The 121,896-nt window shown below is 37.5% G+C and overlaps 5 protein-coding genes across 14 annotated transcripts in view; 4 read left to right on the top strand and 1 right to left on the bottom strand.

The window, feature by feature from the left end:
* The first annotated feature begins 1,623 nt into the window (after positions 1–1,623).
* wbp1lb (WW domain binding protein 1-like b) lies at positions 1,624–22,213 on the top strand. Of its 6 annotated transcripts, none has more exons than XM_077246707.1 (5): positions 1,648–2,987; positions 13,672–13,734; positions 14,869–14,971; positions 15,479–15,640; positions 19,467–22,213. In XM_077246707.1, exons 1-5 carry the CDS (start codon positions 2,928–2,930, stop codon positions 20,087–20,089), a joined length of 1,011 nt encoding a protein of 336 aa, XP_077102822.1. In that variant the 5' UTR covers positions 1,648–2,927; the 3' UTR covers positions 20,090–22,213. The 6 variants fall into 6 exon arrangements, with proteins under 6 accessions (XP_077102824.1, XP_077102822.1, XP_077102825.1 ...); XM_077246712.1 differs by having other exon boundaries at positions 2,641–2,987; positions 13,566–13,734; positions 14,872–14,971; XM_077246711.1 differs by having other exon boundaries at positions 2,646–2,987; positions 13,566–13,734.
* A 1,437-nt stretch (positions 22,214–23,650) lies between these two features.
* On the top strand, positions 23,651–32,514 carry as3mt (arsenite methyltransferase). Of its 2 annotated transcripts, none has more exons than XM_077246823.1 (11): positions 23,651–23,730; positions 23,972–24,008; positions 24,404–24,531; positions 24,945–25,095; positions 26,736–26,872; positions 27,192–27,261; positions 27,443–27,524; positions 27,666–27,797; positions 29,027–29,169; positions 29,988–30,119; positions 32,020–32,514. In XM_077246823.1, the coding sequence occupies exons 1-11, from the start codon at positions 23,705–23,707 to the stop codon at positions 32,122–32,124; spliced, it is 1,143 nt and encodes a 380-aa protein (XP_077102938.1). In that variant the 5' UTR covers positions 23,651–23,704; the 3' UTR covers positions 32,125–32,514. The 2 variants fall into 2 exon arrangements, with proteins under 2 accessions (XP_077102938.1, XP_077102937.1); XM_077246822.1 differs by having other exon boundaries at positions 23,678–23,730; positions 23,963–24,008.
* A 1,713-nt stretch (positions 32,515–34,227) lies between these two features.
* On the top strand, positions 34,228–76,340 carry cnnm2b (cyclin and CBS domain divalent metal cation transport mediator 2b). 2 transcript variants are annotated; one of them, XM_077246792.1, is made up of 8 exons: positions 34,240–35,890; positions 58,104–58,247; positions 65,765–65,902; positions 68,499–68,668; positions 68,979–69,072; positions 70,952–71,002; positions 72,383–72,561; positions 74,122–76,340. In XM_077246792.1, the coding sequence occupies exons 1-8, from the start codon at positions 34,441–34,443 to the stop codon at positions 74,332–74,334; spliced, it is 2,439 nt and encodes an 812-aa protein (XP_077102907.1). In that variant the 5' UTR covers positions 34,240–34,440; the 3' UTR covers positions 74,335–76,340. The 2 variants fall into 2 exon arrangements, with proteins under 2 accessions (XP_077102908.1, XP_077102907.1); XM_077246793.1 differs by lacking the exon at positions 70,952–71,002 and having other exon boundaries at positions 34,228–35,890.
* Positions 76,341–76,626: 286 nt separating this feature from the next.
* On the bottom strand, positions 76,627–114,885 carry nt5c2b (5'-nucleotidase, cytosolic IIb). 3 transcript variants are annotated; one of them, XM_077246805.1, is made up of 18 exons: positions 114,786–114,885; positions 112,519–112,642; positions 105,616–105,689; positions 95,728–95,845; positions 95,510–95,605; positions 95,322–95,413; positions 90,375–90,432; positions 89,622–89,715; positions 89,111–89,164; positions 88,921–89,004; positions 87,765–87,806; positions 87,576–87,683; positions 85,649–85,715; positions 82,802–82,972; positions 82,407–82,458; positions 81,031–81,091; positions 80,086–80,262; positions 76,627–79,523 (listed from the first exon to the last, which is right to left on the bottom strand). In XM_077246805.1, exons 2-18 carry the CDS (start codon positions 112,620–112,622, stop codon positions 79,269–79,271), a joined length of 1,707 nt encoding a protein of 568 aa, XP_077102920.1. In that variant the 5' UTR covers positions 112,623–112,642; positions 114,786–114,885; the 3' UTR covers positions 76,627–79,268. The 3 variants fall into 3 exon arrangements, with proteins under 3 accessions (XP_077102920.1, XP_077102919.1, XP_077102921.1); XM_077246804.1 differs by having other exon boundaries at positions 114,651–114,884; XM_077246806.1 differs by lacking the exons at positions 95,322–95,413; positions 95,510–95,605; positions 95,728–95,845; ... (1 more) ...; positions 112,519–112,642; positions 114,786–114,885 and adding an exon at positions 89,820–89,860 and having other exon boundaries at positions 89,622–89,717; positions 90,375–90,435.
* A 6,963-nt stretch (positions 114,886–121,848) lies between these two features.
* The window catches only part of inab (internexin neuronal intermediate filament protein, alpha b), a 4,980-nt gene continuing 4,932 nt past the window's right edge, over positions 121,849–121,896 (top strand). The window contains exon 1 of the mRNA XM_077246706.1: positions 121,849–121,896. This exon is cut by the window's right edge and continues 1,229 nt beyond it. The gene's annotated coding sequence lies outside the window, so the exon portion shown is untranslated.

Genomic DNA, 121,896 nt, shown 5'->3' with positions numbered 1-121,896 from the left:
TCAACGGTGACACCTAGTGGTCACTTGCAGGTGTTGATCTGAAACAACCTTGACGAGCCATGAAAATTTGTTTTTTTTTATTATTGTACTTTTCCAATATGTGAATCTTGTAACCTATAGGCTCCTCCCTGTGCATAATGTTATTTTGGTCCTGCAAAATGAATATTAATAAAATAAATCAAGCCACAATGTCTCACTTTTTTACATATTTGTATTCAAAAATATAAATTTTTCTGCTGTGGAAGGACTTCGCCTACTTCTTTTTTTACAGATAATTTCTCCAGCCTTTGAAAAATCCTCTCACAAGGGACACTTGTTGCTGGCATGCAAAGATATTTTTTAGCTAGGACATACAAATGAGGAAAGATTACTGCTCTCTCTTTCAAGTAAATTAGTGGATCATGAGTTCTGGGCAAATACGCATCGTTGATGTATTTTTTCACTTCCACTGTGGCATCAGCTGTAGCATTGTGCATCATCTGGGTTTGATGGATACGAGTATCAAAAAGTTCCCATAAAATGCCCTGTGTTTCTACTGGTGTTGATGGTGATGGTGATGGTGAAGGTGATGATGTTGATGGTGATGGATACATCTATGCATACCTTGCTTAGATGGCCCAGCAGTGTCAGTAGCAGGCCTAGGTACAGGGGGAATGCCATCCTCTGCACCCTGCAAAATGGCAGGATGAGTGCTCCTCAAATGGCGCATCATGGATGATGTATTGTTGCAGTAGGCGAGCTGCCGATCACAATATACACATCTCACTTTATTTGGGGTTTCTAAATGGAAATGCTCCCACACCACAGATGTACGGCATCTCTTCTGGGGAGCCTCCATTTTATTTATCTATCCAAATCTATCTAGATATGTATCTCTAATCTATCTATGTAATTAGATATATGTATCTACAATCTATCATTTAGATATGTATATATATAATATGTTTCTATAATATATGTATTTAGATATGTATCTATAATCTATAATCTATGTATCTATAATCTAGCTATGTATTTAGACATGTATCTATAAATGTATCTATAATCTATGTATTTATTATGTAGGCTATCTTTAATCTATCTATATATGTATCTATCTATCTATCTATTAATCTAGCTGTCTATATATATTTATATCTATGTATCTATTAATGTGTCACTATAATTATACTCTGTGTCTCTAGCCTATCAGTCAATGTGTTGTGTAAATTTAAATGTAAGCCTAAATATAACTAAACAAATCGCACTGTAAATGTCACTATATCACCAAAAATCCGCTATCTCAAAATCAAACTCCTCTCACAAAAACCCACGAGGTCAATATGCGTTGATTTCACTTTTATACAGATGTGCGATTGTGTGGTCTGTTTCCGACCGTGTCAATCAAACGCTGATTCGGCGGATCACACCTGATGAAACATTTGTACCCCTTTTCCACCAAGGCAGAGCTGGTGCTGGTTCGGAGCCAGAGCCTAGTTTCAATTCGGTTCTTTGGTTTTCCACACGCAAAGCACCAGCTCCGAACCAGGAAAAGTGGTTCTTAAGTAGCACCAAATCATTGCTGGTCTAGAACAGAGCCAAGTAAGAACCACTTGCGTCAGGGGCTGGGGGCGGGGTTACCGTGACCAACAAGACGAATAGAAACTTGTGACCGCCATTTTTAAATAGCAGCTAGTCGAGCTAATAGCAGCTCGATTATAAATATCCGTCTATGTAAGTTACGGCGAGCTGCACAAACGCGTTGGACTCCGATGTATTTTGTAAACCCATGAGCATCCATAGTATTGCAACGTCCGTTATTGTTGATGGCTTGTTCGAGATGCATCGGAGCGGCGCGGACCGATCGGAGCTGCGGGAGTGTTTGGAGAACATACGACTCCTTGTGCTTTTAGATCGCTATCGCAGTGTTTTGATGTCATGCGGAGATCGATCTGCGAGAAGCCGATGCATCTCGAACAAGCCTGGCGTACTGTTTGGCGCTACCGCACTAGCGTTGCTGGGCAACATGAGACGTATACAGTGACGTAAGATCTGGCTCTGTTGTGGCTCTCTAGCCGGTGGAAAGGCAAATCGGTTCTTATTAAGCTCGTCAGTCGAACCCACTCTGAACCAGCTTTGGCTCTGGCTCTGAACCAGCACCCGGTTCTTGTTGGTGGAAAAGGGGTATTAGTGAAACACTTCGAGGCTTCGTTTGGCCATAGTCACGTGACATGGGTGTTTTGAATCACGCTTCGAATCAGTGTTTCGAAACATCTGCGCTTCGGGATCTCGCAAAGCTTCGGAACGACTGTTTCGCGTCAGCCATCCCTAGTTAGTGCGCGGATGAGGAGGAGGGAGGGTCTAGCTATCCTTCGTTTTGTTTGACAATACTTTAAACGTCAACAAGTGATGTCACCCGACATCGCTTAGAGCACCTTTAATTTCGCCAGGTTTCGTCCTCCATACATTTCATTCCATGCAGCATTTCCAATTTCCATTTGTCCGCAGAAATTGCGTTTCTACGTAACCTTGGGTCAATCAGCAACTTAGTGATTCAAATGATTCGAGTCACTGAGAAGAATCAAATCCCACAGTCCTAGACCCTCCCTCGGTGGGTGGAGCCAAGCACAATTTGTCCCATTATCACGTTGCGCACATGGCATAACAGTTAGGTTATGGTTATGGCAAGCGTCACACCCAGCTGCGCTTGAAATGCAGTTCGCAGGGACTCGCTTGTACAATAGTTAGGGGCAAACAGTGGCGCGGAGCTCATGCTTCTGCTCCTGCTCCACTGCTGTGTCTCCCCTCATGCCCCAAAATACCAATAAAACAGCAGAAGGCGGCGATGCATTAACAAGTCGAGAGCCTTTTACTGTTCGCATATTGTAACTCCTGCACGGACCAAAGTAAGCACTGATAAATTGTAATGTTCTATCAGCCTGTTGAAAATGGGCTTGTTTTTATATATCGCTGGATCTGCCATCCCCACCGAGGCCAGTGTCTATGAGGTGAGAACAAATCTTAAATGTCTTGTTGAACTTTCCGGTTGTTTGTGTCGGTTATGTATAACGCTACTGTTGGGCTCTGAATGCACAGTGCACACTTCAGGTTCTGCCATGTTGACTCGCCGGTTGAACATTATTCATGTTATCCTCACTTTGTAGCACATGTTAATAAGTTTGTGTTATTAACCGTGTCCACTCGTCGTTTTATTTATTTTGCAATCTGATCTGTTTATTAGAGTCTTGCGTGCTGCTAACCAATAACGTTAGTCTTGCGTCAAGTCACCGAAGTCTGAAACTGTGTCTCAAATCCTAGTTGGCTGCTTGTTTGACACGATTTTGGACATAACGATGGCCACAATGCTGTCTAGGTAGACACCTCCCTATGTTTTGGAGACACGGCCTAAACCTGCGCGGGACAGATTCAGTAAACAAAATCTGTAGTATTAGCAGTGTCTAACAATTCAAATGTCACAGATTTCGAGACTTTTATAGTGGTGTTTATAGTAGCTGATTTGAACTAGTTGTAAATTACCAGTTGTGTTCAGAATATGATTCTATGAGCATTGAAGTCACTATCTAAAGTCGTAAATGTGTCTAGCACACGTATCGTGACACGTCTTTCTCCTTTACAAAGGTCTATGGATTTTGTAATCGCTGTTGAAAATAGTGCTGAGCCCATTGTCTGTAGTTCAGAAGAAGTGAATTTATCACTATGTGCTGAGTGAAATGTTATTCAGTGATTTTTTCCTTCTTGGCCTTTGAGGGATCATGTAGCCTAGTCTACATAATCTTTTTGATTAGAGTACTTGGCTCGTCAAATATCTTTTTATCCAGTAAAGAAGTGCTGCAAGGTGCAAAGTGCTGCAAAATGCGCACCTTACAGCACGTTATAGCACGTTATTCAAATTTATGGACTAGCATAACAAAATCTGACAATTAGTGTGAAAGGTCCCCAAATGCCTTCATTGTTCTAAAAAATAAATAAATATTGTTTTGTTTTCTGGTCACTGCACTACGTTTACATGCAGCCAATATTTGGGTTATGGTCGGGTTAAGGTCACTATTCGGGTTTCTGAAACATTAGGAATAACCCGTTTATTATATATTTAATTTATATAACCCGTTTATTATAACCCGCACGGTTAGCTTCTGGACGTACGGACAACCTTGGCCGTGTGTCCACCAAAGCGTTTTTTCACGCAGCTGGCATTGTTTAATAATAAACATTGTTTTTTGATTGGACCATATAATGGGTAGGACATTTGTGTCTTTATCATTCAATCAAAAAAGAAGTTGTTTCAAACAAACAAACAACAGAATCAATAAAAAAGTCACTTCAATGAAAAGATAAACATTTTCAAATATAGAAAATCGTTTTTGAATGTAAATACAATATTTGAGACTCCAAAAATTGCATTTGAACACTTTTTTTTTATTATTGAAAATGTTCTCTTTGATTGAAGTAATCTTTTTTGTGCTTGGGCCATACATGGGTAGGACATTTGTGTCTTAATTCCAAAAAAGTTGTTTCAATCAAAGAAAAAACTGTTCAAATGCAAAAAAAAATTACCCCGTGAATAAAAGAAGTATTGACGAGAATGTGTTTTTTTCAAATTGTTATTTTTCAAAGTTCAAATTGTTTTGATTGAATCATTTTTTTAAGTGAAAAAAGTTTTAAAGTTCAGATTTTTTCGTTTGAATCTCTTTTTTTTTGAAGTGCAAAAAGTTTTGAAGTTCAAATTTTTTTGATTGAATCATTTTGACACAATAGTTCCGCAGTGGGCGGGAGTGACGATCTGCGGCTGGAGTGCCCGCTTGAGCCTCTAGGGGGCACTCCGTCCTAGTTTATTGGTTCCTTTATGTTTTACCCTGGACTGATTATGGTTTATTTGTTGCACCTGTTTTAGATTTAGCGTCCCTGATTTAAGCCTGAGTTTTCCCTTGGTTCGGGGCTCAGTATTGTAAGTGTCTGACTGCATCAAGTGTTTGCCTAGTTCCTTAGTGTTTTCCAGTTTCGTGGTTCCTTAACTCCTTGCCTGTATCTGGTCTTCCCGTTTGCCTTAAACCTGCATTGTATGTTTGCTGATCTGGACTGCTTACCTGGTTTTGACTACTGCCTGTTCTCTCGTACCTGTTTCTGGATCTTCCTCTCAATAAAGCCTGCATTTGGATCACCACTGTCTGTTTACACCGAGCAGTTCATGACAGAATACTGAGCCACTACTGATCCAGCGGCTGAGAGGAACACGGACCTCGTTATGGATCCCACAGCGCAGATCGTAAGCCTCCGTCAAGGAGAACGTCCTCTCAAGGTTTTTGTGACAGATTTTTTGAAGCTCTCTCGTCAGTCCTACTTAGATGATTTCTGTTTAATGATTTTCTTTCGGGGAGGACTGTCTGAACCGCTCGGCTCTGCTATACCGTTTCCGAGTTCAAACTGGACTCTTACCCAATATATTGACCTGGCCCTTTCCATGAGCGGTTCGCTTTTTACTGTGGAGTTTTTGGAACTTTTGCTTCACAGAAGACCCGACGATTCGCCATTTTACAAGGTACCAACTGAATCCACGCATCAAGTGTCTCCCGGTGAACCAGCGCTTCACACGTGCTCCGCCGAGTTTGCGCTACATGAAAGCTCAGTTGAACCAGCGCTTCGTAAAAGGTCCTCCAAATCCACGCAACATGTGAATCCCGTCGTTCTAACACTTCACGTGAGCTCCGTTGTATTCCTGCCTCAAGAGTTTTCTACTGAGTCTGAGTGCGTGCCAGCCGAGTCAAGTGAGTCAAGTGCCGAGCCAAGTGAGTCAGGTGCCGAGTCAGGTGCCGAGCCACGTGAGTCAGGTGCCGAGCCACGTGAGTCAGGTGCCGAGCCACGTGAGTCAGGTGCCGAGCCACGTGAGTCAGGTGCCGAGCCACGTGAGTCAGGTGCCGAGCCACGTGAGTCAGGTGCCGAGCCACGTGAGTCAGGTGCCGAGCCACGTGAGTCAGGTGCCGAGCCACGTGAGTCAGGTGCCGAGCCACGTGAGTCAGGTGCCGAGCCACGTGAGTCAGGTGCCGAGCCACGTGAGTCAGGTGCCGAGCCACGTGAGTCAGGTGCCGAGCCACGTGAGTCAGGTGCCGAGCCACGTGAGTCAGGTGCCGAGCCACGTGAGTCAGGTGCCGAGCCACGTGAGTCAGGTGCCGAGCCACGTGAGTCAGGTGCCGAGCCACGTGAGTCCAGGTCCGAATCTAGCCTAGTGAGTGAATCTAGCCCAGTAAAGAGCCGTCGCAGAAGGAAGAGGAGGACTCGCTTGCCTCGCCAGGCTCCGGAGGGCGTCCCCAGACTCCTCGCCCTGCCGGCCCCGCCTCTGCGCCTCGCCCTGCCGGCCCCTCCTCTGCGCCTCGCCTTACCTGCGCCTCTCAAGCTTCGGGAGCCTTTTCCAGTGGCGGTTTCCAGCCTGGAGGCTTTAGCTTCAAATTTCCCCAAGAACTTTTTTGGGGGGGGCAGTAGGTACCCTAAGAGGGCCATGGAGGTGGCGCTGACATTGCCTTGGTTCTGCTATCTCCACCAGAGCGTCCCATGCCGCTGGTCCCGTCCAGTCCCGAGCTTCCTATGCCGCTGGTCTCGTCCGGTCCTAAGCTTCATACGCCCTGGTCGCCTTCCAAGTGTGCTCCTCCCTGGTTCCCTGCCAAGTGTGCTCCGCCCTGGCCATCGACCCTTCCTTCTCCGCCGTGGTCTTCGGTCCACCCTGCTCCGCCCTGGCCTCCGCCTCGTCCTGCTCCACCGGCCCAATTGGGTCCGCCCACGCTCTGCGGCCCAGGCCCGCCGTGGCTATGTCCTGGTCCCGTTCCCCTGCACGGGCCTGGCCCTCCGTCCCTCCCCCAGGGTCGCCCTCGCTCTACCCCCCGCCTGGGTTGTTTTTGGAGCGTATGGAAGCCGCTCCTTAAAGGGGGGGTTATGTGACGATCTGCGGCTGGAGTGCCCGCTTGAGCCTCTAGGGGGCACTCCGTCCTAGTTTTTTGGTTCCTTTATGTTTTACCCTGGACTGATTATGGTTTATTTGTTGCACCTGTTTTAGATTTAGCGTCCCTGATTTAAGCCTGAGTTTTCCCTTGGTTCGGGGCTCAGTATTGTAAGTGTCTGACTGCATCAAGTGTTTGCCTAGTTCCTTAGTGTTTTCCAGTTTCACGGTTCCTTAACTCCTTGCCTGTATCTGGTCTTCCCGTTTGCCTTAAACTTGCATTGTATGTTTGCTGATCTGGACTGCTTACCTGGTTTTGACTACTGCCTGTTCTCTCGTACCTGTTTCTGGATCTTCCTCTCAATAAAGCCTGCATTTGGATCACCACTGTCTGTTTACACCGAGCAGTTCATGACAGCGGGTGCTTCTCTATTGGTCAGACATGTTTGATTGACAAGTGTCTACACCAACGACATCTTTCTGACAAAGAAGTCATGTTCGCCACTCGCCAGCAAGCTTTTTGCCAGGAGGGAGTGGAACTTCACGTTGAGGAATTTTTGTGATGGTGTTAGGTTAGATATCTAAATATATTCAGACAGGATGGCAAAGTGCGCGAACGGCTAGTTGATAATGTTCGCCGATACACCCCCCCACCACCACAGCAGCTTGCTATGTGCTAGTGCTGTGTTATGTTCTACTAAGTAACGTCATTAGTGCTCAAAGAACAGAAAAAAGCGCTGTCTGTTTAGTAGATGCTTTTATTTTGAGAGCGGGATATAGGCTGCTATCCCCCCCCCCCCCTGTCCCCGTGTCGCTCACGTGGCAAATATTGCGCATGCATGTTGCTAACTCGCAACAGCTGCGCTCTCACTACAGGGGAACTACGGCAACCGTGGAAGCTCAAACAAGTCGATCTACTCTTTTTGAGCTAGTGTGTGCAGTGTGCACTCATTAGACAAACTGATATCAGTTTATGGATACGTATTTATGGATGGATAGATAGATTGATAGATAGAATTATTGCACACACATAGATAAAGAAATAAATAACAGATTGTTTAACTTGATGTATGATTGTGTATTTATTGTCATTTTCAGCAATAGACAGCTAAATACAAAATATGGAACAGATTATTCAATTCCTGAAAATAATCATGACCACAACTGCGTACATCACTTGGTTTTAGGGTGCTAGGTGCAAGATTGACTATAAACCAAAATTACAAATAATTGGAACACTCATTTGATCATCAGTTCACTACCCCCTGTACTTGGCCGCTGCAAGGCTCACAGAGATAGATCAGTAGCTTCAGGAAAATGAACTTCACGGCTGCTCCCTCCACTTGCTGGCAAAAAGCTTGCTGGCGAGTGGCGAACATGACTTCTTTGTCAGAAAGATGTCGTTGATGTAGACACTTGTCAATCAAACATGTCTGACCAATAGAGAAGCACCCGCCCACTGCGTAACGTTTGTGTCAAAATGATTCAATCAAAAAAATTTGAACTTCAAAACTTTTTGCACTTCAAAAAAAAATGATTCAATCAAAACAATTTGAACTTCTAAATTTTTTTCACTTCAAATGAAATGATTAAGACACGAATGTCCTACCCATGTATGGCCCAAGCACAAAAAAGATTACTTCAATCAAAGAGAACATTTTCAATAAAAAGAAAAGTGTTCAAATGCAATTTTTGGAGTCTCAAATATTTTATTTGCATTCAAAAACGATTTTCTATATTTGAAAATGTTTATCTTTTCATTGAAGTGACTTTTTTTTATTGATTCTGTTGTTTGTTTGTTTGAAGCAACTTCTTTTTTGATTGAATGATAAAGACACAAATGTCCTACCTATATGGTCCAATCAAAAAACAATGTTACTTCAATTAAAAAGATTGCTTTAAACAAAACAAAACGGACTTCTATCAAAGAAAACATTTTCAATCAAAGAAAAGTAATGTTCAAATGTATTTTTTTGAGTCTCAAATATATTTTTTCTTTGATTTAAAAGTTTTTCTTTTATTGAAGTGAAGTTTTTTTTAATTGAAAATATTTTTTTTGATTGAATAATAAAGAAACAAAACTACCTCCATAGTGCTGCGTCTCGCCATGTTTACTTCCGGTATATTGCACGCGGGTTTTTGAATGCGCCGAGCAGTTCCTCTACTCAAAAGACCAAGATTCCTTGTGAATAGAACATGCGCAGAACACAAATCACTATGGGGATATGCCGATACGCGTTTACATGACCAAAAATTCAGGTTAGAAAAGGGGTACCCCAGGTATCATATCCCGGTTTTAAAATCCGGGATATAAGCATATTCGGGTTTTTGCCGATGGCCGTGTGTGACCGGGTTATTGCTAATATCTCGGTTTTGAACGGGTTATTGGCTGCATGTAAACTAGGGCTGCACGATATTGGAAAAAAATTACATTGCGATATTTTTTTCCCAACGATATATATTGCGATATTGCGAGCCAACAATCCAGGCTAAAGTCAATAATTACCATTCCAATGATATCAATAAATTCACTAATAAGCAAGCTGACAAAAAGGTCACTTATGTTTTATTCCAAAATTAGAACATATTTCTGTAAACAGAAAAGCAGAACAGATTTTTAAATAAAAAAAGCAGCTTTACACCACCAACCCTCTGATTGGTTTACAAAAATATAACTGAAAATATTTTTTTTTTTTATAAAACAACTTATAAGCATTTTGGTTCACAATCTTTTGTTTTTAAGTCAACTTTTCTTAGCCAAAGTGCCAAAGTAAAACAGTGTTGGTCATCATCATAATGGCTAAATATATGAAATAAACAAAATGAAATAAAACTTTAATACATTTTGTATTAAATCTTCTAAACAGAGTATTAGAACATATTGTAAACAGAAAAGCAGAACACATTTAAACAGCAGCTTTACACCAACCCCCTGATTGGTTCAAAAAAATATAACTTAAAATAAATATTTTTTTATAAAACAACTTAAGCATTTTGGTTCACAATCTTTTTTAAGTCAACTTTTCTTAGCAAAAGTGCCAAAGTAAAACAGTGTTGGTCATCATCATAATGGCTAAATATATGAAATAAACAAAATGAAATAAAACTTCTCCTAAACTGAGTATTCTTTAGCATGATGCATGCTTATGTATTCTGTATGCTTTGCTTACTCAAGGTTTTTAGCTAAGAACACAAGTCTATCAACCTTTGCAGGCTTGAGACAGGTTCGTTGGCAGGTGATGATCGTTGGCAACATCCTCCTTTTTGTAGCCGAAATAGTCCCAAATAGCTGATTTTGACTTTCTTTTTGGTACGAAATCATCCTTTGCTTGCGGCGGATTCTCTTCGTCGCTCATTTTTAGCTACAGGATTGCCAGAGAATGTTGGCTGTGAGCGGTGCCGGTGACCAGCAGCACAGCGAACCAATCACTGTGCAGGCACGCGGAACGTGCATGTCACCCCAGCAACAAGCCATACAACAAACTCGTGTTTACTGTGTGCTACCGTTCTCTTAATACGTCCGGGTGCTACCATTCTTCACATCGCATGTTCCGACGATGTGACTATCGCGAATGCGCACATCGCGATGTCGATGCTAAAACAGAATATCGTTCAGCCCTAATGTAAACGTAGTCCTTGGTGCATAACTTGGAAATGTGCTAAAATCCACAAGTAGAATGTTTGTACATAATTTTGATTTTATGATTATTTTTTTAGTAATTTCCTACGTGTTGTGATGTGATTCACATTTGATATAGGATGGTGGTGCTTTTGCTTTGATGGTTCTGAATGTTTTTGGGATGAGAGTTGTTCCTAAATTACATGAGCAGGTTCTAGTGTTCTAATACAAGGTACTTGTTTGCAGGTCCAGTTGAAAGAGATTGCTAAGGAACTTGCAGTAGGGTAAAACGATTTAAAGAAACCTGCGCATGAACCCTGTTGTAGTTGGTGTAACTTGCAGGGGTGTGGTTTGTAGTTCTGTGGGATGCAGACAGACCCTTTTCATAGAATTAAGTAAATGTGAAAGCAGACCAACGTTGCGGGGGGCTCCGGGAACAATTTCACTCAGATTGGACCTTCCAAACAAACTCTGGTGCTGAAATAATTCAACGCAGCATGGACCAAAGACACCTAACTGAACCAAAAAAAGGACGCTATGTCACAAGGTGCAATCCAAAAATTCCCCTCTATCCCTTAATTCACTATTACCTACCTTCACCATATGTACAATGAGCGCGTTTTTTGCTTTTTTGTGTTTTTTGTAACTTTAGGGCACGGTTTTAAAAATGACAGTGTGAACTTTAAGCGAACCAGAGCTAAAGACCAAAAGGTTTGTCCTGACCAAAAGATCCAAGAGAACAGAACTACAAGTGTGAACCGAGTCTAGAACCGGCCTAAATGGTAAAGCTTTTATCCTCAGTGTGAGGGGGTTCCAATTTTATTTAGCCTCACATTTATTTTACTGAACCAAAGTTGCATCTGTATGTCATTAGGGAAATATTTGGTTGCATTTTGTTTTGTGATTTCACTGGAAAAGATTGCAAGTCAGGAAAAAGGGATAGATTGGCAATTTGGCAACTGTCTTTGGTGTGTGGGAGAGAAACTTGCATCGTGCATGTTGTAACATACACCAACAAAAAACTCTTTCTCTATAATTGAAGATGAATGACACAAGCTATTTTGAGTGGTAGAACAAAATTGACCTTTCCAAAAAGTGGTGGGGGCATAGTACACTACATGCTGCCTTGTATACGTATAGGACTAGTCAGCATATAGAATTGCATTGGTTATGCTATGCTATTGGTTCCTTGAAACTTGATGCGCTATAGTATAGACATAATTTTGGTGCCCTAAAAAGTGGCTCAAAAACCTGTAAATGACTCTCTGTACTTAAAGTACTGAAGTAGGTTAACTATAGGCTGGCTGTAGTTCTTCCATCAGATGACGGCATAACCTGAAGATAAACCACACTCAGCAGTTACAAGTTAAACCGAGTTCTGCTTAAGGGTATATTGTGTAATACAGTGTGCATTTGTAGACGGTAGTTCCGCCCTCCAAATAAGAATTAAAATCTCATGTTCACCCAAAAGTCTCTTGAGTTTTAGCTGACTCAGTATTAGTATCATATGCTGTCTCTGATACTCAACTTCTCACTAAGACTGTGGAAAACAATGTTAGCTAGTCAAGGATCCTTAATAGACTGGCCAACATTGCTTTCAGCAACTTCTCATTATAACCGATTAAACTTAATTAGTTTTCTGATATGTTTTCTGGCACTGAAACCGGATATGGATAGTCTCTGCAGCTGCAACAAATTATTATATTTTATTCTAATAAAAAAGCTGCAAGTGCTGAATTGCTATTCATACAGGTCATTCAAAGTAGAATTAGTTCTGAGAAAAGGTCTTGCGTCATTTGTTTGCAGATTCCACATAGCTAGATATTTTGTATTCAGTCACAGTGTAATGTGATTCATACATTTTGTGTGTCTTAAGTGTCCAAATACTTTTTTGGGTCACTGTGTGTTTAATAATATCCAGAAAGAGTATGCAGTCTCATGTTGCAGAGTCGGCATTGGTTAATTGCTGATGTTTGTGGTTGGTGATAAATGACGCACTCAAAGGATGTGACAGTCCTTGGCGTTCTCAAGGGAAAGAGACCGTGTCATGGGGCTACACTTGACCTGCTCCGCAGAATCGAGTCATTTCTGGAATTGTATGTCTACTACGTCTACTTTGGTCTTGAATCTGGTCTTGCTTTTATGGTGGACACTAGTCATTATGCTTGTTAATGGCTGTGTGTTGTAAGCTGGTAAAACAGCTGTGGTTAAAAATAATTTGTGACAATGTTTCAGGCATTATGGGATGATATTTTTTGCCTGTGTAGCCTACAGGAACATTAACTGCTTAAATGCACTGATTATACTGATACACCATAATACAAGATGTAAAAATGATCCCATGCACATACTGAAAACTTATCAAAATTGTGATATGTATTTGGTGTTCATCAACCAATGTTATCCACACAAAGGTACGTGGAAGAGATTGTTGAAAGTCGCTATTTTGGGAGGGTTTTTTTACACAAAAAGTATTCTCGTCACATCGATTATTTTAACTCTCTTTGCTACCTTTCTGGCCCTAAATGGTAACAACGTTGCTGTCTATGAAGGGACAGAAAGTTCTCAATTCCATCAAATATATCTTTAATTTGTGTTCTGAAGATGAACGAAGGTCTTACGGGTTTAGAACGACTTGAGTGTAATTGATGACAGAAATTTCATTTTTGGGTAAACTACTCTTTAATGTAAAAATACATGTCTTGAATATAATTTTGAATTGTGTAAATGTAGTTTCACCATAAATTCTATTCCCACCATTCACGTTATGTTTTCACAATGTAGGCCATAGGGAGGGTCAACAGCAAAAAGGTGAAGAAATGCTGCTTTAGATAAGTTTTAGGATCTAACTAACTGAAACAGAACAATACATTGTATGGCATTGGGAACAGAATGTTAGGCAATGTTTTTGGTAACCTTTTCATTTTATTTTGTACTGTCTACTCCCATAATATTGAGGGAGCATCTCATTATAATGCAGACTTCCTTACACTCCTCTCTCCTGCATGGAATTTTCCGTAGACCAATCTCTGTCCCGTGTGTGTGTGTGTGTGTGTGTGTGTGTGTGTGTGTGTGTGTGTGTGCACCCCTGTTCCTCCCCTGTGTATCACAACTATTGTGCTGAAAGGACTTTCACAAGGCTGAAGGGCTCTGGAGTAGCATGTCTGTACTGCACCAGAAGACAAGAATGGTAGAGAACCTGATCTCTTAACTTTATTTAATCATTAACTGATTCATGAAATGGAACAAACATGCCTTGCCTATTATGCCTACCTTTTGAAGGTTTCTGCTTATTTTGGTTATTTAGGTCTGATCTACCTGTAGTCTTTGTTTTCTTGAGGGTAACATGGTGTCTGGTGCTTAAAGTGTAGATAATTTGGATTTACTGAAAGAGAAAAGAAATTAAAAAGATTCTATACATTTTAGATTTCGCTGTACGCAAGATTGGCAGTTTGATGCTATAAATGTTATGAATGTTTTTTTTTCAGTGATATGACTATTTATTTATTTTTACCCCCATATCTAACAAAGTTATTTCAGGTTGTAAATTTTCATGCGTGTCAGCCCCGAAAAAAGCAATGATATTTACAAATCAATTCAGCACATAATTATTTATCTTGAAAAATATATTTAAACCTTATTGAAAATAAATAATTATTTAATATGTCTACATTAACATGTTTAAGGAAAATATGTTGTTTCTGTTTAAATTATTACGCCACATGACATTTTTGTTTTTCAAAAATGGCTTAGTTTTCTAATTTTAACGTTTTGTTGTTTTGTTTATAATGGGCATTATTATTTAACATTGACCCACTTCTCTGGTAAAATGTTTGATTCAGAGTTTTACCTGACAAAGCATATTTATTGTTTTATTACACAGGTGATTAACCTCTTTACTGTAAAACACAAATTGCAGCCAAATATTGTACTGAATTTTAGAGCAAATAGTTTACACACAGGATTACACTGCTTAAACTGATCTAAACGTATTCATTGTTATAAACCGTTTCAAGTACTTTGGTGGCAGAATAGTACAGTGATGGTATAAGATGGAAATATACTTACTGAATAATTATGGGACATGGTATAATTCTACTCTGTGCTTAATGATAACCATATTTGGATATAGCCTATACTGTACCGTGTTTAATATAGCATGATTGCAGTCCCAAAATCACAGTGTTACCATACCATATCCAAAACTTTTCTATTTCAAAGTTTCTAAAAAAAAAACTTTTTTTTTTTTGGTCAAGATTTGCTGTTCTAGAGATAATTGCTGAATCCACAAGACTTTTTATCTTGTATAATTTTTCTTTTCCAGCAGGTACTTCAATGTGAGGGGGTGAATAATAAAAGCTACGTGTGTGAGACGGGACACTGTTGTGGAGAGTCCCAGTGCTGTAGCTACTACTATGAAATTTGGTGTAAGTGCATATTCATGTTTAATATCAAGGTCACAATGTTTCATAGGAATTCATAAAGGCTCACATTCAAGAATGATGACGAAATAAAACTTCCAAACATTCATTAAACTTCAACCCTACGTAAAATTTCTCTGCCATCAGCTGAAATTCCTGATCGTGCCGATTCCCATAGATTGAGATAAATGTATTTTGCCTGTGGAATTTCGCTGTCCAAGATAAAATGTAACCCAGCCTTAAGAGGTTTAGAAGAACTAAACAATATATATGCTGAAAAGAGGAAAAGGCTGTTGTACAGGAAGTGAGTTCAGCTTAAGATGCTCAACCTTCTGCAAACTGGAGTGAGAATGACATGAGTCTCGCAAATACTTATTATGTGTGATCATATGTGCACAAGCAGTGGTTTTAGTCTTAGAGGAATTAGTCAGGTTTTAAGTAGCAAGTACAAAGGCATACTTTAAATGTTTTATTTGGTTTCCGTGTGGGATTATTCCATGTGTTTTTTTTCAGGGTTCTGGCTGGTGTGGGCCATCATCTTCATCCTGAGCTGCTGCTGCGTGTGTCATCACCGCCGCACCAAACACAGACTGCAACAGCAACAACGACAGCACGAGCTCAACCTCATTGCATACAGAGAGGTTCACAACAACACCTCTATCCCCTTCTACTTCAGTAATATCATCTCTCTTATATACACATTCTGTTTTATTTGCTACTTCCATTCATTTAACAAAGAACCTAGAAAAATAAGGAATTTAAAAATCAATGTAATAATGCCTATTATTTTAAAGCTCAAACATATTATGTTTAATAATAAACATAACATATTCTAATGCTGGAAAAGCTTCTATTGTTAATATGAATTTTCTTATATTAATACTCCATTCAAAAAAAATATTTAATTGGCTAGATTTTGTGAGTGCTTGTGTAGATTAGAATTAGTTGGCTGTCGAATGATTCGTTAAAAAATCTGGGGCGTCAATCGAATATTTTAATCAAATTAATTACCTAATATGATTTAATTAAATGAATCACTTATATCAACATTAAATATATGCGACTCTTTGGCAAAATGAGTTGTAATGTGCACAGGCTATTTTCGAACTATAGGCAAAACGAGTGAAAAATGTCTATTTTGAGGTTTTCCCAAAAATGAGTTAATTAAGTCCTCGTCTAGTGACCCCAATGCTCCAAATAGCTATTAAACATCTGAAATGATCTTTATTTTAACATTTTTTTTGGGAGGAGCACCTTTCCTTTGTAAGGAGGACGTCTCAGACGCGATCCTGATATACACACATACACAGAATTAAAGTATTTCAAAATATCTGTCTTGGCCAGTATTCACGCAAACATTATCTGTTATGTCTTATGTGAACGTTTGGTTAACTGTTGGGGAAAAACATCTGATGTGTAACATTATTTTAGATCCGTGCGGTACATTAGGTCTAGTATACAGGCTGTCTGTTAATCTATTGATTAAACTATTGTGGTATAATGGAGAAAAGTTATATTTTTGCTATAGATATATAGGAAATATTTGGTTTTGACTTGTGTGTGCCAAATTATGTGTTATTACAAGTTTTTTTAAATAATGGTTGTTAAGTGATTTTGTTTTGGAACCTTCAGAAAACTTTAACTTGATTTTTCTCAATTTACTTTGCTGACTCTATCGACTTCAAACAGGTGCAGCCATTTTTGGTCTGATTCCAACAAATCATACATCATTTTGAAAAGTTGCTTATTGTGACTCGTTTTGCCAGCACAGGTCACATTATAGATTTGTATAAAGTGAAAGTGAATGTGACATGACGTGAAGGCCAAGTATGGTAACCCATACTCGGAATTTGTCCTCTGCATTTAACCCATCCAAGTTAGTGCACACACATTAGGAGCAGTGATTAGTGAAAAAAGATGTTCTCAGAAAGCTGTCTTTGATGGTCTTGACCTGGTTTTGCTGATAGATGAGAAGATTCGCTTACACCTACAACTACCTACTCGGTAGATGCTGCCTTTTGTTTGTTTCAGTAAGAGCACGTGTGAAAGACTTATCAAACATTTAGCATGCAAGGTTTGATCAAAGTCCCTTTTTGAGCCATGTAAGCAATGTAGGCAATAGGCATGCAAATATGTTCTCTTCTTCAAATCTCCGAAACCAGTTTGTTAAGATTCCATTTCAATGTCACACAAGCAACACAATCTAACTTTTTTTTTCTTCTTAGCTCAAACTTAAGTAATAACTGTTTAGCTAAACTGGCACTCACGTTTAGCATTTATTGTCGTTTCTGCAGTTAAAAAGACAAAGTTGAAAATTCTGGCTATACTTTCGTTATTTTAATAATTTCTTTATTGTTATTTTATTTATTGATCACTTAGGGTTATCTAATTTAACTATTTGTGGCTTGCGTTTTGAATTATGTTCCCCTTCACTTTAGGCACGTTGCACACATTTGTTCTGCATCTTGTGACTTGATTCTGACTTATTTAGTTTTGGATTTTTATTTATTAGAAAGGTAAATTCTGTTCTAAGTTAATTCTGTAAATTAATTGATTATTTTTTGGTGCATTGATGTTGCATGTGAAATGCAAATCCTGTCTGCAGTGTGGCCTTTCTACAGTTATTTATATTATTTCTTAGTTTTATTGATCCGAAATGTTTTTATACATTTTCTTCTATATCTTTGTGTGATGTTCTGTACATCGCGGCTTTAAAATGTTAAAGCCCCGCCCCCTCCACAACCCCACACACATGATTCGACTATAGGGAAGACTTTGACGATTCTGATTCGACTATGAAAATCCTTAGTCGGGGACACCCCTAATATATATTAACGTTCAAATGTTTGGGATCGGTAAGATCGTTTTTGAATGAAGTCTCTTATGCTCACCAATAAGCATTGATAAAAAAAATACAATAAAACTGTACAATTGTTAAAATATTGTTAATATATTTAAAAATGTAATTTATTCCTGTAACAAAAGCTGAATTTTCAGCAGCCATTACTCCAGTTTTTAGTGCCGTGTCAACTTTCAGAAATGATCTGGAAACATTTCTTCTAGTGAATGCATCTACCAATTGAATAAATATAGATGCCATTATAAAAATAAAAATAAATTTCAGGGGGAATGATCGATGTGAGTTATAGTTTTAATCTAATCTGCCCCGACAGGTTAACACAAAAGACCTGTTGGTCATATTGTGAGCTCGTCACATGACAATAAATACATCAGTTGTTATTGTTCAAAGTTATGTGCCTTATAATTTTATGGCTTTTTATTATTAGGGGTCCAAGCACTGAAAGCGCACAGACACCCAGCCGTCTGACAACTAGGTGGTGCTATAATAAAGCAATTTGCATTTTGGATTATAACTTTGGAACCCTAAGGGCTACAGACACTTTTCTCTCCCCTGGATCATTGAGTCAAGCCAAAATCTCAGATTTTTGAAGTTTCTTAAACTACTTTTCGAACTCCTCCTAGGCCGTTGGTCCAATCTTCACCAAAATAGACACACAACAGTTAGGGACAGTGTTGGCATTTTTTTTGGCAAAAGAACCTTGATTTGTCCAAGCATTGTGAATATATAAGTTATTTAATGTGTGAGGCAATGCCCATTTTTATGAGTTGATGCAATCATTACTGCTGATCGCAATGTCCAAGCTTAATGAAACTTGATGCACAAAGACAAAAGGACAATCCGAGGACACACACTAAGTTTCGACAGTTCTGCCAATAGGGGGCGCTGCAACTAAAATCATTTATAACTTCGTACCCGTTTGATCCATGAAGTTGAAAATTGGTGTGCATCTTCTTTGGTGGACATCCTAACATATGCTCTAATATGACTTGGATAAAAAACATGGCCGTCAGCAGCTAATCAAATTTCAGTGGCTTATACCAGCAAATCTGAATGGTCTACCATTACAAACGTGGATATAGTTTTCATTTAACAAATATACCTTGTATAGCTCATAAAATTATTTTTTAATAATGATAAAATGTTTTTATCATTAAAATGAATGATAATGATAAAATGGTTTAATAATGATTAAATGGTCTGAATAATCTACAGAGAGATTTGAAAATTTGAGTCTGGAAAAGTAGAGAATTTTGAAATTGAAAATGTGTAGGAACCTTGCATTAGGATTTACATTTCAGAATTAAAATACTAAAAAGAAAAATGTAACAAGGTCAATTTAAAACACAAAAAGTCAAAACTATGACATACTACAGTATTGTCAATTATGAGATGGTGTCAAAATAAAAAAGGTTGTCATAATTTTGACTTTTGTTCTTTTGTGGCAGAAATAGCCTTCCATGTGAAACTCAAATAGGTTCGGAAAACCATGAGGATAAGATAATGATGACCATGTTTTCATTTTTGGGTGAACTATCCCTTTTATAATAGTAAAAACTGTAGTTCTTTAACCAAAACAAAAGTCTGAATTAAATTCTCACAGTGGTTCTCAGACATTTTCTTGGCTTTTTTCTCTTTCAGGATTCCTACCCAACTATCTCCTTCCAGAATATGAGGAAGCGGTGCATCGTCCTGCTACGCCCCCTCCCCCATATAGTGCCTTAAACACCGGACCTCCAGCCTACACCAGCCCCTTAACCACTGACCAGCAGGATACGCACTGCCCACCCAGACAGACCACTCCAGTGCCCCCTGCATCTGACACGCTCTGTTCCAGACCCAGCCTAGAAGAGATCCATACCTCCAACGGGTTCCACCGCATAGACGAAAGCAAGATCGAGATCGAGCGAAGCAGGTCCACGCGGAGTCCTCTTCCCTCAGAGCAGCCTCCCAGCGTCGACAAACAGAACGAGTGCAGGAAGGTGATGCCTGATGAGAAAGAGAGGATTCTGGCTAGACACCGCAGATTTACGGGGGACTCTGGGATTGAGGTGTGCATTTGTGGGCGAGGCTTGAAAAGCCAGGATTTCTGTGAGGAATGTGACCTCTATTCCTTCGAAGAGGAAAATCAGGGCCGTCTATCCCCAGAAAACAGAGTGGAGTGTGGAGCATCTCCACTGGCCCAATCTCAACCTCATCCTGTTTGCCTCTACTTGCATACTATAAATGAACAAGAGGGTCCTCACAATAACACAGAATCTTAAAGCTGAATACTAGAAAAAGCTCAATGAGATGGTGAACGAAAAAGTGAGATATAGGGAGCATACTGATGGAAACGATTAGATGTTATCTACATCTTTGTTTTATGCACAAAGAATCTATTTATGCAGTTAAAAGCCCAAAAGTGCACAAGGATGGGCTCTACTTGCTCTACGAGACTAAGTACCACATGTGCTGCTGTAATGGCACGTTCAATTCCTCCTGTGAGGTGCGTATTTATGAGTTGAGAAGTCGTAATTACAAAGTCAGGTGCGTTCAAAGTGGTCGGAGAAAGATGCCGTTGTGCCTTTTCTACACGTAAATACAGCAAAATGATGAACAAAGAATGCACATTTTATTAAGGTGCTGTAAACTGAATCATAATAATACAATACAGCTAGTTTTCGTTTTTCTCACTGACACTGGGCTCAAAGAAAATCCAGCTTCCCACTTTGTAATTACGACTGTGCATTCATCTCGTAAATATGATCTTTCAGACAATGACTTATAACCATCATAAACCACATCCACGGTGCTTGGTGAAATTCAGGAGTTTTCCGTAAGGGCGAAAAAGTTCCCCGCACAGAATCTGCTTTTATTTAAGTTGGTCGTGTGAATTGGCTGTTCTCCAACAGAAAGCTGCTTGGTTTTAAAGTGACTTTTGTGTTCGCTGTGCCTCACACATCTCTACATTATTGACAATGGACCTTTTTTGCCCATGAAATACCTTAACTGTGCAGTCTTACGATTGAGACGCTAAATACATAAACACTGGTGTGCTGAACTATCAGTTTTTTTAGGACAGTCGGAGAGAAATGTAAAAACTGACGGAACGTGAAAAAAAGACATGCTTTTGAGGCCCCTGTTGACTTTCCCTAATATAATGGGACAAATTTGAACGGTGTTTATTACGTTTTTGTGTTGCACAATCAGATTGTTCTGAATGAATCCTATTCAATTAATTTTAAACAAAGTATTTACATACAGTCTTAATTCACATATTGTCTGTGGTGTTTTTGCTGCTGTAAGCTCTGATGTATGTGTATTCAGAACCAGTTTGATTCTTAAATCTAAGCTTTCACAGCCAAAGTAGGCTATATAGATGACATGGGACAATTGTTAGCATTGCAGCTTGAAAGTGCGGCGTTATTACTTGCCATAATTTTCGGATTGTATAGAAACACTACATGTTGTATGTTCCTTTGAACCTGTAGGGATACAAGCCTTGCCAAAGGGAGTTTTCGTTAGTACACAGACTGTTGGAAGTCAGGTCTTATAGCTGCTTATCCATTGATGTAAGCTACAAAGTAAAATGAACTATTTTCTCACTGAAACATATTTAAGTGAACTCCAAAGACAGAAACATTGTGATATTTTTTTAAAAATTATAATATGGATAATTCTATTTGTAAAACATGTCTTGATGAGATTGATGCTATTGCTGACACATATGGGTACATAAGGCTGTATTGGTGTAACATGAATTGCTTCTATTCTTTTTGCACTCTGTTTAATCCACTCTTAAATGCCATTCACGGTCCAGTTGTTCAGTACCATCTTGGACATCAGCCTAATAGAATATATATTTTTATGTAAATACTTTTCTTAATGAAAGCTCAAAATCTGTGCCTTTTAATTCTCACATCATGTACTTTGGTAACAATTTAAAGTGCCTTGATTTTCTGTTCATATGCAAACTAATGAGCCATACTTGTGTAATTATAAAATGATTTATTTTTGTATTTCTGCACCAAAGTAGCTTCAGTTTTAAGTTCCTCCATGACTGAAGCACTCTTTTAACAAATAATTTATTTCGCTGTCCTAATGAATATTATTACTAGAGAGATGTGCTGCTCTTACTGGTGTCTCTGTGATGACAATCTAATGTTAGAGCTGTGCTTGGAGACAAATACATATGAATCTTTCTCTGAAATATTAATAAGCTGCTGATTTTCAAAAAGTTATAGATACTCGGAAGCATTGTGCACACATGATATGAATATGATATAATTTTGTACAGCCTACAATTCTTTTGTCTAATATTGCAATCATCCAATCATTTGAGTTCTGGCTCTATTGTTATGCAAAAAACCTAATCGTGACACTGTATATTAAACAAATCAACACAACATGTGTCATTGTTTTCCATAGTTTCCTGTTCATATTATCTGCAGGGATTTTGATTAATTCCTGTCATGTGCCATCTTTGAATCAGTTCATTTACCCGATCCGTTCAGTGACCCTTTCTGTGGATTTAGTTGGCGTGAAGATAATGGTGGATCTTTAAAAATTACAGTGTTTAGTGAGTCACAAAAATGGTTCATTCATTAGTTAAAAACACATTTGTTCTGATCATGACCAAAACATGTCTTATCAAAATTGCATGTTTACACTTTTCTAATTAAAATCGAAAGTGTTTAAGCGCTTTTTCCTATTGTTTTACAGTAGTAGGGATGACCACTATAGGATGACCACTATAGGACTAATTATGAAATCACAGCTAGAAAAAAGAGACTATAGTTGACACAATTTAAGGCTAAAATTATTTTCCAAAATTAGCTGTCTAAATATGATCTGACCTTTTTTCAGGGTGCCGTCATTTATAATTGACTTTGTCCTATTTTTGGCAAATTGCCTTAAACCTCACACTCATTCAGATGCATTTTCACTTGCTGAAAAGTAGTTCAGCTAGTTAAAAAAAAAAAAATTAAAAAGCTTTATTAACATTCCATTTAATCTTTTGTTGCTATACTACATTTGGAACTTACATGTGAAATTGTCAAAAACTTGACACAAACTGAGATGCAACTTCGCTGCCTGGAATTATCAATGATAACTGAGAGACGGACAAAGAAATGTTCCCCAAAAGCCTTTTGTGTCATATTTGACATTAACATGAACAAATGTAAAAACATTTTAACATTATAAAATTATGTATGAATGATCAAGTAAACCCAAGTTGCTTGTTCATCTTCATTATGTTGCTTGTTCATCTTACATTTACTTTATGGTTTTACTTGATAAAAAAAAAAAGGATGAATCACCAATCAGAGGACAGAATGCATGAAGTTTTTCAGCAAAGTTTTTTCATATTGGATAATTTATAGGCCCTAGACATTTGCCTATTCAATATGATACAGTAGGCTAATATATTCATAAATAAGCATTATACTTATTGTTCAACATAATTTTATAAAGAATATTTAGTTTAAGTTATGAGGAAATCAATTGTTTAAAAATGTGGCCAAAATGTAACACGACGTATCCTGGGGGATACAAACATAAAAAAAATAAAAAAATGTCCTAATTAGATGGAAAATAGCAATGAATTTTCTCATATGTCTTTATTGTTTTTTTTTTTTTTATATATATACTCCTTTTAGGGTTAGTACCGGGTTAATACCGACTTTAGTATAAATAAACCCATAGTAGTCTTCTTAATCACATTATATTAATAATTTACTCGGGCACTGGATCATCATGACAGTATTTCATCACTCTCCTATGACTTTACAGTCTCAAAGTCCCTTTAAGACTGGTGGACTACTGTTCACTGATTGGCTGAACCTCTCAAACTACCGAAACCCAGAAAGACCAAAACACATTTTCGCATAATAATCATGGCAGACGCATCTACAGCAGTCAGGTACGTTAAAAAAAAAAGTGGTTCAGTAGTTTACTCGAATATTTTACGTGTGATTTGCAGTATCATTCAAGCTGGCAAAATATGAGCTTTCATTTTGTAATAACAATAACAAAATTGATATAACGTTAACATAGCGACAGAAAGTCTTTGGGTGTCTCCCAGTTTTGCTGTATCATTGCACAACATATATTCTGTAACAATGTCAATTAGTCTCAGTAAAGTTTCTTATTAGTGTTCACAGTAACAAGGCTGTTACAAGTGTCTACAATGAGGTGAAGGTATGTAGCCTATTTCTCCAAACGTTAAAAGACGAAACTCTGTTGTTGACTTTAAAAGGGCTGTTAAAAATTGTATATACTGTGTCTGGGTATACCAGGGGAGGCGAACGTCGGTGCTGGAAAGCCACAGTCAGAGTTTTTCTCCAACTCTGATAAAAGCCCTTCAGACCTTGTTGATTAGCTTGTTCAGGTGTGTTTGATGAGGGTTGAAGCAAAGTTCTGCAAGACTGTGGCTCACTAGGACCGACCTTTGACACCCCTATATATACACACACACACACACACACACACACACACACACACACACACACACACACACTGTATTTGTATGTATGGGTGTATATATTTTGCATCTCACATCGCAGACAATTGACACCTTCTCACCATTAATACAGGAGTACTATGGAAAGACACTGAAGAATACATCTGACCTGAAAAGCAATGCCTGTGTGCCGCCTGCCAAGTCTATCCCTGCATATGTGAGAAAAGTAATAGCAGGGATCCATCCAGATGTCGTTCAAAAGTGAGGTTTACATGATAAATGTTGTGTTGATGCAATACAGGCATATATATATATATATATATATATATATATATATATATATATATATATATATATATATATATATATATCTCAGGTCCTTCTCAAAAAGTTAGCATATTGTGATAAAGTTCATTATTTTCCATAATGTAATGATAAAAGTTAAACTTTCATATATTTTAGATTCATTGCACACCAACTGAAATATTTCAGGTCTTTTATTGTTTTAATACTGATGATTTTGGCATACAGCTCATGAAAACCCAAAATTCCTATCTAAAAAAATTAGCATATCATGAAAAGGTTCTCTAAACGAGCTATTAACCTATATATATATATGCCTGTTTCAATGCTTGGCTCTTGGTGGCAGTATAAACTTGTTTCCGTCCTCTCAGGTACTATGGCTGTGGTCTGGTGGTCCCTGAGTGTCTGGAGGGCTTCAGGGTGCTTGATCTCGGCTGTGGGAGTGGACGGGATTGCTACATGCTCAGCCAGCTCGTAGGAGAGAAGGGACATGTTACAGGCATCGACATGACTGAAGATCAGGTCAATTCCCTTGAACTGCAGATTAGGGTTACAGGGTTTTGAATAATAATGTGCTACACAGTTAATAAATAAGTAATTTTGTGCTTGTTTCATATTTCAGTTCCTTTCAGTTTAAAAGACAAAACCTTTTTAGTCTTCTCCAAACCAGTTATGAGATTAAAGGCTTGTTCACACCAAGGACGATAACAATAATGATAAAGATATAGTTTTAAAAATTATTCTAAATAAAAGCATAAATAAGTAAAAGCACTGCAGAGTCCACACTACAACTATAATGACAATGGCACAGAGGAATGGTAACGATAGAGGAAATCAATGTCAAAAACACTGAATCCTGAATCCAATCAGAATCCACCCTTCTTTAATGGTAAATGGACTGCATTTATATAGTGCTTTCAACAGACCCATGGCCACCAACGCGCTTTACATATTGCCTCACATTCACCCATTCATTCACTCATTCATACATCGACGGCAGTGTCAGCCATGCAAGGCGCCATCCAGCTCGTCGGGAGCAGCTGGGGTTAGGTGTCTTGCTCATGGACACTTCAACACTTGGTCAGGTGGAACCGGGAATGGAACCACGAACCTTCCGGTTTGTAGACAACCTACATGAACCACTGAGCCACTGCCACAAATTTAAATTTAATTTGATTTTAATTTAAAAAGCTCGAGCATTTAAAGCAGACAACAAAACTGTAGTGGGTGCTTATAATAAACAATTGTTGTGGACGCTAACAGTTATTGTTATATGTATTAACTTTATAGTTATCGTTCTATGTGTGAACGGGCCTTAATAGTGTTTAATTATTTTAATAGATGGAGACCCGGTTTCACAGACAGGGTTTAGATTAAGCCAGGATTAGTCCTTAGTTTAATTAGGACATTTAACTAGCTTTTATAAACATGCCTTAGAAAAAAACATAACTGGTGTGCATCTTGAGACAAAACAATGGCATCGACATATTTTCAATGCATATTTTCAACATAAGTCCCCCTGGGTGAAATCATACTTTAAATGTTGTTTATATGTCTATGTGGTGTTTTTAATGTGCTTTAAGACAAACCATGTGCAAATGTATAAGTCAACACCATTGCATTTGAGTATTTTCTCCTTAAAACTGCTGTGAACCAAAGACCGGGTCAAAAACGGTTTGAATTCGCTGGTGTTTCTGAAATCAAAAACTACCTTGTGACCAATCACGACGATGTGATCGTCAACGAGTGGATCTCTGAGCTGGTGTGAGTGAGTGGAGGCGAGGACAATTTGCATATGCATAGAACGCGTATACTAAATGAGGCAAGGTTGTAGAGTTACATTCAAGTTATTTTAAGGCATGAATAATTTTTTTTCAAGGAAAAATCGTTTAAATGTCATTTTGGTAATCAAATATGAGTTTTAAGGAACAAAATTATTGACTACAGGGGACTTTAAGATATATCAGTGCAAGTTGCTTTCAGTTAAAACAGCTCAAACATGCATTTTAGCCTGGGACTAGCTTAAGCCTTCTTAAGTCTGTGAAACCTGGGGTGACAGTCTTAATAAAAAAAAAAGTTATTTATTTAACACATCCGAGATATAATGGCAAAAACAGTATATGTGAACTACACTTTTTTTTTTTCTTTTCTTTTTTTTGCAGCTTGAGGTGGCCCAGAAGTACGTTGACTACCACATGCAAAGATTTGGTTACAAAAAGCCAAATGTGAATTTTGTTTGTGGTTACATTGAGGCCTTGGCTGAAGCAGGTCTAGAGGAGAAATCATATGATATCATCATGTAAGCTTTCAAAGTTTCAAAATAATACCCTTAAAGTCACCATAAAATGGAAGTTGCGGTTGTATTTTCATCCCTATTGTGGAGTACATCCGAGTGGAACATGAGGGCACATGAATAACAAAATAATAAAAAAAATCATAATAAATACTATAACAAACAGATATGTCCTTTTTGATTTCATGGTGACTTTCAATTCCGAAAAGCAAACTTTTTTTCTTCATGTTAGACTATTCTTTACAACAGGTTTCAGTCTGTTCAGTTTCCACTACTAGCTTGCATAAACAGCCAATTTGGCGGTTTTCATTCTTTCTTTCAATAGATCAAACTGTGTGATGAACCTGTCCCCAGATAAAACCAGTGTCCTGAGGGAGGCTTACCGTGTACTAAAGGTAACTACTTCACACTCGTACCAGTGTTTTGAGTCATTTCAGAATTCAATTATTTAATTTTTCAATACTAATTATAAGAGTTATATGAAGCATTCATTTGAATATTTGAAATGACACTGGATAATTTTGAATATTTAGCTCATTAACAAACAAAAATAATTTTCATTTTCTTTGTTTTTAGGATGGAGGGGAATTGTACTTTAGTGATGTTTATAGTGATGCTAGAATCCCAGAAGACCTTAAGGCCAATAGCGTGTTATGGGGTAAGAAAAGGCATTGATCCTAATTAGCCTATTTTCTTTCTAATTGTTACAAGATATAGTTTAACTTTAGTTGTGGCACTGTGTTAAACATAACAAATAAAACCTGACACTGATACAGGCTTATTTGCATATGTTGATCAGGTGAGTGCCTGAGTGGAGCATTGTGGTGGGAAGACCTGATACGACTGGCTGAAGAGGTTGGGTTTTGCAAACCCAGACTGGTCACTGCTAGTATCATCACTGTGGGCAACAATGAGCTACAGAAACTTCTTGGTGAGACATTAAAATGGGGAAATGTGCAACAATGTAATGGTAATCAGAAATTAATTGGCTCAACTCTGTTCTGGAAAAAAAACAAAAAAACATAAATAGACATTTTGCCAAAAACTTATTTTGTGTTCCACAGATAAGAAAGTCATACAGTTTAGAATGACATTAGAACATTTTTATTTTTTAATGAACTGTCCCTTTAAGGCTCAATCACAACCATGCTGATCTTCAGTCAAACAACACTCTTACTCTTGTGATATTGGTTAAGGCAGCAATCTAGAGGAAATTATTACTCTTATACCACAGTTACCACGTATGTGCTGCACGTGTTAATACCAAGACATTTTTATTAGGTTTTCGTGCCACAAACATTCTTGTGTGTAGAACTAATAAGTTCTATTATTAAGTGATAAGCGCAACTGCTGTACATTTCTTTACCAAGCTTAAAATTATATATAAAGTATATATGATGCATTTAACATTTTGGATGATTTGCATTAATGCTGAACATTTTGGAGGAAAAAAAGTTGTTTATAAATTGCGCCAGTGCATAATGCATCATAACAAAGATGAATGAGAATAAACTTATTCTCTTTGCCTTTGCAACCATCTATAAGCTCAGAGAGCACAAAATGGCAGTCTATCTGGGTAAACACACACACACACACACACACACACACACACACACACACACACACACACACACACACACACACACACACACACACACACACACACACACACACACACACACACACACACACACACACACACGTTGTGTTTTCATGTTTTATTGGGATTTTACATAGACACAATTATTTTTATACTGTACAAACTATATATTATATTCCTTTACACCTACCCCTAAACCTACCTATCACAGAAAACTTTCTGAATTTTAAATTTTCAAGAAACATCACTTTGTATGGTTTATAAGCTGTTTAACTCATAGGGACCAAAAAATGTCCTGACAAGGATTTCGGATATTGCCATCATTGTGGGGACATTTTATCCCCATATTGTAGGGTTTATCAGGACGCACACAACACAACACACACCTTGCTGACACTTGATTACATTAGTAGACAGGAGGCTGATCATCTGATCTCTTGTCTCCCATTGGTAGTCATTACATTAAGTCATTCTGCATTTGCCATCCTTTGTCATCTTTGTCACATTCATGAAATGTTAAGATATTTATAGTTTCATTTTGATTTGTAAAATTTGTTTAGGTGACTACAAATTTGTGTCTGCCACATACCGGCTCTTCAAGTTACCAAAAGGTTCAGAGAAGAGGTCCTGTCTGGTCATGTACAATGGAGACATTACAGGTGTGGAGGAAAGCTTCGAGTTTGATGCCCAGTTTACCTTTAAGGTATGTAGTTACATCCAGTTCATCAGAATTTAACTACTTACTCACCAGAGCTCATAACGCATATCAGATCCTGCACATTCTTTCTCCGCTTTGTCTCATTAGTAATTATTCATATTTTTGAATAAATTAACAGTAATGTTATAGTTACATCCATGGATTAGCTGTTTGAATCTTGACAATATGTCACTATCATGTTGTCTGGAAAATAAGTGTCATGTAAGTGTGAGCTTAAAACTATTTCTTATATTCCTAGCTTTTACTTTGTTGGTCACATGGTAATAATATATGAAAATGATATGCATATAAATGCTAAACATGTAATTATTAAGTTAAATGTGCTGCATAAAAACCTTGACATTTTACAAAAGTTTCAAAGAAATTAATAGTTATGCAGCAAGGATGAATTTAATAATTATTCAGCAAGGTCGAATTGAATAATTCAACACAAAAATGGCAGTAAGGGCATTTATAATATGGCAAAAAAATTATTATATTTAAAATAAACACTGTTCTTTTGAAATTTCTATTCTTCAGAGCATTCTGAAATAAAGTAAAAATACAGTTTGCACAAAAAATATTAAGCAGCATTGATAAGAAGAAATGTTTCCTGAGCATATTATAAGGATTTTTAAAAGATCATGTGACACTGAAGCAGGAATAAGTTACATTTTAAAATAGATTACAATACAAAACAGTTATTTTAAATAGTAAAGCATAAGCTGCTTCTTAAAAAAACAAACATTTAACTGATCTTAAACTTTGAAAGACGTGTATTTTGTGAACAATCATAATCAAGACAATTCTGGGACTTTGTCTAGGTTGATGAAGTGATGGAGGTGGATGGTGATGTGGCCAGTATCTTGAGTAACTCCAGATTTGCTGAAGAATTCACATTTCAGCCTCAGGAGGTGAACACCTCCGCCTCTGGAGGATGCTGGGCCAAACCCAAGGTAAGTGACTCAGTTCCTACCATAACTCGTTTTCTTGCCCTCTATTTGTCAGCAATGCACTTATACGGTAGTATATCACACCTCTACATTCAATATTATTTCAGTTTCTGTGGTAAAATAAATTTGTTGCAATTTTAGACTCAACATCTTTCAAAACAACAAAAACTGTGTTTATCACAGAACTGACATCTAGCATTGAAAAATTATTATACTATATTTTACGAAATCGAAGAACGAACTGGTGTGACAATTTCGAACAAAATCAGGCCAAAGCGAACTTTCCAGGAAAGTTTGCTCCGGCTGGTAAACGCCTTCAAACTACAAATGGCTGTGGCGATTACATAATTGGTACGTGTGTACTGAGGGTTTGTCTTATTTTACATGAAAAAATGTGTCAGTGTCACTTTCGCAGCAGATTTTCGTGTTTAATACAGTAAAGCTACTTGCTTTAAATAAATCTATTGTATAAAGTGCCAAATTGCAGAGCTAGTGAAAACATATCTACTTCGCTATGATCAGATGCTTTCTTATCTGCTGTATTCTCACTGCTGTCATTTTGCCTGCTTGTTTTTTTTTATTGCGAGGAAAGCAAGCAACACATATTGCATATTCTTCTAAATCGTGCTCTCAGCAGTGTGGGTGGCGTAGGAATATTTGCTAATAGTAGCCTATACTGCTGAGAAGTAATTTAAACTTCTTTTTACCCTTAAGAAAAGCAAGAACTTTTACCGTGAGTATTTCTGGACTTTCAGTTGCTCTATACAGACACACAAGGTCACCCATCTGTACCACAAAACCTTGAACACAGAGGAATGTCCGCCCTTCCAAACAAAGAATGCCATCTTATCAGTGCTGTTGGCGATTCAGTCTTTGCAGACACAAAAAAAGGACCAGAATCGACTTACAAAAACACGCAAGGTGGTCATCCACCAGGCAGTTTAATGATCACTGGTGGTGCCTGGATCAGATTTACTCCATTTTTAGAAATCCTAACTAAATGTATGTTTGATCATTGGTTTGGTTTCATTCATAAAAGATTTAAAAGTTTCTTAAACTTCTAAAAAGGTTCCCGCCATGTTTCAGTGGATTTTTACTTTCACACAGAAAGCATAAATATATAATCTCATTGCCAAATATCAGAGATATATGTCATAAATCCAAATCTTTTTTTAATATTGTAAATCAAAACAAGATTTACATACTAAATAAGGTATGTTCTTTGCCCACTGTAAAAAATAAGTAATGGAAATATGTTTTTTACACTTGCTTTGACACATCAAAATAAGTTAAGCAATTTTCACATTTTATAAGTTATGCAAGATTCATCTCATTGTTTTTAAGTGAGTTTAATGCAATTTAAGTTGAAATTACTTAAACATCCAAGTTGATTGTACTTAAACATTAAAGGCAGAAATTCTTTTTTTTTGTTTTTTTTGTTTACAGTGTATTAGCTCTATTTTGTTTTAGTGTTGGTTTTGTCTGATTTGAAAGTGTAATAAGGAAGGGTTGCACCCAGATTGATGCTGTTTCTGTTGTTTTAGACCCAACGTTTTCAAACTTCTTGATGCACTTGCCCCACCAAATTTGATTTTGTTATATATATATATATATATATATAAACCTGAAGAGGTATATATAGTTTTTAAAACACATTTTACACATAATTTTTCTCTGAACTTTCCTCGGACCACAGTTTGAAAAGCCCCGTTCTATACAACACTAGTTTTCGGCCCCTGAATGCAATGAACTTTTAAACAGCAATGATATAATGGGCTGCAGTTGCATAATGAATCAGTCTGAATGCTCTGTGTCATTGAGTACTTTGGAACCAAATAGCTATACATTATGATTAATGCAAATACTGTACTTCCAACCACTGATAATGTTTCTCTCTCTTCAGGCAGTGTCAATGAATCCTTTTGAACTGGTCCAGCAGTTGGGCAGTGCGAGTGTAACCGCTTCCACTGGGGGGTGCTGTGCAGGCCAGGAGTCATGCCGCAACTGAATCTAATTTAACATCAGTTTTGCTTGTTTATGATTTGAAAACAACAAATTATTGGTTTTAATTTTTTAACTCTGATTTTTTAAAAAAATCAAAAAAATAATAATATAACATTACTCATAATTTGTTAAAGGTAACCAAAAAACGAGGACATCGGTCAGTATAGTGTTATGTTTTGCATGCATTTTTAAGCATATTGATTAATGTATAGCAATATCTTGTACATCAGAAGTCTATATAGTTGCATAATCTAAAGCATTCACCTGCCAGATTTAATCTTTATTGTATCTTTATTGTATTGCCAGATATAATCTAACTGAAAACTCATGGTTTATTGATCTTTTGTAATCCAATCACTTCTTTCCACTGCTGTAATAAAAATGTTTGAGCTGACTCCCTGAGCTTACTATCATCTGGAGAATATTCATGGTCTCTCAAATGAAAATCACCTTTTATTAAATGTAATCTAGCCCCCATCCCTTTACATTTCACAACATGATTTTCAGGTGAGAAGGGGGAACACATCAACCCTTTGCTGCGATTATAGGTCCAATTTTCTTTTCTGAATATGGCCAGAATTTGAGGTTATAGAAACTTAAGGAATCTTGTACAGAATTCCATTGTAGAGTAAAAAGTTTTTCCAGCATAGTTTTTAAAATTCTCTCCACCTGTGAAGATTTTTAGGATTGTGAAATAGTTAATAATCAATCATAATCAATAAACTCTCCTTTGGTCTGGATTGATCTCTGGCCCTGATAATGATAAAATGCACACTGTACGGAGATCTGAGTCCATGATTATTTTTACATCCTTTCATAGGTTTTGCAAAAATCCCTCTAATCCCTGCCTTATCTATATAAGGTAAATAGTTACCTATTAGCCTATAAGTTTTTGAGTAATCACAATAAATGCACAACTTTGTTAATTTTCTTTAGAATGACAAGGACTGAATCGTTGTTCAAAATGTCTGCATTGTGGTGTTTCTCAAACTTTGAGAACTTTTGTCTCAGGTGTTTATAACTAATGTTTTTCAACTTTTTTCCGTCACACCTTTTTGCTTCTCTTCAAATTATTTTTGTGTAGATTTTATTATTTCACCCTTGTCCCAGACACAAACTTTCAATCCAACATAAAGATATGAATTATTGTAAGATCTGTGGTGCAGCTGTGCACATGTTCTGGATATATGGGTCCCCGATAGCCCAACCTGGGACATGCTGTGATCCCACTTCCCCTCTTACCCATACTTTCCTGTCTACACTCTTCTGTTTATTTTTCATTTATTTAATTTGACTTTTTTTTTTAAAGGAAATAACCCCCTAAAATATAGAGATGGTTATACTTTCATAAATGTAACAATCATACAACAATTTCATTTGATGTTAAACAAATTATGATGTTCCTCAATGAGGCATAATTTCCAGCACAACCAACAATTTTGTTCACAATTGCTTAATATTTTGTATAAAATATATAGGCCTATATTTTGTATTCCTTCCAAGTATACTGGTTATTAGAAGGGAACAGTGTTTTTGATCTAAGAAAAACCAAGGCAAATATCTGTTTTAGATTTATTTTTGTTGTGTATAAATTCAGGCTATTAAATCTAGGGTACATTAAGATGCCATTTATTTTCAAAAACGTTTAAAATGTAATTCCCACCACTTTAGCACAGAATGCTATCAGACACATTTTAATTTGTGAATACAAAAGGAAAATTACAGAATTATCGTGTGATGCCAAATTACTGTTGAACATTGTAAATAGATATAAATTACACTATAAATTAAACAATCTAGTGTGAATGTGATATGTATCAGTCCATAGGTAAGGTTGTCCCTATAGGCTGTCCATAAAGTCTAGCCTACTGTTGAAGAAACTCTCAAAAATCTTGTTTAGTTATTTATTACATTTCCCGAGTGTATCTTGGCATTATTCAAAAATGCTGTCACCAAATTTCCTCAAAACACCAAAAAACAGTCACGAGGAAACTTCTGTATGCGCTCGTTTGCATTAAGTGCGATTGTTTACGGAGCTCATTGGCTGTTCCAGCAGCGAAGGCCCCGCCCAACGTCCAGCTGCGCCAGTGGATTGGCTGCCCAGGTCGCCTGTCACCGAGACATCAGTAGAGGCACGAGTTCGCGCTGCTCTCGCTGAAGTGTGATCAGTTTCAGCCGCGTAGTGGGACTCAGCGAGACCTGATGCACAAGTCAAGGCGACGCGCTGCGGAGATGAAGCCGGATTGGCTCTGATTTTTAAAAGCCCTTTCATTCAAGAGGCTGTCCATTATCAACAGTCGGTTCCAGTACCCCCTCAAAAATGGCGTCACTTAGCCGGGTCCGAGCTTTTACTTTGATTTTCTTTACTGCAAGCAGTTGTTTAATTACTCCCACAAGTGGCAAGGAAGGAGGGGGAGAGGAGACTGTCATCATCGGGCTGAGACTGGAGGACACGGACGACATTTCCTTCATGGACAGGGGCTATTTGCGGGTCAGTGAGAGGTCTCGGGTGAGATTGAGGGTGTACGGGCAAAACATTAACAACGAGACATGGTCCAAAATCGCCTTCACGGAACACGAGAGGAGTCGAGTGATTGGCAACATCGACAGCTCCTCAGGAGACAACAAGAGTCAGGAGGACACGTCGGGCTTGCACCCCTGTGGCATCAGGACTTCAGATATTCTGATCTTACCCAACATCATTTTAACCCGCAAGACGTCTGGCATCGTGGAAATCGAGGTCAAACCTTTGCGAAAGACTGAGAGGAGCAAAGCGTACTACCTGTGCATCACCACTTCCACACCTGCTGTGGCTGGCATGCACGACCCGTGGACGGAGACCACGTGGATCTATCACGACGGAGAGGACACCAAAGTGATCGTGGTGGAGGAGAGAAAGTTTCTGCTCCCTTTCTGGCTTCAGGTCACCTTTATTTCCATGTTGCTCTGCCTCTCGGGCATGTTCAGCGGCTTGAACCTGGGTCTGATGGCTCTGGATCCCATGGAGCTCCAGATCGTCCAGAACTGCGGGACGGAGAAGGAGAAGAACTACGCCAGGAAGATCGAACCTGTCAGGAGTCAAGGAAACTACCTGCTTTGCTCGCTTCTTCTGGGGAATGTTCTGGTCAACACAACCTTGACCATTTTGTTGGATGATATCGCCGGTTCTGGATTGATAGCTGTAGTGATGTCAACCATTGGCATTGTGATATTTGGGGAGATTGTGCCTCAAGCTATATGTTCACGACACGGTCTCGCTGTGGGTGCTAATACAATCTTCTTGACTAAATTCTTCATGCTGCTCACTTTCCCTGCGTCCTATCCGGTAAGTAAACTGCTTGATTACCTCCTCGGACAGGAGATTGGCACCGTGTACAATCGAGAGAAGCTCTTGGAGATGTTGAGGGTCACGGATCCCTATAATGACTTGGTTAAAGAGGAGTTAAACATCATTCAGGGCGCGCTGGAGCTCAGGACTAAGACAGTGGAAGATGTGATGACCCCGTTGCGCGATTGCTTCATGATCGCCGGCGACGCCACGCTCGACTTCAACTCCATGAGTGAGATCATGGAGAGCGGCTACACGCGCATTCCGGTATTCGAGGGCGACAGGTCCAACATCGTGGACTTGCTGTTCGTGAAGGACCTTGCGTTTGTGGATCCCGACGACTGCACCCCACTGAAGACGATAACGAAGTTCTACAGCCATCCCTTACATTTCGTCTTCAACGACACTAAACTCGACGCTATGCTGGAGGAGTTCAAGAAAGGTGAGAATGCGCTCGCGCTGAGAGATGTGTCTTTGAACAATGCGCATTGTGTGTTTTCCTACTATTTAAGCCTACTCTACGTTGCATATAGGCCCTAGGTTTTATTGTCATATGAAAGCTAGACTATCATGCATCATGTCTATATCAAGGCAGTGGCGTGCCTTTTACGCACCGGCTGTATTACGCACGACTAGATTTCATTCACAGATTCTACATTTCCTTTTCTTCAAAGTTATTTTTAGCTGTTTTGACCAACATATGTCTATTCGGTTATTTAAACATTGACATGAAAGGCAACCTATATGCTATTAATTCAGTTTAGGCCTACTTGAAGGTACTTAAATATTTAGTTTTAATTGAGTATAGGCTAATAATTATGTAATACCGTACATATAGGCTATTATGGTATTTCCCCCATCATTATTTCATCCCACGTTATCCTTTAAAGTCCTGTCTTCCCACTTTTTATCACCTATAATGGTTTTTAAACTCGCTGAATTGGGATAAAAGTTAAGTTTGAATGCCTTAAGATTTTAAGTAAAATCGGCAACTTGCAGTAGACTAATACATATTGCACTTTTTTGGATCATTTTTAATTTGGATTAGCTTATATACACACACACACACACATTATAGTGTTACATTGGTGGGAATAATTTGTTATAGTTATAATGTGAACTTTTGAGATTTAAGGTCTAGTTTGTCATTTATGGTCATCCCATTTCAGAGTTTGCTAATACTTCCTCTCCATACCCATTGCTTGCTCTTTCTTGAGTGTTCCTGCACTATTTAAAACTATTTTGAGTTGTTAGCTTTGGCCTGTTTGACCTCACTTGCTGCCCTCAGGACCCTACAAACGTATTACAATGTACCTGAGTGCAGGGAAATGCGGTATCTCGATGTGCCCTCACATAGCTAAGGGTTAATGCTTGCAGCAGTGGTGAGAATGTAGTGATGCAATGGAAATACACTGCAGGTGTACTCACAGTTGCTAAAGGATGACTCAGGGGGGTTATTAGGTGTAATACTTCATAATGCATGAAATAACATGCCAGATCAACGATCTGTATTTTGTGTTATGTGGTAAAATGGTGAGTCTTGATGGGAATTTTTTTAAGTAGGCAGACATTTCTTATACATTCTGAAAAAGAAAACTGTAGTAGGCTATTTAATAGCTTATTTCCCATATAGATTTAAAAAAGACAGAGTAGATTTAAAGTTTAATGGTGTGAATCATAATGTACAGACCAAACTTACTAAATGTAATAATCAATAGCCTACATTATCAGTTTGCATTAGACAGCCTCATACGATCTTATGACAGTATCCACACCTCTGCAAACCTGATATTTTATTTAAAGTCAAACCAGCTTACAATTAATGTCAAAATAAACTATAGTAGTTCATCTAATGCATTAATACATTTCATTTCTATTTTTTTTGCGGGAAAAGGCATCAAAATGTGACATGACTTAGCTACTACAAGAATACACAGCCATTATGAGAGGCCAACCTTGGCTATGATTGTGACTCTTTTGTTCTTGGCTTCTCTCCAGAGGAAACTCACGATTGGCTGTTGGTATTCTAATGACTGATTAGGGGAGTGGGCACAAAGTTTCACGTCAATCTGGCTGTAGTTTGGGCACTCTCTCAGTTCAAACTTAGTGCTTTGTAGTGTAAGTCAGTGTTAATTAATCTAATGCCTCTTGTGGAGCTGCACAGCCATCTAAAGTAGGAACAAAATACATCACTCCTGCCAAGCACACCTTCAAAGTGTAATTTGTTTCTCTTTGATTTTGCTTTTTGAGTGGCAAAAGTTGCTTTTATTATTTCTGCAGCCAACTTACATGATAGCATTTGAACATGAGGTAGATGATGCTCGATTCTGACAGAGGAAAATTGACTCAGATGTCTTTAATATAATAGTCAACTAATGTGGGTCCGAATGAGAAGGACTTCTGACTGCAATCATGACCTTGAAGGTCAGCACTGAAATTCCTAGAGCTACAGACTAGCTCCTTTATGATTGAAATAATTAGTGTGTCATAAAGGGACCCCTGCCAAACAGCAGTTTTGTGTTTAATGAGAATGGCATTGTTCATCATCTGAGCTTAACCCAAAGCTGTGCAGTTCAGAAGGCATTTGCTGCTGCTGCAAAGATTCTTACATGTTGAGTGGGTATTTTGGTTTTCTCTCTTAGTATGCGAGTTTATTTGTTAGAATATTTTCTATGCTAAACAGAGTTGCTTTTTCTTATTTGTGGGGAATTATAATGAAATATTTAAATAACTTAAGGGCTCAACAATAAGGATTGCCCACCATCAAGGGTTAGGGTGAGACAGTTGAGAGAACTGTCAATGCAGCGTATAACAATTTGCATTCATTGAACTTGTACATAATTATTTTTCATACATTACAAACTTTTTTCTGTAATGTATTGTACATTTTTGTTGCAAATTCTGCTAATTTGTCACCAAGATTAATACATTTGGGGGTTTTCAAATAAAAAAAAAATTTATAACTGTATAGCCTAATATTATTTTTGTTAAAGAAAATTAGTGAACAAACTTATTTAAAAAAAAAAACCTTAGATGGATATTTCACCCATGAATGAAAACTCAGTCATCATTTACTCACCCTCATGTCGTTTTAAACCCACAAGAGTTTGGTTAATCTTTAAAACACAAATTTAGATATTTTTAATGAAACGTAAGAAGTTTCTGTCCCTACATTAAAAGTCCAGGTACATTGTTGAAAAAGGTCATTATAAAATTAATCCAAATGGACCAAGCAGCTTAATCCAAGTCTTGTGAAGAGATATGATCACTTTAAATGAACAGATTTAATTTGGGTTTTATTTACATCTAAACAATGATTGACACATACACATAGACCACATAACACAACGTGTGTGATGCACGAGGACAAACAAGGTTTGTTTTAGAGCATAACGAACACGTGATGCGGGCAAAAGTTTCCGTTTACCATACCTGATGTATACAAAGTATGTGTGTTTGTATATGGAACGACATGTCGCAATGTTTGGAACAACATTTTTGGCTTTCCCTTCAACATATAATGAAAAAAAATTGTGTTTCTCCAATTATAAAAATGGTTTGCTAAACATAAAAATCATTCTTTTGTGAGAGGGCAAGTAAAAATCAGAACTACTGACCCAATTGGCCTTCAACAGAATTCCATATTGTTGATCGCTAAACTTAAATTATTAGGGGTCAATCAAAATCCAAAGGAATGGAACACAGTGCTTTTTTTTAATGTTAAACTTTTTTTTTTTTTTTACCTTGACAGGGCTTTATAACAATGCAACACTCAATGGCGCAAGATGCTGAAAAACAACAAGATTTATTGCAACAGGCAAAGGCCTTCATCAGGTCCATGCTTACATTTGAAAAAAAAACTGTGCAAATGGAAGCAAGTACGCATCCTGAGTGACCAGCCCTTGGATGCGTTCATTGTGCTTGATCATATCTCAACATACATCTAATCAGTTAATTTAATACTTAATCTAGTACAGAAAGATTACAGACTTCTTTGTAGTACTTACCTCATCAAACTGATTTAGCAGCAGAAGGATGTAGAAAACATACTCTTTGCAAAAAGTTAGAACAAAGTACGTAAAGACAAAGGTCATGAAATCAGAGCCTAACTCTCCTGAACTCACTAACCCTCAAATATGACTTGGTTCAGTGCCAGCATTGCTATCACACGCTTGAGACGATCAATCTGTTAATTTATGCGAGATAGGAAGATTTGTTATCATTTTAAATCATGCAAATGTACTCTTGGCCTTCAGTGACTCCACACTCCTCTGTATCTCCAAAATAAGTGTTTTGCCATCATGTTTTTGTCATTATAGTTATAGGAATCACAATTAATAGACTTAGAGCTCTAAAGACATATTCATGTTGTTATACCTTCAAAATATATCACAAATGTTCAATACTCCTTAAAAAGCCTGCAGTATTAGGCTACGTTCACACTGCAGGCTGAAACGACCCAATTCCGATTTTTTTGCCCCTATGCGACCTGTATCTGATCTTTTCATGACAGTCTGAACGACACAGATCCGATCTCTTCAAATGTGACCCAGGCCACCTCGGTATTTGGTCCAAATCCGATATGTATCCGATCTTTTGAAATGCGACTTCAATCTGAACGGCCAGGTCACATGTATCCGACCCACACGTCATTGATATGCGGATGATGCTGAGACCAGTCAATGGAAGGGAAGCGAGTTTTCTGATTTTAATAATATTTGGGGGGACAGCTCTATTCAGGCCAAACAACAAGTGACGTTGTTGACCGTTGAGCACTCTTCTGCGCATGCGGGTCACTTCTGGGTCATTTTACGTTCATGTTCACGTTCACACAGGAGATCACAAAAGGTCGCATTTAATTGGAAATGTGAACGGCCTTGCAAAAAAATAATTTTTTTTCAAAAAATCGGAATTGAGCATTAAGCCCCTGCAGTGTGAACGCAGCCTTAGTTTGCACCTGTCATGTTATCAGTCGTGACATCTATTGATGTCATAAAGCACAGTAGTTCATTTACAGTACAGTACTATTATTGTAACGCAGGGTCACTGAAGCTGGTTGGCCTCCACATGAGTTCTTGCACGTATTGAACCAATCCACCTGCCTGCTAATGTAGGCCAATCTATGCTTAATTCAGATTCAGCAACCTCCTTTCCCTCTTGTTTTAACGTGGGAATTCTTTTTTACTTCACTTGGCCTAGTTATGGCTGCATTATGTCTCATAATAGATGACATCCCTCCTTCTTTCACTTCTCAATCCAAATAACATCCTCTTCATGCAGCCCGCATCTTCAATTTCGACATTGTTCATCTGATGAGCAATCAACTAGTATAATGATTTCTGCTGAGATGTTGGAGCGTATACAGTACTTGGTAACACTTGCTTTTGCTGGTGGGGATTATATGGCGTCATATTGGCAGGAACTCTGCTGGATGTAGTGTGTGGGATCCCCCTTTGAACACACTAGGGTTTCACACTTATGGCGTTTTTACTCTGGGCACTTTTGCTGCAGTCCGTGTCCGAGTGTGATTGTTCCCGGCACCTCCCGCTGCGTTGGTCTGGTTTCACTCTCAACTTTAGTCTATCAAACCCTGGTGCACTTGCGTTCATCTTACGTCATCACAAACGTGCACGGGCGCATGATAGAAAAAAGAATGCGGGTCAAATATATTGTGGTTTTTTTTTTGGTGCTATGCACAGCTGAGTAAACGACACTCTGAATGTGTGTCGCATGAAGGCGTCTTTCTGCTGCTTGCAAACAGACTCTTTTGAGGATAAAAAAGTGGATCACTCTCACTCTCGCTCGAAATCCAAGGTAAATCATCAACACTATCATCCCTTACATGTGTTTTTTCTTTTATCTAAATACATCGTAATTGCCTAAAACACATGCACAGGTTTCTTTACAGTTCTTCCTGAACAAGTGTGCAACTGCTTTCACATTCACGTGAATCGCGGCACAGACCACCTCCTCTAGGTAGTCTCAGGGTCGGTACATCGGTGCACACCCTGGTGCGCATACCATTACCAATCTTTAATGAAAAAACATGCCCCGTTCCGAACTAAACTGCAAGTGTGAATATGCCCTCAGACTCACAATTCCATATTATACTTACTCTCATGTTATACTAATAGAACTAGATTAGGGATGGGCGGTATGATATATATTAGGGGTGTAACGGTACATGCATTCTTCCCGAACCGTACGGTAAGTATAATATTCAATAAGTTATGCTCATCTTTGCTCACTCCTTTGAAGGCATCTTGAGTAACAGCTCTATATTTAACGAAGCACATACAAAAGTCCTGAACCCGAAATTATTCAACCCTTTTTACAGAATACTAAGGTTTGTTGCATAACCCCCATTAAAATAACTTCCCTTCCACAACAAAATCCTGTCTCTTCTCTGATGACGTGCTTACTGGCACGAGGGCGGGACAATCTGTCATTCACATGAGATCACAGCAATAGCAAACCACAGCAATCCAATCAATTCCCGAAGGACAAAAGTCCTGTCATACATTTTCTCATTCAAGAACCCTTTTTACTCAGATATTTGTGACAATAGGGAAGAAAAAATTAGCGTTCTCAGAATTAAAGTACAGTTGTGATGTCTTATTTTGTTTTTTTCATGCTATCAGCAGTAGTAGTCAATTCTGTCAGGACTAGGGTTAAATGTTATTGAACATGCTCTCCATTGTCATTCCACGTGTGCAGCTCAAGCGCATGCTAAGACGTGGCTTTTCAAATGGCCTACATTCCTCAAATTCTGGTACATGAACATGAAATGGCCTCAAAACCGATTAGTTAAACAATTGAGTAGTGCCAGTACCTCAACAAAGTCTGTCTGATCTAGCATTACTAGCCTCTGTTGTGTCTTGTTCATTTTAACAAAGATAACAAGCATATATTGATGTTTTACTCAGTGTTACTCAGTGTTTTGAAATAGTTATTTAGAAGTTGCTTGGCAAAATCACTTCTAATAGAATCAGGTTGAGTCTTGGTCAAATCAAATATTGAGTGCCGAGTAATGGCCGTTTATTTTTCCTGACTATTATGCAATCGGATTGTTCTCTGATTCAGACGTCCGCTTGTATCCATTCCTCACTCATTAATCTGTCTCCTCTTGGAAACTGGAAACCTTCCAGACAAATACAAATGGAAACATGTACTTTTCAAAAATACTTTTTGGATGTTATTATTTACAGTTTGTAATATTTTTGGGATATTTGGGGAGAGTTTGGAGCAGTCTGGAGGACAGATTGTTCATGTTCAGAGTTTAAACGGATTTTATGTAGCTACTTTTTTAGTATTAACAGGTTTTTTTTAGTTTTCACACATCATTACTCTTTGTGAATATCAGAGGAATAGGCTATTATGTCACTAATGCTGTATTTTGAGACTCCCTTTAAGCTTCTGCCTAAATTAAGGTGTGCCACTGTACTTCAATTCTTGGAAAGAAAATCTGGATCCAGCTCTCCTGCTTTACTGTAATTAAAGATCAAGCAAATTCGACGTAACACTTCTCTTCCAAACTCTCTTCTGCCTTTCGCCCTCTTTCTCTCTGCCATCTACTTCACAACACATTCAGAGTTGCAGAACCCACTTTGGTTTCAAAACTGCCCCCTGGCATTCCCAAGGCTTCCGTGCCATGCCCCCTCCCCCGACCCCCCTCCCATATTGTCTTTTTGCCCGTTTCCCTCAATGTCGTAAATTACAAGCGACACAAACCCTTGCCTAATGCTCTGGCATGGAAGTCTTCCAACCAGAAGAGCTCTGGCTGGCAACATTGATTGCGGTAAGCAGTTCTCTCTCCCTCTCTTAGTGAGAGGAAAAACAGCCATGCCAAACGGGTGCTTCTATGGAGTATAAAATACAGTGCTAGTGTCAAATAAAGACATGACTGAACTTAACTCATGTTAAACAGCACGTCATGCGAGGCCCAACAATTCATGGCTGAAGCAGGCTTTCTCTTACTTGCATTTATTTTATTTCACGACCATTTGCATGGTGTATGATACTTGTTTTATGTCCACTTTTTACTACTGCTAAAGTGTTGTAAATTGAAAGACATATGTTGAAGCCTTAATTTACTTTAAAATAGTTTAATAGTTAATTTAATTAATGTCTGCTTGTAGAGGGTAAGGCATGACAGTTAAAAACCTTTCTTTTCTTATTTTGCTTTTAGCTTAATGGAGTCCTAGCCTGGCTCCGCCCTCCAACGTACTTCCAATCAATTTTCATTTTCCTTCAGTACTACGTCTGGGATTGTGCTGTAGTCTTTGGTTTTCTCCGGTCAATTTTTTACCAGGCCAATCAGTGAACAGAGGGAGTGGCTGAGAACAATGACGTTGATGTCGTGCGTTATTTTGAGTTGTAGTTCAGTAATGGCAGCAAGATGCGGGCGAAGCCATCCGGTCCTTTGTGGCAACTCTGCCGAATATCAAGAAGTTAAAGCCGAGAACAATCTTTGCTTAGTTTTGTTGGTGGCCATGATGTTGTGGCCATCCTCTCCATGGGGTTCGGGAAAAGTTTGATTTTCCTGCTCGCTCCGTTAGTGGTGAATGAGTTGGCTAAGGCGAACGCTAGGGATGCAAAGCCGATAGTTGTTGTCATCTTCCCTCTTGTTGCGTGACATATATAACGACTAAACGTTAGCGATTGGTTATGGCAGATCTAGAGTGACTCTGGGCAGATCCAATAGTTTTAGACTTCAATAGAGTACCCGCCTACAAGGAAGTTAACGCTTGTCAATGAAGCGGTGCCAGACTCTATGTACAAATTAAATGTATGAGAGTCTGCTGGGACCAGGGTAATGGAGTCCAGCCACAGTGAATTGTTTTTCAATGTGGCAACTTAGTTGGCTTGGATTGAAAACATGAACATTTGCATGTATCAAATAGTGTTTCGTTACCGTAGCTGATACACATTTAAAAGGATTGCTTGCCTAGAAATAAAATACTGTCTTCATCTACTCATTAGCAGATTTCAATCAAAGGAAGCATTTCATTTGAGTGCTTGAATTGGTCAGGAAGAATAATTGTTTCTTCAAATCATGGAACATGCAAAATATAGCAACTCAGTGTGCAATAGAGGGCATGTCGTCACCGTCGACCGAAGTGACTGTGGTTACGCCCACTGAGTGGCAGAAATACAGCGCGGCAGCATTTGGTTTCAGCGTGAATGCTGAGAAAAACACACAAAGTACATCTAAAACAGGAAAGAGCTTTGCGATTGACTGTACAAATAAATTTGACGAGAAATGTGAGGTATATTTTTAGGCTGCTGAAAGCTACAGAACAGAGAAGCAAATGGATCGCTGTAATTCGTAGTAACAACTGGACTCCAGGCTGCAAAAGCTGGATTTGCAGTTATCATTTTGTGTCATTATGCTGAATTTAGGGATAAAATCATACCCTATATATTGTATTGTTATATATTGTATTGACAACTCATCAATTAAATATTTACCAATGTATATTCTACATAATTGGACGTTTTTAAATAAACACTGACAAAAAAAACCGATATATGTTTTAAGACTGGACAATATGATGTTACAACAGTGATATAAGTGATCACATGGATTTAGACCTACCTTGTATTTGTATAAATCGTTCACTGGCAAGTTTGCTTTATGTATTTCCCAGCTTCAAAATCAGGCACATATACATTTCAGGAAACACAATTCCTGGCTGCATGTCAATATCCATTGATCAATGGATCTTTGTTAAGTTGTAAGGAACACTATATCGAGTCCAACCTTTAGTTTAAACTGAGAATTGTTTGTTTTACTTACGTTTTCGCAGTTTCCCCTATGAAATCCAGTCATGCAGCAGCTCTTTTGCCACTCAGTCCGGCTGAGGGCCCCCCCCCACCCCCAGTGCCCCGGTGGGAAAGTGACGTCATACCCTCTATTGAAGTTGGCGTTGAATTGATTTTGATCTGGATATTTCTAAGCATTATGGTTTTGTCTACATTTCAGTACTACAGACCGGATCTCCCAATTAATGCATTACAGACTACTTAACAAAACATTAAATGATCGTGTTAAATGATGTGCATAATCTAGTTTATATTAATTTGTCCGTAATTCTTCCCACCACTTTTTAAGGTGTGATGCCCATGATTCCCAAAATATTACAAAAAGTTACATGAGGTGTAGAAAGGCCCTCAAGTTCTTTTTCATTCCTTAACAGCGAAGTTCTTTTTGTTCTTTGCTTAGGGGTAAAACCACAGCAGCAGTTGTGCTGCACACTTTTCTCTTAATAGCACACAATAAAAATGAAAATAAACACAAAAACAACAATGAGAGCGGTCTGATCATATGTGGAAATGTTTGCAGCTCTGCAATTCAGTTCCAGTTTGGCGCTCCAGTCGTCACAGTTATTTATATAGCACTGTATACAATAGATTGCTTTGAAGCAAGCAGCTTTATAATATTAAACATGAAAAAAAAAACAGTGTAGTTCAAGTAGTATTACAACTTTAATTTCTACTACAAAACGGCTCTCGCAGTGGGTTCATGTTTTAGTCGCTGACGTTTGACCTCGAACAAATTAACTCAAATTAACTGGAGAAGATTTCCACGTCAAACAAGGCGAAGCCCCAGAGCACACCTACTAATCATGTAATCGCCACTCACCAATGGTAGTTTGAAGGTGTTTACCAGCTGGAGAAAACTTTTCCAGAAAGTTCGCTTTGGCAAGCTGTTTCGCACTTCTGAAACAAAATCCGAACAAACTTTGTTTTGGCCTGATTTTGTTCAAAATGAGTATAATGCATACCAGGGACTTTAGGTTGAGAACTGATCCTTATTCAGAACCGACTCCAAAAAACATAACAAAAATAACAAAAAACAAAGAAAGCAATACTGAAACCTAATTATATTCATAATGTGTGGTTCTGTTAACAATCAAATGTTACAGTTTTTTCACTGATGCAGACAGACAGTATTTCCTGCCCCACCGTTCATTGGCTGTTCCCCTGTTGTTAGGAGAGCAATTCAAGGGATAGTCCACCCCAAAATCCCTGTCATCATTTATTTACTCATCCTCATGTTGTTACAAAACTATATGACTTTCTTTCTTCTTTGGAACATTAAATAAGATATCTTGAGAAATGTGTCCGCTAGGTTTTTTTTTTTTTTTTTTTTTTTTTCATGGAAGTCAATGGACTTCATAGTTTGTTGGTTCCCAAACTTCTTCAAAATATCTCCTTTTGTGTTCAGCAATAGAAAGAAATGCATTCAGCTTCGGAACCACATGCAACTACCCACCATTCATTTTGGGTGGACTATCCCTTCAAGAAACGTAACTTTTCAGCTAGGGTTTCAAACATGCTATAAAAAACAGTATGAGAAGTTTCCCCCCCTCTCATTTATTATTATTATTATTTTTTTTTTTTAACATTTCCTCCCTCTGTAAATTTACCACCGCAAAAAAAAAGAAAGAAAAAAAACCCTCACTATTCGACATCATTAATCCACACAGAATAATCACTGTAGTCATAGTACAAGAATGCCTTGTGTAGCAACTTTGTATCAACTGTACTCACTTTGTCAGTCTTATCTATAACTCCTTATAGTTCAGACTGGATGTCACAATGAAACCGCTGTTAGATAAATGCACCAAGGACACCTATGAAGATGATGCTTCCTGAGTTATCCTAAGCAAAGTCCTGCAAATCCTGGGAATGGTGTGAGGGAGTCAAACCCATGGTGATAAAAAGTTAAGGGAGTAATATGTGTTCTCTATGCAAGGAAATGAACCTGAAGAATCCATGTAGTGTGTTTTATCCTCAAGTGTATTTTTTTGTGTAACATTTATTGTATGACTACTAGTGGATAACAATACAATTGCTCATTTGACCCACAAAAAAAGTCCTTTCCAAATAAACAAGCATTTGTAACCAGTAAGTGTTGAGTAGAAATGAACTGAATCAAGCATTCTCTAAAATAATTGCTGAAATAAACTCACTTGTTACACAGTGCTCTGCTGCTTGTTAACAATATCAATTAGTTTTTAAAATAGTGTAGAGATCTTGTGACTGTGTCTGTCTGTGCTTAAACGGCCCCTTAATGATGCTGAATCTGTAAGCAGCATTAACCCAGAGCTCTGGCTCCTGTAATGCAACACTCACAGACAGATCACTGTTATTCAGTGAACCTTCACTGAGGAACCAAAGATGTTGGTTGGTTTAGTTACAGAGCAAAGAAATGAATCCTTTTTTTAACAAGGAGGTCAGTGCAGTGAGTAAACTGGGTTTTGCACTCGGTAGTTTGGTTTATGTAAACAAAGCGATGAGATGAAACTGCTAAATTTGTTTTCTTCAGATGATATCAATCTTATTTGAAGTCCATTTATATTTGTCAGGAAAAAAGGAACAAGTTTAGTGGCATGCTCTAAAGGGAGCTTATATTTAGAAAACGGGCTGATTTGCAGCAGCATTGGTTGTTTTGGCCAGAGTTCATCATCACTGTGGGGGTTTGTACTGGGACTTTAAAATTACTTATAAAAAAAGATCTATAATAAACTTGACCTGATTTTTAAAAACATTTTGGGGGTTAAAGAGTTTTTGTTTTGATTTTTTTTTTTTAAATTTCTTTCTATATTTTATTCAGGGTTTTGATTACATCTTAGTATATTATGTAGCATCCATCTTTGATTAGGATTCAACAGCACATTAGTTTCAGTATTTCCTATTAAGTTAGCAGATGATTTTTCATCCAGAACAGCAGTAAACCAGTTGCAGGACGGTCCCCATTGGAATAGCCTGGGGTTAGGAGTCTTGCTCCGGGGCGCATTAATAACAGAGTAACTTAAGTTCCTTGCTGTTGTTTTTCTTAGCATGCAGATGCTCAACCATTGCTCTACTACTGCTACCAACATGTTGAACTTTTCTAATGGATCAGCATTTATTGTTGTGTGTGATCACTCATTGTAGATAAATCTAAGTCCTGCAGCCTAATTCACCCTGCGAGTGAGTAATATTGCGCATCTTATGGAAAGAAGAATGTAAATGATAAAGAGAAAAGAGAAAATATCTTGGTAGCGCTTTAGATTACAGCCTGGAAAGAATTGTGTAAGTAAAACGAATTTACCGCGTAGGCCTACCTTTCGGTTATTATAATGTACCTATTTTTACCTATAAAGTACGTATGTGTAGGTATAAGGGAACAATATGTCAAGTTTATGGAATAAATGGGTAACAACCAAGAAAACATTAACAAATTATTTATACTGGAAGTATTTTGGATCTAAGGGGATTCTACAATTATATCATAGGCAACAATCTTACGTCTGGGAGCAATTTAGCGAGAACATACACTGCCTTTTTGTAATAATAGTGTACCAATACTTATAGGCTTTTTAAAAATGATATCAGTGCATTTATACAGTAATTTTTTCATAGCAAAAGTGCAATGATTATGTTTGGTCTTAAAAAATAAAATTATGGTACATATCAGTGTATTCATACAGTATTCTTTTAAAAGAAAAAGTGCACTGATCAAGTTTGGGCTTCTGTGTTTCAAGCCAAGTAAAACTAAAACTTTATTTTTTATTTTTTATATATATTACAGAAATATAGGCTACTGTTGTTCCATGTAGTTACAGGGTAAAGGCTGATTTATTACTACTGCGTCGGATCTGCGTGAAACCCGAGGGAGGGGTTCTAGCATACCAATCACAGCACTTGTGTCCGCGTAGAATTGACACGTTGTTATATTATGTTGTTACGCCGAAGGGTACACATGCTACACACAGCCTACAACGTAGCTACGGCGTGAGTTTGACGCAGAAGTATAAATTGGGCTTCAGTGTGACATCTGCAGGCTGTAAATTAAAGTGGTGCTTGTTACCCTCTTGTTCCATTAAGTTACAGAGTAATACAGAGTAAGTACAATACAATCACACACACACACAATCTGATACCACACTGAAACAACTTAATTCAAAACACATTTACAACACTTCTTCTTATTCATTTAAAACATTTTTAATTTCAAATACTAAAGTCCTGACAGAAAGTAGCACTTTCGGAGGAAGAAGTCAAGCAAGAGAAACAGAAAAAGAGGGACAAAACATGCTACTTTCTGTCAGTACTTTAGCATTGGAAATGAATCAGATTGTGTGTATGTATTTTTTTGTCCTTACCCTGTAACTTCATGGAACAAGAGGGTAACAGACGCCACATAAAAAAAATAAAAAAAAACCTGCAATAGTTTTAGTTTTACTAAAGAAGACCAAACTTAATCAGTGCACTTTTGCTATAACAAAAATACTGTATTTAAATGCACTGGTATAATTTTTAAAAAGCCTATTTGTATTGGTACACTATTATTACAAAAAGGTATGCAGTGAATGTTCTCACTAAATTGTTCCCAAACATAAGATTGTTGCCTATCATAATAGTAGAATAAGTACCCCTTAGTTCTAAAATATATACTGTATAAAATAATTTGTTAATTTTCCTGGTTGTAACCCCTTTATTCCCCCAACTTTACATATTGTTCCCTTATACCTGTACACATACATCATTTATAGGTACACTATAATTACCGAAAGGTACGCTGTAAATTCGTTTTACTTGTGCAGTACTTTTAAGGCTGTAATTTAAAGCCTTACCAAAATCTTTTTAAAAATGTAGTTTAAAACACGTGCCAAGTTCGTAGTATGTTCATAGATAGTTTTTTTTAGTATTCATGTTGATTTCATAATTTGAAAAGCTATTTTCATACTATTTAATGACTCCCTGTCATCATAAAATAATATATTTTCCTTATACATTGAATACATTTGTACACATCTTAATCATCAAATAGGCTTTATATGTTCTTTCATTATTTTAAGGTAATACATATTTTCTCATAATATCTCATGAATTATTCATTCATAAAAATCTAAAGTTTTTGAGGAGTTGCACCACATATTATTTTACGATCTAAACTAAACTTGCTTTGTCATAAAAAGTCAAATTTGTGGATATATTAAGATTATTATTGATCTAATATTATTTACTGATCTTGACATAAAGTCTATGTATAAATATCCAGATTTTTTTTCCGTCCTTTATTTGATTACAATCTTTAAAAAAAATTAAAGCTATTTATAGGTTATGGTTATGGTTACAAGGTTACAAATGACATTTAGGGTCAAGCATTTGGATAACAATGTAATGATTTTCTCAGAAAGTCCTGACATATTTCTCAAGAAATACGTCACTTAATCTGTGATATCCCACCGCTCAATTCCAGTGTCCCTGTAGCTGTCAGAACTAAAATATTTTCTGAGAAGGCTGATCACTGTCTGTCTGAGACTGTGGCCTTGTTGCCTTACGTGACTATTTATGGTGGGAATTAGGCTATGGAAAAATATGACAAACTGCATTCCAAGACTTAAACTGGAAACGGTGGAAAAGAGCACACAATGAGTCTCAGAAGAGCTGAGGGGGAGCAGTAGATGTTCTCATGCAGGGTTGTGTGGCCATCTTACATCCACAAATTACTGCTCAGCTATTATCCTTACTAAATTATATACAATATATGTGTAAATGTCTTAATAAGGATGAAGATGACGTTGACAACGATAGTGCTGAAGATTGTAATAGTGATCAATTTTTAAAACAAATGTGACCAAATGAAAATTTCTGTTTAGCATTATATCGCAGATCTCTTTTTACCTGTATTGATTTATTGAAGCAATAATATTATGTGTGAAGTTTTTATAGTTTGGTTTTGATGGTCAATGTACGGTAATGAGGAGTGTTCATTTGGAGATTTTTCATTTCGGAGAAACCTGTGAGATTTTACAGTGGGCGTGTGAGGATGAGACAGAAATAAAATAAGTAAATAAATGTCATTGCAGTCACAACTGGTTACACGCACGCACGCACGCACACACACAAAACGAAACAAAAGTACTGATTGATGAACCATGTTCAGTATTTATTTTAGCCAGCACTAGTCATTATTTAGCACTATTATGAAAGATTACTACAGAAATTTTAATGTATTGAACTACAAATAATCAAACTTTATATAATTACCAAAACTCATTAAACACAATCAAAACATTAAACATTGATTATACTAAAAGATCAGTTAATTTTAATTCAAGTGTGCAAACAACTGAAATAATATACCATGTAGTATTTGAAACAATTGGGAAAAACTAAATTTCTGTAAATATGTATCAACAGATGCTATATAGATTCAATGTACAAACATCACAATAATATTTAAAGAGAAACTCAAGGCAAACATACTAGTTTTATATAATTTGAAACTTCTATAGCCTCGGGAAAGATGCATGGGCATTAATTTGTGTTATTTTACCTATAGCCTACCCTGTACAGACAGTGATGCACAAATGCAGACATATCCACATTCATTTGATTCAATGTGATTCAACAGTTCACCCTTTTACAGCAGATTTACTATATAATATAAATATTTTCATTCACAATGATCAATATTAAAATACTACATTAGTATCTATTAGGGATGGCCCAATACCATTTTTTTCAAACCGATACGAGTACGAGTATTTACTTTTGTGTTCTTGCCGATACCGATGATACCGAAATGTCCGTGGTATCGGCGAGTACGAGTACGAGTATATGAGGACAGTATCGACCCGATGCCAGTATCGGTATCGGACCATCCTTAGTATCTATTTTGTGCCATCAGTCATGTGTACTCTCAAGCTCCAACAATATCTTAGTTTTTGGCTACTTTTAGTTGTTGTCTCAAGAACAGCTACAATCGGATCAGTCAGATTCACAAATTGATCTTTCAGTGTGATTCGTGAACCGATTCAACACGTTAATTGGAAAGAATCAACTTGTTCACAATTCAGTTATTTTTTTGCTTCTGAGAGGGGGTTGGGGATTTCTTCAATTTGAAATTACAAGGAACGATATGTTCCCTTTTGAGGGAACTCGGCACTGCATCAGCTGCTGACGCTATGGTGACACGTCCTTGTGGAACTTCACGCCCATACCATAGGCCGATTCAGTGTTATGACGTCAGGCTGAGCGCCCAAGGGTATAAAGGGGTGCCTGCAAACACGTCACCAGCTTCATTGTGTGGAAAAGTCTTGTTTTTTCAGGAGTTAGTTCAATACAGGCAGGAAAATAAACATTATATTACAACGGGCGATGCACACAAGTTGTAGGCTATGCGATTTGTTTAGGAGCGGAGCATTCACGTTCAGCTCAACTCCTGCTTGGCTCTGTTCATGAGTGATGGAAATCAAGCCTCTGAGCCTTGTGGTTCTGGCCCTGCGTCTGCTGCGGCAGCAGGGCGGCTGCGATCATGGGGATCTCTCTCCCTCGCTTCTCTAGCCAGATCAGCGGCTCTCGTATCTGTGTAGCGGCTTCTTTCAGGTTGGACGTGAGCAGTTTGCATGCTTCTGGTTCTGAGGAACTAGATATGGAGTCAGTAACAGACATTACATCTAAGTCTGATACAATCCCCTCCTATCAAAGGCCTGCATACAATGAGCTATTCGAATATGAGTTACGCAAATATCGAGAGGATGCATGACAAATGCATTGGGTTCGAAGAGAATTTGGCAAGCTATCAATCCTCGGGGACGACTTTTGCCAGATAACATCTAGTCTGGTTGGCCAATAGTATGCAGCGACAGGTCAGGCTTGTGCTGCAGGTGGTGCTGCAGGCTTACCAGGCTGACCTACTCAAATACCTGTACCAGGGTGAGGGTCAATCCCCTAAGGCAGTCACTGAACTGCTCATAGCTACATACCTGGCCCCTCCGCACCACTAAACAGTCAGCCCACTTCATCGGCCTATCGGCGCTAGTGGTGGCGATAGAGAGGCATTTGTTGGTTAACCTGTTGGGCGTTAAGGAGAATTAAAAGGCTGTCCTCCTTGATGCCTCAGTCTCGGCTTCCATGCTTTTCGGCACTGCCGTTGAGACTGTGGTGGAGAAGTACAGGGAGGCGAGAGCACAATCGGCTGCCTTCAAAAAATATATCCCTTGCCGGGTCCAGGCTCTTCCAAAGTCTTCTGTTCCTTCTCCTTGTACGAGTTCTCCGAGGAGTAGGGGGAAAAGGCACCGTGCTGGGAAGAAGAAGGGAAAGCAAAAAATTAGGTTTTTTTCCTTCCTGGTTGCTTCTTTCTTCACTTTTATGCACACCAGGAGCTTACTGTATGAAGAGTATTAAGTGGACTTTATTTAAACTAGTTTAAAGCCAGATGAAACAGTGCTGACAAATTGGAGAAACACTGTGCGCAACGATACAATCCGAAGGCTTTTCAATCTACAAATTGCAATCAATTAGCATGGATTTGCTGTAGTAACAGTAACTGCACCATGGAATTGTGGCAGAAATGTCGGATAATCATATAAAATTGTATTATTAATATTAAATATGTTAAAGGAGCAGTATTTTATGTGATTAAGCAATATCATTTGTGCATTTATACTCGATGTATTTAGGCTCATACAGATACCATATAAACCATATAGTTACATTTTACCATTGTAGTGAGGTGCCATAATGAGTGGTTTTAACTGTGGTTATTATGATCAAAACGTATTCTACTATGGAAGACCAGTGGTTAAAACTGTCAGAATATATACATGTCATACATGATATGAAAAACTTTATCAAGTTTTATATATATATATATATATTTATTTAATTTTATTTATTTATTTTGCCATATCTCCCAGCCCTAGTTCAACTGGACATTCAAGACATTTCCTCTCCAGTCTTTATTAGGACTTGAGATGAATTAGGCGTGTTGATGTGGTCCAGATTTCGGTTTGGCCCATTTTTCCACCCTGTTAGTCCTTCATCGGGTATCAAAGCGGACCCGAGGAGATTGCCCTCCCCACTGTATTGTAAAATACGTAAGCAGGGCTGTGCTCTTTGACAGATGTCTGGTGAATGGAGCTGACTGGTGAATAGATAGAATAGATAGTAATAGTTATGTCTGAGCTTATTCTCGCTTCCTAATGGGTAGAGCAATATTGTAAAAAAAATGTAAAAGTAGAGCTGTACGGATTAAGGTTGAGGTGATTGACTCGTCAAGCGACCCACTCCCTAATATGTCGCCTTCTCCAGCATGGATGTTAAAGTAAGGCTATGCTCCTTTCTAGATCTGTAAGGTACAGCCTAGCAGACTCTTAAACAGAATGGGCTTATCATGGAACCGGGGCTACATACGTAACCCTAAGACATTTGTATGGAATGACTGAAATCACTGAACAGATACTTGGAAAATTTTCTAGCGCTTTGGGTTTAAGAAAAGCGCATTACAAATAAAATGTATTATTATTATTATTATTATTAAAATGTACTTATGTGCTTTCTTAAATAGAAAAGTAAAATCACTATCCTGTCCACCGCTGTAAACACACAGAGTAAGAAATAAAACATGTAATTCTGAGATAAATTCACAATTATGAGGAATGAAGCAATTATGAGTTATAAATTTGGAATAAAATGAATAAAGTCTGGATTTCACACTAAACGTGTTAACCATTCAAAAAAGGTTTTGTACTGTACAATTATGCTTTAACTTCTCTATGTTTTCAGTTTTTCTGAATATGTGAGTAAATAATTATCATTACTTACCATTGTTTGACAAATTTTCAGGGGTAAATTTATATTTTCAATAAGAATTTACACTATTAGGAATTTTGTGTAAGGGCGAAAGATTTCTCAAAAATTTCACAGTAGATTTTACTTGTTAGGTTTGAAATAATCTACTTTTTTTGAGCAGTGCTTTATACATTGCAACACCATAATGGACTGTTTTGCCCACTAAATTTATATGAAATATAAAAAGCGTCAAAGCAACATTAAAGCTGCTGTGTATATTTCATGATTTCATAATATCATCCGATTAAATTGCAAATATAATGTCTGTTTTCTCCATCTTCCATTATTCAAACAGATATTCATTAAAAATCACTGCAGTGATTTTATAAAAAATCTATCCTCAGAATTATAAAACACACCATTTTTTTTACAACAGTATAGCTTCAATCCAGTGAGTTTTTTTTCAAGCTGTGACCACAAATAATGAAACTGGGATAGAAATGATCCCAGCAGGAACAGAGTAGAAGCTAATATCCTTGTTTCCTTGAAGGGGTGAGATATGGTGTACTCAAGGGAACCTACGAAGGAAAATACATAAAGTAAACATGTTTTTTCCACTGTGGCCTGAATAAACCCTTCTTTTTGTGCTGAGATTTAATGCTTGAGCACTTATTTATTTTGTCTTGTGACTTCTACTACCCCTTGACCCTTGCTCTTACGTCCTCTCTTAAAGGGTGATTCATTTCCATTTGCATACAAAGGATTGACTGATATTATTTAAATACTATCTTGTGGAGTTGTTTTCTGTGGTAACACTGGTAACCTTTGCCATCAAGTTACTTCATTGTCACATATCACATAATCACCGTTTATAACTAGTGTAACTTTGTTTCCTAGTAAGTGTTCCTTCTGAGGTTTAGTCATTTGACTGACAAGGTTTATTTTACCTTAAAGTCGTCATGAAACGGAAGTTGAGATTGTCCTTTTTTCCTTATTGTGACGTTTATCCGAGTGAAACGGCTTCTGAAATTAGAAAAAAAAATGTAGGGCGGAGCTTGATTTGGTCCTTTGGGAATTGATTGGATAGTTGGAGGTTGGGCGTTGCTAACAAAATGGAGGCAGATTTGAATACCAGTTTACAGTCAGTTGTGGAGGATTTCTCTCCACCGGACTCACCACCGTTACCCTCCCATGAAGCATTTTTAATTGAGGAACCCGATGATGAGAACGAGGACGAGCAGCCAAATTTTCCGGAAGGAATCACCCCATATTTATATCAGCCTCCCGCGAACCAAGATGAGGCGGCTGTCTGATAGTCAAGTCAAAAGAGACAGACCACTATAGTTTTTGACCGGAAGAGAAGAAAAGTCGCTTCGAGGGCGGAGGGTTGGGTAACGTATTTGATTAAAGATAATAAGCGTACATGAATTTTAAAAAAATAATGAAGTGCACAGATAAATCATTTTTAATAAACACTACAATATTACATATAGAAATATGAATGGTAAAATTTGATTTCATGACGACTTTAAATGTGATTTAGTTTATAGTGTTGTGCAGATGGGGTTCGGACAAGGATTCTAGATCAGGTCATTGGCCTAAGTGACCTTTGAGTATTAATAATGAGAATGCAATTTATAATTAAATTACATTAGATAATAATACAGTTCAGTTATTTTTTTTTATTTTTTCATCAACTCCAAAATTTGGTGATATAAAAAAATAACTCATAGGATTGCAAACATAAAGTACACTAGTTCCAACATATTCCTGGATGTTTAGTGAATCAAGCTACATGCCTTAGGTTCAATGAAGTCATTGTAGTGGCAAAATAAGGAAAAGAAGGTACACTTACTCAAGTTAAGGCCACACTCCTTAAGCAGAGATTTATAGCCAATCATTGTTTGTGTGTTGTCATGGGGTTTGCCACAAGTGCGTCCCAGGCTTCCTAGTATTTCAGCAAATGGCCATCTGCATATAAACGACCAGCTCTGAGACAGATCAGATCACCCAGCAGTCGCTTTGGTGAGAATATTGCCCAAGTGGAATGGAAACTTCATTTCAGGTCTAATATTAGCCTGGCCCTCTGGAAAATTCCTTCTAAAAGTTCACAAGCTGAGAAAAGGCAAAGAATTTGTTTGGTGTTTTTCCTGACAGAATAAACAAAAATAGGTTTTCACTTTTGTCTTTGGGATATGTATTAAAGCTTCAGGAGAAACTTGAAAGTTTCACCCTTGTCATTTTACAGGGTTTCAGTTTTTATTTAGCTGAAATAAACACCAATATTCAGAAGCAGGAGCTCATTCAATCTTACTTTAAATGTTTTTTTTTAGACAGCACAATGCTTATGACATGTTTGTCCACTCCAGTGGAGATATCTCACTAAGACTGGACTACTTTTGTTCAAAGACACAATACACAGTATTTTGAGACTGAAACCAGTTACTCTAGACCTCTAGACCTTCAATATCAAAGACAAAACACTTAGGTGTTATGGGAAACAGGGTCAGACTTTTGAACTTAGCAGAGGGAGAGAGTCTGGCTTCATGCCATAGACACTCTGAGTTGTACAGGTACAGTACATATGTTGGATAATTTGTTAAGATTTGGTGTAGAAACCACTATAGGATTGTTGCTATTGCCAAACAATGTTATGCTAATACCATTATCAGGCTACAACAGCAGTTACACATTGTAGGATATGTGTGGTCAGAAATGAAAATTCGGACATTATTCACACACTTGCATGTCATTCCAAACCTAGAAGTGTTTGACTTTCTTGAGCATTTTGTAAGTGTTGTTTTGGACCCCATTGACTTTCGATCTATGGACAAAAACTGTTGAAAAATTACTTAAAATATCTTATTTTTTTATTCTAAAGAGAAAATAATCATATTTACTCTTAAGAGTAAATGATGGCAGAATTTTCATTTTTGAGTGAACTGTAACTTTAAGCTTGATTCAATTTTGATACAGATCGGAAACGCATTAAATATTCCTTTATATGCAAACAGCTTAAAGTTTAAAATAAGAATGGTGTGCGTCTTAATCAACCCTTAAACAAATGTATTATTTCCTAGGTAAATCTCACCTGGCAATAGTCCAGCGGGTTAACAACGAAGGAGAAGGCGACCCCTTCTATGAAGTTCTTGGCATTATCACCCTGGAGGATGTCATTGAAGAAATCATCAAGTCTGAAATCTTGGATGAGACAGACTTATATAGTATGTGCCATGAATGTCATGTACTTTTGCATGTTTTTACAAAGAGCAGTTTACATAGTACATTGTAAAATTCAGTAAAATGACAGTGTTATGAAGAAATGTGAATTTTGTCCTGTATCTAATGACTTATGAAATAGTTATACAATACTAGGTTAATAAAATATGTAGCATTTTCCCCATTTAGTACTTTTAGTTTAGCACAGTTTTATGTAGTATGTGAATTTCAATAGCATGGCATTACAAAAACCTTTACCTTTCATGGTAACACTTTACAATAAGGTTTAAATAGTTAACATTAGTTCTCTATCGGTCGACTCGTTTGACATCTCACTATGGGAAAGGCCTCTTGCATGGTCATCCGTGAAACCCTATGCAATCACACCTCTCAGGAAGCCCCATCCCATCCTATATAAACAGCAGTGCTGTCTCAATATTGCATCCTACCTCTCTTTACTCGCAGCATACAAGCTACGAACCCTTTTTTCCAATACACTTGGTGTTAGTTTGACAAGACTAAACTGTCCAAAAGACAAGCTACCACTTAGTCGTAGGGCGAAATGCCAAATAAAACAAGAAGTGTAGTGAACCAAGCATATTGTCCAAAACGGTTACTTTTCAGGAATTGAAAAAAACACTGTAATTTCAAAAGCAGTTGAACGTAGCGTTGCATACTTGGTACGGCATCTTTAAATGTAACCATATTCTTGGCAGTGTAATCATATAATCCACATTTGACCAAAATCTAGTTTAAATGGACATACGTGCATATTTTACAGTAACGGTGGTCGATACACGTTCTTCCGATCATTAATTAGAATGACCAAGTCACGTTTCACATTGACAGGTGAATATGCTACGCTCAGTTTATTAAATACGCTCAGTTTATTAAATAGCCTACGTCTCAGTTTATTAAATACACTCAGTTTATTAAATGTCTCTTGCAAACTATGAAGGGACAATGAATCAATACACTGACATGGCAATGCTAGACTGATACTTTGTTTGCACAGTCCTACCGTAATTTTGTGAATATATTATAAACTTGTGAACAGTTGTCAAAAACAAACGTTTGCCGTTACTTTACCTCACAGTGTTATTCGGCTATCCAATGCTGAGCTTCCAGAGACGCTTAAGATGAAACTTCACGAGACTGGCGAGATGTCTCCACAGGGTGGGAGATATGCGGCTTGATTGACAGCTTTGACAACAAATGGATATACGTGAAAATCAGATGACATGATTTCACAACTTTTCATTGGTCATTTAGATAACGTGATGCATACTGTATACGGAAATGAACCTGGACATTCTATCGGCAAAATTGACATACGAAGTTTTCATCGGACAGCGACGATATATAATAGACAAAAAAGTTAACTTACCACTTGAAACTTACCACTTCTTCTATGAAGCCTAACAAGTCCAGAGCACCTTCTAGCACTTGTCCAAGGGGATGTTCACAACTATTGCAGCTAGGGATCTACATGTCGTATACCCGGCATGTCTGAGCTCAGGCCATGCCCAAGCAGCAATACAGACACCAATCTCCTTTAAGCAGTGCAGTAAACTTTCACCTGGAGCTGCACAGGAGAGTGGTGTACATGACGTGTATTGCAATCCCTTACAGGGGAGAGACAGCACGGCATCTCCCTAGGACACGGAATCTCCAATGTCGACAACAAGTTAGGCTGACCAGCTTACTCCTTCGGATGTGCTTGGGGAACCGGTCACTTTCGAGATGGAAATCGAACCATTCCTGAAGGTCCTAAGACGATTCCATTTCCATCGTTGCCTTGGAAGATCTGTTTGTTCTCCAAACAGAGTCCCTGGGTTATTTTACAGTGGTAGATGAACAGCAGATGGCAGCAGGGTGTGTAACTCTGGACGAGGCTTGCCGTTGGGTGGCGAACCTGTTGAGATGCTGAAGGCAAGAAAGGAATTTCCTCCTTCCTAACACCTTGACAGTTCAGACACTTCCACCTTTCTAGAATTGCATGGATGAAATACTGGGCAAGACCACTGTTATCCAGAGTCCTGGTGTATGGCTTTTCCTTGCTAGACATGGGGGGAGTTCAGGATGGGCTGGTCTCACATGTAACCAATGGAGGCCTCATTGACAGGCCATCTGGATCCCCCATCAGCATTCGGATTATCCACCTTCGCCCCTAAGCCACCTCAAAGATCTGATCAGTTCTCAGCATTGATTTCTGAGAAGGGCTGGGGGATCCGTATAAACAGAATAAACAACCTTCCTCCTGGCAACGAAAGTCCTTTGATCAGGTGGCAAAGGCCAGGCCCCCACTCACCTCGGCTGTGAGGGTCAGAAGGAAGAAACAGGCTGGGTTTCACAAACCAGAATCTTTTTCTTGCTGTCTTCGCAAATCCGCAAAGACCGATTATTTTCATCACAATACTGTTACACACAAGCACCCTGTAGAAACTGTATTGGTCAGAACGCCACCCACAGCACTGGTAGAAAGCATTTCGCACTTGCTTACACAGACTTCAAGTGGTTATTAAGCAGAATCCAAAGGGGATACAGACTGCAATCTGAGAGAGAACCCCCGGGTTTCTCAATAATAAGACAGTCAAAAGTGCAGGGAGAGAATGCAAACATTGAGTCAGGAAATAAATTCTCTCCTATTCTGGACCTCAGATGTTCACAATGCTGACACAAACATTTCTGCTTCATTCTGTTCAGAGGGGAGACTGGTTCATCTTAATCGATCTAAAGAATGCTTGTTTCACACCCCCAGCACAGAATATTTCTTAGGTTTGCGTTCAAATGCACAACATATGAGTTCAGGGTTCTCCCGTTTGGCCTTTCTCTAGCACCCTGCATTTTCACAAAATGTGTGGAAGTGGCATGGACACCATTGAGACAATAGGGCATAAGGATATCAGCATTTCCTGACAACTGGTTAATCTGTGCCAAATCAAGGGAGATGGAATGGGTGCATACATGGGCAGTATTAATACATTTGTAGAGTGATCATGGAGGGAGTGGAGTATGGACAGAACTAGTCAAACTAATACATATACATTATCTGGAGTTCCTGGCATTATCTTTGGCTCTTAAATACTTTCTCCTGCAAATAAAAGACTGTTGTGTGATAGTCAGATCAGACAGCACAACAGTTGTTTCTTATAAATACAGGCATGGAGGCATCTGCTCAAGAAATATGTATGCCCTGACAAGGAGAGTGCTTCTATGGAACAGGAAACACTTGCTATCCCTCAGAGCAGCAGATGTTCCAGGCCTAGTAAATATTGGAGTAGACCTTTTGGAATCATCACCCAGGGCAATGGAGGCTCCACCCAGAGGTGGTTCAGGAGGTATCGGATAAATATGGCCAGGCAGATATGTATCTGTTTGCTTCGGATGAGAACACCCATTTCCCCCCATTCTTCTCACTGAAGGAGACAGTTGCATCAAGGGATTGATGCATTTGCACATCCCTGGCCAGAGACCCTGTTAAATGGCTTCCCACCTATAAGCCTCATCCTCCCCACTCTGTCCAGAATCAGGTTGCAGAGGGATAGAGTGCTCTTAATAGCTCCATTATAGCCATGGAGGCCATCGGCAGAGGAGATAGTTCAACTGCTATATTCAGGTCCTAGCAGAAGGGAGGATTTTTCATCCACATCTGAGGTGAAATCTCTGGGTATGGCCCATTAGAGGTTTAATCTGAATGCTCTAGACCTGCCCCAGAATGTGATTTTCCACAGCGCAATCCACTAGATCTCTATATAAGAATTGAAGCATGGTGTCAGGAAAGACAAAGGATACCATTCCTTTCCTCAGTACCTTACATTCCTTCCTTCAGGAGATACTAGATGAAGGGAAGGCCATCTCTACGATCAAAGTGCACCTGGCGGCAATTTCATCATGTCACATGGAATTTAATGGTGAATGGTTTTACAATGAGGTTCATTAGTTAACTTTAGTTTATGTCACAGTTCTGTTCTGTTTGGATGCTATTTTGATCTTAGTTTAATTTTCATGAGCTTTTAGTTTGTTATTTTCAGTCACATGTGTTCCTTTGTTCAGTTTCCCGCCACTCATCTGAGTTCGTTGTCTTGCATTGTTTGGATTGTTATTTGCCTGCATAGTTATTTAATAAATCTTGTTTTATTTCCTATTACTCTTCGCCATCTTCGGATCAGCGTTACAGAATACTGGACCCAAGAATGGATTATGCAGCGGAATCTGCCACCCTAGCCCGAAAAGGGCTTCCTCTAATGGACTTTTCGCTTCAGTTCTGTTAGCTCGCTTTAAAGACTGCCTTCAATGATGAGACGTTAAAGTCTCTCTTCTGGGTCGTGGCAAATTACTACTATCCTGTAGACCTCCTAGACACCACAGGACTTGAAAGGAGGCCATCATCCGGTGTCTGGAGAGCGCCTAACCCGATCCAGATCACAGCCAGATCCAGAGCCCAGCCCACCACCACCCCTAACCACGGAGTCGACAACGCCAGAGCCCCCCGCAAAGGGAGTGCTTCCTCCCGCCGCAAACACTGAGCCTATGACGACAGCACCTAATAACATCCCGGATCGGAAGCCGCAGCATAACTCTGACCAGGGGTGTGAGCTGCAAAATAACATCCAGGTACTAGTCCTGGTGGAGCTCAACACTGGAGACTGGCTAATTGATTGGGACTTTGAAGTGGTGCTTCCCACCCTGTCCTTTCATCATCCTAGCCATCATCAGAACTATCATTGCTGGTTCTAGCCAGTGTTAAAACCGTATCATCACCCAGCAAAAACACGGATTTACCAGTGAGCCTCCCTCTCCCACCTCCAGTGTTGATCTCAGCCAGTCCATCAGCCCTGCCTCAGCTGGTTTCCTACAGCCCTTCACCTTCCCCTGTGACGCCTTACGGCGTTGTCAAGCCTCAAGCGTTTTCTCACCAGCTTCACCCTTGGCTCTGCTTCCAGCCACTGATCCGTCCCCTCCGCCTCTGACCTTCGACCAGTGAGCAACGCCTTGGCTCCTCCCACCCTTGGCTCCACCTGAGATCCTTGCGCCCTGGGATCCATTAACATCAGCTCTGTCTCCGTTGGTCGTCCTGCGGATGTCGTCGGCCACATCAACATCTGGGCTCCTCCCTCAATCGACTCTGCCGTCGGCTATCGTCTTGGCTGAGCTTTGCGTCATCACCATCCAGCTTCTCCGTCCATCATCTCCTCCTTGGCTTCTTTCTCCATCATTGACTCCTTGGTCTGTCCTGCCTGCTTTTACCAGCCTTTCGCCATCTCCTCTCATCAGCCCTTCATTGGCTCCTCGTCCATCCCCGTTCCTCCCTCACCACATCTGTTATGGCGTGAGGTCGCCTTCCAGCAGAGGACATACTGTAACCGTTCTGTACTATTTGGATGCTATTTTGATCTTAGTTTCATTTTCATGGACTTCTAGTTTGTTATTTTCAGTCATCTTTCTTCAGTTTCCCACCACTTATCTGTTTCCATGGACACTAACTCAATTATCACAGCTGCTTATTTAGTTCATTATCTCGGTCTATTTAAGTTCCTCTGTTTGTATCAATCATTGGCTGGTATTGTTTGTGCGTAGCACACCATCTCGCATTGTTTGGATCGTTATTTGCCCGCCTATTCTTAATTATTTAATAAATCTTGTTTCCTCATGCACCTCTGTGAATAAAGGCACTGGGGTGGGTAGTGACCCACCCTCCGATGCAGCGATTGACCTGTTACACATGGAGAGCTCTGAAGGAAACGACTGGTACACACCTCGTGGATGGTCCAGCACGTTCCGTCGGGGGCTCAATTGGCTGCGGAGTGTGGGAGGGATGAGGGTTCCTAAGGGGTTGGTTCCCTGAAGGAAGCGCGCTCACCGTAACCCTCAGGTCACCTGCACCACTGCCTTAAGTAACCCCTTGTGGAGGGTTAGATCATGGCAGAGGCGCAGGTCCTCCGCCCCTTTGCAGGAACGAGAATTTCGACCGTAGCTCAGAGATGGTAATCTGCCCACAATGAGTGCATGACTCATCCACGAATGCTGCCTCAGAGTGTTCAATGCCCAGACATGCGAAACAGTGCTCGTGACCATCCCGTGATCCCAGGTTACAAACGCATCCAGAAACACACAGGTAGAATGACATCTTTGAAAAGACGCACTCTACCTGTTTAAACTCTTTTAGGGACTGGTCTCCTTGGTGCTGAAGTGAATGTGCACCTGTCGTGCGCTGTCTCTCTTAGGGGACTTTCACACTGGCAGTTTAGTTCGGAACGGGGCACGGTTCGCATGAAAAAACGCTAATGTGAACGCTGTCATTGGACCCAGGTGCGCACTGGGGTATCGAACTCGAGACTGCCTGGAGGAGGTGGTCTGAGTTCGGTTGCTCCCGAACCGTGCTCGCGTGTATGTGAAAACAACACGGACTCGGATGCGCACTTGTTCAGGAAGTAAAGTATCCTGCGCATGCGTTTTAGCTGATTATGATGTATTTAGTTAAATGAAACACACGTAAGGGATGAAGATTTACCCTGGATACGAGCAAGAGTGAGTCTGCAGTGTATTCGCGCATAGTGCGTGCAATCAGGGCAACAAATTAATGGAAATCCACTGTCTCCTCAAAAGAGTCCATTTGCAAGCAGCGGAAAGACAGATTAAGTGAAACACACACACAGTTAACCTGCTTTGTTTACTCAGCTATGAATAATAGCACCAAATGAATAAAAAAACACAATATATTGAACCTCGTCGTGTTTTCTATCATGCGACGTGCACGTTTGCAATGACGTAAGATGCACAAATGCACCAGAGTTCGATAGAATCAAGTTGAGTGTGAAACCAGACCAACGCTGCGGGGGGCGCCGGGAACAATCGCGCCCGGGTTCGGACCGCAGCAAACGAGCCCAGTGTAAAAGCCCCCTTACTGGTGATCTTACCTGCCGTGAAAACAGCCTTTCAGACTCTTGATTGTAGAGAACACAGGCATCGAAGTGCTCGGCTCCGAAGAAAAAAACTGAAGTGCAATCGCACCTGCTGCTCATTATACCCGTGCTGCGTGGCTGAACAGCTGATGCAAATGATTGCACGCCAATGTGCATTGGCTCGGTTAGTTTCACTCGTCGGTCACGACGTACGTAGATAGGGACCGACTGATAGGGTACTAACAACAGTATTTATTAATCTTTGTTAACTTCAGTTATTAAAAATAAAACAGTTAATTGTTAGTTCATGTCAGCTCAGGTCCATTAAATAATATTAACAGATGCAAATTTAGATTTTAACAATGTATTAGTAAATGTTGAAATTAACATTAATTATGACAAAAGGCTTTAGAGTATTTTTCATTGTTAGTTCATGTCAACCAATGTGGTAAACTTATGTTAAAAAATAGAACCTTGTTGTAAAGTGTTACCCAAAAACCTTTTTTAGGTGTCATTGCAAATATTTTCACAAACATATGAGGCAAGATGTTTTACACATCATTAAAGAATTTGATTAAAAAAAACTTTCTTCCTCTGTCATCCCATTTTCCCGACAGCCGACAACAAAACAAAAAAGAAAATCGCCCATCGAGAGAGGAAGCAGGATTTCTCGGCTTTCAAGCACATGGACAATGAAATGAAGGTTAAAATATCACCTCAGCTTCTACTGGCTACTCTGCGTTTCCTAGCAACAGGCAAGTGCACTGCATTGCTGCTTGATTTACCCCAGTGTGTCCTGTGACTGTAGTATGGTTAGGGTGCTCACACAGGGGAGGAGCTTTGCCTCTGGTTTTGGTGAAAGCTTAGGGGTCATGCCATTATGTCTTTTAAAAAGAAGCAACTTGTTTTTTAGTTTATAGAAGAATGACTTCCTGCAACTTAAAAACCTTGCAAGCAGCTAAGAGAAAGCATCTTTTCTCACTCTTTCTATCTTACCTTTTTTTGTTACTTTTTTTGTTTCATAGTGTGTTTCTCCAAGAAAGGAATAAGATTTGGTGTATAAGCCAGAGTAGGATTTTTGTGATTGTTAACGTTTTGTTGCTGTACTGCATTGACAGGTGTATGTTTTAAACAAAGACTGTGGGAAGCAATTTGATTAAACATAAAGATCATATTAGATAAATAACATACAGTGCCATTCGAAAAGTTGGGATCTCTTATGCTCTCCAAAGCTGTGTTTATGTGATAAAATATACATTAAAACAGTAATATTGGGAAATATTATTAAAACATTAAAACAACTGTTTTCGAATTTTAACATATTTTAAAATGTTATTTATTCCTCTGATGGCAAAATTTATTTTTTATGCATCTATTTTACCAGTCTTCAGTGTCACATGATCCTTCAGAAATCATTCTAATATGCTGATTTGGGGTTAAGAAACATTTATTATTATTATTATTATTAATGTTGAATACGGTTGTTTTGCTTAATATTTATGTGGAAACCATGATAAATTTTTTCAGGATTCTTTTATGAATAGAAAGTTGAAAAGAACAGCATTTATTTGAAATATATATATATTTTATAACATTGTAAAAATCTTTACTGTCACTTTTACCGTAACCAACATCTAAAGCAACATTTTTTTTTATAGGCAGTTTTTGGTGGAAGTCATGATGTTGATGTTGTTTGTATACTAAGGTTTGGGCTATATTTAGAGACTGGTGGTTTATTAGTGTATAAAAGAATTATCTCTAAATCCAAGCCCTGGAAAAGGCCAGCAAACAGCTGAAAGAAGTAAATAAAAACATGTTGTTGTTGTTTTTCACAGCAGAGATTATCTCTCACACAGCTACCATTTTGTTTCATGGTGTGTGTCTCCTAGAAAGCACTTTATATTTCTAATGTATAGAATACATTTGTTAATATTAGTGTAAATAAATGTTTTATCTTAAGGCATTACCTCTTCCACTGCAACAAACCAGTGTCTGTCTGAAACTGTAATTTGTTTTCTGTAAGCTGTTTTTTAGTAGCCATTTACACTACTGTGTAAAAGTTTGGGGCCACAAATTTTTCTTCTTTTTTTAAAGAAAATGTTACTTTTGTTCAGTAAGAATGTATAAAATATATTTAAAAATGACACTAAAGACATTTATAATATAAATTCAACATTCAAATAAATGCTGTTCTTTTTAACTTTGTATTCATCAATTAATCCTGATAAAATATATCACAGTTTCTACGAAAGATTTTAAGCAGCATGACTGTTTTCAACATTGATATTAAAAATAAATGTTTCTTGAGCTGCAAATCAGCATATCATTATGATTTCTGAAAGATCATGTTACACTTAAGGCTATATTAATGGCTGCTGAATATTCAGCTTTGCATCACAGGAATAAACTACTTTTTAAAATATGCTTAAATAGAAAACAGTTATTTAAAGTTGTTTTACTGTAATATTTGATCAAATAAATGCAGCCTGCATTGCTGATTCTTGCATTCTTCTAGAAATCTTCAGGCATTTGACATAGCCCATTTGGACTGAACCATTCTGACTCGTTAAATCGTAGCGAGCGGATTGAATCCATCACACCGTCACTGGGCAGCAGTAACAACCAGCTCAATGCCTTCCTGCAGATCTATGTGCCAGACTATTCTGTCAGAGCTGTGTCAGACGTACAGTACATTAAGGCATTTGCTGTTAAATGCTCCCAAGGGTGTTTGTGTATAGAGACAAATCATTCTGAGTGGTATTCCCCTTTAAACCTAATTCCAGGATTTGGTAAAAACTTTCCCCTTTGTGGCTTACGCTAATCATTGATTAACAAATACAATACTATAAGCGTTCCCTGGTCAAGGAGCGACCAGCTGCCAGGTGACACATATACTGTAAACAGAACAATGTTACAGTGAGTTATTTAGCAACAGAGAACCATCATAATAGAGACAACAGTGTTTATTCATAAATTTTGTAGTTACAGAAACTTTCACGCTCTGTTGTTTCAGCTTTTGAGAACAATAAAATGTTGAAAGCTGATGTGTTAACAGGAATGAAAATTTGTTTTTGCTTTTGTATGTTTCAGAAGAGTTTAAACAGTCAGAACAGTGTCACCGGTGGATAAGCAGTTATTAAGATTATTTGTTTGCCACAAGCTGTGTTCATTGGAAAAAAACGTTAGAGCATCATTTACCCAGGGTTTACTAATATACCGTGTGACGTTTTGAAACCTGAAAATGCAATATTACCTTTAACCATGGTTTAGAATGGCTCTGAGGTAACACTTTCAATTGTGAAAAATCCACAGGAACAGGAAAATGATGTCATGTCTTCTTTTGCCTTACAGAAGTTGAGTTATTCAGTCCCAGCCAGATGTCTGAGAAGATCCTTCTGCGCCTCCTCAAGCACCCCAACGTCATCCAGGAGGTCAAATATAATGAGAAGAATAAGAAGGCCATCGAGCATTACCTTTTCCACCGCAACAAGCCTGTGGACTATTTCATCCTCATTCTGCAGGTCAGCTTGGTTGTTTGGTCCAGGGCCGTGGAGGGCATAGAGAGAAAGGATTGAGGTTATTAGCCTAGAACAAGCTGGGATTTTCGCAAGTATTTAACACGCCCAGTATGAAAGAAGTAGGATGCCTACGTAAAAGAAGAATGTTTAGTTCAGTGAGTATAGTTAAAGACAGACATGCTCCTAAAGAAATGGCCGAAAGCCTTCTTTTGCAAAAAACTCCCATTAGTTGTAAAACTTACACTTACATTTATTTAAAAAAAAATCTTAGCTGTATTGAAAGTCTGGCCTTCAATGTGATCTGTTCTCAAAGGGGAAGGTGGAAGTGGAGGCAGGGAAGGAGGGAATGAAGTTTGAAGCTGGAGCTTTCTCCTCGTATGGGATCATGGCTCTCACCGCTTCTCCAGGTAAATACAAATAATACAATCATTTGCATACAGTATTTCTACAAAGTACAAAAAGTAACCTATATGCTATGTGTGCTGTACTTACTGGTATTTAAGGTTTATGTGTTTGAATTTCATGTGAAATTTTCTTAGATTTGTATTACACAGTTTTAACATAAACTAATAAACTTAATATAATTCATTTTTGTCTGTCATACATAAAACGTAAGAAACAGGTATAATTTATGTAATAGTACTAATAAACTGAATGTGTTTTGAATACACAATTACCAGGTTTATATATGTATCATCAATCAATCATACATTTAACTAATTGAATATTATTTGTTCCATAGCTAGACATATTTATACTTTTTAACTGAATAAATGTATTTGTTTTCACAATGAACAGATTTGCACTTACTCTAAGCCATTTGAATAAATGCTTTTTTGAAAATATGATTATTCAAATATAATCAAATAGAATTTCCGAAAGGACAATAAACCTAAACTTACTAAAAACTATTTCATGTTTTTTTTTTGGAGTGCAGAAATCTTGCTCGTTTCTAGCCCGTTTAACTCAAGTATCACTAAAATATATATATTACATTAGGTATCTAATGTTTGTTTAATACATAATCAATTTAAATACATAAATCTTAAATGTAGGCCTAAATATTTTAGAAAAAATTACACACTTTACATTAGAGGTTTTATGCTTTATAAAAAATAATAATACTGCAATACAAAATTCAGTCGATACCACATGATACACCTACATACCCTGCAACAGTGCAAGCAGTTGTGTAAGCAGCTTTTAGTAAGAATATGTTTGCATTAAGGTTATGAATAAGCTGGTGTGTTCCAAAACAATGACAAAATTCGCATTTAGGAGATATAAGCATTCAAAACGTACACTCTCTCATTTCCGCTAAAATGGATTATGGATTTTTAGGACTGCGGACTTCAGCTTCTCATCACATCTTCTGTCCAATCAAATTCTCTCAAGAAACTAAAGCTTCCCGCGACTCCCGCCCCCATGCTATAAATACTACCTGGCCAAAACAACTGTTGACACGTCACGGAAGAATGTGGGTTGGAGATGTGTGTTCGGTTAACAAATGTTCGGTTAAGTTGCTTAAGAATTAAATGAATGAATCCTCTTCTAATGAATCCAACGTATCATCAGCACTCGGATTCGCTTCCATGGTACCAATTGCAGTCTGAGAGGTAAACAAAACGCTATTGGCTATTTGAAAAGGGGGAGGCGCCATTCAATATGTCTCGCCTTAGCTTCCTGTTTCAGCGGAAATTACGTCAACGCATTATACAAATGTGAGTTCCAAGGCACTCCAGTGGGTCTTTAATACAGATATACTGTAGCTTATCAAGCAACTAAGAACTGCAATGTAGACCTGTGACTAGTGGCTTTTTACTGATGTTAATTCTAGTTCTTCCAGTGTTATATTCTTCTACTTCATAGATTACAAATTTCATTGATCCAACTGAACATAAATATATAAAGTCTTTGGGGGGAAGTATCCACTGACTCTTTTTTTATAAAATAACTAAAGGGTATTTTCAACATGGTTAGATCCATCAGAATTGATAGGGGTTGAATATTATACCACATTTTAACCAGGTGTCACATGTGCCACTAGTTAGGGGACTATCACAGAACATATGTGACCTCTGGTGGTGAGAAAATGGACCTACAGTAATACTAAAAGTGCTTTGTTATGTGGGAATAGAGAATATTTTCTAATGTGGATTAAAACAAGTGGTATTTAGGGATTTCTTTACTCCTATAGCTCTTCAGTTCTACCTTTCAGTCACTTTTTTGTTTCCCACCCTCTTTTGATGCTTTTCTTTTCCTCCTATTGTTTATTGTTCCCTGCAGTTTCTCGTACCTTTGTGGTCAGTAGGGCCGAGTCTGTTGCTGGATCTCCAGGTATAGTTGAACCAAAATTACTAATCAAAAAATGACAAGGTCAGGCATTAGTCTGCCTGTTACTTACTGTAAATCATACCGTATGTTACAGTAAACCCACAGAATTCCTCCCACACATTTCTACTTCACAGGCCTCCTGGAGTAAAGGGCGACAGCGGGGCCATACGCACACACACACACCTCTGTACATAGTCACCCACACACACATGCACACACACACACACTGTTCCCTGTTCTCACAAACCTCATGCTGACTACCAGCATGTAGGGTTCAGAGTTGGGCCCCTTCAGGCCAGCATTGGAGCCTTGAACTAAAGACGCGATGGCTCCCCCACTCCACTCACACATCCAAACACGGATTACATACATTCCAACCAAATTGTGGCATTAACACACCCCACTGTGGAAACCTGTGTGTGTGCGTGTATTTGTATGTGCGTTTATGCGTAGGAGAAACAAAGAAAGAAAGAATAAATATATGTGCTGGAGTGTGGAATTGTGCTTATTTGAGTGTCTGTTAGCAAGTATTTTGTGTGTGAGTAAAGTCAATATGTTTTTGTGTGTGCACTTGTAAATTCCTCCTCTTTATGAAGTGGAAAACATAAGCTGTGTTTAATTAAAAAACAAGCCAGTCTTCACTTTGAAAGCTCTTAGGCTTTTTATCATACTCTTGCCAGCGGCAGCCCTTTTACATACATGAAACACCCCCTTCATAACTAGCAATGCAATTATTGAGTTCTAAAAAGCTGTTGAGGGCTATTATAAAATCATAATATACAATGTGCTAATTATTGTCTCTATAAAGCTGGATTTGAAGGTATAGTCACTAAAGGGTTCAGTGTACTAAAAATCCATAAACATCTACAAACATATACTACTGTTTGAAAGTTTGGAGTCTGTACAATTTTTGAAGGTTTTTGAAAGAAGTCTCTTTTACTCACCAATTTATTATATCAAATATACAGTAAATACTAATATTGTGAAATATTTTATAAGGTCACTTATAACCAATTTAATGCCTGCATGCTGAGTAAAAATATTCATTTATTAAATGTTTTTATGCATATCAATTATTAAAAAATTGCTAGTGTACTTAAATGTTAATTGATTTGTAAAGTGTGTCATTCAGAACATAAAGCAGTTTTCAGACAGGTTTGGAAACACTCCCCAATTCTATCAGTACTCTGACAAACAGATAGTCCCACCCCTAATTCGTGTCGTTGGTTGAGCTATTGTTGCTACATCAGGTCAGATAATAAATATTAATGAGGTAGTCTGATGTTTTACATTGTGTCCCCCCTCCCTATAGTGCTCTTGATTTTATGTGCTTATGTTTGTCCTGATTACTGAAGTCACAATGCATTCCCTTTTCCTCTGCAGAAAACAAATCCCCTCCTCGGCCATTTGGACTGAACCATTCTGACTCGTTAAATCGTAGCGAGCGTATTGAATCCATCACACCGTCACTGGGCAGCAGTAACAACCAGCTCAATGCCTTCCTGCAGATCTATGTGCCAGACTATTCTGTCAGAGCTGTGTCAGACATACAGTACATTAAGGTAAACAGAATTGCAAAAACATGCCAACTTTTTGTTGTTTTTTCATCAAATTGTAGTTTATGAACATGTTTTCTTTTTTTTCATTACATAAAATAATCAACGTGCCCAAAACAATCAGAATGAATGTAATTCTTTAGAAGAAATTCATTGCGCATTTTTGGTGCCATTGTGGCTCTTGGGATCAGACTGTGGTCTAAACTGTGGCCTAAAGGCTGTAGTTCAGCTGTAGACTGTCGCTATGGCTCATTAGCTTAGACTGTTGTTCAATTACAATCTTTGGCTGTGGCTTAATGGCAGATGTGGATTTAGGTGTTGGCTCTGGGACAGATGTGGAGTTTGGCGCTGAGTAGAGGCCTGTGACGTACGTGAGCCCTGGTTTAGTGTCTGTGGCAGATGGAGACATGAGCTGACTTGGTGACATTTTGATCATGTTGTTAATTTAGAGGCCTTAGAAATGTGTTTATCAAATATGACACAGTGGGCTTTATAGGGTTAAGAGTGTGTTGTCATTAAAGAAAGAGGAAAAGACTCATCCTGGAACTGAAGCTGTCATGCGAAAAACAGGGAATGCAATGTGATCTGGAACCGACAACTCAGGCGCATGAACCAGCAAATGTTTGTTGGATTGGAAACATGGCCAGCCCAGTCATGGTAATATGGTTAGACAGAGGCAGGATTTAGTTTTTTGTTTTTTTTAAAGAACACCAACACTGTCATAACCAGAAGCAATACAATAATATTCCAGCAACAAACAATTTGTCTGTCAACAGCCCCTTTCACATACAGTCTTTACTGGTAAATTACCAGGAACAGATAATGTGTGAACAGGACATTTTAAAAAATACCGGTAAATTGATTCCGGCAATTCACCAGTAAACGAAATTGTAACAGTACCAGTAAATTACCTGTATATATGCTGTGTGAACGCAAAATGTATTTTGCACGTACGTGGTCATAACGCGCTGACATAAAAAGCATTTTGGGCCAATCAGAAGCCGTTGAAAGAGCAACGGCTCTGGGCCATTCATAAAAATTATGACGCAGATGACACGTTTACCCAGGACTGTTTACAAATTGGAGTGATACCGATACTTAACTGAGCACTAAGGAGCGAATGTACAGTGCTGTGACATCACTGCCAGATTCAAAATGTGCTTTCGCGCTATGGCTGGCGCTGAGCCAAAGACGGACGCGCTCAGTGCTTGTCATAGGCTATGGGGGGGGGATCGCGATGCCGGCTGGCCCAACACTAGGCTAAAGGTCATGTAAAATTAGATTCAAAATATAGACCCACAATAGACCCTTTTAACATTAAATAAAGCACATAATCAGTACCTGAGATTATCATTGTCATAGTTTGTATGTTGTTGTTCCAGCGTCGCAGAAATAGAAACTGCTTCTAATATAGAATCGCTTGTTGTCATGGCTGGCGAGGACAAAAGCTCTGATTACCATGGGAAAATTCCTTTTATCCTGTGTTTGTGCCATCTGGTTAGGAGGACACAGTGTAAGATGTTACAAAAGGTTTTTTTTGTAACCCCCTTTCCCGTGTTTTGACAGGTAACACGCCAGCAGTATCAGAACGCCGTCATGGCATCACGTATTGACAAGACGCCACAGTCCTCAGAGAGCGAGTACACCAAAATCGAAATGACTTTGACCGAGCTCCACGACGGAGTGACCGATGAAACCACCGCTCTGTTCAACCAGACACAGAACTGCGTCGCCCACATCAAGTCGAACCACACAGGACACAGTGACGGGGCCATCTAGCCCTCAGTGGGGTGGTGGAGCGAAGCCGATAGCAGAACCCTACAGCTGCCTCACCACCCCAAACAACTCTAATCTGGTAGTGCAGTACTACTGGGGCCAGAGCTTGGGTTGACCTAAGGCAAAATGGGAGAGTCCAGTGACACGCTTCGGTCCCGTTAAGATTTCAGATGAACCACAGTGTTTATGTCCCCCCAGCCAAAGAGTTTGGAGGATGGACAGTCTTGCGCTCGTACGAGCTCCTCCAGCTACACTCAAACTGCCCTGTGATGTTCACAAGCACAGAAGAAATAGTCCAGGCAGATGCTGTAATAGGGTAAATCAAAGACTGCTCCAAATACTGCTTTGAAGGAAACCGTGAACCAAGAGCATTCTACTCACATATTTATTTATTTTGTATGCATTTGTATATACGTGCATGTCTGAGGATATAATTGTCGGCACATGCAAACACCTGTCTGTACGTTGTGCATGTGTGCCTCTATGAGTGTCACTGATATCATGCACATGCTATATATACGTAGTTTCAAAAACATAATTGTATGTGTACTGGTGAGGGTCTCTTACATGTATATTTCAGAAACGGTTATTTTTACTGTTCTAAATCTGGTCTATCCCACAAGTACCTTTTACTCGTTTATTTTTGAAATGAATCATTATATTGCCTTTTAAAATCATTAATTTTTTTTAACAAGTGCAATGAAACACATTTTATTTAAAAGATGATTTATCATGATTACTGTATTGTACATTATAGATTATATGAATGCATTCCTTGTATCATGTTTGTATATTTGATATTTTGAATTCATTTCCATGGATGAACAGGTCCTATTCGTCTACTTAAAAAGTTTAAGTCTGTCGAAGGCACAATAACTTTACATTTAAAGCCGAACGCTTTCTTATTTTAACTAAACGCAAAGACCTGTCAGGACTTTATGCAAGGGAGAATCCATATGCATTTATGCGATTCCTAACTGAATCCAGCCCGTAACAAAATGAGTCTTTACCACGTCATTAAAACAACTACTATATTAAATTGTAATACCCTTCACACGTCTGTAAGAGAGCTCGCTCCTCCACTCAGTCTTATTGTATTACCTTTATGTCTGTAACGTTGACTTCAATGGTTATTTATATGAACGCTGGAAACTCCTGCTATGAATACAGTTGTATTTAAAAATGTATTTACTGTTTTGTCAATGTACCACCTACATTTTCACACCACATACACAAAAAAACCACTTACATTTTCTCTTTGAACTGTCACAAAAGTGACCCTTTGCCACACTCCAAATGACCAATAGTGGCAGTAAGGTTTTGCCGAAATGTTAGTGGTCACATTTTCCTTTGCTCCCCTCCTCCTCCCATCATATCCTCAGCTTATCAACAAACAGCATATAACTCATTCCAATAACTTTTCCTATCTTCGTATAGGTGGCAGCTGCGTGACCCGACTTCTTCAGACTTTGTGGTAAATCTGATTCAGGCAGCTTTTAAGACTTCGGCCTAGATGTTTTCAAGTGTTCCAATGGTTACTTGAACCTTAACAGATAAATAACAGGAATGCATTACTTGTTGTATTCTATTATTTATACATGGGTCAGTACCACAGACAGCCACTGCTTGGCACTACGGTCTAACAATTTAGCCAAGTACAACCTTGATAAGGTATCTTAAAATTGTTGCTCTTTATACCAAAGATTTTACATTAGAGGTGAGATCACAGATTGCTGGGTTTTATTTAGTAAATTAAAGCCTACTTTGATTATTTTTTCCTAGAAAGATGCTCTTGTGGGGTTAAATACAGGTTCTGGCTTTTTCCAGTTTTGTTTTTTTTTGTCTAATTTGCTTTGTTAATGAATTGTAGATACTTTGTTACTAAAATGTAAAACCTAGGGAGGAAAATGGTTCTAGAGAAAGTGCTATTAAACGTTCATCAGTTTCACTATGGTACTGTGTTCTTTCTGCACTTTTTTTGCATATTAAACATCAAATATATTCTGATTGACTGCGATTGTCGCTTCATCATTTTTGCTTTCAATATGAATAGACAAATGACGTGTCAGGCTCATGTTTTTCAACCATGTTGCTCGTCATCACTTTTGTTCGAATGTTTTATACCACGTCTAATGTGCAACATGCAGTACATAGACATGGAGCAGTATTTGGGACAAATTACAGAAATCAGAAATGGAATCCAAGTGGCCGAATCGTTGTCTTTGTTAGAGTAGAAAAGCTGTTATGAAAAATAGTTATATGCTCTCAGAAGTAAACACGACAGGAAACCAATGGTGAATTTATTAAGGAAAATTATATTTATTTTACATTGCAATGCAATTTCCCATTTTATATAGGTTTAGAACTCTATAAATCAGAAACTATCATAATTGAGGAAGCAAAGTTAAAATTTGGAGACATAAAATCACATGCCCTAAACAAACAAACGACAACAAAAAACAAAAGAAAAGAAACAGGATTAATAAATGCCATGGCTATTTTGCTCTTGATGTCTTTTACAGACGCAACCGTTTTGCATCTTTGCTAATCTGAAAGCTAATAAAATCACACAAAAAACATGATGAACTAAAAAAAGATTTCAGAAATTAGGAAAAAGGTAAAAAATAGAAAAGAAGGAAAAACTCAGTATATTAGGTATTGTATACAGTATATAAGTTATTGGCATGTTCAACACGCAACTGTAAACTATGCCAAAACATAATATGAAAAACTGGTCGAAACAGATGAATGCAATGCTATCTATGACTAAACGGATGAGATCTTCACCCGTTAAGGAGGTTATGACTACTGGGATAATTGGATGAATACTGTTTAAACTCTATGCCTTTTCTATTATATTATTCTTAAATATAATCTAAGCCAGTGTCCCTTGCATAGACAACTAAAAAGGACAACAGCCAACACCAGTGCAAATTAGCCCAGGACTAGTTTTAATTCATGTCCAGGGAGCCAGCTATATTATATACAATGCTGAGTTTGTATAAAAAGCGAATGAAAACAGAGGAAAGAGAAATGCTGGAACTTGAGGGACAAACACTTTCTCTATATTGCAGTCTCTAAAGACTGGCACCAAGAACAAGAGCTGCCCCATTTTAGGATGTCCAGTTGTTTTAAACTACAAACTGAAATTGACACAGATAAAATATGCATTATACATTTAAAAATATCTCTAAACTTATTTAACTGGTTCGTTGAAACACACACTTGAAAACCTAGAAACAATTTTTTTGTGCCTAACCACAAAACGTTATACTAGAAGACCTACTTGGTCTTCCCTTTTAAAAACTGACAGTCCGACCTATGAAAAACTACATTCTCTGAAATAAAAAGAAAAGAACATACAGTTACAATATGCATATGAGAAATACATGTTACACTATGGATTGGGTAGCTTCATTCAATCAGAGCCTGCCTACTATTATCTTTGAATAATGCATATACAAGTCACACTAACCATCCTAATACCGGTTTCATCCACTTGGAACACTTCCCAGCGCTAAAACCGCGACCCACCGTAACACTCAAGAATGACATTTATTTCTTAAAGACTCCACATACTTCCTGTGGGGACACCTGAAAGTGTCTAATGAGACCCTTCAAGCTAAATCAAACCCAATTTCTCTACACCGTTTTGGTCCACATGGGAGTAAACCATCAACAGAGTTCACACATTAGCCAGGACTACATTAATTTCCGTAGAAACAGTCACCAGAGCAACAGCACTCTCTTTCTCAGTTTCAGAATGCCCAGCTGTTAAATTCATTTTACTATTTTCTCAATGACCGATACATCTCGACAATCTCCTCAGGCCGTAAAACAGTTTTATACGTTTTATTTTTGCATATCAAGGTCACTTACTGTCTAAGTATATGATATTTGAATAGTTTGCATCTGTCAGGCAACATATAAGACAAAACTAAACCACTCTGTTTAGCTCATGTAGGAAAATACATGTATAAAAATACAGTATGTAACTGTTTGTGACATCGTAACGGTTTAAAACAGGTGATGAAATGACGTGTCTGTGTGTGTTCGGAATCATTTTGCGCCTATGTGAACCCTAATAAGACAGGCAAATGTTTGCTACTCTGTAGCACTAGCTCTAGCCAAAATGTCTACATGAAAAAAGATGAACAAAAAAAGAGGTTAACAGCGAACCTCCAAAAAAAGAAAAAAGTGGCTACATGCTGTTGCCAAGTAACTGGATTCTTGTGTTGGCCGCATTTCCTCATGCACGTCACAATGAACCATGCTTCGGTTTTTCTGTGCTTCATTTAGATTCCCAACACACGCAGAACTTCAACACAGACACTCTGCCAACATACACTCACGTACACTTTTTTTTTTTCAAAGGGACAATTATTGTATACAGCCTTTGCAGGAGGTAGTAACCAAGTTAAACTGACTGGATGCACTGGCAACTCAAAAGTTGTCCAAACTGATAAAAATCTGACTATAACATACCTATAAACTAAGTTGTGTACCTGTAAGGATCCAATAACTGACTTAAAACACTCATCCTAACGGAATTTGAGTCTTTGTATGAAAGTTAATGCAAGATTTAGCCAACATGCTACATGTATGAAACATACATGACAGTCTCATGTAAACTCATGAGTGTCCTTCCGCAGTGTTTCCATTGGATGTTTATCACATGTGCTTATATAGTGACTGATAAACGATTCCAGATACCATCCAACGTATTTTTGAACAAACTTTCGTTCATTCTTTTTAGTCATCTTTACTGGAGGGTGAACTGAACTCTAGTATGAACATCAGCTTTTTTAAGCTTGATTTGGCAATTATAGTCTACTTCATACATCCACTCCTCCTTTTCTACCTCTCTCGATATCATCATCATCATCACTCTCTCATCATCGTCCTATGCATCTTTACCCTAGAACAGGCCAAAACATCTACTCTTCCTCCTCTTCTTCTTCCTCCTCTTCTTCCTCCTCCTCTTCATCGTCATCCTCATCGTGGCAGTGTGTGATTTCCTGTGGCGGCTGAGCGAACAGGTGGGGCGGTTTGATTTCGCTAATAGAGCGTGTGAGCTGGTTTCTTTTGCAGTCGATGTCCTTGCAGTCCACACAGTGGCGGTTGCGTGTCGCCAGAGGAGACTCTGTCTCAGTGTCTACATGAGCGTGCTCCACTGTGGACTCATGGGGCATCTGGGAAAGAGAAAATTAAACAAACATGTTGAACAGGTATGTTAAATTGCACAAAAGAGAGAACCAGGTAAACAAGAAAAACATGGGTGTGTTTGTGTAGTGAGAGCCGGTATTTTGGTATCAGTTGTTACTTTAGTTAGAAAAATGTAACCATATTAGTTTTTTCATTCCAGGCTTTTCTATTTTTAGTACCGCCTGACTTGTAGAACTTGCGCTTATGCCTAGTACCTTTGAACTACCGTTCAAAAGTTTGGGGTTGGTAAGATTTTTACAAACATTTTTGAAAGTCTTTTATGCTCATCAAGCCTGCATTCATTTGATCAGAAATACAGTAAAAACAACAATATTAACAACTTTTAATTGACAAATGTTTAATTGTTTAATTGACAAATATTATATTAAGGCAACATACATTTTTTTGTTGTTGTATTTATATGAACAGTTAATCTTAAATAATGACATTATTATTATTATTAGTCTGGGGCATAGGAATTGGTACCAGCTATTGTATTGGTATTTGTATCACTAATCCAAGCCTATGTTTATGGGTGTGTGTTCTCACCAGAACATGGGCGGCTCTGAACAGGTAGCTGAAGGGGTAGTAGAGCAGGTTGATGAAAGAGGCAGCATACAGATCAGCATAACGCATCACCTGAGAAGCAAACAGAGTCTGCCGAGAGCCACTGCGAAACAGGCTTCCCATCATCCCGTAGCACATGTCCATGTCATGAGTCACTCTCTGATGAGCCAAGATGCACAGAGAGAATTACTGATTCAACATGTAATATTTGGGTGGAATTAATTAGCTACAAAAGTGATGTTATATATTTATGGACGGCATATGTGGCAGGCTGTTGATTACCAATAATTAAACTTACAACATTCATAAGCTGCCATCACAAGCATTGATGTAAACACATTTCCTGTTCGTTTATGCAAACTGAGGAACGAGTCTCAATTATTAGGCCCAAGAGCATTCCACAGATACTCTTCATGAAAATAACCCATAATATTTCTAAACTCTAAACTCTTTAAAAGTTATTAGGCCACTTAAATGTGCTTGCATAAATAAAATAAAAAAACATTGTTAAGTACAATGTACTTATTGTGTTCATGTTGTATCGCAAAACACATTTGCTGCTATTGAGGTGGGATACGAGTAAGGTTAAGGACAGGTGTGGCGGTATGGGTAGGTTTAAGGGTGGGTTAAGGTTTAAGGGAAAGGTCAACAGTGTAATAATAGATGTAATTACAGAAATTACTGGTATACAATATTATAAATATAAGTACAATGTAAAGACATGTATGAACACATTAAGTGCATTTAATCAAATGAGTCATTTAAACGTTAGTACATAGTAGTTAAATACACTTAATATAAAGTGAGACCGTTGGATAGATACTGTAAACTAAGATGAAATTTGAGCTGTTCAACATCAAGTAAAATCAGATCATAATGGAAATATGTGGAATGTGTGTGTGTGATTCAGTGTGTGTCAGTGTGTACCTTCATTCTTCTCTGGATGGCACTGATATCTGGCCTCTCATTGCTGCTGCTGTCCAAATGCCTACAGAAAGAAAGAGCGTGAGCGAGAGAAAAGTAGAGTCAGGGTACTTTCCTCTGCCTCTGGCCTAAGAAACTGGGATAGGCTTCAGCCCTATGACCCTAGAAGGTCGTATAAGGAACGCGAGAGAGATTATTGTGTGTAATTACCATAATGTCAACCTGGATGTTCTACTCGGAGCTGTTCACATAGGCTATTCAGAGTTATGCATTTCTATGGCCAAAATTCCAAAATGAATATGCGTATTTTGAGTAATCAACAGACAAAACTACATTACAACAACAGTTTTTATGCAATTGCCTTAATTGATAAACTTTTTATTCCGTTTTTATTAGTTTATTTAGCAGCACATTAGTCATTAGTTATCAAACTCAGTTAGCTACATTAAACTGTATTGTATGTCTTTTATTCAGATTAATCTGGTCTTAATAAAATATCAACAAAAGACAATTAGAGGAATTATTAAACAATAAAATATTGTTTATATATTTATAAATATTTTGAAATATTATGAGATTTATTAACCCCTTAACTACATTTTACTAATGAAGCGGTACAAGTCGGAGCTCAGAAAATTAGAGTTAAGAGTTAGTCATTTGTAATTAAAAGCGCTTAAGTAGGAACCTCACAATTACGATAATGCAGAAATGGTGTGAACGCCTTCAATAGATTCAAATGTTAACATATTATTTTCATAAAAGTGATCTAAAACAATATGATGGATATTTTGTGATGCTGAAAAGTACAATTAAAATCACAGTTGATGGCTGTTTTGTTGATTTTTTTGGGCTAATGTAATTCTTCTGTTGATTTTTTGAGAATTGCAATTCAGTCAGTTCCACTTCCTGTCACCATCCTGTGGGGCATTGCCAATTCAAATTTCACCTCATGAAATAAAAGGATGGCCATTTTACATTCTGAATTTCGCACATTCCTGAGACATATATACTCACCTGATCGCTTACACAGACACACAGGTATTCCTATCATTATGAGGACATTATATATGTGTAATGATTTTTCATATTAGACAAACTGAATATTCTGCCCCTAACCTTAAACCTACTCCTTAACCAACCTATAACACGAAAAACCTTCTACATTTTACATAATTTATAAGCCGTTTTCCTCATAGGGTCCAAAACATTTCTCCACAAGGACAAGGATTTAGGATATTGCCATCTTTGTGGGAACATTTTGTCCCCGTAACACACACAAACACAAACACACACACACACACACACACACACACACACACACACACACACACACACACACACACACACACACACACACACACACACACAGCTTTACTCACTTGTATAGTTCTGCCAAGAAAATGTCCAAGCCCTGCAGTTCCTCGAACAGAGCTGTGAATGAGAGAACAGAACCCTGTCATGATTGGGTTTCACATCCAAAGAGGTATTACATTTACATCTAAATGGTAATGAATCTTTATAGAACCCGAATTTGGAACCCAAATCCCCAAATATAGCTATACACTTTTCTAAATCCTATATTACAAAAGACGGGTTTACATAGGATATGTAGTTCAGCACCAAAACTCTACTTGCAGCTATTCACCGCCAATGTGCTTATGCCAACCATGCTGTAACCTATTAATAATGTGCACCCCAAATAAATGTGTGCTGCTTACGTGCTGAGTGAAACAGGTCAAAGAGGCTTATTTTACTGAAATACGTCGACACTCACAGCTTTTGTCTGTCCACACGTGCAGCTCCTGCGCCAATTCAGGAATCACCAGGAACGTCCGCCAACCCTGTCGCTTTTTGGACTTAAGAATATCTCCAAAAATATGATCCCCAATGTACACAATATCCTTGCCTTTTGCTCCGAGTAAATCACACACTGTGTCAGAGGAACCTGGGCAGAGATGACAACATACATTCTTAAAATAGAGTAACATTTTCACATATAATGGTAACAATTTATTTTAAGAGTCCAGAATAATGCATTAGTTAAGCAATAATTAATGATTAACTTGTTCACAATTAAGCATTAGTAAAGCACAAACACACTAGTAATTAATGATTAACTTTAAATGTTAAGGGTCCTGAATTAGGCGCTATTTAAGCATATATAAACTAGTAATTAATGATTTACTTGTTCATAATAATGCATTAGTTAAGCATAGACACAATAGTAATTAATGATTAATTGAATGTACAGTCAACGCCTTTTAGCCATTATTTACAACTTAATAAGCCATTTATTATTTTTGTGTAGTGATATAATTATATTTCTGTGCCATTCTATTACGTTAACTGAACAATAAACTAGTAATTATGTTTAATTACTGCTGGTTTTTGCAATATCGCGATAGTTCATGAACTCGTTCATTTTTTTGGGCGAACGTGAACTGTACTATTACTGTCTGATGAACGTTACTGTGAACTCGTTCATTCTGGTGTCTGTGAACGGCACGCTCTCAGTTTAAAGGGATAGTTCACCCAAAAATGAAAATTCTGTCAGTATTTACTCACCCTCATGTTGTTCCAACCCCGTAAGACCTTCGTTCATCTTCAGATTCACGAATTAAGATATTTTTTGATGAAATCTGACAGCTGGATCACTCCTTCATACTCCTCCATAGGCTTCTTCAGGGATTGAAATTTGCCAGCCCCGAAAAGTCATTAAAGACATCGTTAAAATAGTCCAAGTGACTACAGTGGCTCAATCTTAAGTTTATCAAGCGACGAGAATACTTTTTGTTCGCAAAAACAAACAAAAATAACGACTTTATTTCAACTGTTCATTTCCTTCTCTATGGGCCTCTAGTCAGTTAACGTAGTGTGATTGCGTAGTGCTACGTCACACGTAGGCTCACTATTGGCCGGCGCTGGTCATGTGTGTGATGCGTGTGACGTACAACAACAGAAGCTTACGCTATTACACATCACACTAGTGACTCGAGGCCCACAGAGAAGGAAATGAATAGTTTAAATAAAGTCGTTATTTTTGTGTTTTTTTGCGCACAAGAAGTATTATTGTCGCTTGATAAACTTAAGATTGAGCCACTGTAGTCACTTTGACTATTTTAACGATGTCTTTAATGACTTTTCGGGGCTGGCAAATTTCAATCCCTGAAGAAGCCTATGGAAGAGTATGAAGGAGTGATCCAGCTCTCAGATTTCATCAAAAAATATCTTAATTCGTGTTCTGAAGATGAACGAAGGTCTTACGGGGTTGGAACAACATGAGGGTGAGTAAATACTGACAGAATTTTCATTTTTGGGTGAACTATCCCTTTAACTTTGTTCAATAGGGTGCCAGATTTCTATAGAGCCTTCCAGACGAAAACCCAGCTAAAACACACCGTAAACAGGCCTTAATATGTAGAGAAAAAACACCCAATCTGGCAACACCAGCCACCGGTGTCGCAACGCCGCATGCGTCATCAAAACTAAAAGCAGCAAGGAGGCGTCTTGTGATCATTTAAACTAATTTTATGACAAGGTCATGAGGATGGGAAAAATCTTACATTTCTGTGCAAACTTTGCCCGCCGATAAAATAATTGCTGTCTGTGGTTCTATATGGGAATATCTCTATGTATATCTCTATGAACTAGTTCAAATTTTTGAAATATGAACTATGAACTGAACTAGTTAATTTTAAAATTTGTTAACTGAACTTTGAACTAGTTCATGTGAAAAGTGAACTTTCCCAACACTGGCTAAAATAGTATAATAAAGACTATTCTATTCTAAACTGAAAGGGGGTCAAATTGTCTTAATTAGTACTGTATTAATGGCAGTTTAGCCTTAATTATTGGCTAATTCTGGTCAATAAACGTAAATATCACTCAATAAGTGCAATAACTAATGAGGATATAACTTTCACTTAGAATAGGGAGTCAAATTGTCTTTATCACACTTTTGTAGCAATTTATAACTGCAAAACCAGCAGTAATTAAACATTATTACTAGCTTATTGTTCAGTTAACTTAATAGAACGGGACAGAAATATAATTATATCACTACACAAAAATAATAAATGACTTAAGTTGTAAATAATGGCTAAAAGGCGTTTACTGTACAATCAATTAATCATTAATTACTATTCTGTCCATACTTAACTAATGCATTAAAGGAAAGTAAATAATTAATTACTAGTTTATTTATGCTTAACTAACGGATAATTAAGGACCCTTAAAATGTAAAGTTAAAAATGTATTACTAGTGTGTTCATGCTTAATTGTGAACAAGTTATTAATTAATTAATGCTTAACTAATGCATTATTCTGGACCCTTAATATAAAGTGTTACCCATATCATTTCTATGGCATATTCAATGGCCAGAGAAAGGTTGCACATTGAATCAATTTGAATGATTTCATTGTAATGTTTTCTGTTGAACATGAGAGTTGCTGTTCCAGTGTGATTTTTTGCCTTTGTTCTTTCAGCTTTGATTGCCTAGAAATGGCGATATGAGATGATTTTTTTTTATGTTTGTCATAGCACAATTTAAACCACCATGTCCTTCATGGAGATACATCTATGAGTGTGTTGTTTGCATCTTTATCCAAGAATTTCCAGTACCTCCAGAGTAAACAATGCCATGTTGTAAAGGTCCAGTGTATGTTCCTATTTTCAGCCGCCCTGTGGTCTGGGATAGAGAACAGACCAATTAATATTTAGATGTCCAAACTGTCTGAATATTCATTCAATGCACTTCAGTGGTTATAAACATTTACATTTTACATTTACATTTTACATTTATTCATTTAGCTGACGCTTTTATCCAAAGCGACTTACAATTGCTATATGTCAGAGGTTGCACGCCTCTGGAGCAACTAGGGGTTACGTGTCTTGCTCAGGGACACATTGGTGTCTCATAGTGGATTCGAACCCGGGTCTCTCACACCAAAGGCATGTGTCTTATCCACTGCGCCATCACCACCCCATAAACAAGAGGGCTGGGGCCCACTAGGGGGCCCTCAACACACTTCAAAGGGGACTGCAAGATGACTTAAAATACGACAAACAAGCTTTAAAATAAGCTAAAACTTTAAATCAAAATCTAAGCAGACATTAGCTGCGTTTACATGGACCCTAATAATCCATTTGTAATCAGACTACTAGCAGTCAGAAAAGTTACACGTATCAAATCGAATTAAAATTTAATTCGGATTGTACAGGGTGGTTTAAACCTTTTCTAAACCGTTAGATAGGACATGTAAACACTCGACTTGATCAGATTAAAAAAAGAAACTGGAAAGCTCTGCGAAATGGGCAATGACGTAGAAATGGCGTAATCACATATGCACGAAACGAGCCGATGTTGTTGAATATAGTGTAAATTCTCATTCCATGCGTTGTCTGTTAAGTGCTGCAGGACAGCGTTGTCCCATCAGTACACGCTTCATCCACAGACGCCTTGTTTTGGGCGCGGGAAGGGTGCTTTTTCTGTTTGATAAATTTAAGCAGGACGGCACAAAGATTCATCTGACCACTGTCTCATAATCAGGACCCCGAAATAGATAAATATTAAGTCTGCTTTTTATTACAAAGAAACAAAGCGATGATAGGTTGATGGTTAGTATGCGCCAACAGAGGGAAACTCTGTATGCGGTGTGCACACGCCAAAAGATCAAATCCAATTTGAAGCTCATCAAGCACATGACTATTTAGCGTTCATGTAAACACTATGTTCGGAAATCATTCCAATTGTGTATTTCCTATTTTAATTTGTTCCCTCAATGACTGACATTCAGGAAATATGACAATTCTTTTTTAACTAAACATTAATTGTTAATGTGTAAACAATAAAGAACAATCAGTTATTTAAATCTCTGGAATTATGGAATTTAGCTATTTTAATCATGTATAAATAATTTATTTGAAAATATGGACACTATTAGTTACTGTACATAAAAAAGTTTGAAAACAAGCAGCTTTGCCATTACATCAGAAGTACCAGAAATATCTTGGTTGGCCTTTGAATATTTTCTTGGAAGGTACTGCAGTCAAAAAAGTTTGAGAACCACTAATGAACTTTATTAATGTTAATCTTTACCTTTTTAATGTTACATTTTCCCAGCATATATAAATAACAAAGAATCAATTGTGCCAGCTTGATGTGGACACACACACCGTCTGTGTTGTTTAGCATGCGATGCAATCAATGAATTATGCAAATCAGGTAAGACTGCAAATACACCCACAAAATAAGAACGGAAATCAATTTTGCATTTTGCACTGCTAAGATTGGCCCTTGCCGGTCAGTTATTGATGCTGTGAGCTGTTTAGCCCCTTAATATTGCAAAGAGAAGACAGGACAGTACTCAGCTTTCAGCTTGTATTGTGCTCAGGAGACTTCAGAATAAACGCTCTATACTCAGTGCTGACTAACCCTCTTTGTGATTGCATTCAGCCGGATACAATGTTCCAGAATGTGCAATTCTACACCTGCTGACTTGGAAAGTTGGCTTCTGTTTTTGCAGGGGTTGGGGTGTTCTTTACTCACCGTATCCACCTGTCTCAGAACCGTTCCCTCTCCAAAAAATAAAGGCTTTCGAGCATCCACTAAGATGAGGTCAAAGTACGACTGCCAAAGACGGTGTGGAGTGTCATGCTACAACGAAAAAACATTACTATGAGCAACAATATATGGCAGGAAACTCTTTAGAAAAGTTCAAAGAGAGGTTGTAAATACCTTTGGGCCATGGGGGAAGTCAAACAAGTATGTCATAATTTTCTGTAAAACAAATCAAAACAAAAGCTGGGTTTGTTAAAAGATGATGATGGCTTAAATAAATAGCTTCATGAGGCAGATAATATGTGCATCCAAATATGAAACAAACCAGTTGCATGTGTGGTTGTCTGTTGCTCAGATCCAAAACCTAAAGAGCTGCATGCAGAGGGATTTTTAAGGAATCATAGGCACAGTTCTGACGCAAAGCTGTTTGAAAAGCTTTTTTAATTCATTCCCTCAACAACCGTCATTTAAAACAGGGTTCTCACAGTCTTGGAAAATCCGGAGATATGAGGGAATTTTAAAAGTGTCTTTACTAGACCATAAAAAAGTCAAGGAAATTTAAATGTATAAATATATATATATATATATATATATATAAAGTAATGACAATTTTTAAAATGAATATAATTTTTTCTAGTTATGTAAAGCTTTAAAATATTTTATTAGTTAGAAATTGCTGAGATTTTGCTATTTGTGAGTAAAAGTTGGTTTTTTGGCAATTGCTAAGGCAGAAACATTCATAATAAAATACAAATATAATATTGATTTCAAAAAGTGTTGATAATACTAAAAGGCACTGGCAAAAAACAGTTAAATGTAATAGACTTAAGTGAGGGTAACGGCAGCGCCATGTTTAATTTTTGACAGGAAAGAAAATGAGGCTGTGAGGTATAGGCTAAAAAACAATGTGTTCAATGGCTTGTATTGTTGTTTAATAACATAACAATTGTTTAGCTGACGAAATCTTCCCAAAAGACTTTCAGTACACAAACTCTGTAAAAAAGTTTTGAAGCTGTGAATTGTGAAAATAACGTGATCTAGGACCATTATACAGCTGATACTATTGTAAATAAATACTGTAAATACTGTCTATTCCTCACAGCCTGGCTTCTACCCTTCAGAAGTTCATTTACAATTTTATATTTTTCCCGAAATTTTGTGTGTGCTATGTTACTGAGCTGTTGGCGTACATAAAGCTGCCAATGTAAAGCATTCCAAATCTTTCCTAATAGAGAGCATGCTACCATAGGTGGCTGTGTTGCCTGTATGCAGCAAGGCAGCTCACTAGGTTCTGAAAGAGAGCTTATGAATGTGTTTGCATCAGTAAACTCACTTCTGTGTATTTGTAGTCACTGTTGGTGGCTAAGAAAACCTTTGCAACTTCAGTCATGCGGCTCAGCAGCAATGGCAACTTTGCCTTTAAGTGAAAAAAAAAAGGTTTTTTATAGAATTACACATCCCTTGCAAAAACTGTAGCACAAAAGGGCAAATCAGTAACTTAAAAAAATAAAAGACAAACTTACATCTTTCACAACATACTTCTCCAGGTTTTCCACTGTTTTCTCCTTCAATGTTCCCTGAGTAAATCAGCAATGGAGCAAGTTTATGACATGCATCTAAAACACTTCCAATAAACATCTGGTGTTTATATTAATTTTACTAATAATCCTAGCTACACAGCAATGTTACCCTGGCAGATTACTCTGACAACTAATATTCAACAATATTGTTGATTTGACTGCACTAACATGATGATGAGAACTGGATAAGAACTGAACTGAGCTGGACGATAACATCACTGTTTTTCTGTAGAGCTGCTTATAGCTGAATTCAACTCGTTTCATAATTTATGAACTTTAGACAGCTCTTGAACCGAACTGACACTATTGTCTTTTTAGAGCTGCTTTACAATATAATTAAACTATGTGTGCATCACTGATGATTATTATTTGCTTCATCTGTGTATAAAGTGCTAAATGAATAAAGGTGAATTGACTTCAGAAAGAAAGAAATACAAACAGAGAACATTTGTACCTTAAAATGTACCCAGTCTACAGCATCTCGGATATCTTGGAACATGCTCTTGAAGGACATGAAGAGGTCTCCATCCTTGAAGCCTGTTTCACAGCTAAAGGTTTAGAAGAACAAAGGGACAGCAGAGTAAGATGCCGAGCGCCAGCCATGACACATTTTATCGACAGTCAGACATGTTTAAATGGGACAGTCTTCCCTTGTTTGAGGTTGTCCGAGCCAAACAGGAAAGCTCTCTCCCCCTAAAAGGACCAACAGGTGTTTCAGAGGACATGCATCCATACCAAAACACAAATCACAGACTACTACGTTTTAACAGATTTTATCTACATAGGTCTGGCTGCCCCCCCCCCCCCACCTCCCCCTGCCCCCCGCCCCTCCCCAGAGCATGAATAAAGTTATTTCCATGCTGTTTAAAATTTCTAATTCTATTTGACCTACTTTACATGCACTGTGATTAGTCATTAGGCAAGTTACAGTAAATTGATGATAAATTATTTAATGCATGAACATGAACCATAGTTGAATCACAGACAACAATCTGCTTGTGTCATCCTGTTTCATTGCATACTGTAGTTGTAAAATTGTTTTAAGATTTTCTTATCAAGTTGTAGCGTGCTTTCTGGTGGATTAACATAGAGCGGCAAATAGTCCTCACCCACAGTAAATGATACTGATTATCAATCACTGGTATGGCTGTATGCAGTGTCCATGGCAATAATAGAGTAATAGAATCATAGTCACTGGAACTCCTACCTGGAATATCGGTCACAGTTTGAGAAGAAGTCAACCAGGCAGGCTAAGAGGTATGTTTCTGTGTGGAGAGAGAGAGAGTAAAAAGAGATATAGAAAGACAGAGAGTGTTAAAGTTGTTCTCAAATTTAAGCAAGAACAACTTACAATTTTTTGCACATAATTTAAATTATAAACTACCGTAAGTTCGAAGTCAGTAAGATTTTTTTTCTTCAATTTTTTTTTATTTTAATAATTTCAATTAGTTCAAATAAATTATATTCATTTGAACTTTTTATTCATCAAAGAATCCTGAAAAAAAAGCATCAGTTTCCATAAAAATATTAAGCAGCGCAACCGTTTTCAACACTAAAGGATCATGTGACACTGAAGACTAGAGAAATGGGTGCTGAAAATTCAGCTTTTCCATCAAAGGAATAAATTACATTTTAAAATATATTAAAATAAAAAGTTATTTTAAATTGTAACAATATTTTACAATATTACTGTTTTAACTGTATGCTGGATTAAATAAATGCAGCCTTGTTGAGGACAAGAGACCACTGTCTAATATTAAAAACTCTTACTGACCCCAAAATTTTGAATGGTGGTGGGGGTAAAAGTAACATTTTGCCACACCTACCAATGACTTGAGAAAATTTACGAGCGATAGATAAATAATTTTTATCAGCCATTAAACTGTGTGTGCATTATTTGAAGGAAGGAAGACACACAGGCAAGCCTGAAGCATGGCAATTCAGCTTTCTCATTCCCCTCTCAGTGAACCGGGGGTTACATAAGTAACCAGAGACGTTCCCTTTCGTAGGGAAGTCAACACAGTGACACTATCCCACTACGCCATGCTGACTAATGAAGGTTACCAAGCATAACTTTGTCAGGCTTAAATGCGTCAGTAACAAATAAGGACGCAATCTGTGTCACCACAGCCTTGCTCCTGAGAAAACTGATGTTAAAGGGACTAGGAATAAAAGCCCTAAAGCATCCTTGCTCAACCTTTCCTGACACGGGTACTTTTGCCCAAGCCAGTCCTAGCCACAGCTACAGGGGAACCCAGAGTCCAAAAGAGCAGAGCTATCAGGGGAGACTACAGACATAGCCTCAGCTAAGTCCATAGCACTACAATTCAATAGTCGAACCAGTCAACAGGTAAACTATGGAGTCACTTGTAGCAACTCCACACTGCTACACTGTGTCTACATTGGTCGCAAGCAACGTGATTCGACGTGACAAAAGACGATGGATTATTATATATTATATTATATTTATTATTACACATTATATTGAGTGATGTTGTCTACACTGAATGTGACACGGTGAAGCGCGACAAGACAAATCCCTGACAGTAAACTGGTGTCTCGTTCTACTTATGACGTGCTCCCAAGCACTCACGATACTTCTCATAGGAAGGACAAATTTGCAACGGTTGCTTTGTCGCGTCCAGTATAGACAGCTTCTAGCTGTTGTACCACAGTGCGATGCAACGTGTCTGACTCAGTGAATTAGTTTAGCATTTATTTATTGAGTCGATGATTGTTGGAACAGTGGAAAAAGGCAAAACGGTTTTTGGTGCATTTTATTTTGTTTCTGTTGACTTTGAATGAAGTTTGTTTTATGATAGTGTGCAAGGTAAAAGTACTGTATTTGTCAATGGAGTCCGGTGGGTTTGAGGAGATCGATTAACGTCCATTTGCGTTTAAACAAAAAGGATCTTATGATTAACCAAAATGTGAATATCTGTGAGGACTCTTTCCATAATGTTTTCCGATCCGAGCCTGTCAGTGACAAAATTAATTGGCCTTTATTTGGATTGGGAGAATTTGCAGAGCGAGCTTCCAAATGAGTCAGGAGAAGAGCAAGAGAAAGGGGAAAACTCATCTCAAGCTCCGCCCACTCAAACCAATAGCAGATCGGAAGAGGCCACTCCTCAAGCGTGATTCCTGATTCTGCATGAGAGCAATAGAGCTAGTGAGAAAAGCCCAAAGAAGGGAAATACTCCTCCCACATTCTGCCTACAATCCCCAAGAACCTCAAGGTGTTCGACTCTCATCCCTCAAGAGAGAGTCAAGCAAGCTTTCCACTGCGAATGCTCCATCGAGAGCCTTACACGCTCCGTGCAAACGCTTGATTCTCATCCCGAGAGAGAGTCAAGCAAGAACAGATCTTCCAACTGCGGATGCATCACAATGAGTGCATCTAACTCCCTCGAAAGCTGAACACGTTCCATGCAGAAGCTTGAATTTATCCCCCTGAGAGACAGTCAAGTAAGAATGGAGCTTCCTACCTTGAAGGCATCACAATGAGTGTATCCTGCTCCCTCAAGAGTTGAACGCGTTCCGATGGACTCCTAGCTTCACATGCACATACAAACAAAGTGGCTTCCTGAAGACAACAAAGCTGATAACGTGTAATGCAGGCACCCTTTTATATGCTCGGGCACTCAATGTAACTTAATCGGACTGCCATCAACCAATAAGACTGGCATGATTTCACAAGAGCTTGAGACACTGAGTTCTGCAGGTCAACAACTAAAGCAGCATAGAGTTCCCTGAGAAAGGAAACTTCAGGGAAACTTCTCTTTTGAACTGCTTATCTTTTGTTGACAACAGATTTATAAACCATTCTCATTACAAACTTGGCAAGATGTTTGGCACTTGTGGCAGCATTTACTGCAAACAAGCCACTTTGAGACACTCAAAACACTCATGTGAAAAGATCACAGTGCTGTGCATCCCTCTGAAACATGCAGCGCATAAAAGGGCTCGCAAAATTTCAAAATCGCTGTATCGATTTTGGTAGCCCGAAATGAATTTTACTAGCCCAAATAAAAAGACAATTTTTAATGTAGAAAATTGGTTAGGAGTCAAAACATCAATCAAAAACTTTTTCAAAACACAAATATCAACAAGTGCGCAGCTCCATTGTTTTAAAGTCTGACAACGCTTAAAAGTGTTAATTTTCTGATGGATTAATTCACATATTGAAGTGTAGCAATAAATAATAATAATAATAACAATACCAGACTTTTTTGAGGCAAGTAAATGGTGCTCTAATTATTTTATGACGTTTATAGCAGAATATATGATGGTCAAGTCACTTTTATATATGTAGAGCTTTTTACCATACAGATATGTTTGGTTCACAGCACTTTTACAGTGATAGTGAGTTAGCACATGGATTCAAACATTCTGACACGCAAAGTTAAGCATTCATGTCAATGCGGAGCTTTAATTTTTATTGTGCATAAGTGGGACATGTCCCCACCACTTTTTCTCAGGGTCGATATTGTCCCCCACCACTAGCAGAACATTAATTTTGTACGTTATTAAATAAGAGACAATCTAGTGCTAAAATGTGTTGTTTTTGAAATCAAGCTGAGTGCTCGTTGCCACGACGATCGGTTGCATGGATAAATGGATTGCATGGTTCTCTTGTGGCTCGCGCATTCTTCACTCGGACAAGCGCTTCAATCTATCGCTGTTGCGGAGACTCAATTAATTCTGGTGAAATCACAAAACAAAATGCACACAAACGTGTCCCTGCTTGATAGACTGTAACCACTGATGAACATATTCGGTTTTGATGAGAAAAAAAACCCCCAAATCTATACGTGTGCGGATTAGAACCCGTAATCTCTGACACGCTTGGCAACAGTTTTAACCACAAGACCACTAAGGTACACAAGTAAAATCGCTGATCTATGCATTAATTCATCTCATTAAAAGACTAATTAAACCCAATGTAACGTTACTATTAAAATTCATTTCTAGACATCGTAATGTATTTTTTTCTCAAATTGTTTATTTGAATTGTTACATATATCTGATTTTGCATTGTATTAGCAACATAACCACATACACACACACACACACACACACACACCTGTCACACTCACTTTTTAAAACAAACTTACGGCACTGATCATGTATTTCTCTTAAAACAGGCACGGAGATTCATGATAAATTGCGCTGCGGATATATCAGCATGATCAAAAACTTGCACGGTCATATTTTTTCCTTAAAATAACTAGTCAATAATGTGATTAAAGGGAGCAATTTGATTAAACTCTTTCAGATAGCCCGTCGGGCAGGCCGGTTATGCATTTTGGTAGCCCGACTGGAAAACACAATAGCCCCGGGACGTCGAGCAAGATTTTGCGAGCCCTGCATAAGATTACATATTTATATAATTAAAATGCAGTCTTTGCGATTTGATAATCAGGCTAAAGAATATCGCGATCTCAGACAATGTTAGAAAGAATAGAAAAAGTTACCGGCCAACTGGCGAGTAACAGTGTTTCATATACTCGCCAATGTTGATTTTTACTTGCATTTGGCGCTTGCCGAGTGTTATTTTTAGGACCTGGTATTGTATATGTAGGCAATTATACACTGAATAATTTTTGTTTTCAAAGTTCATTTTAAATGCAAAAAAAAAACAATTTGTATCTTTGAAAATTATGTATGCATATTGTAGGTAAAAAGGTGTTTGTCAAAAATGTCCTATACATTTTTTTTTTCAAACAAAACGAAAAAGCTGCTTTTCCCTATGTCTCATGGTGCGTAATGATTACTGAATTAAGTTCAGAAGTAACTTTGCTTGGTTTATTAGAAAAGAACCTGTAAAAATGAATTGTACTAGTTCAATTAACAATTACCTGCTTTACAAAAATGTAACAGGAAGTCATGTGTTACAATTGCAACTCTAAAATACAAGCCAAGCTTGCATTTTGATAAGTATAAATAACTTCATTACTCACTCTGTACTACTGTACAGCAAAATTCCAGAGAGAATAACTGCACACAAATACAGTAGAACCTGTTCCTTATTATTATATATAATATGGCAGCAGTTAGTCAGTCAGAAGTATTAAGAGGTCAGAAATACACTGTTAATGTGTCTCTGAATGGCAGCCAGTGACAGAGATATGTAGGACAATGATGAAGTGCCTACCTGGAAGGTTAAAAAGTGTGTTGAGGATGTAGAAGCGTTCTGTGTCATCACGCTGGATAAACTTGTTGGAATAAAGCTCTCGGATGTCAGGTCTGGCATGGGACACAGAAACAGTTTGAGCACATACTCCACAGGTTTCAACAGAGATCTGTAACCAAGCCCATCCATCAGGGGCCGGGATTACTCACCCTCGCAGGAAGTTAAAGCCATGGGCACAGACCAGGATGTTTCCGTAGGCATCAACCTTCAGGAGGTTGCCATACATGGTGTCAAACACAAGACCTCTGTAAAAAAGGACAATAATGGGTTAGATGTGCTAATTATCCTATAAATATAATATAAAAAGATAATCTTGGTGGTACTGATAACTTTCTCAAATATGGTCTGACAAATGATAGTTCATTACCTTGTAGGGAAAGTGGGGTCGTAAACAAAACCGAGCAGTTCCTGTGGGTAGCCAATGGAGACCAGCCGTTCCACAGTCAGATCAAAGCCCAAAGATTCATATTCAGGTGATTTGTATACTACAAATAGAGAGGCATTCAGTGAGACACACTGGACAACATAAATAAAATCAATAGACTACTATATAATTCCATTGGTTACATCCAGTATAGTCCTGCAATAAGTATTAATGTGGAGGAATAGTTAATTTTATTTTAAAAACGAAAATTCTTCATTTACTCACCCTCATGTTTTTCAAAATCTGCATTAGGCCTACTTTCTTTATGCTGTGGAACACACATGAAGATATTTGTTGCTTTTTGCTTTTTGGGGGGTGTTGATGGCGCAATGGATAAGACACATGCCTTTGGTGTGAGAGACCTGGGTTCGAATCCACTGTGAGACACCAATGTGTCCCTGAGCAAGACACTTAACCCGTAGTTGCTCCAGAGGCGTGCGACCTCTGACATATATAGCAATTGTAAGTCGCTTTGGATAAAAGCGTCAGCTAAATTAATTAATGTAAATGTTTTTCCCATACAATTACAGTAAATGGGATCCAAAACAACATTGAACAGATTTTTTTTTCCAAAATATTTTTTTGTGTTCCACGGCAGAAAGAACGCCATACACTTTTTCAATGACATGGTGAGTAAATTATGACAGAATTTTCACTTTTGTGTGAACTATGCCTTTTAGTATGATGCCTTAAAACCACTGTCACTTCACCACATTAACATTTTTTTAACATTTTTGGCTGAAATTTCTGTGAATTCCCTCCTAGTTAAAGGGAAGGGAGGGAGCTCAATAACAACTGACCAAAAATAAAACAGAAAGATGCATGGATGGCAGCGTAAGTGTTATATTTAAAGACACTCTCTGGGAGCGCTCTTTGGAACAGCACCTGTGATACGTGTCGACCCCAACCTTGTCCTTTCACAGAGCAAGCGGAGGGTACCAGAACATTCATATTACAAAGGCTTAGCAGGGCCATGTATGCTCTGTGATCTAATCCAGTATGAAACCGAACCCACTTGCCCTAAAAGTTTTAAACCCAATTAGACCCCAAGCCTGTGGAGAGGGATTTGGGTGATATTTCAGCAACAAAAGGCATTTTGCGTGACTCTAACTCCTATATATGTTGTTCCATCCTCACACCCACATGAAGGAGAAATTAAAATAAGACATGTCTAGAATAACAGCTTCAGCAAAGCTGGTTGGTACTGTACTGTACACAGACACTTCAGCTCATGTTGCATGTTGTTATGAAAGAGCTGGAAATGTGTTAGGCTTGTTGTTGATGAGAGGGCAGGTCAAAGGGCAGAAACCCAGAAGGATCTCTTGAGAGTGGGGAATGAGAATCAGAGGAGTGCCTCAGGGTGAACTCCTGGGTTCGTTGATACAGAAGACGGTGACGTTTGACCTTTGTTATTTTCCTAAACCATACAGACTGTCATAACCTATTTATTTTTTTTTCAGTTTAATCAAACTGACTTGAACCAACCACAATTTAACCAATCTGTGAGTTAAAGGGTTAGTTCACCCAAAAATAAAAATTATGTCATTAATTACTCACCCTCATGTCGTTCCAAACTCGTAAGGCCTTCGTTTTTTTTTTTTTATAAAATCCGAGAGCTTTCTGACACCTTCATAGACAGCAACGCAACGACCACTTTCAAGGCCCAGAAAGATAGTAAAGACATTGTTAAAATATTCCATGTGACTCCAGTGGTTCAACCTTAATGTTATGAAACGAGAATACTTTTTGTTGAATCACTTGAGTCACTGGAGTCACATGGACTATTTTAATGATGTCTTTACTACCTTTCTGGGCCTTGAAAGTGGTCGTTACGTTGCAGTCAATGGAGGGGTCAGAAAGCTCTCGGATTTCATAAAAAAGATCTTAATTTGTGTTCCAAAGATGAACGAAGGTTTTACGGGTTTGAAATGACATAAGGGCGAGTAACTAACGACAACATTTTAATTTTGGGGTGAACTAACCCTTTAATTGAGACTTCAAGTTATTTGTAGAATTGAATCCAGTGAGTTTTAGGTCTGTTCCAGGCCTTGTATCTTTACAGATGTATGATAGACAGGCTGTTTAGGGGGAGGTGTGATAAAACTGAATCCCCCACAGAGCCACGGCAGAAGTACTGGCACACATAGGCAAGCAAACCCCAACAGAGTCACTAACTCAGGCCAGATTCTTCCACCCAGATAGCAGCTGTACATAAACCCATCTGCCCCTTCCCTTTCTGTTTTTCTCTCTCCTCTTCACTATGTTCCACGAAGCTACAGCGAAACCTATTTTGAGCCTCTTTTTCCTCCTCAGTCACTATTCCCATCATCACTCTTTGCTTAACTGCATACCAGTGTTGACCTTGTACAATTTTGTCCCTGAGCTAGCACACTACTGCTAGGGTGAAAGGAAAACATTTTTGGCAGTTTTACTGAGGTCTGCAAACAGAATATCTATACCTCATTATATGTGGCCTACATAAAAGAGGGATAAAGGTTTGAAGGGTGACATTAGTTTATGATTATTAACAAAAAAGAAAGGTTATGAGTTATACATTGCTGTGAAATACATTAATGGTTCATGTTAGGTTTGAGGTTCTGAGGTTTGTCTGTATAGTTCAATTGAAGCCTCAGCAATATTAAATCAATATACAGAACCACCGTCACCACTAATCAGAGTAGGGATGGAACGATTACCGGTTTCACAATAAACCACAATAAAATGTCCTGACGGTTAGTATTATCGTTTAAAATTTAATTATCACTAAAACCCTGTTTGATTATCATGATTTTGAAAACTCGCAGTAAATCCTGTCCAGCCAGAATCAGTCTGACGCAGGCGCGACGCCGCGCGAGCATGCCATGCAATGTTGTTGTTTTTTGCACGAGAAGACAGCGCTCGAGAGATTTTTCAGCCATCCAAGAGGACAAAATCTGAGGTGTGGTCGTATTTTGGCAGTTACAAGAGTCCTGAGGGCAATTTAATCGAGGATGGGTACCCTGTCTCCAGATCTTGCAAGAGGAAAGTCGCTGCAAAAGGGGGAAGGAAACACATCAAATCTGCTAAGTCACTTAAGTGACAACCACCCACTTGTTGCGATTCATCAGACACAGTCAGATTCATTTGCAAACGTTTTATTCAGATTAAACAAGGTCGACAGGCAAGGGTCAGTACCAGCGAGAACAGTGGAGCAGGGCAGACAACAGCGTAAAGGTAAGCAGGCAGGAGATCAGGGCAGGCAGCAGACAAGACGAGATCCAGGAAACAGGCAGGGGGTCAATAGGCAGGCAGCGATCAATCGGAGGCGAGATACAGCAGGGTCGTAAACACGGGCAGAATAACAGTCAGGAAAACGCTCAGAAATGTACACAGGGTGAAACAAGACTTCGCACAGAGCGAGCTGTGAGCGTGAGTTATATATCGGTGGGGATGAGATGCAGCTGTGTGAATGATCATTGTCCGCAGGTGGGGATGGAATCAGTGCAAGAGTGAAGCATGGTGGGAACTGTAGTTCGGGAACCAGTCAGTATTCGGGGGAGATCGACCGTCGTGGGTTATTGGGGAGATTAGCAGGACTAGTGGTCGTGACACCACTGTTATTTAGCGAATGCAAGGCAAGTTAACTTTTACCTCCATACCAAAACTACTTGGGCAAATAATTGGACAAAAAAACATTGATTAGAGATTAAATATTTCATTATCTAACTTGTAATTAAGCTTCCGAGAAGAAAAGTTTTACAACAAGTGGCTTTGAGCCAAGACGAACGAAAATGTTCAAATTATTACGGGTGACATTTAAGGGATAATGTATTGTATTCATTCATAGTAAACTTATTACACAGATTTTTTTTATTTTTTTTTACCACAGAAATAATTTCAGGGACATGAAGTATTGAATTGTGATTAATGTTAATGTTTTTACCGGTTTATATATAACGCATTATGTAAGTTACAGTGTACAATCGTCAAGACAATATGATCACTACAACAATATTGTAGTATTAATACTAATTTACTCAGATTTCATTTTCAATACAATCCAAAACTGAGATGCAAGACATACACAGAATGAAACCAGAGATCGCGCCCGCGGTGATCCGAGACTGGATGTGCGCTGTGTTTGCGTTGCTATTGATCGTTGCTGTTTAGTCACCCTGGCCCAACCAACATATTTTGGTCATTTAAAGTGTGTGTGTGTGTGTGTGTGTGTGTGTGTGTGTGTGTGTGTGTGTGTGTGTGTGTGTGTGTGTGTGTGTGTGTGTGTGTGTGTGTGTGTGTGTGTGTGTGAGAGAGAGAGAGAGAGAGAGAGAGACAGAGAGAGAGAAAGTGATTTATTATTATTAACTTGTTGAAATGTTTTCAGTTTGTGTATCAGTTCTTTTTGAACATTTCCATTTCATTTTAACAAAACCGTGATAATATTGATAATCGTGATATTTTTGGTCACTATAATCGTGATATGAAATTTTCATACCGTCCCATCCCTAAATCAGAGTCTGAGCGACTGCACAGAAAAAAATGCAGAGCGCCAAATACAGAAGGTAGAATCAAGATCATTTATTTTGGATATAAACACTTGGACCAGATTCATAAAAGGAGATTTGCTGTATCCACAAACTTGAACTTAATTCTCATCCACTTTAAAATGGAAAGGTATACGCTAACCTGTTTCTTATAGGTAATATGACTAATATCTAGAAAATATTAATGTTCAAAACTTCATGCTTTTTTACAAAAGCATACAAAATTATGTTTTCAAATTTAACATAGGGCCTTTCAAGAAGAGTAATCACATTTTGTAGTTAACGTGACATTCATAGCATAATTTGTTAACGTAATTCACTGACATTTGCCACTTTAAACCATAGTTCTTTAATGTCAAATATGTCCCCCTTTGTGATGATAAATATTATACCAAAATTAAAAAAATTTAAAAAAAATATTATATAATTATATATATATTTATAAATATATATCAAAGTGTTAACAATATCACAGTGTTTATCAATTAGATGAGTTATCTTTTTATATTTATATAAACATATGATATAGCAATATTTCCAGATTATCAAAGCACTTGCAAATGTGATATTGATTTCATACAATATTTTTAAAAAGTACTTAATATTAAGTTACATTTTAGATATAAAATGGTCAATATTGTCTGTTTTTGCTCCATTTTTCCATTTGTTCCAAACAAAGCCACAGTTGTCTTTGAGCAAAGTACAACAGGTTTCAGTCCAGGGTTTTGAAAAAAATCAGTTTAGTGATTCAATGACTCATTCATGAACACAGTCACTGTTTTCCCTGAATGAATCAGCCACTTTAAATTAAACGTGCATTAATGCTTCTATAGGCTACTCATTATGACAATGACTTGCCACAGTCTTTTTTTTAAACTTTTTTTTTTACATAATTTCATATTTCTATATTCAGATTTTTTTTTGTTTAAAACATTAAACTCGAAAATTATAACTGCATAAACAATTTTATGTGTAAATGCCATTCATGCTACCTCTAAGATAATGCATACATTTTAAAATGTTGGAAATCAATAGAAGGGGGCAAATATCAGCCTTTAAAGAATTAGTTCACCTCAAAATGAAAATTTCCTAATAATTTACTCACCCCAATGCCATCCAAGATAACCATGTCTTTCTTTCCTCAGTGGAAGAGAAAATAATTTTTTGGAGGAAAACATTTCTGGATTTTTCTTCACATAATGGTTTATATATGACAACCACTGTTTTGAAGTCCAAATCAAACGAAACGATCGGTCATTAAAAAAAAAAAAAAAAAAATTATATATATATATATATATATATATATATATATATATATATACACTTTTTAACTACAATTGTTCGGATTGAGCTGATCTGCAACGCGCTGGGAACTACGTCATCACGTTGAAAGGTCACCATGCGAAGAAGAATAGTTCAAATTGTATTGTATGTTGAATGACATATTTATGTCTTTGTGTCATATTATTGTTTAAAATGGTCCTTGCGTATGCGTATCCTGGGTGTTTAAAATCCTGGGTTATTTTTTTTTTTTTTGCGTGACCTTTCAACTTAATGACGTAGTTCCCGGCGCGTTGGAGATCAGCTCAATCGTAGTTAAAAAGTATATATATATATATATATATATATATTTTTTTTTTTTAAATTACCTATCGTTTCGCTAGACAAGACCCCCCTCCTCAGCTGTGATTGTGCACAGCATTTTCAAGCACTTCAAAGACCTTTGAAACTGCATTGATTTGGACTTCAGTGGTTGCCATTGAAGTCCATTATTCGAAGAAAAATCCAGAAATGTTTTCCTCAAAAAAATTATTTTCTCTTCCACTGAGGAAAGAAAGACATGGATATCTTGGACGCATTGGGGTGAGTAAATTATTAGGAAATTCTCATTTTGAGGTGAACTAATCCTTTAATGGGAAAGTTATTTTCAGTCAAAGTCCATAGACAGAAATGATATAAAATATAAAATCAAAGTTAAACATATGAGTTACTAAAAAAACTTCGCTTGACTTGACTTGCTTGGTTTGTGTGCACTGCAACTTGAGATTTGACCCGAGACGATGGTAGTGACTTGGGACTTGTGTGACTTTTTCTCCCACCTCTGACACTGGGATCAAAGAACGAAGACTGCTAATGGAAACAGTTACTTTTAAGTGTGTTCATACTTGGGTTCACTCTTCAAGATCCAACTAATACTACAAGTTACAATACAAATATTTGTCTTAAATGATTTTCTTTTTACACGTCAAATGTTGTAAATTTCTGACCACAAAAATGTTGGTAATTATGCAAATGTGAATGCAAATAAAGGGAACCTATTGCATTCCCAAATTATGTTAAACTCACAGCGCTTGCAGAAATTGAGTTAGATTTGTTTTATTGAATTGTTAGCTTTTCAGAAACTCACAAACTTCCGTTTTCCAAACCCAACCAAAGAAGGCTTGCTAGTCTCCTAACATAACAAAGCTGATGTTCAGCTGGTTTATCTGGTTTGTGGCCAAAACCTTGCCTGGTGATCACTGATCAGCAAACCTAGTAAAGACCAGTAAGCCCCCTTTTTAATGGGGATATGAGTTTTAATGGGCAAGATCAAATCTTCATCATAACTAATTTAAGCTGTCGCCAGAGAGCTTTCACCTCCATGACTGAAGACAGTAAGATGATGCCAGATAAATAATGCCGTAGCCCTCTGTATAATATATGACAAATGCGTCCCCATGCTTCCATTTACAACATCTTATATATGTCATTCCAGATTCTACAGCTACAAACTTGTTTGCAAAGACCTGTGCATCACCCTATAGGTCCATATAGGTCCAGGCCATGAAGATTCATGTTTCTTATTCCATACACCGAATACACTCCTAGACAGATTATTACACATGCATACGTGGATCAGCATGAGGGTAGGATGTCAGGCTGGAGTTCATAGCTCATGTTACCTTTCGTAAGAAAATTTGATTTATATTCGTTGTACAGGATAAACAAACTCCCCCAACCTTTCAGTCCGCCCATCAAGCTCTCCCTCATTAACACGTTCTGGCTGCATTAAGCCTCTGGTTAACTTTATACTGATGTCAGGTTCTTAAACAACAGCATATAGACTGTGATGAATATGTCTTTCATATACTAAATTAATTTTAAAAAAATTAAGTTCTGAAGTAAACGCTGCTCTGCTATTTAAACAGGGTTTTATTTCTCTGTCCTGTGAAAAAGACTTTAGTCTATACAAAGAATGCAGAGGTGGTGGCTTCCTCTGTGATTTAATGGACTGCCAGGTTGAAGAGCTGTCAACACCAAGCTTAGATGGACAGTTTGTTCCACAGCTCTGTACACGTGCAGGGTATTATCTTGCACGCTGGTCTCAATCACAAAGGGGATTTGGTTGGGCAATGGACTCAACATGCGACAGGAAATATTAAACAGGGCTTGGATCAAGCATTGTGTTGGAAAGTGGTCCTAAAACCCTGTATGGTTCAGTACAACGTTTCTTTGTAGTATGGATTTGAGATCAACAATGAATACTAACATCTATTAATATTCCATTGTAGTGCCAAAATAAAATTGGTCTCCACCAAGAGAGAAAAGTGATTTTTTTTTTCTTGAGAGAGTATCAGATTTTAATGGAATAAATAAAAGATAGACTGGTAATTAAAGAATTTTAAAGAGATAGTTGACAATTCTGTCATCATTACTCACCATTATGTTGTTCCAAACCTGTATGACTTTCATTATTTTGTTTAACACTGAGACATTTTTTTTCAAAATGTGTTTTTCTTGTTTTTCAAATGTCATGTTTTTATGTCCATACAAATAAAGTCAATGCGGTCCATTGTTGTTTTGAATGCAAGTACTTTCATTGTATGGACAAAAACATTCTTTTAAATATCGTCTTTTGTGTTCAGCAGAATAAATCATGTCATAGGCCTACAGGTTTTGAACGACATCGGGGTGAGTAAACGATTTCATTTTTACTATTTGTTTGGTTAACTATCAAGAGTGATGTATTAAAATTTAGTTGGCTAAAAAGCACATCTCAAGATTGTAAGACAACAGTATGTTATGTTTGCCAAAGAATTTGCTGTTAATGACTGATATTGTTTTTTGAGGACCTCTGAACTGTGGTTGCAACCTGATCAGAGGCTGAGAAACAACATAGGGTTTGTACTTGTAAACATTTGCACTTGGTTACAGCCAGCTGTAATGTGGAGGATGTCAACAGCTGAGAAGCCTTCAGCTCAGGCCACATTAGCTGGTTGGCTACGATACACGCTATCAACCTCTGGAGGGCCATCAATTCTAACTGTCAAAGAACTGATCTGCTCTCTCATGGCCCACAGCCTGGATTTAGTGAGGACTTTATCCACCACCAGCAGCTGAGTCCCTGGGACCAATAACAGAAAGCAAAGGGATTTAGGAAACCCAATGCATCTGATCCATGTTAAACTGCTGCACCATAAAAACCAAACCCTGTCTTATTTCAGGTTCTTGAATCACCTAACTGATATAAATATATTAAGCTGTAAATAATTGGCTTGTTTATGTTGATAGTCATTTAAACAAACTAAGCCGCTAGCTAACAAGACAAACTATGGTTTAGATCACATATAATAGAACACTTTAAGCCAGATTTACTAAACACGGCAAATTAGCATGAGAGCGCAATTCCAAAAAAGTTCTGTATTTGATCTACTGACGACGCGCAAATTAAAGAACACAGACGCAGCTGGATAATTTCCATAATTACCAACGTAATCTACCAAGAGCAGCGCAAGTTAGCATCTGGTTTAAGACATGCTTTTTGGGGCGGTAAATAATGGTGCAAATACCAGAAGATTGACAAGTGCAAACCTCAGTAAATTGTCTTGCATGATTTATCTAAATACTCTTCTCCCATAAAGTTTGCATCTGAAAGGGAAACTCCTACAAATGCATATGCAATATGGTCAGCCGCAAAAATAACTGTGTCCACGCCTTTAAAGCGCTTACCTTCCACTGTGTGTGTTTAGTAAATCCTGACAGTAGTTTTTTAACGCCTAAAGAGGGTTTGCGCTGGCGCAAGCTCTAAGTAAATCTGGCCCTTTGTGTACAGTATAAGAGACATCACCTCAGTTTTCCAGATTCCAAAACAAGACGAGGGGTAGCTAAATATACCCAAGAGTCCTACAGTATGTTTACCCTGAGATTCTTAGCAAGAGTGTTCCTGGATCCATTTGAGAGACATAAACATAGGGACGGATCTATCAAAATAGACGTTTGACTGTAAACAATTATGTGTGATCATCAATTAAAGTAGGAAACACCTTACCTGCTAAAGTGTAGTCCATGTCAAAGCCGAAGCATTTAATCTTTTCCATGGCCAGACTTCTGTTCACAAACACTCTGGGGAAGAAGGGGAAACAGTCAGAGGTATGTTTGGTTGCAATATTCTGCAAGGATTAGGAACAAATTAGGAACTAACTAAAAACAAGACCATGGTTTTCCAGAATTTCGTAAGAATTCAGGTCTATAAAACAAACGATTTAGCACTTAAGGACCTTATTCAAACATTCTTGAAGGATTTATATCAAACATTCTTGAAGGATTTATATCAATCTATCAATCTCTGCAGGACTAAGACAAACTGCAGTCTGATGCTAAATAATTTCATAATAAAATAAAATAAAAATAAGATAAATATATTTACATTTTAGAAAAAGGGATACCTTTCAGAAACAATATCAAAAACCAATACAGTATGGCAATCCAGGCAATAAATACACTCCCATTCCCTGTGACGGGGCCAAGATTATCTGCATTTATTTTGCACACTGACAACTCTATGCTTTAGTCCATAAGTCATGATATTTAATGCCAAGATATGAACACAAAGGAAATTCTGAATCACTCTCTGTGCATGCATATAATCTGATATTGACAGAAATAAATCATAGAAAACAACAGACGGATATTTGTGCACTGCCATTGCATCCATAATTTTACAAAAGTGTTGAAGTTTATATTGCATCTGGAAGCAATTTCAATGATATGAAAAAATAAATTCAAAATGGTCACACAGCAGCTGAATATAGTATATTTTCACACACAAAAAAAAGATAATTAGAGACTTAACACTAATGCTTTTTCAACCCGATAAAAATGTACAACATTTTAAAAAAACGAGAAATTCTACTAAAAAAAAAAAAAAAAAAGAGTATTATCACTACAAGTTTTTTTAATTTTTTTTATCAAACCTACCTTGTGCTGGCATAACATTGGACTACATCCCATGATTCACTGTTCCAGGTAGAACATGTGCGCTGCATTCTGAGTGGATGTCACAGCTCACAGCTCTATCTGGTCTGTCAAGCCCATATCCCTGTTCACCCTGTTACCCCCACAGTTCAAACAATAGCCCCCTCTCTCTGCTTTCTTGTCAGTGAATTTCTGACTTGTTGCAAAAATGATTGTGCCAGTTCTATAGCATTCTCTGTTGTTGTGCCAGTTGTTGAGTTAGGGGTTGTTTGCTTCCCTTCAAAGACATCTAGAACAATCAACAACAGCAGGAAGAACCAGGCAGGCGCAGCGGCTCAGACAACAGAGTGTGGATCACTAGTTAAAGACAGCTGGTAAACAGATTACTCTTGTATCTCAAATGGATCCTCATTGTTGCCCTATTCTGTAATAGGCTACTTATACTGTACCAGAGACAGTATAATGGGGAGGAGGTGGATCACTTGTATAGAAATGAATAGAAGAAATATGGCACAGGTCTGTAAATTGGGAAGTCCCGCCTTTTTGAGTTTGTTTACTCACGAATGTGCATGTGAAAATTAAAGCTTTTAACCCTTCGGAGTCTTGGGCTATTTTGGCCGTTTTTGAGTACTTTTATTTTTTTTAAATTTTGCAACATAAACAAATGTTTACCATACCAATGTTTGGTATAATTTTTTTCAGCACAACATCACCTATATGATCAGACAATTAGTTTTTCACTTTGATGTACTCTATCAACATACTGGACCCAAAATCACACAAAAAACACAAAATCCGAATAGAAAAATTATAGCTTTTCTACTACAAAAAACACAAACATGCTCAATGAAGCATTTTAAAAGGTTTAAAATGTAAACACAAGTTGTAAATGTCAACATATACAGGTACAATTCAGATATAATCAACCTATATACAAAAAAAATATGATTTACAAAAAAAGCGGGTGTAGCCATAGGCTTTTTTTCTTTCTTTTTAGCTCAGCCACTTTTTAAAAAAATGTTGTACACACAATTATTCAGAGAGCTATATTTAAGGCCTTGCATTCCCAGAGTATGAGGGTTCGCAAATAGTGCAAATACAACATAAAAAAATGTAAAATTGAGATAAAATTAAACTATATGCAGCAAAAAGCAGGTGTGGCAATAGGCGTTTTTTCTTTTCTTTTTTGCTTAGAAACTCTACAAAACACTTCATGTACAATTACACAGATAGCTACATTACAGGGATTTCATTCCTTGAGTAAGAGGGGTTCCTCAATAGTGCAAATATACCATACAAAAGGTAAAATGAACACAAAATCAAATTATACATACAACTATTTACAACAAATATCAGGTGTTTTTTTATTTTTATTTTTTATCTGTGCCTCTCCTCAAAACAGTTTATCTAAATCTACTCCTAAACTACCTAAACTACTCCTAAACTACCTAAACTATATACAATACTCCTAAACTACTCTCAAAATCTACTCAAACTCTTCCAAAAACTAGCAATAATCTCTCTCTATATATAACGTATATATGTCTCTCTTTATCAACTCCGTAAATCCTCTGCCTTTCAATTTTTGCGTCTTAGCTCAATTGGCTCCTCCTCCATTCCCTAAAATGTGCAGCCTGAAGAGCAGAGTCAGCAGATTCACACATTTTTCTCCGTTTTGTTTTATGACAAAAACCGACGAAGTTATTAGAATAAATGCAACGCCTGTCGCATCCCGTCTTGCGTTCTTTTACGAACGTCAGTATTTTTTTATATAAAGTTTAAATGATCATATCTCCGTTTTTACTTGGTCTATCAACACAAAACAAAAAGTAAAATAGAATTTCAAGCCGGCACTTTCGACAGAAGTGGACGGCAGCGCTCAACGTGACTTTGTTTTTATGCTTCGACGTCTTAAACTGGTCATGTAACTTGATCACGCCGGCGTGATCGGCGACCCCGAAGAGTTAAAGTCCCCCTGTGGTGAAAATCAAGATGTTAATGTTGTTTATATGTCTATGTGGTGTTTTTAATATGCTTTAAGACAACCCATATGCAGATTCATAAGTCATAAGGGCTTTATCATATCATTACTATGCTCTGAAGCAGGAGAGTCTCAAAAGAAGCCAGGTTATCCCGGTATGTTTTTCTGTTGATATGAATAATCGGGTACATTTAACAATTTAGAGGGTGAATTGTGTGTATGATGTGTATTACGATGTTATGATGAACTATATGCCTTTTTCCAATGATGTTCTAAGTTGTTCAAAGCATTTCTAAGAATGCTGGTTTTTAGAAGGCTGCTGTCTGACTATGAGATGGCAAACGGGAACATGGTTATGTAACATTAGCGACACATTATTAGCTGTTTAATAACATAGTCAAGCAAAAGTCAAAAATCATGTTAATAACCATAATGTCCAACGTTGTGGAGAGCGTTACATAAAACGCACTATCACTCTGATACATCGACATTCAAGGATCCGTGAAAATAGGTTGGAAAAAATGTTTAAATATGTCATTTTGGTGATCAAAGGTGAGTTTTAAGGGATAACATTATTGACTACAGGGGGACTTTAAGTGATTTGAGCATTGTTGTCAGATTGTTTTAGTTAAGTAATATTTTGTTGAAATTAGTGATGCACCAAAATATATATTTTTTTCTTCCGAAACCAAAATTCAAGTTTACAATTAGAAGGTGATAAATTAAATCAGTTGTAGTTAAGTTCTTTGGTAACGAGTAGTCTCTTGATATTTCAGCTGGACAAATTTAAAGTTGTTTGCTTATTTTTAAGCTTATTCAAGATGTTTGCACAAAATAGACCCTGACATGGTCCAAACATGTTATCGGAGAAACATGAACTTTTTTGGTGAATGATTTTGGTGAATGATCTTTATCTCTTAATGATAACATTTCAACAAGTGATGCACCAAAATGTTGGCAACCGTTTGAAAATATTCCATAAAATTCCAGAAGAAAAAAATACGGTTCTGGCCTGATATTTTAGAATGGTTGTCGAAATGTTGGTGCATCACTGAGAGAATCCCTGAGCCTAGAGGCCTGTGTAGAACTTAATCCGCCCTGGATGGTTTTCAGGTTATTGTATGCTTATTACCTATATAAATAGGTGTGTTATATGATGCGTCTGTTACAAAGATGGTCGCTGCATGAACTGAGCTACCTTATAAAGACTTTGACTGTACTAAGGGTCACAGATTCAGTCATTCTACAATATACATGGACTATAATCTTGTTTCTATTTTGTAATATATTCAACAGCTCCACCACTAAGTTTCAGAGAGTTGACAAATTTTTCACTGCACATCACACACACCAGATAACACCACTGCCTTTGGACCTCAAATAGACTGTTACAGACAGTGGAATCCTTGCCTTGACACTCACATTTACTTTTCCTTATCTCAACCCACTTATCTGGGTAATGGAAAAACACAGAGAACTTTTGGCTTCAGCACGGAGAAATGTAAAGTCAAAGTTCATGTAATGTAGGAAGAGTAAACTACACTTACAGACATGACCTTTGGTTGGATTAATACCACAATGTGACGTCATGTATTAAAGAGGCAGTTTTTTGCTAAGAACCGAATGACCCTCCTTTTATAGAGCCCGACCGATATATTGGCGAGCCGATATTATCGGCAGATATTAGGCATTTTCATAACTATCGGTATCGGCATTTATAATGGCCGATAAATGAATATTAAAAAAAATGCGTAGTGCGGTGATTCATGTAAGGGTGGCGCTGCCAATAAAGCACCTAAAAGCTGTCACAATGAACTGGCAAAAGCAATGATATGAATACATCAAATATAGCAAGGAGACATTTTAATTGTTTATTAATAACAAGGGTTTTCAGTCATTGTGGGATGCAAAGATGAAGTTGAGGATGCGTTCTCTCTGAAATGCGCCAGAGAGAAATGTACATTTCGGAAGGATTAGGCCTACATAAGCAGAGAGCAGTTTGTCTTTCGTTTTGATTTGTTCTGTTTTAAAGTACACATTTCAATAGATATATTTCTCAGGTCTATACGCTGAGTTTCGGTTCATTTATGAGACGAGTTGCAGTTCACTCGCCGGCGCCTCCGTTTCGAGATTATCTATTGTCTGTTATATTTACTTCTTATTTATTAAATCCAGGCATTTTGTTGATGAAACATTGATTAAAATTAAGATATAATTAATACAAAACGAAATTGACTTTAATGAAAGGCTTTGTGCTTTCTGTTCGAGGTCTGTGTGAAAGTTTTAAAGTACTTTAGTGCCGCTTGCGGAGCTTGTCACGTCCATTTTTTCCTCATAAATGCGAACACGAAAAATAAAATAAAATGAATATTATATGTTCTGTTGAGAGCCAACCCTTCTTCATCCAGTGGGTAGTAGACTATTACTTTTGATTTGCGCAGTGTAATTCACTGAATTGATTTCTCTGCTGCCAGCCTCTGTCACGTATTGTGTGAGCTTGTGACTATTGCAAGCGTGCAGCTGAGAAGTCCTGATTATATTGTCTGCTATATTTACTTCTTATTTATTAAATCCAGGCAATTGATTGATTAAACATTGATTAAAATGTGTGGCGCTAGCGACAAATCTCCGACAAACGGATGGCCAATTCTGCTCTGTAACGGGTGCTTTTCCACGTCTCGGGTAAACCGCTGTTGCGATTCACGCGAGCAATAACGGCCGCGTCCGGTGTAGACACAGTGTTAAAGCTCATTCTGCCTATAACTGCCTATAATTTATATAATTATAACACTTTATATAGGGCCATTTTGCATTAAGAGTAGCCTAGTTTCACGTTTAGTAGGTATATTTTGCTAACTACTTATTTAAAATAGTATAAAAGTCTGTACATTATGTAATTAAAAACGTTTTCATTATGATATTATAAATTTTACTTTAGTAAAAAGATCTGAGTTATTCCTCCACTTGTAGAGATTAGAGGAATTAAGACTAAAAATAGAAGATAATGTCAGTGACACTTTTGATATATTTATTGATACAAGTTGTTTTATATAACGTGACATTAGATATAAAAGACAAAGTCGTTAGTGAAGATTATGCAACAGTATTTAGAATATAATATAATATAACATGCAATGCAAACTAGTTTGGTTACAGCTCAAATGTATCATTCTCATTCTATCATTCCCCCTGCCTCCATTACACATCTTTGTCACACAAGTGTTTGATCACCACATTTGAGTGATCATTGCAAAACGTGTATATATTTATTCTGTTTAAATACTGTGTATTCAATATACAGTACCCATCAAAAGTTTGTACACACCAATAGGAAAGTGTGTCCAAACTTTTGACTGGTACTGTACTATAATAGACATAAATAATATTGCTACAGTACACATAAATAATATCGGCCGATATATCGGTAGAATGCATTTTTTATCGGCATCGGCCCCAAAAATCCATATCGGTCGGGCTCTATCCTTTTATATATTGAAGATTGCATAACTCCACTGCATGGTAGTTCTCCGCATAAACAAATTTGTGAGGTTGCACAAGCTCCTCTATGTTTCTCAGTCACGTGTTCCACCATGCCCATTTCCAGTATGTAGTTTGAACCAAAGATGCAGGGTTTGGCTTATAATTAGTTAGCTTTATTTAAGCTGAATATCCCAATTTACCAGTGGAGCTGCTGTCTAAATACTAGTATCCTTTCTTGAAAGAGTCGCTTACATTCTTAAAGCAGCACACAAAATGCCAAAATCATAGAGTATGTGCTAATGGAATGCTCAGTAAACAATTATAACTATTATACACTCTGAGACTCAATGGACTCTTCTAAAATGAGTGGATTGCAAACAAATGACACTTTATCTAAAGAAAAAGAATTAAAGTGAAATCTGTGTAAATATTCAAAATGCTATTTCCTTCTGAGGAAGCCTATTAATTTTAAACACAGTCATTATACTATACAGTCAGTGTGTTCTTCTGTTATACCTATGGTAGGCCTCTCTCCTGTATTTCTTCATTGCCAGGCCATCCATGTTTGCCGGAAGGTCTGCATAGTCCTGAAGTCGATCACTCCATGATGTCGTCATCATTAAATTTGTCAGTTCTGAGTCTGTAAAGAGATTTAAAAGACCTATTAAATACTTAATAATAAAAAAAGAGATAGGAAAACCTAAAGCAATGCATTTTAAGTGATTCTTCGTTCTTATCTATCTTAGGCACCAAAAGATTCCATTAAAGAATGAATGCACTTAGGTTTCTTAGATTGGATTAATTATTATCTGTAGATTATATCACCTATTAAGCAAGCCAATACACAACTTCTGGGCCCGCTTATGTGACAACTTCTAATCTAATTGCATCAGAATCCAGAAAGACAAGAATAACAGCTGACTGATTTGATTATCTGAGTAATTTAAATAGAAAGCATTAAGCCTTGAAATGCTTTGTCTGACTGTTTCTCATATACTGTAAAAAAAAAAAAAAAAAAAACACACACACACACACACATAAAAAACAGCAAGAGTTATTGTGTAATTGATTTTTCGTTTACTGCTTGACAGGTATTAGCCTATGCCTCGTATTATATTTTCACAACTTCTGATAAAGAAGTGTCTTCCTAATTAGTTTGACAATATGTGTCTAAACACTTCATTTTTGGTATGAAAACAGTTTAAGTATGTGAGCAAAATGCAAGCAAGCAAGCATAACACAGACAAACTGATATGTTCTACCCTCTTTCTCTCTGAAATTAAACGACAGAAAAGAAAATTAAGCACCATTCAATCTATTGAAGCAAGATGAATGACATGCAGCATAGAAGCTTGAGTCAGCATACTGGGGCCAGTGGCCTTCACAAAGGCTGACTTGCACAAACAAGCTGGAGACCTTAAGGGCAAAGGAAGGAGATTTTCCCACCAACCGTCTATTTTATGATCCTAATGTTGAGGGAAAAGGGGATGTCAGTGAGACAGTAGGGTTTGAAAAGAACTCCAGGCGGTGCTGACATCATTTTCTCAGATGTAATAGGATAGCTTGCTTTTTAGAAATGCATCATTCTTTCTCTTTTTCAAATAGACATGCTCCATGTCCTATACAACAGAAAAAAAGTCCTCCTTCCAAAAAAAAAGTAGGTTAAAACTTTCATTTATTAAGCAAAAACGTAGGCCACCCCAAGCAGGCAGCTAGGCTAATGGCTCAGTGGTCTATCAGACGGATTTGCATAAAAATATTTGGGAAAACCATAAAAAGAAAGAAGGTTTTTCTTCTTTTTTGAGTGCTTTTGGTCCTTGAACACCAAACAGACAAAAAGAGAGAAAAAAAGAAAAACCCTTTTTTTCTGCAAGTTGTTTATATTGGCAGGATGTTCAGCTGCCATGGGAGAAGTTGAAGGTTGATGGGTTTTGGTAACCTTGCAGCGGGTAGCTCTATATTTCGAAATATTTAACTCTTTTTCACAAATAGTACAGTTCAGGTATTCCCAAAACTCTAAAAAACTAAAAAAAAAAATAGTTTGACCCAGATTTAGTTTCGAAATGTTATGCCAAGTAATTAACTTACCTCCTTACAAAATCTTGCAGCAGCAGTAAAACACTGGAGATGAAAACTTACTCATATAAGCAAATAACCTGAACCAATTTGTTGCTTGCCTTATTTAGATGCCTTTTTACACAATCATAACCACAAAAAAGTTACATTCATCAGCTAAAAACAAGGACAAAGCCCCCAGGACGTTATAAGTTATAGGCTGGCTAAGGCCAAGCAGCTATAGAATTTCCCACGAAAATGGCTGAAATAGAGCTTGGCAATCAACCAGTAGTAATGTGTAAAGGATGTTAACTTAACGTTAAGCATTCATAATATTCGGAATCGCGTCTGGTAACGTTATCTTGATTACTATTTAACGTTACGTTCTGGTAAAATATATTTTGACTGGAGTTCGTCAAATCCTGACTGAAGCACACAGCGCACTATTATTAAACATCAAACATCCGATCCCCGATATTTTTATGTAACGTTAAGCAGAACAGAAGAGACTAAACATTCACACAAAGCCTACTAACAGACCGTTGACATTAACAACCACTGTACGTTAAGTTCAACCAGATTCGCTCACTCACCTTCCGTCAATGCACAAAAAGCTCAAGTGCACCGGTAGCGCTGTAACAGTTAAACCGCGATCGCTTCAGGAAATAGCCTATCAATAAGACAGAAATCGCAACAGTAGCTACTCAAAGTGAAGCTGCAAGTCTTACTGTTAATGTGAATCAAAAGCTCGTCTTTTCATAACCGTGTTGTAAGCAGTTGTTGAGGGGCAGGACGAGGCGGTGCTTGCGCTGTGCTACATCCAGAAGAGGAGGAGCGAAACCTGTCAACACATCACAGACGGTGAAATGCGAAGGCGGGACAGGCAGACTCTTGAAGATGGTTGGTCTACTGGCAGGATTTTTAGCCTGATTGCTTACGACAATACAGTAAGGTGTAACGCAATAGGACTAGGCCTACAACTTTTGATTTTAAAACGAATTAGTAAATGTTGAAATGATCATTAACTAATAAATGCTGCCTGCTGATATTGTTAGTTCCTGTTAACTAATATTGTTAACGAGAAATTAGACCTTATAAGTGTTTCCAAATTTGTTAAAGGGTATGTTTTTATTTATTGAATATTTAAAATATTTGTATTTTTGTTAGCATCATTGAGATACTACTAAAGTTTTTATTAACATTAATATTTCTGCTTTCTGTTTTAATTTAAGTTGTAGTAATTTTGTTGTGTTTTTGTTTTTAAATATATTTTCACATAGTTTTTATTCATGTTTATTTCAGTTTTTAGTAGTTTTAGTTTTTTTTTTTTTTGAAAATCAAGTTAAACTATATTTTGTCACAGGTTGTTGCAGGCAAACAGTAGAAGATGAAGAAAAGAGTTTAAACACGAAGATTTAATAATAATCCAAAAAACATTTTTTTTTTCAGAGAGCACAAAAAGTATTCTTGTTGCTTCATAAAATTAAGGTTGAACCACTGGAGTCAAATGGACTCTTTTAATAAAGTCTTTACTACCTTTCTGGGCCTTGAAAGTGGCAATTCCTCGGAAAATCCGGACTTTAATAAGCCTTGGTATCTATACAGCTAGCTTACTCAAGATGCTGAAGACTAAGAATAAACTACAAAATATGTTTTAAATCCTAATCCTCTCACCTAGGGTTTATAAATCTTATAGAAATAAATATAATCATTCTATTTGATCTGCAAAAAAGCAATATTTTAGTGAAAGATTTAAGAAGTGTTCAAATGATATTAAAACAACATGGAAAGTAATAAATCAGTTTTTGCATAGAAAGAAGATTACTTTCAGAGCTACCTGCTGACTTTGTGGATGGTGACCATTTTTTTTAAATTATCCATTTGACATAGCTCAAAAATTGAATGCATTTTTTGTTAATGTTGGTCATAAATTGGCTGATAATGTTCCTATTGGTACTGGCGAACCCTTGGATTATATATCAGGAAATGTTCCTATTTTGAAGTCACCTGAGATACAGGAAATAAGTGAAATTATTGATTAATTAAAATATCTTCAGCGGGTCATGATTTCTGTGTTTCTTGTCAAACAGGAGAAATGTTCAATATTGCAGCCACTTGCTCACATTTTTTCTCTCTCGTTGAAAACGAGCATATAGCCAGAAAATTTACAAATAGCAAAAGTTATTCCTCTGTTTAAAGCAGATGATCCACAATGTTTTAAAATCTATTATACCTATATCTATTTTGCCATGTTTCTCAAAAATTTTGGAGAAAATTGTATAAACAGATTCTTTTTCATCTATATTCAGATCTCATTCTTTACAAACATCATATGGTTTCCATAAAAATCACTCTAATTATGGCTTTGCTTCAACTGATTGACAAGGTTACCCTGGCACTTGAAAAACATTAATTTACATGAGGTATTTTTATAGATCTGTCAAAAGCATTTGATACATTATTTATTTTTATTGGAAAAGCTGTATAAATGTGGTTTTCATGATATTACAAATACATTTTTTCCCCTTGTTGTTCAAGAGGAGGCTTTAAATAAGCCCTTTTGGGTTTTCTGCCTCTCCCTGCACAGCATTTGGATTGTATTTGGATAATCTTGCTCTTATTGTATATATTTGTTTATAACATTTGTGCAAATAAAATTAAACTAAACTAAATTAAACTCTTTATACCAATGTATTTTAGAGTCAAATACAAGACAATCTGTCTGACAGCTAAAGCTTGGCCAAAATTGGGTCATGCAACAGGACAATGATCCCAAGCAAATCTACAACAGAATGGCTGAAAAAGAAAAGAATCAAGTTGTTGCAATGGCCCAGTCAAAGTCCAGACCTCAACCCAACTGCCCACAAACCTCAATGAACTGAAGCTTCGTTGTAAAGAAGAGCGCAGGCCAAAATTCCTCCAGAACGATGCGATAGAGTGATATTGTAATAAAGAAAATTATTCCTTCAACTTATTGCTGCTAAAAGTGACTATACGAGCAATTGAATCATAGGGTGTACTTAGTTTGTATTTTTGTCTTTATTTTTGTTAAATAAATAATGACCCCGTGTAATATGTCATGTGTTATTGTTCATCTGACGTTGTATTTAAGAACTGCTAACTGGTTGCAGCAGAGATGAAACAGGATCTAAGTGCAGCTGTTTTATTCAAAAACAAACTCAAAACTTCCAAAACAGAATCTCATGAACAGAACAACCAACTTGACACAACGCAGAACTGACAAAGAACTGGAATTAATAAAAGAAATACACAGGGAATTAATAGACAGAAACTGAGTTAATTACCAAGACTCACTTGGACAAACCACAGTGACAAACAGGGAGAGAACTGAACCAATTAACAGACTGAAAACCAACCCAGAAACAGATATGGGCAGAACAGATCAAAAACAAACTCTAAAGTGAACAAACAAACACAAACCATAACACCAACAACCAAATGATTTTTATTGTGTTTTGATATGCAAAACCATACAATTCAAAAGAGTGTCCTTTCTTTTTCACATGAATGTTCACCACATAATATATTTAGATGTTTATATTATCCTCACACAGCACCAGACAGATGTTTTCCCAAATGGTCTCCTGTGTATTGTATATGATAACGTCATGTTCATCATTATACTGTGCTATCTCTGTTCAATGTTGTTGTTTGACAAAACTTTCCCTCCAGGGATCTATCTATCTATCTATCTATCTATCTATCTATCTATCTATCTATCTATCTATCTATCTATCTATCTATCTATCTATCTATCTATCTATCTATCTATCTATCTATCTATCTATCTGTCTATCTGTCTATCTGTCTGTCTGTCCGTCTGTCTTTTAAATCATAATTTTGGCCACCCCAGAAATGGTTCATACATTTACATTACCTGAGTATTTGATTTAACCCTTTCATGCATAGAGGTCACTACAGTGGACAGCTATTAAAAACAATTTTGAATTTGCATGGGTTTTGATGGCATAATTGCACATCAACTTCTACAGTGGATCTAGGTGCATCATCCTATACATTGCCACCAGGTTGCAAGCCGTTGTGTGTCGATTTTTCCCCCCTCCAAACCAAGATGGCCAATGGTCAGTCAGAAATGGTAAGCTGCTCCAGAATATCCACCCATTCCTTCTATCCTAGGAGACTATTGCAGGTAAAAAAAAAAATATTGTAGCATCAAGCAATATCTAATGAGTCATATCGCAGTTAAATTTTCCAAGTTTTGATTTTAGTTCGGGAGAAAATTCTGATTAATCATCTGTCCACTATAGTGGACCTCATGCATCAATGGCTATATTTCAGCTACAATTCATACTTATACTGTGAATATTGTTTTTGAAAATACTTAAACTGTAGTAACTTTTTTTTTACTGTAAATAAATGTAATTGTATTATTAGAATGTAATTTTCAGTGACATCAAAAAAGTTATGTGATTAGTTACTAATGTATGTGACTTATAATGCATTACTTTAGGCAAGGCAAGGCAAGTTTATTTATATAGCACATTTCATACACAATGGTAATTCAAATTGCTTTACATAGAAGAAATTAAAATAATCAAAAGAAATCAGAATAATTGAAAGTTTAGAATAAAAGATAAAATACAGAAATAATCAAAAGAAATCAGAATAATTTAAACATAAAAATACTTTACTTGTTAGATCAAAAAGTAATCTGATTACGTAATGCATGTTACTGGAAATACATTACTTTACTCGTAACATTTAAAAAAATCTGACTACATAATGCACGTTACTTGTAACGGATTACTTTACTCGTAACATCAAAAAAGTAATCTGATTGCGTTATGCATGTTATAATGCGTTACCCCCAACACTGCTCATTTCAGATGAGATTGAAAACACCTGATTGCTAAGTTTTCTCAGAGGAGGGCTATGTTAGAAATGTGTCCATCTTGAATATAATCACAATTATCAGTTAATAAGGGTAAATTGACATACTCTGGTACACTGGAGGGAGCATCTGAATGGTTTCCACAGTAGTACCTTGACAGGCTGTAGAGATTTCTGATGGAATCACGTCCTCATGTTCTGATATCAAAGATACGTGAAGTTCAACTTGTATGAAGTTCAATTGCCTCTGCAATATTTCACATCTGTATTTTTGGTATATATCTTATAGTTTTCACATGATTTTTATAAAATTGTATTGATTGGTTTGTTAAATACATTATTATTGTATTATGTTTAATACAATATCTCTTCAGTTTAAACCATAAACGCATGCTGTCCACTCAAGTGGACATCTGAAAATCTCTTTGAAAAATATGTGTAAAAAAAGAAAGTAAGTCAAATCTTGTTTTTCATGCCTAAGAGCAATAAAAAAAAACAGGAAGAAAAATCCTGACTGAGGTTATCATAATTCATGCATGATCATTCAAGACGTGCATTTATTGCATAGATGAATGATATAATGTTGCATATACGCAGTTCAGTTTAATGATAACATTTGCCCTCTTTAATGCTGTTAATTTAAATGGAAACTGGTTGCTGAAATTATCCTCAACAACAACACTGAAATATGGAGGGCATAGTATATCTATCAATTAATTGTGTTATACTGTATATACAGAGGACAACTTACAAATTCTGACAATGGAAGAACAACAATGAAACAAACAGGGTCAACAGTCAGGAAAAAGAAGAGGAGTAAGAAAGTGTGGTGGAAGGGCGTGAAGGCGAAACAGACGAAGAGGTAAAAGAGGCCAAGATTGTAGAAATGTTTCTATTCTCCACTATTGTGGACCCCGTTCTCAATCATGACCTTACGACCGAGGCGGGATGAAAGGTGCAGCTGAATGTTGGGAGAACAACCATGTCATTCAAACGTTTGTAGACAGAACATGTGATCAGACAATGTTCACTATACTGTAACACTGTATACTTACTGTAATTCTATATTACACTAGTCCAATTACATTTTACATTATACAGTATACTTTATAGAGACATAATGTAACACACACGGCAGACATATATATATATATATATATATATATATATATATATATATATATGAATAGAAACATCTTTACAATCTTGGCCTCTTCTACCTCTTCATATATATATATATATATTGTCTATATATATATATATATATATATATATATATATATATATATATATTGTCTTCTTTATTTATAGCGCAATGACATTGTACTTTAATTTATTGATTTATTGGCAGACCAACAATAAAAATGTAAATGTTTTGTAACTGTACACAGTTATATTGACAACATGACTAAGCATTTGCCTATCTTGTTTGTGAACAATGACACAAGGACTTGTCATTATGATGGCACTGATATGTTCATTGACATAATAAACACTTACTTTTGAGAGAAGGAATAAAGATTTTGAGCAAGTTACAGGCTTTTGCAGGTAGGCTAATCCATTGTGTGGTGCTGTTTGTACAAACTGTTTCGAGAAATGCACCAACTGGTTTGCAAATCTTAAGGATGATTCAAGAAATGTACCAAAGTGACCGAGAAAAACTGTAAATAACCTAAAAATGTATCTTGTATGGTGTTATTTAATACATTTTATTTTATTGTAGAGCCCTAATATGCCCCATCATACTCTTATTGTGGAGTTTGTGAGTTCATGTGGTGCATTAAAAACAAAATTCCTGTCAACCCAAATTTACAATCTAAAAAAAAAAAAAAAAAAAAAAAGATATCACAAATACTGTCCAAAACAGTATGGTAACATAAATTCTGTCTAAACATGAATGGTAACACAAATACTGTCTAATGCTGTCTAAATATGAAGGTCACACAAGACATGGAACGTTTGCCAAATTTGACCTTGTTCGTTTGCCTTCAATCTGTTGAGATCTCGAGGCAGCCCAACAGATGGCAGCAGTGTATAACTGTTATGAGATGGCTGTTTAGCTCATCTTACTTTTACACTTACAGTCGTTTCAAGTTTAACATAATGGCATTCACTGACAGGTTAAATATGTGACAGGCTATCTGTGATTTATTGGTTGATATGTGAGGAACCTAGTCACTAAGTTTCTGACAACTTTCTGTTGCATTCATATTTTTATAACTCGGTTAAAAATGGACAAAAGAAAACTTTTTACTATAGGCTAATACACTGTACAAATGTTAATAATTTTGTCACAATAATTTATAATAAAAACGCCACAGTAAAAAGAAAACCTGGATCTACAATATGAATTAATTACTAATTTAAATAGAAAGATCAAACTTATTGGCCATTCAAAAGTGATGGTTTTCATTAGCAATAAATCATCATTTTATATTATTACTATATGAGGCCAGAAGTAGCTGCACCAACCATGGCAGTAGGTAGCAGAAGCTGAACTCAATGAACTCGTCATTAGACCTATTTGACCTTCCATACAAACATATTCAGTTCTTAATAGCATAATTATAATACATTTGTGAATTAACATAATATAATTGTGCAATTATTATTATTTATTTGTTTTACCTAATACATAGGCTAATAATAATAATAATTATTATTATTATAGCCTAATAAAATAATAATAATAATAATAATAATAATAATAATAATATTAATAATAATAAAAGTTAGGCCTATATTACAATGACATGGTCTGTGTACTTGATGTGATTATTTTCAGAGATGGGATGACATTAGGTATTTTCTACAGATGTGACGTTATGTTATGTGAGTGAGTAAATAAACTAAAAGGTATTTTGTTGACATCAGCACTGCGCCAAAACGGACAGTTCCATCCGCTCGCTGTTGCCGACCTGAGTTTCCAGAGAAGGACTGAGCAGAACACGGGCAAAAAGCACTCTT

Source organism: Siphateles boraxobius, unplaced genomic scaffold, assembly GCF_051911475.1.
Source record: "Siphateles boraxobius isolate OS27281-9 unplaced genomic scaffold, OSU_SipBor_1 29, whole genome shotgun sequence".
NCBI lineage: Eukaryota > Metazoa > Chordata > Actinopteri > Cypriniformes > Leuciscidae > Siphateles > Siphateles boraxobius.
The sequence above is the reverse complement of the archived record's forward strand: the minus strand, read 5'-3'. Positions and strand labels throughout refer to the sequence as shown.

Excerpts from the sequence above, each read along its gene's own strand:
- wbp1lb (XM_077246707.1), top strand. The coding sequence starts at position 2,928 with ATGGGCTTGTTTTTATATATCGCTGGATCTGCCATCCCCACCGAGGCC. Across the intron at positions 2,988-13,671 it reads CCGAGGCCAGTGTCTATGAG|GACTTTCACAAGGCTGAAGG; the intron begins GTGAGAACAAAT and ends TTGTGCTGAAAG. Across the intron at positions 14,972-15,478 it reads CTACTACTATGAAATTTGGT|GGTTCTGGCTGGTGTGGGCC; the intron begins GTAAGTGCATAT and ends GTTTTTTTTCAG.
- as3mt (XM_077246822.1), top strand. The coding sequence starts at position 23,705 with ATGGCAGACGCATCTACAGCAGTCAG. Across the intron at positions 24,009-24,403 it reads GTGTCTACAATGAGGTGAAG|GAGTACTATGGAAAGACACT; the intron begins GTATGTAGCCTA and ends CCATTAATACAG. Across the intron at positions 27,798-29,026 it reads TGAGCTACAGAAACTTCTTG|GTGACTACAAATTTGTGTCT; the intron begins GTGAGACATTAA and ends AAATTTGTTTAG.
- cnnm2b (XM_077246792.1), top strand. The coding sequence starts at position 34,441 with ATGGCGTCACTTAGCCGGGTCCGAGCTTTTACTTTGATTTTCTTTACT. Across the intron at positions 65,903-68,498 it reads TCTGCGTTTCCTAGCAACAG|AAGTTGAGTTATTCAGTCCC; the intron begins GCAAGTGCACTG and ends TTTGCCTTACAG. Across the intron at positions 68,669-68,978 it reads ATTTCATCCTCATTCTGCAG|GGGAAGGTGGAAGTGGAGGC; the intron begins GTCAGCTTGGTT and ends CTGTTCTCAAAG.
- nt5c2b (XM_077246805.1), bottom strand. The coding sequence starts at position 112,622 with ATGATGACGACATCATGGAGTGATCGACTTCAGGACTATGCAGACCTT. Across the intron at positions 81,092-82,406 it reads TTCTTGGCAGAACTATACAA|GCATTTGGACAGCAGCAGCA; the intron begins GTGAGTAAAGCT and ends TTCTTTCTGTAG. Across the intron at positions 79,524-80,085 it reads TCAGAGCCGCCCATGTTCTG|ATGCCCCATGAGTCCACAGT; the intron begins GTGAGAACACAC and ends TCTCTTTCCCAG.